The 144,179-nt window shown below is 37.4% G+C and overlaps 1 protein-coding gene across 3 annotated transcripts; it reads left to right on the plus strand.

Annotated features, from left to right (window-relative positions):
* Positions 1-5,545: 5,545 nt before the first annotated feature.
* Positions 5,546-88,002, plus strand: GPBP1 (GC-rich promoter binding protein 1). Of its 3 annotated transcripts, none has more exons than XM_063086895.1 (13): positions 5,546-5,616; positions 7,089-8,052; positions 37,353-37,472; positions 60,852-60,975; positions 61,109-61,332; positions 64,250-64,316; positions 65,396-65,455; positions 72,204-72,388; positions 73,018-73,158; positions 74,800-74,967; positions 75,440-75,627; positions 80,964-81,066; positions 87,024-88,002. In XM_063086895.1, the coding sequence occupies exons 3-13, from the start codon at positions 37,410-37,412 to the stop codon at positions 87,180-87,182; spliced, it is 1,482 nt and encodes a 493-aa protein (XP_062942965.1). In that variant the 5' UTR covers positions 5,546-5,616; positions 7,089-8,052; positions 37,353-37,409; the 3' UTR covers positions 87,183-88,002. The 3 variants fall into 3 exon arrangements, with proteins under 3 accessions (XP_062942965.1, XP_062942964.1, XP_062942966.1); XM_063086894.1 differs by lacking the exon at positions 5,546-5,616 and adding an exon at positions 5,669-5,907; XM_063086896.1 differs by lacking the exons at positions 5,546-5,616; positions 65,396-65,455 and adding an exon at positions 5,672-5,907.
* Positions 88,003-144,179: the final 56,177 nt, after the last annotated feature.

Consider the following 144,179-nt stretch of genomic DNA (forward strand, 5'->3'; position numbering starts at 1 on the left):
CCTTGGTGTTATCAGCACCACACTCTCCTGAGTGAGCCACTGGCCAGCCCCTCTTTTTTTTTTTTTTTTTAAAGATAACCGGTAGAGGGATCTTAACCCTTGGCTTGGTATTGTCAGCACCACGTTCAGCCAGTGAGCGAACCAGCCATCCCTATATAGGATCCAAACCCATGGCCTTGGTGTTATCAGCACCGCACTCTCCTGAGTGAGCCAAGGGCTGTCCCTCACATTTGAGGATTTAAAAGATAGCAGTTCCTCACACTACTCTGTTATCCACTCCAATACTTAATAAATTCATTTCTATCAGGTACATCTCTTTATTTCTAATCAAAATCACTAATGCTCTGATTTATAACACATTTCCTTTTGTTGGGATCTTGATAGAGATACCAAACAGTTGTGACAAACTTTGCTTTGCTTTTACAGCTTAGAAAGAGAGAACACTAGAAAGGAAAGGAAAATAAAACCAAGGGGGAAAAGAAACAAAAAAATCAGAGCAAAGTAGCTGTAAAAAAAAGAACTCTGACTGAGACAATCAGTAGCCTTAGTTATCATGGGAGTAAACACTGGCATTGTGGGACAAAGACTTCCATAGTATCACTGAGTAATACCGGTGAGCAAAGGAAGCAATATTCAGTCACTCACTGAAACAAGAAATCAGGTTTAATAAATTCACAGATAATCCAAACATTTCATTTTCATCAAGCTTCCAGCTCCTTTTGCAAGCCTTTAATCAACATTGTTAATAAGCACTAAAAATATTCTATTTGAGTTTCAATTCCTATTCTTTTGCCTACCAATTTTGAGACAAAATGCTAATAAAAATTGATATGTCTTAAAGTGTGGTAGTATGAGAAAAAACAATTATTGTTCACTAACTGACTCACTGCTGAAAAAACAATAAGGTATATATGAGGGAGAGTGAGACGACTATAAAAACTTTAAATAAAGTGAGATTTAATGATCTATAGGTTATTTGATTTACAATTACTTAGTAGTCTTATGTATAAGATTTATGTATAAGAATATTCATCACAGTAGTAGCTTTAATTGCAAAAAATTAAAATAATCTAAATGTCCATTGATATGGAGACAATTGTTTAAATAAGTCATGACACAATTGCACTATGAAACACTAGGTAGCCATTAGAAGTAATAAGGCAGATTTGCAATCACTGACCTGGGAAAGTGGTAACAGTGTACTGCTAAGAAAAAAAATTATTAAAAATCATTACACTATAATCCCAATTTTATAAGATATTACCCATCTAGATCATGGTTTCTTAACCTTACACTATTGATATTTTCAGCTGGATAATTCTTTGTATTAATGCTGAACATTGTAGGATGTTTAGTGGCATCACTGGTCTCTACTCACCAGCATTAACCCAGTTGGACAACCAAAAATACCTCTAGACATTACCAAATGTCCTCTGGATGTATATATTTGTTAAGAAAAGAATTACTGACTGGACTCTTTTGATAACCTCCAAAGCAATGTCCCACATTCCAGGCTCAACATTTTTCAATTCATCCTCCAATTTATTTTCAGAATATTTTTAGTGTCAACCTGGACCGGTCACTTTCCCATTTAAATTAAGCAAAGACTCCTTCTCTTGTATAGGAAAAAGTCAAAACTATTTCAAACAGCATACAGACCCCTTAAGATTAGGACTCCACCCACTCTTTTTTACTTTCCTATCTTTTTTGATCACCACCCGTGTTGTAAGCTATCACTGATTGATTGTGTTTCTCTTCTGTTCTTTGTTCTTTCTCTTTCCACTCAACCCCTCACTGCCACTCTCTTCCAAACCTTTCCATTGCATCTTTTTGGAATTTTCATTTCATGGGCCATTACTAAGGGGTGATGCAACAGTGTAATTTTTATGGGTCAATGATCAGCACCAAATCAGGATAAGGATCTCTTAGCAGATTCCAACATTGACAGGTGACTCAAAACCCTGTCCTTCCCTGAATGCTTAGCACTACATAAGCTACCCCTCTCCAAATGAGACACAACCCTAGGCATTAGGGAAAACCCCTAAATTGACTAAGGTTAACACTGGAATATAGGGCTTATTGTGGAAATTTAGTTGAATTTTGTTTTTTGCCCACTTGAGTTTGTGATCTGAGATTTATACTCATGGTACGTCCCAAATTGAACTCATGACTTCCATCTTCCACTTATTTCTCTGCTCCATTTTCAAACTCAGGAATGTCACTAGTATCCACTTAAGTGCACTCTCTTTTTAAAGCCCTCAGAATGATGCCCCCACCACTATTATTAATCCATTCACTATGGTATGGTCCTACAATCTAATCACCTCTTCAAGGTTTTACCTTTCAACTACCATAATAGGATTTCACACCCTCTTAACAGTCACAGTAGGAGCCAAGTTTCTAATACATAAAACTTGGCGACACAATTCAAGCTTTCAGTGAGTTTTGGGGTACATAATTCAATCCACTACACAGGTTATCTAAATAGTCTTCCTTATAGGAAGAAACAATCACACTACATGAGATTTTTCTGTGCCTTTTTGGTAACTGACTCCAAAACACAAAGATTTTGCATCTTATCAAGATAATTTTCTGTGTTGTCTTGATCAGGTTTTTGATTACTTGGGAAAACTGAGCTTTGAAAGGTTTAAGGTTTTTAGAGACGTAACTTTCTCAGTTGCTTTTGAAGTCTCTGATTAGCATTTTGGTTAAATGAATGACTATTATGTATTAGTGCATTTCTGTTGCTTATAACAAAATACATGGAACTGGGTATTTTGTAAAAAAATGAAATTTATTGCTTACAGTTTCAGAAGTCCAGGGAACACATCTGGAGAGGGTGCTGGTGGTGACTTCAGTGACTCAGGGTATCACACTGTGAAACAGTGGATCAGAGAGAGCAGAGAGCAACCTCCGCATTCACTCTTTTTAAAGCCCTCAGAACCATGCCCATGACCACCATTTTTAATCCATTCACTACGGCATGGTCTTCGAACCTAATTACCTGTTCAAGGACCTGCCTTTCAATTACCTTAATAGGATTTCCCACCCTTAACAGTTACAATGGGGACTAAGCTTCTAATATATGAAATTTGGGGGACACAATTCAATCAATGCACAGCATATTATTTCACAGTGACCTGACAACATAATTAATTTTGAGAATTTTATATAATTTATCAGTCATATTTTGGTTGTTTTGCTGGGTAAAGGGTATCATTTTAAAGACTTATTTAAAAAATACTTATGAAATTCAAGTTATATTCCAGAAAGGCTGTACAGATTTTCATTCTTTTTATCTTTTTAAATTTAATTTATTTACTACGTTTGGTGGCTGGCCGGTAAGGGAATCTGAACCCTTGACCTTGCGATTACCAGTACCACGCTCTCCCAAGTGAGCTAAACAGCCAGCCAGATTTTCATTCTTGACATGGTTAATGTAAATAAATGCCTATTCCATATACCCTCCTCTAGGTTTTCAGTCTTTTAAAATCTTTGTCAATCTGCTAAGTGAGAAGTGGTACATCACTGTTAGTTTTATTTTCATTTTTTGATTTCTAATGAGGTAGATCATCTCTTCATATAATTACTGACTCCCTCTCTCTCTCTATACACGAATAGCGTGTGTTCATGTCTTTCGACTTTTTAAAGAGCTGGTGTGATATTTTTCCCTTAATCATTTGTAAACGCTCTTGATATACCTACTATGCAAATCAAACATTATATACTAAGGATAGTAACTGAGTACATATAATTGTTAACCTGTTTGTCCTAGTGTTACAATCGTTTCACTATTTGTTTTTCAACTTTATAGTATCTTTTGTCAAATAAAAGGCACAATTTTTGTGTGTTCAAATGATCAATTTTTTCCTTTGTTTCTTTGTTTCGCATCATGCTTAGAAACAGAAGCACAACAGGTCAGGTCCTCTCTCAATACATGTTACTTCCACCGAAGGAATGTGGTGTGGTGAAAAGAATGAATTTAAATCTGGTACAGCCAAATTGTAGCGCCAGACTTCCAGATTGGGTAACGTTACGCGCCGTTACTTAATCTGAACCAGTTTCCTCATCTGCAAAATGAGGAAAATAACACCCACCTCCGAGGCTGATACAGGTATTAAAATGACTGGCACAGACAAGGCATCCAGAAAGTGTTTCCTTTTCTTTGCACCCAGCAGGGCATTTTTTTTTTTTTTTTTTTTTTTTTTTTTTTTTTTAAAGATGACCGGTAAGGGGATCTTAACCCTTGACTTGGTGTTGTCAGCACCACGCTCAGCCAGTGAGCGAACCGGCCATCCGTATATGGGATCCGAACCCGAGGCCTTGGTGTTCTGAGCACCGCACTCTCCCGAGTGAGCCACGGGCCGGCCCCAGCAGGGCATTCTTAATTGCCAAAAGTGTCCATCTCACTGATGAAGACTAAAATAAAGATTGGGAAGTGTAAATTTTGGTGAGCTTACATTCTAGTAGTCATTCAAGGAGATCTCAGAAGCAGTCCTTTAAACTACGAACCTCATAATGCATATAAAAAGATGACAAAATGTCTGTGCATGTATAAAGCCCTTGTGGGTTGGGGGAGGGCAAAGGCCCAAATACTTTTTATTTTCCGGAGTTTTCCTCGTTAAGACACCCTTCCCCCACCTCTGTCTAAACAAATGAAGTTAGTATTTTCCCCTCCTGGAATGCCAATTTCACAGGTTTCAAAGTCAGCCTTCAGTTATAAGGCGAAAAGTTATCAATCACAGAAACACAATCACGGAAACAACTGTGAATAACAAAACGTTCATTAAAAAAAATCGTATGGGCTACACGGGTCCCCGAGACATCTGCTGAAATTAATTCACTTACTGAGCTTTAGCAGAAAGAAAAATGAGTGGCGCGATTGTAGCGAGTAGCCATTTTTAACCCTTTTAGAACCTGGGCTTAGTTCCCCGCGAGTCTGGTTTCGTCAGCCACCGGCCTCCCTTGTGTACTAATATCCGACACACTCGGTGTTTGCATACCAGGGTGGACTACTGCTTCAGATCACCCCACTGCTCCGGCGCCAGCTCGGCCGACGCGCCGCCCGCGCACGCCTGTGTACAGGCGACTAGGGATCTCCGATTCACCCAGGCCCGAGCGCGGTACCCGGGCGAGTGGCGCGCACCGTGGCTCCTCCGAGCTTCGAGCCGAGGACGACGACGCGGCGCGCGCCACTCGAGCAGCCCGGCGGCGGCGGCCTCCCGGCAGAGCGATCCCCTCTCGCCCTCCCCGCGGCCCCACCATCCCGGGCTTCGGGGTGGCCCCAGGAGGAAGGAGGGAGGGAGGAGGGGCTCCTCAGGGAGCCGCGGGGAATTCCCCCTTCCAACGAACGTTCCCGATTGTTCACCATCCTCACGTCAGCAGCAGGGGGTAATCCCCGACTCCAGCTGCTCCTGACGTCACCGCGCGGAGCCACCGCCCCCCGCGCGCCCCTGCCTCCGGGGCCTCCTCGAAGCCCCGCCCTCACGCATAGCCCCGCCCCCACCCCCAGCCGCCCGACGTATAGGGCGGAGCTTCTTTGACTGGGGCGTGAGCGGTTGCTTGGGCCAGAAGGTTCTCTGGTGGAGGTGCTCCTCCTGCGGCCCCGCCCAGTAGGTTCGTTCGCATCGCTTCTTCCACACCCTTTCTCCCTCCTCCTTCTCCTCTCTCCACCTTACCCCCCTTCTCCTCAACCCCTCTAGTTTCTTCCCCGCCTCGCCACCTTTCCCGATCTCGCGAGACTTGGCCCAGAACATTGCGGATCGGGTCGGCGCCATTTTGGGACTGAGACTGTTTGTGGGGGAGGGAAAAGCGGCAAAAGGGGATTATTCAAAGTGCCGAAAACCTTCTCCCGGGATCGAGCTCAGCGGCACCCCCAGGCCAGAGGCACCTCTGGTGGGGCGGAAGGTAACACCGTCCTCTGTACTCCACGCTGGAGTCCGGGGGAGGGCGGGGGGGTGCCCATGTCGGTGTTGGGGTTTGAGGGGTCGGGAGCGGCGTTGGCGGCGCGTGGTGTGAGGCTGCCCGGGGGCGGCGGGGAGCTAGTTGGTAGCGGGGAGGGAGGCGCGGAGAGCCCCTCTAGGTATTGACTTCGCCCCGAGTGGAGCGGAGGTGGCGGTTGTGGGGAGGGGGTGGGTGGCTTAGCCTCGACGGCTGGGGGGGTGGTTGGCGAAGGCTGGGGACGGTGTCCGTGCTGGTCTTCCTTCCTCTGGCTTCTCGCACACGCCCGCCTCCTTTTGCGCCACTACTCTTCTCGGAGGGCTGAGGGAGTCCAGGCCGAGTTGTGGCCTTCGGTTTCTTCAGCAGCGCCCCGGCTCCTTCCGCCTTTCACGGGTCCGTGGCCGTGGACTGGGGCGAGAGCTACCTTGTCCCTGAGTCCTGTGGGGTCTGAGGGACCTGTTCTTTTTGGGAGAGAATCATTCTTTTTGTGGTTTACGAGAAGAGCCCGGCACTTTTCACCCTCTCAGTTTTGGGAGAAAGCAGTTTTCTTCATCCAAGGAAACCCACTGCTGTCCCCAGAAGCGAGGAAGTCTCCTCAGGCGAATTTCAGAAACGTTCTTGGCCCACTTCGCATCTACCTTTCTTAGCCTTAGTGGGGAAAATCTGTCTTCTCTTTAAGACATTATAATTTGGAGGGAGCGTTTTTCTGCTTATGTTCCTTAAGTTACGTTTACTAAAGCTCCGTGGTAGCACACCTGTATTGGTTTTCCTTTGGTACATTGAGTAGAATTAGAATCTTTTGAAAGATTGTGTGCCGATTTCATAGTTTTAATATTTACTCAAAGTACAAAAAGGGTTGCTTATATAATCCCCCAATATTATATCTGCACGCCGTTCCCAGTTTATATCAGCAGTTGTCCTCCATAATACCATCTCCCATCACCGTTTTCTGCCCCTTCTAAGTCCTTTTCGTTCTGCAGACTTTTATTGGGTGGGTGCTTGCTGGGCAAAGCCGTTTTCCAGGCCCTTGTAGGATTATACAGAAGTGCATTTCTCTCTGGAGGTTGACTTTTTAAGGTGGGGATTGCTTTTTAGCTCAAAATCAAAACTCAGTGTGTAATTAAAGTTGTTTTTTATAACTTTTACAGGTGATTCAGTTACGCAGATGTGAAGATCATCTTCTAGGTTTTGTGTAAAAGGCCCCGGATATTTCAAGTGGCCATTTTGGAATTACAGTGTTTTTGGATAATTTTGCCCCAGGAGTTTATTAAAATTGGCAAGAATCATCTTTGAAGTGAATTGATAGTGAACAATTCAACGCGCTACTTAAAAAGAGACTCCGGCATTTCTTCAGTATTTTGGTTCAAGCGGATTATATAACTGGTTAAAGTATTTCAGCTGGTGGTATTTTTTGTCTCCCCGTCCCACCCCTCCTCCCCTGTTGTTGGTGTTCTTCAGCCAAAACTGTAAGATACGTTTGATTTGTGTACTGAGTAGTTTCGGAAGTTTCAAATTACTGTTTAAATATTGCTGAAGTTTCATGGCAGTTTACTTTTACCTTTATTAAAAGTTTTAGGAATTTTTGACTGCAGCCCTTTTCATGTCACAATGGGACAGCTTTTCTAAATGAAGAGATTGCAAGAGTACAGAGTTTTTTTCTTTTTATGTTTTATTTACGTGGAAATTTAAGATGTTGCAGTTTCCCAGCAGCATGGTAGTATTGAGATAGCTATGTGGGTCTCAGTATGTGCTGATGTTTAGGAATGCTCTTCAGATGTGAAATTTTCTTTTTGTTTCTGCTTTTTGGCTCATAAATTGGATATTTCATCTGGAGTGGATAAGTACAACAGTGACAAGTACATGGAATAATAAAGAAGACTTTGATCTTAAATCCAAGGAACTTGGCTAGTTCTGGAGTTAGCCATATGAAAACTTTAAAACAGAAGTATGGGTAGCTGACTTGAAGTAACTCTATGTCAAATAGTCATAGGTTAAGTATCTTCAAAGAACTTGGATATTATTTCAGAGGATACAAAATAAAAGAACAAACTGGAAAACATAAAGATTACAGAGAAAAAACCAGCACCTTCCTGTGCAGTCCTGTTGGAATTTGTAAGTACTATTATGGTGAGCAAATCAAATGTTCATTTATGACTGTAATGAGAGTCAAGTTATCTTGTGTTATTCTTGGAAGCTTTTTAGTTTCTTGCAATACTGTTGCTTGGCTTTAGTTTCCTGGACAGTCTGAAAACAACTATTAACCATTGTCTGAGTAAATTGAAATGCAGAAAAAGAGATTTAAGGCTTAAGAATATTTCAGATTTAAACAGTCCTAAGTTTTTGTGCTTTTAAAGCAAAAAAACTAAATCCATATGGTCTTAGGCTTTATAGGTTCATAGAGAGGTAGAACGGTAGGGAAAAAACCCAACAAATATTTCATGTTTTTTGATAGCCAGTTTATATTCTAAATGGTTTTGATAGCCAGTTACTTTCTGAAAAATGTGTTTAGACTGCATTCCAAATGGAATTTAGTGTTCTAGTTTAGAGTTGTGTAGTTATTTAAACAAATTATAATACAGGTCTTGGTTTTTAATCTGATATTTCATGAAATAGCTTGTTTTAAGGCATAACCGGCTTCTAACATTTCAATCTATTATAGAAATTAAGTTTTTGAAACAATTAGAAGTGGTTTTGTATTTCAAGTGATTCTTTAAGATTTTGCTTTCAAAAAGGTCGTTACTAGGGACAGAATCTGAGGGGAACTGAGCAAGCTTAATTAAGAACCTTTAAAATAACTAAGGAAATGTGAGTATACATTTTTTTTCCTCTCAGGAAGTTTATGCTGGCTTAAGGTTATGAACAAAGCTTTTTCAAAAAAATTGTGAATATTAAATGCTGTGAGGGGAATTCTTTTGACAAATGGGAAAACTGTCTTTTATTTTTATTTTTTTTTCCCCAAAAGATGACCGGTAAGGGGATCTTAACCCTTGACTTGGTGTTGTCAGCACCACATTCTCCCAAGTGAGCTAACCGGCCGTCCCTATATAGGGATCCGAACCCGTGGCCTTGTTGTTATTAGCACCACACTCTCCCAAGTGAGCCATGGGCCGGCCCGGAAAACTATCTTTTAATGATACTTGTATTTTTTCAGGGTCGAATGGTGTTTTTAGTTACCATTAGTGACTACATTTAATTTTTTAGTGAATCATAGTCATTGAGTAGGAGTGTTATTTTTAAAGAGATTCACTAAAATTTATTTTTTAAGCAATTAATATTAGTGAACAGATCAATGTAACTAAGATTAATTTGAGTTTATTTTATTTAGTTATTTTTCTGAGAAAAAAAGATTGTAGTTTTTGAGCATTTAACCAAGATGGCCTAATAACTCGTCAGTTGCTCATTTATTTTGAAACAGAACTTTTTCTCTAAACTGTTGAATCCTGCTAGCTCACTTAGAGCAAAAGGGATGGTAGAATCTAAAAGAATGTAGGTATTCAGATATTTATATGTAGAATTTATTTTCCGCCCCAAAGTTGGGTTAGAGAGTTCGACAGTTCCCTCTGTCATGATAGGCTAGATTACATGTGTTTGTTTTGTTAGATCTGTGCGTGTTGCTTCTAATTTAGTTTCCGCCTTGATTTATATAAAAATTGGTGAGAACATTCTGCCCTCTTCCTTCTTTTAATGAGAAGAGCCTGTACTTTATGCATTCTTCACTTTAGTGGCTTTTTCAGGTTATAGTCTCCCTAAGTTAGTAATTGAAGCAGTTTCTGGGTTGCTGTTTTTCCCCTCAGAAATATACCTCTTTTCCTCCCATCTCCCCACTCCTATTTTTTTCCTTCCTTTTTTCTCTTGTCTAAACTATAGGTCTGAAAATAGTAATCATAATGGCCAACATTTATAGAAGATCATGGTGTCATGTGTTTTGCTGTCTACTTTATGTGTTATATCTTCTTAGTAGTAATTTTGTAAGGAAAGTATTATTGTTACAGTAGTATCAGTGACAAAATTAAGATTTGGGGAGGCTGAGACTGGGAGAAAGTTACTTGGCTAGAATTGTAATCTTGACCAAATCTTCAAGCAGTCTGGCTCCAGAGTGGATTGTCTTAATCACTATACTATACTTACATGGCATTCGTGTAGTTTTTACTTTACTGATCAATTCTATTTGAACATTATCCTTGATATTTTTGTTTTCTGTTCATATACTGCTTCTCTTTGGTTAATGTTTATTATAAACTACTAGTGAAGCTTGGAGATGAACTAGTTACGGAGCTAAATGCATATTACATTTGTTTTGAACCATTTTTGAGCTGGAATTACTACATGGATTTTTGTGTTTAAAGCTGATATATTAAAACTAAGAAAGGGAGGAGGGAAGAACAGGAGTGAGCAAAAGAAAGAAAAAAATGAAATTGGGAGAGTCACAGGAGAAATAGATAAAGATGGGAACTTCTAGTCTGGAAGTAAAATAAGCAAAAGGATAGATTCTAAAGCCAGATCTGATTATCTGTCCTTGGCCCACCCATCTTTTCTGTTTCGTTTTTGATAAAAATGTGTAGGTAACACTTTAGATTTAGGAAAGGTAGTGATGTAGAAAAAAGATAATAGCTGAGAGTTCAAAGGAAGGTTTGGTTTAGGATAAATATCTAGAAAAAGGCCTGTGTGACCTTGTATATTCACCTAAACTCTTTTGGCCATAGTTTCTCAAATAGATGGAAATAATGTGCATTGAGGCTTTTTGTTAATTTTGAAGTTTAGTACAGATGTAAAGTTTTTTCCAATATTTTAAGATTCTGCTTACTACATTTTACCCGTCAAACCAGTATTTATCATAGTCTCTCAAAGCGTTTCTTCCTACTGTCTCTTGTTTCTGTTGATAGCATTGCTTACATCCCCCATGCCAACTTGAAAGTATCTTTGACTTCTCCCTTGTGTCGATGACACACAGCTCTGCTTTTCCTTTTCATTTCATTTACTGTCCTAGCTTGGTCCTCATCTAAGAAAGGAACTTACTAACTCATATCTTAGCCTTCATTCTCCTCTTCCCCGAAGGGTCTCTTGGGGCCAGAGAATCCTACCTCAAATATAGCTCTTGGTTTTGTTACATTAGTAGTCCCGAACATTTTGTATTTGGCATATTTAGAGAGAACAGGTTGGAAAGAGATGTATTCCTTCCTTCCTTTTTTTAAATGTTTTATCTGTCAAAAGTACTTAATGTGAATTCTTTTTGTTTACATGGATGGGAATGAGAGACAGTGGTTTCTGAGAATTCTTTGAAATTGATTTTGTGGGCACTTATGTATTTTTCTGGGGAGTAGGTCCATTGTTTTCAACAGGACCCTCACGAGAAACAAATGTTAAAAATTACTGATAAACCTTTTGAGGTTGGATCTCTTTGTTTTTCAATTTCACCTGCTTGCTTTTTCCCTTTTTGCTGTCTGTCCCACTTATCACAGTAGTTGCAGGCTTTTGCTCTATATTCCTTTAAATAATTGCTAGTTTCTGCATCTTTTTGTAAAAGATATCCCTCTCAGTTTCTTGCTCTTGAGTCATCTATCTGTTCACAGCTTGGTGGGTGCAATGTTTTTGGTCTTCATTTTTTGCTCTTTAAATCAGTTTTAAGGTTATGTTTTTTTAAAACCATATTTAAATTTTTCTCATAATTTTTTTTTTAAAGCAAGAGTAAAAGTTTTTAAAACCCAAGTTATGCTTTCTTTGAAACTCAGAACTTGTAAATACAGTTATGCGCCACATAATGACATTTTGGCAATGGACGGAATATACAATGATGGCTGTACTATATAGCGTATGTGCGTAGTAGGCTTTTCCATCTGGGATTGTGTAAGTAAGTACATGCTGTGATGTTTGCATCATGATGAAATCACCTAATGATGCATTTCTCAGAACATATTCCCGACATTGAGCGACACATGCCTGTACATTTTTAAAAAATCCTTAAACTGAAAACTCTCAGGAGTAGTTATCTTTATCTTTACATATGCATACTAGTAGAAGAAATGAGTTTGCTTTCTTTCCCATGAACATGAATATATATATTTTAATGATTGAGATTTTAAAACAATATTTATTGTATCACATGGTTTCTGTGGGTCAGGAATTCAGTACAGCTTAGCTGATGGTTCCGGTTCCCTTTTGTAAAGTCTCAATCAAGATGTTGGTTAGGGCTTCAATCGTTTGAAGGCTTGACTGGGGTAGGAGGATCTCCTTCCAAGATGGCCCACTCATGGGCCTGGCCAGTTGATGCTGGCTTTTGGCTGGAGGACTCAACTTCCTCACCACTTGGTCTTCTCCTTTGAGCTGCTGGAGTGTCTTTACGATATGTCAGTTGCATCTCCCAGAGCAAGTGATCCTGAGAAGAGAGAAAGGTGTAATACCTTTTATGACGAGTTTCAGAAGTCACTTCTGTCACATTCTCTTAGAAGCAAGTCACTAAATTTAGCCTGCAATCAAGGCCAAGGGAATTAGTGACAAAAAATTTTGTGGATTCATTTAAAAACCACAGTAGGAAGTAATGCCTCACAACCAGTATTTGTCCACATAGTCAAATTCTTCCTTCCACGTATAGGAGAATGGGCTGTTTTAAATTTAGAGAAGAATATATATTCTAAATCTGTATGGATTCAGGAGATTAAACCTTTCTAGCTGCTGTATGAAATGTGGAAGTAAGGTTTTTGTTTTTGTTTTTTTGTTGCATTAATCTTCGCCTAGAGCAATCACCATATGGTTTTCCATAGTGGCTGCACCATTTTACATTTCCTATCAGCAGTGCACAAAAGTTCTAATTTTGCCACATTCACTCCAACATTTTCTGTTTTAGCTAGTATCCATCTTAGTAGGTGTGAACTGGCATCTCATTGTGGTTTTGATTTGCATTTCTCTCATGATTAGTGATGTTGAGCATCTTTTTATGTACTTGCTGTTTGTATATCTTCTTTGGAGAAACATTTATTCGAGTCCTTTTTTTTTTTTCTGGGTCATCTGGCTCGTATGGGGATGCCAACCCTTGACCTTGGTGTTATAACCCCGTGCTCTGACCAACTGAGCCAACTGGCCAGTCTTGTCCATTTTTTAACTGGGTTTATGTATTCTAGATATGAACCCTTATAACAAGTGACTTTTGTTTTTTTCGCAGATGGCCACTTAAGGGGATCTGAACCGTTGGCCTGGTGTTATAACACCTCACTCAATAAGTGATTTTTAATAATTAATATTTATCAAGGCTTAACATGTTCCAGATAGACTTCTAAACCTTTGTATTACCTTATTTAATCCTCATAGACACTCTTATGTGGAAAGGTCCTCTTGTTATCCTCATTCTAAGGTTGAGAGAATGAAGGCACTGAGATTTTAAGCAGCTTGCCAAAAATCACACTAGTAAGTGATATTTCAGAACCCATACTTTCTGTATCCAGAGCCTACCTTCCTAACCATTATGGAGCATAGTTACAGTTTTTAAGGTGATAATGTAAGAAAAGTAACATACAATTCTGTCATAAATTTAGAAGATTATTTATTTTCTTTTTAGCCAGCAACTAAATTTTGTTTTCTTTAATGAACATGATAACAATTGTGACTTGAGGATAATGTACCCTTCATATGGTTTGTTTTTATATGGTAATATTATCCTTCTGGATCCCTTCATAACTAATGATAGTATTTTAGTTGCATAGTGCTTTTCCTAATCACCATGTAAAATAAGTGCTATTTCTATGTAATGACTTAAGAAACTTAGTCTGAGGTTAAATAACTTATCCAAGGTCCTTATTAAGTGGCCGAGCCAGAATTTGAATTCTGTTAACTGTATTCTTCTGTTACATCTAACTTCCTTGTGTTCTAAATAATGGCTCTTGTTCTGGAGCACTGCTTTCCAGTAGAACTTTGCGAAATGGTAGAAGTGTTCTATGTCTGCCTTGTTTTCAATATGATAGTCACTAGCCATATGTCGTCATTGAGCATTTGAAATGTGGCAAGTGCAGATGAGGAACTGAGTTTTAAATTTTATTTATTTATTTATTTATTTATTTATTTAAAAGATGACCTGTAAGGGGGGATCTTAACCCTTGACTTGGTGTTGTCAGCACCACGCTCACCCAGTGAGCTAACCGGCCATCCCTATATGGGATCCAAACCCGTGGCCTTGGTGTTATCAGCACCAAACTCTCCCGAGTGAGCCACGGGCCAGCCCAAAATTTTATTTATTTTTACTTAAAATTTAAATAACCACATAAAACTGGTTGCCATGTTGGACATTAGCTCTGGAGCAGTGGTACAGATTCTAGTCAGAGCCATACATCTTTTATGAGAAGTAATTTTTAAAGTCCCCTTTATTGGCCTGAGATAAAATACTTTCTTATGCACATAAGATCAAAGTGTAACATACAGCTGTAATCAAGAAGGTAGATAAAAGGAAAGATATTTATAATAATGTATTTAAATATGTGGTACCATAAGTGTGACCACTCTAGAACACAAACATACCCTCACACCCCTGCAAATTTCCAGACCCCCCCCGCCCCCCCCGCCTGCTGGCCAGTATAGGAATTCGAATCTGTGACCTTGGCATTATAAGGCTGTGCTCTAATCAGCTGAGCTAAGCGGCCAGCCCCCAAAAACCTTTACAGGTCATTTGCTCCTTATAAAAACTAGTGTTCTTCAGTACTTTGTCCTTTAAGGGAAAAAAGTACCACAGACTGATTAATAGTACCATGCCTAATTAGGTAATTTCCTTAATTTTTCTAGTATTTACTTCCAGTGTAGTTAAATTTACAATTTATCAACACTATTAAAGCTATCCTATGGTGTAGTGACATATTTCTAGAAATAATGAAAACTCAAGTTTTCTTTTACCAGTTTTCTTCTACCATAAATTGAAGGTATAAAAAACAGTATACTGTTTGGGTTTTGGACTTGGTTGTTGATTAGAGGAAAAACTGTAAGATTAATTTATAAATCCTCAGACTAGACAAGATAAATTTAGTATCAAAGTAATATAGGGGAAGCACTATTCTATGTTTTAACACTAAATAACATTTCAAGAATTGCTCTTTTTAAACAAATGTCATCTTCCTAATTTTTTAAATAGGTTTATTGAGGTATAATGTACATACAATAAAGTACTCTCTTTAAGAGTATACAGTTGTGTAACTCCACCACAATCAGCATATAGTGCATTTTCGTCACCCCAGAAAGTTACCTTATTTCCCCTCCTCTCACCCCCAGTCCTCGGAAAGCACCAATCTGTTTCTTGTCCTTTAGTATTGTGTATTGTTTTCCAGAATGTCCTATAAAGGGAATTCATGTAGTGCATACAGACAATTCTCAATGATGGTTCGATTTAAGATTTTTTGACTTTATGATGGGTTTATCGGGGTATTAAATACATTTTGGACTTAACAGTATTTTCGACTTATGATGGCTTTATTGGGAGGTAACCCCAAGTTGAGGAGCATCTGTATAGCCTTTCTTTTCTGTCTTCTTTTCATCCATGTTGTTGTATGTATTTATCTTTTTTATTGCTAAATAGTATCCTGTTGCGTGGATATATATACACATATTTGTTTATCCATTCTCTGGTTCACAGACATTTTGTTTTCAGTGTTTGGCTATCGTGAATGAAGTTGATAATGAACACTCTTGCACAAGACTTGGTGTGGACTTAAGTTTTTATTTCTCTTGCAAAAATACCTAGCAGTATGATTGCAGGGTCATATGAATTGTATGTATTTAAAGCTGCTGAAAAAAGCTCTCAGACTGTTTTTCAAAGCGCCAAACCATTCTGCATTCCCACCTGCAGTTCATGTTAATTATTCTCACCAGCTTTTGTTGTTGTCTGTCTTTTTAATTTTAACCATTCTGTATAGTCTGAATTAGCATTGTGTCGTTAATTTGCATTTCCCTGGTAATAATAGTACGCATCTTCTTATGTGTTGATGTGTCTGTTCAAGTCTTTGATCCATTTAAAAAAAAAGGGTTGTCTTAATGAATTGTTAGAATTTTAAAAATATATTTTGTATGCAAGTGTACCAGATACACGTTTTGCAGATAATTTCTCTCAGTCAGTGATTTGTCTTCGCATTTTCTTCAGAGTCTTTTGAAGAAAAAAAGTTTTAAATTTTGAAGTAAAATGTATTAATTTTTCTTTTCATGGTTTGTGCTTTTTTATGTCCTTAGAAATCTTTGCCTAACTCAGGCCACAAGATTTTTTCCTGCTATCTTCTAGAAGTTTTGTAATTTATCTCATATTTTAGATCTATACATTTCAAATTAATTTTTTTGCATGTGGTATGATGAAAAGGTGTGGTTCAGAATTTTTTTTGCATATAGATGTCCAGTTGTGCAAGTTTCACTTGTAGAAAAGACTTTGTTTCTCATTGAATCACCTTAAAATCCCTTTGTTGAAAATCAGTTGAGTGTATGTGTAACTATTTCTGGACTCTATTCATTGAGAGAGATACCTGTGTGTATGTATATATATGTGTTATGTCAATTCCGTGGAACACTAGTCCATCCATACAAATAACATTTGACAACTTTTTCTGTTTTAATACCTGATCAATGTCTTACGTTTTCTGAAATCTTTCATAGGATATTTTTGAGTAATAAGGAAATTGTTTCTATGGGTGAGCATGTGAAATAAGATCTGTTGCAAAACAGTGCCATCTCAAATTCATATTGTGATCTTTTGAGTGGCTGGAAATGTTTGATATTATGTAGTTTATACTTGAACATGCTTGGAAAATACCTGACAACATTTCTATATTGGAGATGAGAAAGCAGGATATAAAAGTATCAAATTATCTATTGTAATATATTATCTCAACAGTGGATCTGGGATTATGTCTTGAGTGCTGGTCATGCGCTAAGAAGATGTTTGTTGCCTCAGCAAATGTTTGAGTGCCTACTGTGTGCCTGGGCTATCATGGTGCTGGGCATTTAGTAGTGAACAAGGCAAAGACATAAGATTCCTCTGTTCATGTAGTTTACTCTGAAGTTCTGTGAATACAGCATGAAAATCTTGAATTTGATTCATGGTTCTATCTTACCTGTTAAGGAATAGCTATTTGGTGTTGGCCAAATCAGTCTTTATAAGTGTTAATTCTTGCTACACAAATAGGGCCTCACAAGGTTATCATTAGAAAGAAGTGAAACAATGATTGTTAAATGCTTTAAAATTGTAAAATGATACAAACATCATTAGTATTGTTATGGCTGGTCACATACGTGGTAGTGTTTGAGGAACATATGACGACCAACCATGAGGGAGAAATTGTGAATTGAGGAACTTAGTTAAGTAAAATTTGAAGGGACAACTGAGCACAAACCAGATACATATTTAGATTGCTTTTTACAACACATTTAAAATGGCTGAAATATGATTTTGACTCTTCTGGGATAATAATTGTGTAATATGTGATTTGGTATTATGTTGCTTTGTCTCACATGGATTTATCACCTCTCTTCTTCCCCTGGGTGATGGAGCTGCAAAAGGATTACTCAGAGCCCATCTCTTCTGAGCAATGAGACACCCCGAAGGGATTAATCTCCCAGAACCCTCAAGAGCAAGGCATTCCTTCCTTGGGAAATTAACCATGAATTGTGGTTCTCTCCCCACGTTTATTTTCCAGACCAGGAAGTTACAGAAAAAGAACATAGGTGGGGTAATAGTTTAACAATAGAAGCTGGTAACAAGCAAAGTGACATTCCATAATGCAATTTGTAAAAGGTTACAAGTCGATTCACCAACAAAAGCTTGATCTTAGCAAACACCGTTTTTCCATACAGCAATTTCCCAGTATTTTTACATATCAACCAGTAACTTGTCTGTCCTTGAGCCAGCAGCCTTGCTGTGTTACAATTTTTTATCTTACAACAGAGACTTTTAGCCTTGGGAAAGTTTCCTGTCTTTTGCAAGCTTAACATTTTATATGTACTTTTAAAGTTAGGTTAAACCTGAAACTACAGGGAACTAGACTCTGTGATATATTTGCTTTATAAATGTAAGTTTACTCCACAGTACTGTACCTTTGAATGACATCTTTAGGCACATGACCTTAAATTTAAGTATCCAGTCTAGATCTTTTCTCCGTATTCTAGACTTATAATTTAACTGCCTTCTTGACTTCTCCATTTGTCAAATTTAATGTCTGAAACTGTGCTCTTCTTTCCCATCTTCTGTCTCCTTTCTTATCTCTTAGTGGCGCCTCCATCTACCTATTTATTCAAGCTAAAACACCTGGGAATCATTTTGGATTTCTTCTTCCCGACATATAATGTATTAAATCTATTTGCTCTGCTTCCAAGATCTCCCAAATATGTGCATTTCTATTCCACTGCCACTAGACTTGTCCAAGCCACTGTCTTTTTTCACTTGAACTACTGTGGTAGCTGCCTACCTTTCTTGCTGTACCATTTGTGCTGTGGTTCATTATTTACAGAGCAGAATGATCCTTTAAAAATGGTGATCATCAGATTGTGTGACTTTCTGCTTAAAATCCTCTAATGTTTTTCCATTAGACCTAAAAATAACATGCACACGCGATAGCCTGCAAAAATGTGCATTGTTTGTCCCTTCCCTTCTTGGGAAACTTACTTACTGTTTCAAGTGGCCCATTGGCCTTTGGCCTTCTTCGTCTTCCTTGAACACACCAGGCATTTTCCTTCCTGTCTTAGGGCCTTTATATTTGTTCCTGTTTCCTTTGTTCTTCCCTTGTTAGCTCAATTTTATATCAAACATTACCTTCTCTACAAGGTTTTATCTTATGTATTTATTTTTGGTGGCTGGCAGGTTCAGGGATCTGCATATGTTACCTTCCTGGAGAGACTTTCTCTAACCATTCTGTATAAATTGGGCAACTCTTTTCCTATATCCTTTGATTTCTCTTTTTTATATGATCCTGTTTCATTCAAAACACAGTCTGTAGTTATTTTGTTTACTCTCTGTGGCCCATCTTTATCACATAAACTCTGAGGTCAGGGACCTTGTCTCATTTGTTTACTGTTGTATTCTCAGTGCAGTTATTTGCACAGTGAAAGAATTAACATCTTAGATAATTTAGTCTTACTGTTTATTTTTTTCATTTCAAGTGGGGTATGTGCATTTGGTATTTTTATAGAGCTACTATACCTGGAGACCAGGTGAAATTTGTTGTCAGGGGATTGTTTATAGCTGAATTGATTTGTTGTTAGATCATTTAGAAGCTGTTTTATCTGCTGAGACTCAAGTAATTTGTTACATGAGCTTCTGGTCTGTTTGCTAAATTCAAGGCTGGTTTGGGGTTTGCTATTAGTTTTCTGAAGGTGTTGCCTGATGAAGAGTTCACTACTATGGTCCTTTAAGGCTTTAAAAATTTTCCCCCAGTTTTGAACCATTGAATCAGAGGGATTGAAACCTGGGTAAGTTGTCATCTCAGGTTAAAAAAAAAATGTCTTTAGGTTTCAAGGAGTGACTTTTAAATACATGGATGAGCAGCATTTTAGACTCATTTTCAGAAATCAGGAAGGCCATGATGATTCATTTATACTAAATAGTGTCTTTGAGGAGGAAACGAGAGGAAACTAGTGTAGATTTATGCCCACAGAGCTTTAATTAATTTTGGTATTAGAAAATTTCTGTGTGATCTTTTGGTTCTGTGTAAGAAAAGCATGTTACAGATCCCTTATTTACTAAAGCTTATTTACTAAAGCTGTAGAAGGATGCTAAACTTGAGGCTATTACAGTGAGTATCGTCAGGTGAGTGAACAAATTTTTTTTGGAACACTAGCTAGGTTGAAAACTTCTTGAAAAATGGATTCACCTGATACAAGATGTCTTAAGGACTTTACCTGTGCAAACTAGGTACCTTCATTTTTTCCCTTTAACCCGACTGGTAGTTTCAGATCTTTCATGTGAATTATTCTTTAGTCTTTTTTCCACTAAAATGAGTTCCTTTTATAGCGACAATGTGGGAATGGTAAAAAGTGAGTGAAAACATTTTCATCTTAGTCCAATTTAATTAGGACCTTCTGCGTACATAGTCTGTGGATGGAGTTGGCTAAATTAGTGGAAGCCAAATTATGACTGCAGTGGCAGGTCAGAGTACACATCTTTTACCATCTAGGTGATTGAGACTTGTATTTTTTATCGTTTGGTATTATAGCTCAGGACAGTGCCTGACAGATAAGACTAAAACTTAAATCCAAAATTTAAGGAATTAATTATATACCTGTTATTAAGGCTAACATTTTGTATTAGGTAAGGTCTCTACCTAATGTATCTCGGATTATTTATAATATGTACTGGAGTACTTCAAAAAGTGTGTGGAAAAATAGAATTAGAAGATAATATAAAACTTTCCATGAAGTTTTTGAAGTACCCTCATATTAAGCATGTATATTATTTTTTTTTCTAATACAAGGTAGTAGCTTGATGTCTACCCTGCTTTACGGTCTTTTTACTTAACAAAATATCTTGGAAGATTATTCCATATTAATACATGTAAAGCTGCTTCATTCTTTTTACTGACTTGCATAGTAGTCTGTTTAATGAGATCTCTATTGATGTACGTTAAGTTTTTTCTTTTTTTGCTGTTATGAACAATTCTAGTGAACATTCTTGTAAATATGGGGTAAATTCCAATAAGTGAATTTCTCAGCATAGTTTTGAATGATATATCAAATTACTCTCCATAGAGGTATACCAACTTAACATTCTTAGCACTAATGGGGTGTCATACTGTTTTCTTTGGTATTTTGCGATTTTCTTTTTGAATGAGAATAAAAAGTTTCCATGTATAAGTCCTTTTCTGTGAACTTGATCCTTTGCCTATTTTTCTATTGAGTTTTTTTTTCTTGTTGATTTGTAGGAACATTTTAAGTATGAAAGAAAGTCAGCCCTTTTTATGTGCTATGTATGATGAATACTTTTCCCGCAGTGTATTGTTTCCTTTGACCTTGGTTTTGGTGAATTTTGTGATATAGATTGCTTTTTGTGTTTATGCATATATAGCTGAATATGTAAGTATATTTTTATCACTTCTGGGTTTTGTGTCATACTTATATTTTCCTCCCCCTTTTTGATATAAAAGTTTTCTTTAGTTTTTTACCTAGTGATTTGCTTTTATTTTTCGCCGTTAGATCTTTGACCCATTTGATGATAATTTTGAGTAAGTTTTGAGGTTAGGAGACTTGTCCCAACTTTCTCACATACTAAATTTTGTCTTTGGCTGTGGACTTCCTGTTCTCATCCACTGATATTTCTAATCAAGTAGTAATGCTATGCTGTGTGAATCACTGTTGTTTTAAAACTGAGTCGTGTTAAATAAAAGGGTGTTAAAAAAAAAAAAACATTTACTGTGAAATTAAGGAAACTAATTCTTAATGTTTTATTTAATAAATGATTTTATACTTCTAGAAAGTTGATTAGCTTTTGACATGCATATTCTAAAGCCCATTATTTTGTTGTAAATAGTTAGAAAAGTTACATTTTAAAAAATGAATTCTATACCCTACTGTAGATGAAGACAGGAATAAGACACAATTGTATTTCAAGCTCATTAGGAACTAGCTGTGACACTGTGGACACAACCTTTAAGCCAGAGGTTTTTATTTATTTGTAAAATGGGGATCAAAATACTTGTTTCTTGTGAAGTTGAATAGCGATATGTAAAATGCCAGTATCTGCACATAGGTTCTCAGTAAGTATTCCCTTTCCCTTCTGTATGATGTTTACTTTTGTCAGCAGTTTTTCATCTCCACCTCTTTCAGTTTTCAAAGTCAAAATTTCTGCTGTTCTTTGCTAATACTCCAGATGTGGAGTTTCAGCACAAAGTGACCAGTTATGGAATTAATTTGATATCAAATTGATAGAGTAGTCTGGTGGATTTCACATTTTGGTAATTTCAGGATAAGCATTTATGTTAGTTTTCTGTTGCTTGTAATACCTGAAATTGGGTAATTCATAAAGAAAAGGAGTTTATTTCTTACAATTTTGGAGGCTAGGAAGTACAAGGTCGAGGTGATCGTATCTGGTAAGGGCCTTCTTCTTGCTGGGGACTCTGCAGAGTGCTGAGATGGCTCAGGGTATCACATGGTGAGAGGGCAAGAGCATGTTAAGCAGCTCACTTTCTTTGCTTATAAAGCCACCGGTCAACTCTCATGATAACCTATCAGTTAGCCTGTTCATTTATGAATTGATTAATCCATTCCTGAGGGTATAGCCCTCAAGAGCCAATCACCTATCAGAGGCCTCACCTTTGAAATACCATAGTCGGGTTTTCTGCCCTCTTTTTGTCCCTTCCATTTCCCGCCCCCCTCCTTCCACCTTCTTAATCCTGTTACAATGGGGATCAAACTTCAAGATGAGTTTTGGGGGGGGGACATTCAAACCATAGCTGCATTACCTTTGTTTTCCACCTATTTTGTGTTGTCTTATACCATATCATGGCAAATAACAGCTATCAAGCAAACTTGCCTTCATAGTGCCAAAAAGACTAGGATTTTAAAAAATTGTCATAATAATTTAAAAAAAATAGTAATTTATATAGTAGTTTACAGTTTACAAGACTTTTTTACTTGTTATCTCATACTTTATTTGAGGAGAAGTCTTAATTTCCATACTCAGCCTGGGAACTGTCTAGGTTACAGAAGTCCTATGGGCATCCTGTTGCTTGAAGGTGAGTAGGTCTCCCAATGATTGGAGCAATTGTAAGGAAAAGTAACTTAAAATTTTTTGCTTTGATTTAAAAGTTTTTTTGCTTGATGCAATCTTCATATTTTTTCTTCATTTGTAGGAGGGTGCTTTCTTTTCTGTCTAAAACTTGATCTTTATCCTTGCAGTTGTGAAAAATGCATTTGTTTTGCTGGTTATTTCTTGCATTACTTGTTTCCTCTGTGTTCATAGTATGTTGCCCCCCTCCCCCGCAGCTGGCTGGCTTGGGGATTCAAACCCTTGACCTTAATGTTATCAAAACCAAGGCCCCCTTTCCTGTTGCCCGCTTTCCATAAAACATTTGATGATTATTAGCTCGTATTTAAGAATGAGACAATAAAAAGCTATTTGGGAGTTTTGGGTTTGTGAGCATTGCTTACTGAATGGCTGTTATGTTGTAGGATCATGAAAAGCCAAAAATCTTTGTGGTGCCAGTGCCCATGTTGACCCCTTATTTACATTTTTGAAAGAATCTATCTTTGTTTATTCTGATGTAGTTGTTATGCTTGTATGTTCATATTCATGTAGACTATTAGGCATTCATACTTTTCAGTTACTTTTCTTCTTTTTAATCTCATGCCCCATTCTGCCCTCTTTTGTATTTGCAGTACCCACAGTTTCACAGTCCTGAATCATTTCAGCATTCTATGGAGCAGATTAACTTTCTACATCTATTCTAGGCCTTGGGTCCCATTGTCATTTAATCAGTTACAATGTGTCCATTTACTTTATTCCAAAAATTTCATGAAGTGCCCATGACCTTTTTTTTTTCAATTTTCACAGTTTTATTCTTTTATTATTCTTTAATTCCTTTATTCTTCTTATTTTTTAAAAATAGGATCTTTGAGGTCAGGATGTCATCATGAACTGCAGATGTTGTATTTGTAATGTATACCAATGAAGAGAATAGACACATTTAGTATCTTGTAGATCATAGAGAATATTTTTTTATTTTCCTTATGACAGTGATCTTCATAGTTTTCTGTAGTTCTTTATGAATATTTGTTAATAATTATTTGACTCTCAGTACTCCAAATGTCAGCTGCTTCACATTTTATTTTTTATGCAGTTAGTTATAAGTCTATATATATTTAGCCTGGCTTTGCAGTTGAAATATTTTTATACTTAAGGTATTTGTTTCTTTAGGTAATGGGCATCTGTATTAGTCTGTTTTTGTGTTGCTATAACAGAAATACCTGAGACTGGGTAATGTATAAAGATTGAGGTTTATTTGGCTAACTACGATTCTGGGACAGCTGCATCTGGCATGGGCCTAAGGCTGCTTCTACTCATGGCAGAAAGTGGCAGGCAGCCGGTGGGTACAAGCAGATCACATGGCAAGAGGAAGCAAGAGAGAGAGTGGAAGTGCCCAGGGTCTTTTAAATAACCAGCTCTTGTGGGAACTAGTAGAGTGAGATCTCATTAAGGTCCCCCCTTCCCCTGGGAGAGCATTAATCCATTTATGAGGGATCCACCTCCATGACTCAGTCAGTTTCCAACACTGCCACATTGGGGATCACATTTCCACATGAGTTTTGGAGGGGATAACACATCCAAACTCCATCAGCATCTGTTAAACAATTTTACTATATCTCTAGATGATGAATTAGAATTTAATGTAAATTAATTATGATTTGGATTCTACCCAATAAATATTTTTCAAACAAAAGGAAAGAGCAAATTTACAAGGGTGGTGGGGGAACATAATAAAATTCTTTTTTGTGGTCTTTCTGAATACTATATCAATTCTAGAATATATATATTGTTTCTATAAAACATAAAATACCCATTGTTTATAATAGTATTCACTATGAAGTAAAGTACATAAAGTATTTCACTGTGTAGTAAAACTCGTGATATTGCTGTTTTGTAGATACAACAAAAGTTAGTTGTGTCAATATTTACTGGATTTCAGACTCTTTTTATGGTTTATTGTTTTGTATCACTGGAGTTAAAACTAGGGCTAGATATTGAGATATACAGACATTGAGGAATGAACAGAGCCTGGGAAGGAGTAGCCCTATGTAGGGATGCAGGGACAACCAGTTATGTGGTGTGTTGGGTTAGCCCTGGGAAGGAAAGTGGCAATAGCTGTCAAATATTGTTTAGCAGATTGAGTGTGAGTGATACGAGAATTTAAGGGTGACTTTCCCCTTCCCCCCATTCATTTTACATATTTCTAACAGATTTATTTTCTGAAAGCACATTTCCAGACATGTAATCGCAGCTTTCACACTTGTGCTTCATTTTGTGCTATTCAAGATCCTCTAGGTACTGTCCCCAAAGTACTTTCTCTACTTGAATTTAGAAATACCTGGAATATATTTGAAAGAAAGTGAGCTGAGAAGCCGGTACCAGTCAAGCTTTATTAAAGGAAAAGAATCTGCCGGGCTGCGCTGAAAGGCGGGTGGGGGGGGAACTCGGGGCTGCCCTGAAAATGGAGGGCAGCACCAGGTGTGGGTGGTAGAGCTTATATAGTGCCAAGGGCTGGCTGATATAATCAGGGAGGGGCATTATGCTAATGTGGGTCAGGGTGGAGAACTGCGTCCTTGTGGAAGCAAAAGGGGCTCCTATTTAAGTCAGAAGGCTTCTTCTTCTTCTAAAGGGAAGGGGGGAGGGGCTTGGTGCTGGAGTGGAAGACGAGCCGGCAGCTATTTTGTGCTCATTGTGTGCACAATGGTGCGCCGGTCACATCCAAAATCCATCAATATTAAATGGTGTTTGGTTGACTTATTTATTACTGGTTTGACAGGATGAGAGTTTAGTAACTAGACCTATTAGTTTTAGATATATTGGTAATAGAATGGTTTCACACTAGAATGGAAGCTCCTGGGCTGGCTGGTTAGCTCAGTTGGTTACAGTGTGGTGATACACCAAGGTCCAGGGTTTGATCCCTGTACTGGCCAGCCGCCAGAAAAAAAAAAAGGAAGTTCCTAATCGTTATTTTTAGAGGGCTTTTCAAAAAATATGAATATTCCTTCCTTTTTTTCCACGCTCACCCTCCCCTCCTTCCTTTTAAAATCTAAACGCAAAGAGTCCTTTTTGTTTTGTCTTGTCCTGACCTGTTCTTTTCTTCTTTTCTCGTCTCTTCCCTTCAAGTTTTAGAATTGTTACTGGTCTAAGCATGGGTGCAGGCAGGGAGAAACGGTGATAAATTCTATTTACTTTTTGTATCAGTGCTTAGAAAGGTGATTTTATTTTCTGCTTAAATGAAATATAAAGTATTACACTTTTGTGCTTTGGGCTAAATACTAAAGTTTGAAAATATGTTATAACAAAGTGTACCTTTGTTTATTTATTTTTTTCCGTGACCGGCGCTCAGCCAGGGAGTGCACCGGTCATTCTTATATAGGATCCGAACCCGCGCCGCGCTGCTAGCGCAGCACGCTACCGAGTGCGCCACGGGCTCAGCCCACAAAGTGTACCTTTGTATCTTAAGAGAGGGTACATTAGCAGCTCCTTGGTAATTACTGATTCTAGTGTATAAACCCTGTTTTTTAAAAAAGTTGAATTTTACATCGTACAAGGTAATTGTCAGTTGTCCAATATAGTTCTTTTTTTTAGAAATTTTTTAAGTAAAGCACTCTTATCAAGCAACCAAGATAGTTCTTTTTAGTCATACCATAGCTGTATAAACTTCTACTTATTTTTGTATGTGTTGATATCCCAGTTAGAAATAAGCTTTTAAATAGTATAGCTGCGCTTTCTCCTACAAGTGGTTAAAGAAACCGATAGGGTAAACGGTACCTCTTGATGCAGTGTTATTTTACTTGGTGGTAAGTAACTTAAAGAATTTTAGATATTAAGACATATGTTGGGCATGGGGATTGGAAGGGAAGAGAAATGTTATATTAATGGAGACAAAACTATGCTGTCTACTCTAAATGAATCATTGTGCAGTATGTGCATGTATTGAAGCAACATACTGTAGCCCACAAATACATGCAAGCAAATGTTAAAAAAAAAATGGATATATTGTACAATGCAGAAATTTCATAAATTTGTAAAACAGGACTTAAAGACAAATTATTTTGGTTACTTTCTGAAAAAAAATTTTGGGGAGGAGACAAAATGGGTTTGTTAACTTTGAATAATTTCTGTGGGAAAGATTGAGAGAGTCTGGTAGAGAAAAAGCATGGCTTTTTAGGCAGAAGGAGGTGGGTTCACATTCTGCAGCATATTTTATTGGCTGTGTCGCTTAAATTACTTTAGTCTTGTAATTCTGCTTTTTTATTTAAGTTGATCCCAGCGTCTTTCGCTGTCTCTCTGTATATTTGCTGCTACTGCCACCATGTTGTTCGAAGTTAAAAGGCCCCACTCCCCCAAGCGCCTCCCCACAGCAGTCAGGCAGCCCCAGTTATGCACAGTCATGTGCTCTGGTGCTGCAGCCTGACCCCCGACTCAGCATGTATTTTTAAGGCATGTCTGTTTACTTCATTTGAGCCCTTATAATGTTGACACTTTTGGTAATTATTTCAGAGAAAAAATAATTGGTTATACCTACAACTTTTCTGAAATGACTTGGGACACTTGTTTTACAGTTTTTTTTAACTGTATTAGCTTGTTAGCTGTTAGAGGCAGAACTGCCCTCTTGAGCCTTGTATCTTCCAGCTCTTAGCCCATATTGCTTATACTTGCTGTTCAGTTGGTTTGAATTAAATTTTATCCGAATTATAGTCCATATTGTTTGCAGTGTAATTCTAAATTAAAATTTACCTTTACCAGTCCTTAAAAAAGGATCCCATAGGCTAACTTAAAAATAAATTTCAGGAGTGACTTTGCGTGCTTCAGTTTTGTGAGGGGAGAGAAGCTCAGTAAGTAGAAATTTGTTTACTTTATAGAATAAGGCTCTCTCTTTTTTGTGTCAAGTGAATCTTATATGAAAATTAAGTCAGTTCATTATAAGTTTTGAAGTTCTTCAGTTATGTTTTGTGTATTGCATCTTTACTGTGTCTCAAAATTGGGAATTAAAAGCATCCTGTATCCAGAATGTAATGCTTTTTTCTCCTTAAATCTTTCTCTTTTGGGGGAGATGACCACACATACATTTATGTATGTGCATATACCTATATAAATGTATAGCAGTTTTTATATGTGGCAATTTAACAAATATAACAATTTTTATAATATTCCTCTTCTATTTTTTATGATTTTTTTTCATGTAAGTAAAGCATAGAAAGATATTGACAACTTAGCAGGTAAATTGAGGAGGATAGGGGTCTTAACAAAATTCCAAGTAAAAACATTCTAATGGTATTTTTTTAAGGTTGAAATTTCTAGTACCCTAGGTTTCTTGTGAAATTGACTAATGCTGTTTTATATTACAGATAGTCTGATCTATGAGGGTACTCAAAAAGTTCATGGAAAATAGAAGTAAATGATAATTAAAAAATTTCCATGAACTTTTTGAAGACTCCTTGTATATGTAAGCACAGAGTTTTGATAGCAAGACAAGACATTGGAGACTTTGTTTTATGACATGACCAAAACGATAGAAAATAGACAAGCAATAGAATTTGTTTTGCTACCTTTAGGAGCCATGTTCTTTAGTGTAGGGTTTTTTTCTTTTTTGAAATTAGAGTATTCATTGTCCTTTTCTAATGATCCTAGCTCTTAGTGTTTGCTTAGAAACAGATATCTAGGCTCTATTTAAGTCTCACTGAATCAGAATCTACAGGGGAGGGGTAAGGAAAGTTTGGAAATCACTTAGCACTCAGTAGATGGCTACTAAATATTAATAAAAATTTATTAATTGTAGTAAGACAGTGAAGCAAACAAAATTCATGTAATAAAATGTCAAAGTATAGTTTTCAAAAGTAAAAAACGTGACTCAAATTACTGACGATGTTCGCTTTGATCTGTTAAAATTAGGGTGGTGAAAAAAGTTAAGGTGGTATTTGCCTGGCTGTTTCACTGCAAAACTGTGAAATAAGTTTTTTTTTTTTTTGGAGGTACTTAGAAGTTGTATAAGTAACCTGTTCCTCAAACTTTTTCATTTGTTTATTTCCATCTGGATTCATGGCTTTAATTTTATTTGAGGGGTTATAATATAGTACTCATTAATTACTTTTCTTGAAGTAAAAGTCACATAGCATAAAGTTAACCACTTAAAGTATACAATTCATTGACAGCACATTCTCAGTGTTGTGAAACCACCACCTCTATCAAGTTCCAGAAGGTTTGCATCATCCCAAGAGAAAACCCTGTATCCATTAAGCAGTCACTTCCCATTCCACCCTCCCCCAAATCCCTGGCAACCTCCAGTATGCTTTTTGTCTCTGAATTTACCTGTTATAGATATTTTATTTAACTGGAATGATACAATATGTGATCTCTTGTATCTGGTTTCTTTCATTTAGCATGTTTTTGAGGTCATACTCAGCATGTATCAGTACTTTTGTGGTTAACATCCCATATGTATGTAAATACCACATTTTGTTTATTCATTTGTCTGTTAGTGCACGTTTGGGATGTTTCCACCTTTGGCTATTGTGAATAGTGTTGCTAAGAACATGTGGGTGTACAAGCATTTGAGTACCTCTTTTTAATTCTTTTGATGATATTGCCAAGTCATATGGTAATTATATATATAACATTTTCAGGTATTGCCAACTGTTTTCCACAGCGGTTGCAGCATTTTACCTTCACACCAACAATGTACAGGGGTTCAAGTTGCTCCACATTTTCGCCAACCATTGTTATTTTCCATTTTTATTTTTTGATTATAGCCACCCTAGTGGGTGTGAAGTAGTATCTTATTGTGGTTTTTTATTTGCATTTCCCCAGTGACCAATGATATTTAGTGTGTTTGTGCTTTTTGGGAGAAATATCTATTCAAGTCCTTGGCGCTTTTTTATTTTTTATTTTATTTTATTTTATTTTCTGTCTTTTTCGTGACCGGTACTCATCCAGTGAGTGCACCGGCCATTCCTATATAGGATCCGAACCCGCGGCGGGAGCGCCGCCCTCTCCCGAGTGCGCCACGGGCTCGGCCCATTTGGCGCTTTTTTAAATTGGGCCATTTGTCTTTTTGTTGTCGAGTTCTAAAAGTTCTTTATATGTTCTGGATACTAGACCTTATCATGTATTTTCTGCCATTTTGTCAGTTGTCAGTTCACTCTGTAGACCCTTTCTAGATAATGTTCTTGGCACAGACGTTTTTAATTTTCATGAAGTCCAGTTTCTTTCTTTTGGGGGTGGAGGGTGGGTTGCTGGCCAGTAAGGGGATCGGAAACTTTGGCCTTGGGACGTTCTGTCTTCTATGGTTACTTGTGGTTGTGGTGTCGCATATAAAAATCTGCTGCCAAATCCATGGTCATAAAGCTTTATACCTATGTTTTTTTCGTAAGAGTTTTATAGTTTTAGCTTTTATATTTAGTCTTTGATCTATTTTGAGTTTATTTTTATATATAGTGTAAATTGGGGTCTAATGCAATTCCAGCTGTCCCAGTACCATTTGTTGAAAGACAATTCTCTATTATCTTAACATTCTTGTTGAAAATCAGTTGGCCATAGGGGTGTGGGTTTATATCTGGATGCTCAGTTCTATTCCATTGGTTTATATATCTCTCTTTATGCTAGTACTACCATGTTTTATCACTGTAGCTTTGGAGTAAGTTTTGAAACAAAGAAGTGTGAGTCCTGTAATTTAGTTTTTCCTTTTCAATATTGTTTTGGATATTAAGGGCCCCTTGTAGTTCCAAGTGAATTTGAGAATGGCCTTTTCTATTTCTGCAAGAAAGACTGTTGGACTTTTTATAGGAATTATGTTGAATCTCTAGGTCACATTGGGTATTGTTGCTATCTTAATATGTTAAATTTCTCAGTCCTTGAACACAGGATGTCTGTTATCTATTGAGGTCTTTTAAAATTCCTTTCCGCAGTGTTTTAGAGTTTTTAGTGTACAAGTCTTGCACCTTGCTTGGTTAAATTTATCCATGAGTTTTCTTTTATACGCTATTGTGGATGAAATTTTTAAAAAATTTCCTTTTCAAATTGTTATTGCTAGTGTATACATTAACAACTGAGTTTGTGTGTTGATCCTGTATCCTGCTGTGTTGCTGAATTTGTTTATTAGCTTTAATAGTTTTTTATGTGTGGACGTTTTAGAATTTCTATATATAAGATCATGTCATCCGTGAATAGGAATAATTTTACTCTTTCCTTTCCAATTTAGATACTTCTAATTTCTTTTCTTGCCTAATTGCTCTCGCTATAACTTCCAATATTGTGTTGAATAGAGGTGGCAAAAGCAGGCATCCTTGTCTTGTTCCTGATAGTAGGGCGGGGGAAACTTTCAGTCATTCACTATTAAGTATAGTGGGTTGTGGATTTTTCATAGATGCTTTTGAGCAAGTTCCCTTTTATTCTTAATTTATTGGGTGTTTTTATAATGAAAGGGTGTTGGGTTTGTTGAATGCTTTTTCTGCATCAAGGTGATAATGTATTTTTCTTTAATGTGTGGTGTGTTATTGATTGATTTTTGTATGTTGAACCACCCTTGCATTCAAAGGATAAATACCACTTTAAATGTTGTTTAGATTTTTAAATATGTTACTAGATTTGGTTTGCCTAGTATTTTGTTGAGGATTTTTGCATATATATTCATAAGTAATATTGATCCGTAGTTTTCTTGTGATGTGTGTGTCTGGCTTTGGTCTCTGTGTAATACTGGCCTCATAGATTGAGTTCCCTTCTCTTCTACTTTTTGGAGGGATTTGAGAAGGTTTATGTTAATGCTTCTTTAAATGATTAATAATGCTATTAATAATGCTATTAACCAGTGAAGCTATCTGTTTCTGGGTTTTTCTTTGTTGGGAGGTATCTCTGTACTTGTTACAAGTTTGTTCATATTTTCTCTTTCTTCTGAAGTCCATTTTGGTAGTTTGGTGTTTCTAAGAATTTGTGCATTTCATCTAGATTATTTATTTTATTGGTATACATTTGGTTCTGTGAGGTCAGTAGTAATGTTCCACCTTTCATTCTTGAATTTAGTAATTTGAGTCTTCACCCCTTTTTTTCCCTTGATCAGTCTAGTTAAAAGTGTGTCAATTTTGTTATGCTCACAGAGTCAACTTTTGGTTTCATTAGTTTTTCCCTTTTCCTATTCTGTATTTCATTTACTTTGCTATACTTATTACTAATTTCCTTCTCACTGGCCTTTTCTTTTTCTAGTTTCCTAGTGTAAAGTTAGGGTATCAATTTGAGATCTTTTTTAATATAGGCATTTTCAGTTATAAATTTCCCCGTAAGTACTGCTTTTGCTGCTTCCCATAAGTTTTGGTAAGTTGTGTGTTCATTTTCATTAATCTCAAAATATTTTTCTGGTTTCTCTTGTGTTCTTCTTTGAACTATTGGCTGTTTAAGTGTGTTGTTTAATTTACACATATTTGTGAATTTTCCAGATTTCTGTTTATGATTTATTTTTTCATTTCATTGTGATTGGAGTAAATACTTGAATGATTTCAATCTTTTAAAATTTATTGAGATTTGTTTTTGTGGCCTAACATATGGTTTGTCCTGGAGAATATTACATATGCTCTTGAGAAAAATGTCTTGTGCTTTTTTGGTGTTTTTGGGAAACTATGTATACACATACACACATATTACAGAAACATTTATTTTTATGATGTATGTGAACATTAGCATCTTAATATATTATTATTAATTAATATTAATTTGTGACCACAAATTAATCTTACACAAATGCAGCATCATAGTGTTCACTCTAGGTTTCCCCCTTTCCATTATTAGTAACTGTCTTCTTTTACAGTACGAAACTTAGTTTTTGTTATTCTTTGTTTACTTACTTGATCGATTTCCCTGTATACAACCAATTTTCTATTGTTGTTGCTACCGCCTACCCCTCATGGACACCCTCATCTCCCTTCTTAGGGTCTGATTGCCAATTCTAGCCGACTCTTCCCCCACACGTGGATTCCTTCTTCGTTCTTCTTAGGCTCAATACTCCATCCCTGGCTGTTCCTCTGTGTGGATGCCCTTCCTAACCCTGCTTTGGCTCTAGCAAACTGCTGGGCCACTCCCATGTGTTGACACTCTCTCACCCCTACTCTGGCTCTAATGCCTTTCTTGTTCCTGTGGCTCCTTTGCTCTGCCCCATGTAATGGCTTTAGGCCTGGGTTGGGAAGAGGAAGACTGAAATTTTTAATGAAATCTATTATGCCAAACAAGGCTTATACTAAATGGGGTATTATTCTACAGGTTTCTCTCTAAAGGGAACCAAGGATAAATTTGAGTAGTTGTTTTCTCTGGTTCTTGCCCTCTTAATTGGAGGAGTGTTAGCTCTTTGGCTAAATGTTTGAGAAGCTTAAATTATTTTGAAAGGTTGTGTGTGTGTGTATATATAGATGGTCTATTAGTAATGGGTAGTTGTCTTCTTATGACTTCAGCAGTTTTCAGGTTGAAATGTGTAAGGTAAGTAGTAGTTATTTCAGTTTCTTTTTTTGTGTGTGTGTGGCTGGCTGGTATGGGGATCTAAACCCTTGACCTTGGTGTTTATCAGCACCATGCTCTAACCAAATGAGCTAACCAGCCAACTGTTTCAGTTTTAATGAGAAGAAACTGAGACTGGTGTTAACTTGTTAAGGTCATCTAGCTTAGTACAGGCTAAGAGCTAAGATTTGAATCCCAGGAGTCTGCAGCCTCTGTTATTTTTTAAATTCTATACCCTGTAGTTAGAATTTTTTAGGTATTCATTGATTTTGGGTGTTCTTGATGGGCTTTGTGGTTTTTAAATCTACTTTTAGGGCCAGCCCGTGGCTCACTCTGGAGAGTGTGGTGCTGATAACACCAAGGCCACGGGTTCGGATCCTATATAGGGATGGCCGGTTGGCTCACTAGCTGAGCGTGGTGTTGACAACGCCAAGCCAAGGGTTGAGATCCCTTTACCGGTCATCTTTAAATTAAAAAAAAAAAAAAAAAAATCTGCTTTTACCATCTGAAATATAAAGAATTATAAAGACATTAAGTCCAATGTTCATTCTGATGGAATCAATTTGAATAAATTTTTCTTTGAAAATGTGGCACAAACTTGGTGGGTTCAAAAGTGAAACATTACAGAAAAAAAGAAAATCTTCATCTTTTTGTGTACTTTTTTTCGAAAGTGTATTTTCAGTCTGAAGAGTATTTTGAACTTGTATGTATATATATTTTTAAGTCAGGCATGTACACTTAAAGATGTACAGAATTTAGGTTAGGCTTTTTTTTCAGAACCAGCTGAGGAAATTTTTATTGTTGATGGATTTCATCCACTGATTCATGAATAAGTTGTAAATTGGGTCAGAGATGAAAAAATTAGGGTTTTCATGCTGGCAGTATTTATAAGTGTTAACTCTTGTGTCCACATCGGACTTTCAGACCTTATAATGGTATCTGTAAGAAAATTTGTCTTTTTTTTTTTGTAGTAGTCTTCTGTATGTACCAGTTGATACATGTGTAAAGGAACTATATAAACATTTTTATTTCATTTCTAATGATGCTGTTTGTATTAGTTTGCTAGCGCTGCCATAAAATTCTGTAGATTGGTGGCTTACACAACAGAAATTTATTTTCTCCCAATTTTGGAGGCCAGAAGTTCAAGATCAGGTTGTCAGCAGATGATTGGTTGCCTCTGCAACCTTTCTCATGGCTTGCAGATGCTGCCCTCTTGCTGCCTCTTCATATGGTGTTTTTTTCTGTGCAGGCGTGCCTCCTGTCTCTTACTGTGTACAAATTTCCTCCTCTTATATAAGGACACAGTCTGAATTGAATAGGACCCTCCCTAACGGCCTCATTTTAAGTTAATCACTACTTTAAAGAGCTTATCTCTAAATACCATTACATTCTGAGGTATGGTATGGGGGGTTATGACTTCAACATGAGAATTTTAGGGGGTACACAGTTCAGCCCATAACCTATTACACAGGGAAAGGAAGATGAAATGAACATTAGATGGCACAAAGCACAGGTAAAAGAAAACGAACAGAGTGGAACTTTTGGCACTTTTTTTTTTGGTGACTGGTATGATCCGAACCCTTGACCTTGGTGTTATAACACTGCACTGTAACCACCTGAGCTAATGAGCCAGCCCTGTAATTTTTAATTTGCCTTTATACACTTGCTGTAAATATCATAGTAATTAGCTAGTCTTGCTCTTTACCTTTTTTCAGAACATGAGTTAACTTCTGCTGTTAGCTATTCGTGTTGTGTATGCTTTAAGAACTAGGTTTAAATTAAAATTCATAAAGACATTGCAAAATTGCATAGCTGATTTTAGTGGTTTGCTGCCAGGAATAATTTTTAGTATATAATTTTTTACTAAACTTCTTTTGTATGATACCTTGTTTAAGATGAAGCTTTAAAATTTTTGGTTATTTTTAGGTTCGGTGGAGTTTCTTGCTAATTTTTTATTTGATACAAGCTTTAAAAACAATTTTTCATTTCCATTGAGTTACTGAAATTATATTTTTTGAGAGTTTCTGAGAAAAAGTTGTTGGAAAAGTATATATCATAAAATACAGCTTAGTACTGTGCTTCATGTTAAAAGAGGTGATATAAAATTCCTTCATAAATTCTGAAACTCTGTCATTATTTCATAAGACTTCAAAATGTAATGCAAGTAGAAATAGAACTCAGAGTGCCTGAATTTTTGTGATGTAATATAGTTCAGTTAGGTATACTTTTAAAACAAAACTTGTATTTTGTTTCATGAGTGTTTTATTGGACTTCATCTTAGGTTTTTAAAATTGTATCAAGGTTTTTCTCCCTCCAGCCCCATAGAAGCATTTAACAGTTAAACATTTCCATTTCTGTTGTGAGTTAACGAATGTTTTTTTGTTTGTTTGTTTTTTGTTTTAATGTCTGTTTACTCTTAACCTTTTAAAAAAAGTAGACCAATACAGTATGGGATAGTAGAATTAGAATAAATCTTTAACATCCTGAGACTCTTTATGTATGTATGTATGTATTCTAGGAAATTGGTGTGGCTTTAAAAAATTGTGCCTTAGCATTTCCATTAGAAAGAAAAATTTTGAAAGTATAAGATAAACAGTGATACTAATTATTTCATTATTTAAAATTTTGCTTTGAGATTATGTAATTGTAAATATAAAACGTTTGTTGTTAGTAAACTTAGATATTTTGATGTTTAGAAAATTTGATTTAGGGCTAGTTAGCTCAGTTGGTTAGAACACTGTGTTATACCACTAATGTCAAGGGGGGGGACAGAAGAAAATTTGATTTAGGAAGACTGACTGCTATTCTAAGCTCTCCATTGAAATGAAAACAGTTGTCTAGTTGACTTCTGCTTCATTTTTAAAAAATTACGAATTGACTGTGTTTAGATTGGTCTGGCAACTTGGAACTTTTATTGATGCAATTCAGACAAGCTCTGGAAGAATTAAAATCAGTATGTCGTTTCTAAAATATTTAAGATTTCATTGTGATGGTTTGTAATTACAAGAAAAAACCTTTTTATTGTGGAAGTTTAAAACATATGTATAAGTAGAGAGTATTTAAATGAGGGTACTTCAGAAAGTTAGTGTAAAAAAAAAAAACACTAACTAAAAGATAATACATATCTTTTCATGAACTTTTTTTTTTTTTTTTTAAAAGATGACCGGTAAGGGGATCTTAACCCTTGACTTGGTGTTGTCAGCACCACGCTCAGCCAGTGAGCGAACCGGCCATCTGTATATGGGATCCGAACCCAGGGCCTTGGTGTTATCAGCACCGCACTCTCCCGAGTGAGCCACGGGCCGGCCCTTCATGAACTTTTTGAAGACCCTCATGCATTTCTTGTGCTAACATATAGTCAGTGTTTACAAACGTAGACAATCTTGTTTCAGTTATACCCCCACCCAGCATTCCCTGGTTTATTTAAAAACAAAGTCCAGATGTATAAATTCAATTGTAAAGACTTTAGTGTGTGTTTTTTCTTTTAAAACATAATAACCACTATACCATTATCACATCTAAAATGATTATTAGGTCCTTAATGCCTTTCAATATCCAGCTCATGTTCAAATTTCTGGTTGTTTCATAATTCTCTTTTTTTAAGAGTAGGTTTGTTCAGTCAAGTAAGGATCTGTACAAGGTCCACAACGTTGTATTTGATCGATCTGCCTATTAAAAGCCATTTATTTGTAACCAGATCATTTGACCTTTAAAGTATCCTATGATGTGGATTTGGTGGAATACTTCTCCCATATGGCCTTTAATTTTTCTCTGTCTTGAATTTCCTGCAAATTGGTAGGTAGATTTCAAATTCCATTTGGGTTGGGGTCAAGAATACATCATAGATGGTACTGTGTGCTTCATGTTGCATCACATCAGGAGACACGTGATGTTTAGATGTCTGTTTCTGATCTTTAAAAGTAAGCTTTATTAAAGTGTATTTTAGTTACAAAGAAATTCGCCAGTTTTAAGAATACAATTTGATGAATTTTGACAAATACGTACAGTTGTATAACCATCACCCCAATCCAGGTAATACTCCATTATCCAAAAAATTCCCTCTTGCCCCTTGCAGTCACCGCCCCCCCCAATGATCTACTTTCTATCACTATAGTTTTGCCTTTTCTAGATTTTCATTACAAATAGAATCTTAACATAGTAAGATCATTTTAATTTAAAGGCGGTATAGCAGAAGAAAATAATTTTAGCCAGGAGCTACACAAGTCTAATTCCTTCCATTTGTATATGACAGGGACTTGCCATGAGGTGTTGAAGCCTTGTTTCACTGACTTGGAGAGACTGGACCTAAATGGCGCAGCATGACTTTGCTCCAGCCTGGCTTAATTTTCCTACTCCACCATCATCAACAAAGGTACTCTTTTCTGCATCTCTCTTTTTGGTTTTTTTTTTTGTCTGCCTCTTTCATGTTCTACACAAATGTAATCAAAACGAAGACTTCATGTCTTTGTAGAGAAGTACATTTATATTACCCAAGTTATTTCATATTTAACTTTTTGGCCGTATTAGTTAAAAAGTCAGTTTTCAATATACCCATCAACACACTAAACCATTTACTTCAAAATTGTCTTTTGTAGTAATCAAAGTTCCACGTATTTTAATTTATACCAGTCAGTTACATTGAACATTACGTATGCATCTTACCTTTTTCTATACTGTTTTTTTTTTTTTACTACCTTATATTGATTTCCTTTTTAAGTAATAATGATACCTAACACATGGTGTACTTCAGTTTTTAAACTGCTTTGCCAAATATTATCTAAATTGAACATAATTCCATGAATGTCGTGGTTTAGAATTATTCTTAGTCCTTATGTACTCATTTTAAATACTGATCTACTTTATCCACAGAGAGAAAATGGAATGATTAGGGTGTGCACAGTTATCCTGGGATGAAGGTGGTTTTATCAGGGCTGTCTTTGACTTGTCTTTTTCCCTAATCTCTGTAAAGCTGTCAGCTTCATTTGATATTACACCCATCTGTTAGGCTCCATTAATTGGCTGTTGATTACTCTATTGTTCTTAATAATGCCTGGGGCTTAAAGTTTTCTGTGCTCTGATCCAGTTTAATTAGGACTGGGGTGGTTTTTGAAGTCCATCTTTGGAGGTTTGTTCTGAACCCAGTAGGGCTCTCAACTATCTCTGCCTGGTTGTCTCTGAACTAGCTGGCCTATGGTTTAGCTTATTGCTCTTCAGTGAGAGGAGCTACCAGCCTTCTCTTGTTTTTTCATCACCAAGGTCTCCATTGTTTCTGAGATCATCCTTAGGCTTGAACTTTCTTCCTAGGCTCAGTTTCAACACCCTGTGCAAAGTCTCTGAGCTACTACTACAGGCACTGGTTGGGGCAGTAGCTTGTGGTCTTTTCAGTTTGCCTCTCAGTGTATAACGTCTACCCTTTTAAGTAGCTGTAGCAGGGGCAACTGGGGCCTCAGTATTCTTGGCCTGATGAAGCTGGGGTAGAGCTTTCATCCTGTGAGTGGGGGATGGGCAGAGGATTTCTCGACTACACTCACCAGGAACTTACCTTCTTCAATTGGGAGTTAGAGGGGATGAAAAATGCTGGCAGCTTGTCCCTCCCAGTGAGCTGTCACCCTATTTTAGGAGCTGAGAGAGGAGGGAGCCCTGTCTTTTTGGTCACATCTGACCAGAGTGGATGAGAAGGGTAGTGGGTTGTGGCTTAAGAAGTTCTAGTAGTTCTAACAAGCACAAATGGTGAAATCTATTTAAAAAATAAGCAGATAAGTATTTAAAGTCTCTGAAAGTAGTCTTAAGACAACATAGCAAATGAAGAAAATCTACTAAAACTTGGTAAGAATTTCTATACTATTCTTCTGATAACCTGTTTTAACCTTTTCCTTGTAGGTATTATTTTTTAAGAAATTCGAGATTTTTGGGCCGGCCCGTGGCTCACTCGGGAGAGTGTGGTGCTGATAACACCAAGGCCACGGGTTCGGATCCCATATAGGGATGGCCGGTTTGCTCACTGGCTGAGCGTGGTGCTGACAACACCAAGTCAAGGGTTGAGATCCCCTTACCGGTCATCTTTTAAAAAAAAAAAAAAGAAATTCGAGATTTTTGAAGTCTTTCCATATATTTGGAACTTTTTCTACATAAATAAGTATTTGGCACATGACTAAAATTTCAGGAGTAATGTGAACTTTGCGACAGTGTTACATATCAGGACTAACTTAAGAAATGTTCTTTTTACTTCAAAATAAAAATAGAATAATTTGTACAGATATATGTACAAGCATCCAAGACTTGTAAGGTATCGAAATTATTTTCAAGAAGTGCTAAGAAGAAAGTTCTCCAAGCAGAGTGCTAGAAATGGGCTTTTTTGTTAGATTATATGCCACTTATGATTCCTTTTAACCAGTAGTCTGATTGTAAATGGAAAATACCAGTATTTTTCTTGTTATAAAAGCCATAATACAATATTCTTTGATTAGTTTACCTTGTGGGGAACTTTTGATGGGTCTTTCTTCCAGCTTTGTCTGATGTGCAGATGTAAAACAACTGTAGGTGGACATAGATGCAATTGTCTAAATATTTGCCTCTAAATAATGAAATTAGAGGAGAAAGAGTCCATATAATTAAAAATTTAACCCTTTATTTCCAGAAAAAGTAAATTCTTATCTTTCTCATAACAGTTAATTTCTTATCACTTTAGAGATTTTTTTCACAGTAATTTATACATTGGGTTTAGTCAAGCAATGTTCATTGTAAGTAAATAGTAAATTCTATAGGTATTTTGACTTTTCTAGACTTATATAAGCCTTGTGTAAAAAGGAAAAAAAAAAAACCCGTTTTTCATCTACTCTCAATACTGATTACTTCTCAGACCAGATATGTGTGGGGTTCCCTCCTATACACCAAGGAATTCTTCAGCAGACACCAACTGGGCATCCTGTAATTCACTTCAGTTTTGATGTCGTCAACCTGGAATTAGTGTCGGATCCCACAGGTTGAAGGCTCAGTTCAACAAGACTCTCCCCACTTCACATGCCAATAGCAAGTCCAGACCACTCATACGTCTGACCCGACTGGCTACAAACTAGGATCCTTGTGACCCCCTCCTTTTATTTGACTAATGCTAGGATGGCTCAAAGAACTCAGGGGAAACATTTATGTTTCCCAGTTTATTATAAAGGATACAGATGAACGAATGGATAGGCTGAGGTATGGGTGTGTGTATGGAGCTTCCATGCCCTCTCAGGGCACACCACCCACCCCGCACCTTCGTGTGTTCACCAACCCAGAAGCTCATCAAAACTAGTTTTCCAGGAGTTTTTGTAGAGCCTGATCTTCAGCCCCTTTACTCCCACCCTCTCCCTGAGGTTGGCGGGTGGGGCTTAAAGTTCCAACCCTCTAATTATTTGGTCTTTCTAGTGACTTGCCTCATCCTAAGTAGCCTCTTTAGCATAAACTCAGGAGTTATCCTAGGAGCTCATTATAAATAATAAAAGAGACACTTCTTTCACTCAGGAAATTCCAGGGGTTTTTGGAGCTCTATGACAGGAATATGGACAAAGACCAAATATAATTTGCAGAGACTCATCCTAATTACATGCTCTACAGTGCTTTATTACTACATTGTTTTCTACAATGCTCTATACTTAAAATTACTCTAAAGGTACTATATTAAATCTAAGGAGTCATTTATTGTAAGATGCCCTTTTTATGTTCTACTTTGGAAGAAAGAAAAACATTGTCAGTTAAACTAGTGTGCATACATTTTAAAAGCAATCTCAATTTCAGAAATGATAAAATGTAGAAAACACTTTCGTAGTAACTTGAGAACTTGGAATTAGTTAGAATCAATCCACCTGGCCTAAGAGCTGTCTTCCATTTTCTTTTTTCCGTAGTGCAAAGGAGTCAAGAGAGGGCTTGATCATCTCTTTGTCTATTAAGCTCCACCAAGCTGAGACATTTATCTCGGATTTTCAGGCATATAGGCAGTTCTTGTAAAATAGTTTATTAAAGTCAGCTCTTATGGGAACAGTTTTATAATTCGGAAATTTGTTCCCTGATAAGGACTTACCAGGTCTGTTAAATAAAAATTATAGGAGGCCGTGGTTTTGGACTGATTTCCTGCACTAGGTCCCAAAAGACTAGGCTAAAAGTCAAAATGGAGCCACCCCTGCTAAGTTCCACATCACTGGATCTAAACTAAGTTGTGGCCTGAACTTCCAAGAAATCATGAGAGAGAGACGACAGCCAATTTTCCAAATAGGCCAAATTAAATCTTCAATAGGCATGGTAATAAAGTTCTCTCTGCTTTAATCCTTAACACAAAAAGCATAGCCTGAAGTAACCTGATGTTAAGTAATCAGTTACTTTACTATTATTGTCTCCCTGTCCCCATCTTACAAGGAAAGTAACTTTGAAATGACCAATTCACTTTTTGTTCTTTGTTTCTGTTTTCTTCAGCTTTTCTGTCTATAAAACCAACCTCCTCTGCTCAGCTCATTGGAAAACTTGCCTGATTCTAGAATCTCAGTAAAGCCAATTGAGGTTTTTAACTAAATTTGTTGTAAATTTATCCTTTGACAGTTCATAATAAGTTGAAAAAGATGCATTGAAATGACGAAACTCTCCTAGACAATAGAATTTTAGAGTTTGAGGGTGTATTTTAGCAGTTGTCTAAACTTACCTCTTTATTTTTTATACATATGGATTTTTTAACCGCTTTGCCTGTTTTCACCTAGCTAATTAGAGTAAGCCTGGACTAGAATCCAGGACACATTTGCTATTCTTTGCTCTTTCATAGGGCTCATTTTGGAATTCTGTAAAATGATTAAAAATTCCATTTCAAGGGTCGGCCCATGGCTCACTTGGGAGAGTGTGCTGATAACACCAAGGCCATGGGTTCGGATCCCTATATAGGGATGGCTGGTTAGCTCACTTGGGAGAGCATGGTGCTGACAAACACCAAGTCAAGGGTTAAGATCCCCTTACTGGTCACCTTAAAAAAAAAAAAAAAATCCATTTCATAGACTATAAAAAGGGACTATAAAAAATTGTGTGAGAGTGGAGACTTCTACTGATTAAACCACTGAAAATATTTGTTATGCTCTGTTTGCCTCTTTCCCCTTCATGTAGGCCTCTGGAATTTGCTCCCTTGTTTTTTTTCTTCCCAGGTTGGCCTCATCTACCTTTTATAGTGGGTTTATTTTTTTCCAGGCCTATTTCAGAGCCTGGAATTGTAAGGGTTTCATGCTTTCCTCCTTATTTCCTTTTCCTCATTTGTCATCGTGATGATTTTGGTTCCGAGAATTTGGAACTGCCTACTCTAAATTCTTCTAATTGAAGATTACCTCCAGAAATTTGAACTCTCCACTAGCAGTATTTGACATTTTTTCTTTACCCAAAGTAGTTTTGACAAATACACTCCTTCTAGCGATGCTTCTTGTATTATATCTTCTCTCTGCCTTATCCCTTCATCTCTCAAAATCACTATTCATTGATTCCCATTTGTAATTAATCTCTGTAATTAATCTTGTTCTCAGCCAGAGACTCTTGTTTGCCCACATTTCTGTTTTATTTATTCAGGACAAGATTAAAAGGAAAGAAATATGAGCATTCTCCATTTCAATTTAATGGCTGTCATTCATTTTTTTGTTTGGAAAGATATGAAGACTTGAAATGTAGAAATGTTTTCAGAACTGTACTTCGGTAGTTTTCTGAGATATGTAGAATTTTAGCCCCATCATGTGGTGAAATTTTAAACTGCATGTGGCTGATTAAATTTCTGTGGTTTAGGGTAGTGGCTTTTGAACTACTGATTGCTACTCATAGTGAGAAGTAAAATTTACATAATGTGTTTGTATGCCCATAGGTATAACTAAAACAAAAGTTTCATATACCTATGGAACACTAATATTTTATTTCCTTTTTTTTGACCCCCTTTATGTGTTAGCCCACCATTGAACACTAACATTTTCTTTTGTAGTCTTGTTCTTTTTTATTCCATTAATAGGTCCTGTCCTGCAATTTGAAAAGTAACATTTTTATTATTGAAGGAGTACTGAATGGAAGTAGTTAAAGATAGTGAAAAATTTAGATAACTAGACAATTCCTTTTCTTCTAAATGCTTCTCATTCCTATCATTTTACCCTAGGAAGGGTAATAAAATAATCCCTGAAAACAGACTGCTGTATCTTTTCATAGCAGTAATTCTTTGAACAAAGAAGGAAGATCTTAGGAGTATGGTATTAAAAGGGTAGACGAGTGGTAAGAAATAGAAACAGAAAGTAGTGGAATTTTTTTTAAGCAGAACAAAACCATGAAATTTCACTACAGCAAATACATTTTCATATTTGTGCTCAATATTCTGTAGTTATTTCTACAGCAATATAGAGTTTAACATTAGTACTTTATTGATTCTTTTATAGTATTTAAAAAACAGTGATCATTAATACTGCGCCTAAACTTATTTTTGACATGTAAGCAATGTCAGCTTGCATGGAAAATATGTGCTATTTATACTTTTAGGCTAAGAGGATTAGAAAATTCAATCAGCCTGGTAGTTGAGTTCATTGAAAGCTCTATGTAGAAGAAGTTTACTTTGTAGGGTTTTTGTTTTGGCAACTGGGCTGGCTGATAAGGAGATCTGAACCCTTGACCTTGGTGTTATCAGTAACATGTTCTCACAGTTGAGCTAACTGGCCAGTCTGTAGTTGGTTTTTTGTTGTTGTTGTTGTTAATTGTTTATTCTGGTAATCTGGGTGTCAGAGAAAATTTCTTACAGAAACTATTTTTAAAAGATGGTCTCTGCTTTGCTCACTGTAATAGTTAATGTTTTTTGAGTTATTACTTTATACGAAAGTAACGAAAAAAATCTTACATGGTAGGCACTCTTTTCTCCCTGTTCACACATGAGGGAACTGAGGTTGAGAGAGATTGTTATTTGCCCCAGAGTACTAGAGAATAGAAACCCATATGTGCCTGCCTTTAAAATTCATCAGTTTAATAACTTTCTTTTCTTTATTATTAGGCAGTAGACTAAGTTTTAGAAGTGAAAAGCCAGGATGCATTTATGCATGCACATGATTGTATTTTTATCCTGGTTTTCATAAACAGATGAAATTGCTATTTTTTCCCCCTCTACTTCAAGGATGGCATCTCCAGTATATCTCTCTGTAGTTACTCCTAGGGAATTTCTTTTCAGTGGCTACATAATGTTTTATTGAATTAATCTACATGGATAATATAATTAGCTACCTATTAATGGACTAAGCTGCAGAGGTATCTAGATATCTCTTGAATGTATTTGTAGGGTTAATTCCTGGCGGTAGAATTGCTGTGTCAGAAGGTTTGTACTTTTTGGTAGATAATGTCTAATTGCTCTCCAGAAAATTTGTACCAGTTTATAACACCATCACAATTTTATAAGGAGGCCAGCTTCTTAGTTTCGGCAACACTGGATGTTTTCATATTTTTAAATCTTTGTGAAATTAGATGAAGAATGCTATTTCATGGTTTTGATTTGCATTGTTTAATTAGGTCAAACATATTTTTGTGTTAGGAACTGTTTCTAAGAACTACTTGTTCATATAGTCTATTTCTTAGTGATTTCTAATAGCCCTTTTCATATTAAGGGATTTGTTTGCCATTTTTATTGCAAACATTTTCCTACAAGTTGTTTGTTTTGATATTCTTAAAAAGACTATGTAGAAAGTTTTAATGATATATTTTATTGATTGACTGATCGATTGTCTGCTGGCTGGCATGGGGATCCAAACCCTTGACCTTTGTGTTACAACACCACGTTCTAACTAAACTGAACTAACCAGCCAGCCCCTCAGGAAATATTTAAACACACAAAGTATAGAGAATAATTAAGCACTTATTAACTACCCAACATAGTCATATTTTAAACATGTGCCAAATTTGCTTTGTATCTCTTTGGGAATAAAATGTTACATATGTAGTCAAAGTCCATTGTTTGCTTCTTCATAGTCCTTTTCCCATCTTTATTTTTTCTCAAACGTATTTTCAGTGTATGTTCTTTTATTACTACATATGTGAATGCCAATAAATAGTGTTGTTTTTTATATTTTAAAGATTTATATAAGCAATTATTATTTATATGTTTGTATTTTCCGTGTTGTTATCTGTAGATTTAGTGTAATTATCTTGAACTTTGTATAGTGTTCTCTTTTGTGTCCTTATACCACATTTTGTTTGTCCTTTTACGTTTAGATTGTTTATAACTTTTGGCTACTATAGAGGGTACTGCAATGAATGTTCTTGTAATGTCTCCTTGATAACATGTTTATGAATTTTTTAGGCCACTGCTTCTCAAACTTTAATGGGTACGAAAATAACCTGGGGATTTTATTTAGAATGCAGATTCTGATTCAGTAGGTCTCTATTGGGGCTGCAGATTCTAACAAACTTTCATACGATGCTGATTCTGTCTGTAGACCACACTTTCAATAGCAAGGCTCTAATCTATAGTTAGAAGTAAACTTTGCTATGGGGTTGATTACACAATGCCAGGTTTTTCTCCTACGTGGTGTTCTAATCTATACTCCTGTATACTATGTAAAATTATTCTCGTTACACACCTGTCAAAACTTTGTCAGATTATCAGAATTAACATTTTTGCCAGTCTTTGTTATGGAATGCATTTTCACTGTTTTTTGGACATGGGGTTTACATTTCTATTAATCGCCAGTTCACATTTTTTTTTTTCCTTTGGGTTACCTTTTTTCTAAGTACTGGTTTAGAAAACATATGTTCATGTATATATGTACTTATGTGTATATGTCATCTCTAATGTCTCTAAAGTTACATAGGAATTTTTTTTTTCAGTCTTCTATGTATTTCAAGGGATGTTTTCTAGCATCTAATAATATGTATTGAGCATCCCTAATCTGAAATTGAAGTGCTGCAAAATCTGAAACTTTTTGAGCTCTAGTGTGACATTTAAAGGAGATGCTCTTTGGAACATTATGGATTTTCAGATTAGGGATACTCCACTGGTATGTATTCTGTAAATATTCTAAAATTTGAAATCTGAAACACTTCTAGTCCCAAGCATTTCATATAAGGGATACTCAGCCCGTACTTGTTGCTATCTAAAATGCTGTTTTAAAAGGCCTTTTTATCAAGTCTTTGTTGCATATGCATTGTATCTCATGTTAGGCTTGTATCTAACAGCCTTGATTCTTACTTTGTGGTGTGTTGGATTTTTTTTATATGGACAGTCATATTGTTCATAAATTGCACCAGTTTTCTATCTTCCTTTTCCTTTTGTATTTCTTACATTTTACTGTGCTGGCCATATGTCAGAGTCTTTGAAGGATTTGGGATTTTATCTTTCTTGTGCGCTTGTAACAAACTAGCTTGTTACTGTTTCATGGATGCTGGCAGAAGATACGAGATCCTTGGGTCAGAGACAAAGAACTTTATTACTCATGGCACAACAAGAAGCATAAGCATGATGTTGGTGCTGGTTCTTCTTAGGGTTGCCCCCTAAGACCTTTGGGGGTTGACAGGAAGGGGTCCAGATAGATGCTGTCCTTGTACTGAGTTTAGAGAATTGACCAGGTTTATAAGCAGCTTGATCTTTATTCCAGAGAAAGATGTACCATCCCTAAATATTGCTCACTGCAAACATGACCCTGAGAAATGGGCCATGCAAAGAATAGCCAAGGCTTTGCGTTCTTGGCATATAAGCAGGAATGTGTAGAAATGCTCAGGGCCTGTGGTGGATTGCCTTTTGCAACAGTCTGCCATCAGCCCTATATGTTCTTGGTTGAATTTGAATTTTCACATAATTGCTCCACTCTGTCAGCCACTCTGATAAATCTGGCTGACAGAAGCTAGAACCAAATTCATTTAATTTGTTTTATATAGCATTTAATTAAGGCTGCTGTCAACATCCCAAGCAGCAGGGTGAGGTCCGGATCCAGCCAACCTTGAATACGTACTGAGGAGTGGGGACCAATAGGTGATTATTTTTTCACACAGCCAGGACATGGTCTGAAGTCACTCTTGTTATCTGTTACATCCATTCAAGGGAGTTTAAACTGTCTTTAATTTTGGTGTCATTATGTACAATTACAGGGACAGTAGATGGGCTAGAAAAGCAATGTTCATTCTTAGTAGAGAGATATTCTGTGGCTTATTCTCCCCCACATACAAACATACCACCCGAAGGGGCACAGGTCACTCTGTTCATGGGTTGTTGTTAAGTTTGATTTGGGTTACTGTTATGTTAGTTTGGTTAAAAAAACATGTACGGTGTTACAAAGTAGCTGCAGCCATAATTGCCATATATATATATGCCATAACCTAAGATTGTTAGGTATCTGGAGAAGCATGTGAACTTCTGTCAGTCAGAATGAAACAAGGTTGTCTCAGCCTGGGTGTTTAAATGCATATTCAGGAGCTGCTCTTGATGGCATCAGGCATAGCAGGATAGTTAAGGACTGGCTATGTCCACATGAATTTTTCAGATCTCAAAGCATATGGATGGGGGTGACAAATCTAGCAGTGTGTCAGAGTGTCATCCCCAGCTGCTTTTTGACTCAGGCAGTGATTCTGGTTCTAGCAGATAAAGAGAGCATTAATTGTTCACCTTCCTCTTTGCACCTCTTGGGGTAAGGTGTTCTCTCCCCAGGTGCTGGGGTTATTGCTCTCCCTCCACAGCCATGAAATTGATGTCCTATTCCAATAGCTATGACTTCACTTAAGAAAAAATCCTCCCCTACTTGCACCTAGACTTTTTATCCAGAGGAATTGGATGTGAGTGGTACCAGGGCATTTTCACATAATTTGCAGGGACCCATTATGTCCCCCACTTTGGTCCACATTTGATACTGTAGGGGGAGTAGGTGAGTAGTACACTCAAGCAAATGGTGATTATCGTTATGATCTAGGATATGTCAGTCCAGGAGAATTCCATGGACAAACCAGAGTAAGTCTGAATTCCTTAGGCTCTATTTTGGATAAGCTATCACCCAGAGTGGTGGCCTGGATTCCACTTGCTCTTAGGGGAAAGAAAGAAACATTATGTCCAGGGATTATCAGGGCATAATCCTGAGTTTTTAAAATATGTCTGTGTAATCTTATCACTCCTCATTCTTTTCATACTGATTATACCTAGGAAGTGGCTTCGAGGAAATGACCTCTTTGGTTATACTGTATTCATTGACCAAACTGTCTTACTAAGGTGTTTGAGAAGGTAAGGGAGGTAGAGTTTTTAACTTCCTTTGAGTTGAATTTTGAGGAGGCTGTTCCAGTACTTGATAATTACAGATGCCTGTGGGTGGTGGGGAGCCTGGAATGTCCATTGGATTTGTTAAATATTGGCCATGCAAGAAATTTGCCCATTTTGACGAAAGTCATACTGTTACCATACTGTCAGTGGTTTGCAAAGCCAAAGGTTTGATACAGATTAATTTCAAGGGCCACAATAGTGTGGTCAGAGTTAGGTGATCAGACTGTAACGGTAGTGCTGTAACCTAAAAAAGTTTAATAGTGGTGAGGTACCATTAGTAGCTTCAAGAATTGGTCAGAGGTTTGAGGTAGGGTCCCCCCTGTGTAGTGTGACCTTCTTCATAGCAAGACACATGGGTCAGCTTTTGGCAGACGTCACAAGTTGGCTTGCAGTGGTGGCTTCTGCATTAGAAAGATAACATCCTTTATTTTGTGTCCAGTCTATGATAGTGGATGTGTTGTCATGTCTGGTGTGATGATAGATTCAGGTGTCATGCTACAGATTTGATCAGTACTCTTATTTTACTTGGTCTTGATGCTAAGACCATTAGAGAATAGGCCCTTATTGTGAGCTTCTACATGAGTGACTCAGACTGTATCATCAGCAGCTGCAAATTTTTAGTTTGCAATCCCATAGAGGTATGTCTTTAATCTGGTGGTCTGTGGTTTTTCAGGTGACAGACGAGATGACTAGGGCATTGGCAATAGCCCAAGAGTCTGTAAAAATATAAAATATCTAGTCCTTTCAAGTATTATTTAAAGTAAGGGTTACTAACAGCTTTCATTTTAGCTCATTGTACTGAATGGTCTTTACCCATTTGTTCTTTCAGTGTTGTTTTGGGGGCTAGGTAGCTGCTGCTGCCCAGTGGACACCATCATCTTGTTGAATCATCAGTGAACCAGGCCCAGGCATTTAGGGGAACGTGTGATTTGAGAGGCTTTTGGAACCAGTGGCTTTTTTGCAGGTGGCAGGGAGAAGAATAAGGCTTACTCCAAAGGGTGGTTGCCACTTCCTGCAAAACTGAAATGTCCTTAAGGCCAAGCCATCAGCACCCTGTAACACACTGTTTCCATTTGACTGAGCCCTGGTGCCTCCGCCCCCTCCACACACACACTTTTTTCTGGTTAGTCCTTAGTCTGAGTTGATCTACCTTATAATTAGGATGTCAGGCCGGAGCATCACAAGGTCTCCATGAATCAGGTGTTTGGCCACTGCTGAGCTACAAGAGCTCAGCAGTGGCCAAGAGGTGTTTCCTTTTTAAAAGGAGCATACTTGGTGCCTGTGTCAGGCAGATGGCACTGCTGTACTGGGAAACGGCCTTTCTGGGCACTCCTGCAGCCACCAAGACTTCAACTACATTTCTCATTTTCTTTTCTTTTCTTCTGGTTTTCTGTACTGTTTCTGCTAGACCACCTAGGAGGGGACAGGGGTTACCAGTCAGAATGCACATTCCTTGAATAGGAGAATGTTGATCATTTTCAGTACAAGCATGTAAAAAGCGTGTAACGTTAGTACTAGGTGTAAGCCACAAAAACAGTACCTTGAATTGGCCTAACAGTTCTGCCTCCTAGATCACCTTAATTTCCTTTTCCTACTGCTGAATTTTGTCCAAACTATCAGTCAAATTGAGGTGCCACAGCACATTTTCCATAAACCGAGGAGTTTATTAACACATACATGTCAGGGGCCACAAAGGTTTCAGAAGATTACCATGATTCCTTCAGTTGGGAACATGGGAAAGTACATGCTGGAAGGGGAGACCATTAGGGCATTGCATGGGTGTCTTGGAGGTTTTTTGTTTCTCTTCTGGCTCCTCAACCTAGGGTTGGTGTTGTCTCATCTTGTTCAGGTTCCCGCAGATAGTTAGGGTTGTGCTTTTCTGCCTCCATGAACCACGCTGCCATGATTTTGCTTATATTTCTCAATATTTTCAGCCATTCCTGTGCCTAGTTCCATTTCCCCCTATGGGGGTGCATATAATAGTGACTTTGGTGTTTTTGTCCAACAGAGCTGTAAAAGTTTGAGTCTTTCCCCTTCCTTAAGTTTCCCGGCATACTAAACTTTCGTACTAAAGCAGCTGATGTTGAGGTAGAGGGGAAAGGGATGGGAGAACAGGGTGAGAGGTTTTCTTCCCCTCCTGACACCAACTAATTGACACCAACTGGGTGTCCTACAAGTCAATTCAATTCTGACACTAACTACTCAGAGTGTTGGGAAAATATAGGAAAATGGTCAGGGCCCCTTAGATGTTCAGAATCTTGACGAGCATTTTGATGTAAATAGGCACGTGTGTCCAAGTGTTCCTTGGTTATTGTCTAATGCAATTGTGCATGTTCACCCAGGTGTCTTGGGTTATGACTTAAGTATAAAGGACGAGTGGCTCTGATCCATGGTATCCCCCACCCTTGGTGGGGGGAGGTGGCCATGGGGAGGCGGCTACTGCTTCTGGAGGCTGTTGCTGCAAGCTTTTGCTGCCAGGGCCTCTTGGACCCTCCGGAGAGGCTGCCCCGCCACCACTGGACCTGTAAGCTGCTGCTGCCATTGCTAAGGACTAAGCTTGTGTCGTCTGCCAACTGCCAACGGCTCCCAGGGTCTTTCCCCAATTACTTAGGGTGGACCTGCCCATGTGAGGGGTCTGGTGACCCAGTCTGTACAATGGGTTTGTAGGATCTGAACCCTAGCCCTGACAATACAAATGGAAACTTAGTATAACTAAAATAACGAAACATTTTGGCTTTAGTTATGATTCGCCTTACTCAACAACTGGCATAGTCTTATAGCTTTACACAAAGTATCATCAGACTCTATATATTTAAGGGCTCAATGACATAAGACTGCTCTCACTTCAGACACTAGTTACAACTGTTGAGTCCCTAGGCTACCAACATTTTTGTCTCACTTGGCCACAAACTCAGAGGTCCTGCCACCCCACTTTCAAGAGGTTTGATAATTTGCCACAACAGCTCACAAAATTCAGGGAACAGGAGGGAGAGAATGCTTCCATGCCATGAACCAAGACTCTGTATTTACTTTCTGTTCCCAATAGGCAGCAGCTTGGGCTTTACAAATTTACTTCTAATGTTTTTAGTCTTTCCAAAACTGTCCTCACTACTGACGCTATTTATTTCAGCTTTGGAGACCTCTTGACTCATCACTCAGAGCCATATTGCCTTTCAGCTTGTGATAATGAAACATCGGTTTTCTTTCTCCCACTCAGGAGAACAAGCAACACCAAAGTACCATTTGGACACAATGTTTCAATTTCACTCCTTGCCCAATTAGTCTTTAAACAGTGAAGAACCCTTAACTATCCCTGCCCATCACTTGAATGAGAGCAGTTGCTGCCAGATCCTGGAGAATTTTCTCAGATGACCTAATCTGGACCATGGGGGCTTTTGTCTTTTATTCCAGAAAGCTTTAGCTCTGTCAGCATCATATCCTCATCACTAAAACTGTTAGGTTCTGTGAAGGATTTAGGGTTTTTTCCCCCTACTTTCAAGCTAACAAGCTAGTTTGTTACCGTTTCATGGATGCTGGCAGAAGACATGAGACTCCTAGATGAAGGATTTTATTACTCATGGCATAGCAAGCAGCATGTAGATGAGGGGGTGTATGGGGGAACTGGCACCAGTAAGTCCCACATGGACAATAATGGAGGAACCTCATTAAATGATAAGGGTATGTGTGGTGGGTTTGCATTGCAACTGAGAAACTCTGCTCTTTGTCCTTGAGGGGGCTGCAGCATGAACGTAGTCCAGAGAAATGGCCTGAGTATAAAACAGGGCCTTGTGTTCTTGGTGTACCAGCAAGAATTAAAGATTCTTGACCTAGAACCCATTAAAGATTTCCTCTCCCAATAGCTATGGCTCATAGTAGTTAAATATAAGTGGTGATGGTGATATTCTTTAAAGAGAGTGTCCGTAGTACTTTGCCATTATGTCTTAGAGAATTTTGATAGAAACATCCTATCAGATTAAAGATGTATCTCCTCATAATACATTCTATCTGATGGGATTATCTATTCTTCATAAATGCTTGGTAGAATTCTCCAGAGTAGTTTTGGCCAGGTTTTTTATTTGGAGAGGGTATAGATTTTTCACTGTCCAGTAGAGGAAGCTATAGTCCCATGAGTGAATTTAAATGAGTCAACTAAAATTAAATTAATGGCACTAACATTATTTCAAGTGCTTAATAGTCACATGTGTGTAATAGTGGTATTCGGGATAGTACAAACATAGTTTGATCATGGCAGAAATTTCTCTTGGAAAGTCCTGATATATAGATTTTCCTTAATGGTTGTGGGATGAATTAGTTTTACTGTTTCTTGCCTTGGTTTGGTTCTGTATTTATTTATTTTTTAAGAAAATTGAGTGACTTTTTGTTAGTTTAAAAGTATACACACAGAGAATATTCTCTTGTTTAAAAAATACCTCTCCTATATCTTCAGTTGTGTTTCCTTTTTTATTCAGATTGTATGTATTTGCTTTCTTGATGTGGCTCATCTTGCCAAAGTCTTGATATTCTTATTAGTCTCAAAGGACCAGGTTTTTTCTGGTTCCCTTTTAGTTCTATCTTGTTTTCTTCTTTACTAGATTTTCTTGTTCTTTTTTTCTTTTTTCTTTCCTTTCATCTACTGTTTTTTTCTAATCTACCATTCTAAGCTTACTAAATTTCAGGCTTTTGAAACAAAAAAATTTCAGTTTCTATCATTCATTATCCAGGTTTTATATTTTCATGTGCATATGTATTAAATGTAGCATAGTTTTTTCTTAAAAGTTTTGAGGTCTTGATCATTTGCAGATGATATAAAAATAATTTGTCACCTATTTTCATTTATGGTTTTAGTCTTAAGTTGAAGTTTTAATTTTGTCTGGGTTTTTGTATAAATTAATTTTGTTTTCAGATGGGAACCAGTTAATAATGGTGATAATAGTAATATGTAGTGAAGTGCTTCCCATCTGCCAGGCACTGTACTTTTTGTTACATGGATGTCTCATTTAATTCTTCAGCAGCTCTTGAGAGGAAGAAAGTCCTTGGATTTATGTACAAAAGGAGAACCAAGCATTAGAGAAATTTAGTCACTTGTGAAAGCTGTTCAGTTAGCTCCTTGTGGTGGCATCAGGATTTTGAGCCTAGGGAGTCTGATTCCAGACCAGAGACCAATGCTTTAGAATACCAATACTGTTTATTTAGTCATCTGTCTTTTCCCACCTATAACTGCAGTTTCAAAATCCAGAAAGTTCTGAAAAGGGAAACTGTTTACGTAATTCATTTTACATTAAAATTTGACATAAAGGAATATGAGGCCACACACACTATCTCTTGTGCTTTGTTTTGTTTTTTTTTTCTTTTTCTCTTTTAAGGAAATTCTATTTGGTGTGAATATTCCTGTTTCACTGTGAAGAGGTACATATTTCATTATGGGGTGTTTCATCATGTTACACTTCTAAAATCTGTAAAATTCTGAAATTCAAACCTATCTGGTTCCCAAAGGTGAGGAATTGACTGATACTCATTTCCTAGCTTTATTTGGATCCATTGGGGTTTTTTTTTTTGTTTTTTTTTTTTTTAAAGATGACCGGTAAGGGGATCTCAACCCTTGGCTTGATGTTGTCAGCACCACACTCAGCCAGTGAGCCAACCGGCCATCCCTATATAGGATCCGAACCCGTGGCCTTGGTGTTATCGGCACTGCCCTCTCCCAAGAGAGCCACGGGCCGGCCCTGGATCCATTGTTTTAAAGTAGACAAATTTCTTGTCTTCCACTTATATTAATCCTTGTTTTAGTTTTACAGCTAAAATATGCTTGCTTGTAAGGAATATCTAAAGGTTATGTAAAGGGTTAACAGCTGAATGCATTTCTGAGCTCTGTGACTCTGTGATTTGCCAATTTGTCGGCCCTTCTGTGTGGGTGAGAGATTGGGTTGCTCTCTAGCTCAAGTTGCAGAAAGCCCCTTAGCCACATTCCCTGTCTCTGTGACCCAGTTTTGCCCACCTGGTGAAGCCCCCTACCCAAAGCCCCTTACCCACCTCTATCCACCTGGTGAAGACCCCAGTTTGGGTGACTCTGCCTGGATACAGACAAAGCCAGTAGAAAAGCTTGCTTGCTTGCTCAAGAAAGGTATATAACCCCAGTTCTCCCTGCATTCAGGGCCCAGGTTTTCGGAACGTGAGTTCCCCTGAGACTGCCGGTGTAATAAATCATCTGACTTCTCTGTTTCTCTGAGTGTCTGCATTTTCTTGGAGACTTTTTCCGTAACAGTTTGAACTACTTTTGTTTAATGATTTGTCTATCCCTGTGTCTGAACCAGACTCTTGTGTGGCTTGGACTATCTCATTACTCATTTTTCACACTTTTTTATGGCTTTTACCATATCTGTATTTCTAGATAAACTTTTAATTCATTTTGCTATTCATGGGATGGTAACTTATTGGTATGTTGATTAGGATCATATTGAATTTGTTGTCAAATTTAGGGGGAGAATTGGCATCTTTATGACATCAAGCTTTCTATTTAGTAGCAGGATTCACATTTTCAGGACCTGTTCTTTATACTAGAGTTTTGTTTCTTATTTTTATTTTATTTTTTTGGTTGCTGGCTGGTATGAGGAATCCAAACCCTTGACCTTGGTGTTGTAACACTGTGTTCTTAATAACTGGCCAGCCCAGTTTTCTTTTCTTTTCTTTTTTTTTTTTTAATCTTAGTTCTGCACATTCCTTGATATCTTTCACCTTGATATTTTATCTTTTTTGGTACTATTATGAAAGGTAGTTGGCCTTCCATTATACTCTTGAGCTTTGGAAACAACCTTGAAACTTTGACTTTATTATTATTAAAAAAAAAAAACAAAAAAAACAAAAAAACAAGGTATAATTTATCTGTTCTAAGTATAGAGTTTGATTTTTAGTAAATATACAGTAGTCCCCTCTTATCCCTGGTTTAGCTTTTTCCAAGGTTTCAGTTACCTGCAATCAACTGCTGTTTGAAAATAGGTGAGTACAGTGCAGTATTTTGAGAGAGAGACATGTTCACAAAACTTCTGTTACAGTATTGTATATTGTTATAATTGTATTTTATTATTATCATTAATCTCTTGCTGTGTCTAATTTATTTATTAAAATTTACTGTATGTATGTATAGGAAAAAACGTAGTATTTATAGAGTCAGGTATTTGGTTTCAGGCATCCAGTGGGAGTCTTTGAACATATCACCTGTGGATAAGGCAGGTCTACTATATACCATAGTGCAGCCATTATTGTGATCTAGTTTTAAAACACATCACCACAAAAAGTTCTCCCATGCCTGTTTGCTTTCAATTCTTGCTCCTCTCCCAGGCAATAAATAATTTGCTTTCTGTTTGTATTAATCTCTCTAGTTTAGAAATTTCATAGAAATGGAACCATATAAAATGTAATCTTTTGTATTTGGCTTCTTTCATTTAGCATAATGTTGTCTGAGGTTCATCTCAGCTAGAATGAACATTGGAACATTGTTTTTTTATTTTTATTTTAATAAAGATGACCGATAAGGGGATCTTAACCCTTGTCTTGGTGTTGTCAGCACCACGCTCTCCCAAGTGAGCTAACGGGCCATCCCTATATAGGGATCCGAACCCGTGGCCTTGGTGTTATCAGCACCACACTCTTCTAAGTGAGCCACGGGCTGGCCCTTACATTGTAGCATTGTTAATACTACTTTTTTTTATTGTGTGGATATACCACACTTTCTTTACCCATTCATCAACTTATGAAGATTTAGATCTTTTGCAGTTTTTTGCTATTATGAATACTGCTACTGAGAACATTAGTGTATGAGTCTGTGTAGATGTTTTCATTTCTCTCAGGTAAATAGCTGTAAATGGAATGGCTGTTTAGAATGGTTAGTATATGTTTAATCTTTTAAAAAACTGCCAAACTAGTTTCCAGATTGGCTGTACCATTTTACATTGCCTCTAGTAATGTATGAGGATTTCAGTTGCTTCATATCCTTGCCAGTGGTGGGTATTATTTTTTAAAGAAATTGAGAATTAAAAAAATAAAACCCATAATGTATATGTATATGTAGACATACATACATTCAATCTTGTATTATTCACATATTTACCTTATGTGGTATACTTCATTCCTTCCTGTGTATTTGAGTTTCTGTCTATTTCTTTGTAGCCTGAAACACTTCCTTCAGTATTTTTTGTACAGCAGATCTGCTAGCTACTAATTTTCTTGGTGTTTGTTCACCTGGAAACATTTTTATTTTGCTTTTACTTTTGATAAAATTGTTTTTCTGAATATAGGCTAAGGCTAACCCAGCTGGTGGTATTAGTTACTAAGACATGGAAACATAAAGGTGATGGAGAAGGTAAGTTTTGAGATGGCCAGGAGATAGCAATCTGTAATCAGCAGACCACTTACAGCTCAGCAGAGAGATCTGGACTGGAGAGAGAATTGGGATTGTTCAGCATGTAATTAAACTTTGAGAGTAGATGAATGCATCCAGGGAGAGTACCAATGATAACATTAGAAGAGAAGGTCACAAAAATTGAGAGGTGCTTTCTACTCCTTTCTAGATATAGGGTAAGAATGAAGAGCATTTTTAAAAGGAGATCCTTGTCAGTATGTAATGTTACAGAAAGGACAGATAGATGAAGGATTAAAAGAGGACCACAATTCAGCATAAAAGAAGTCAATTTGACTTCACAAAGGCAAGTAGACGTCAAATTACAGTTCTATGTTGAAGAATGTGAATGAGAAACTTTTATGGAAATGTAATGAGAAAAATAGGGTAATAGAAATGTAAGGTACGGAAATGCTAGTGTCTTTCTACCCCCAGCCTCCCAAGAAGATAAGTTTCTTAATAAATGCTAATGAAGAAGAGTTTGAAGACAGATGAAAGGAGTTAATTGAGTGAGATCTTTGAGGAGATGAAAGGGGAATGAAATCTGGGGTACACATGTAATCATTAACCTTGGATAGGAGGATGGTATGTATACCTTTGCTTCTACTGTTGACAGTATTATTAGGTTAATATAATATCTGCTAAATTCACTGTTCAGAGAGTCACAACTTGTGGTTTAAAATATTTAATGTACCAAACCAAATTAAATCAAACCTTTCTCTTAAACAACCCATTGTTTTACCTTAAGCAATGATTATTTTCACTGTGTATCTTAAAATTTATGCTTATTTTCTGTGTTTGGTTCCTTAAACCACAAAACCTAAGAAATATGAATAAGTGGAATCTGAAAGCGGAAACAGTGATGACTTAAATTAGCAAAGTTGAATTATTGGACCAATTTTCTGGTGGCTTGAGTGCATTCTTTGTAGGAAATATTACATTTAACTATCACGTCTTGTGTGTCACATCTTAAGTTTTCCTCTGTGTATAAGCGTTTGTTACTGGTACACAGTGTTAGTATTCCTTGGCTTCTCTGTAATGTTGTTGAAAATATATTGTCCATAAATAGAAAGGATCTCCTATGATATAAAATAGCTTAAATAATAAGTAAGATCATAATTTGGCATAGGAAGAGAACAGAGTACTTGGTTCTTTTTTCCAAATTTTTCACCTGAAAAAAGGGAGTGTGGGGAGTTAAAATTTTACGTTTTAGAGCAAATTTCAGTCAGTTAATGGTTATTAAAGTCTGTGTGTTGGAGTTGGAGGATTTGTGTGTGAGTTAAGCTGTTGATAACTAAAAGTCAAGGATGACGATGAAAATACCTAACCTTGAAGTGGTTGATTCTGAAGTAGAAGCAGAAGTTGAGTTTACTACTCATGTTGGACATGAGGATTCCAGAGATTGGAGGGCTATTGACGATTATTCCCCAAGAAAAATGTAGGTTATCTAGTGTACATTTGCATGAGCATTGCTTTATAATAGGTGGAATTCACTGGTTGCTTATCGGTGTATCTATAGCAAGTCTGGATTATGCCTAGGACCTGAAATTTTTATTTTCCCTTTTGAAAGTGCTAGTAGTAGGGAGCTACCCTAGCCCCTTTTTTATTTTATTCAAAGATGCATGGCATGGACAAATTAGCCTGCTATAGGAATTTGATTTTTTAAAAGTCTCAGTGGATATCAAAGTCATACTAATATCAAATATCAAATCTAATATCAGATATTTAATAATACTAATATCAAATCATACTAATATCAATTGGGTATCATAGTCATACTAAAAAAAAGTGGGATATAATGATATTTCCTGGAATCTAGAACAATAGAAAAAATTGTTAATTTTTTTCTTTACTCCTGTTATTTTCTTCTATCAATGAGAAAGGCAGTAGAAGGACATGTTTACTTAATTCTTTTTCTTTCATCTTTTCAGCTCTGTAATATTTACATGGAAACCCACTTGTTCATTTATTTTGGAGGAATATTATTATTGGTGACATGTTGAGTTGAAGTTGGATTATAGCTATATTGGAAGACTGCAGAATTGGGAGAATTGTGGTCATGTAAGCTTTCCAAACTAGTTTGCCAAGGGGTTAAATTACATAGATTGAGCATTATTTAATAGCGTGAAGATTATACACAAACCTCTTCACTTTTGCAAGTACTTTGTATTCAATAAGAAGTGTTATAATTATAGCTCAGCAAAAGAATGGCTTGGATTGTGTACCTAAATACTTTCAAATTTGGGCTTTCTTGTTAAGTGTAAGCATGATCAGATTTCAGGCATAGTCTGTAACAATTATACTAATAATACAGCAGACTCTTTATTGTCATTTAAAACCCCGAGTACTTAACGCAGGTTCTTTAATTGTAGTAATTTAGAAGAAGGTTATAGGATAAGAAGAAAATAGAGAGAAGGGCAAGGTGAGAACTCTTCTCATAATTCCCTAATGCCTTGTCATTACCTGATTGGCGTTCACATTAATTTGATCGGTCATAGAGTTAGCTCCTCTGCTCTCTAACCTAGTGGGAACTTCAAAATTAGATTTATGCGTAGCCTGTTGTCTGCATGAGTTGAAGAAACACTTATTTTGACTACTTCACTGAAGGAGTTTGGCAGCTGGGTAGTTCTTTGCAGCTTTGCGGAAAAGCTGTACCCTTAAAAAAAAAAATATTCCTGCTAGCAATATACAAGTGTGTCTGTCTTCTCAACCCTTGCTATCATTAGATTTTGTCTTTTTCATTTTTGCCTGATGGGCAAGAAATACTAACCTTCTTCTAATTTGCATTTTATTGATTACTTGAGAAACTGAGTATATTTTCATATGAGTTTTGGCTCTTATTTCTGAGAATTGCCTTTTTTAATCCTTTGCTCATTTTTTCCATCGCTTTGCCCTTATTTGTATTGACTTATAGTGTTCTTTCTTTATATTTTGTCTTAATTCACTAAATTTTGTGTTGAAAATATTCCTCAAATCTGTTGTTTTTCCTTCAGCTTTATTAGTGTCTTGTATCAGAGTTTTTCAAGTCATGTCATATTTTTCATGGTTTCTGAATTTTATATCTTGCTAAAGAAGACCATCCTTTAATTATAAAAATAATATACCTTTCTATAATAAAGTTATAAAATTATAAACCTTCCTATAGCTATAAAAATAATCTTCTATATGTTTTTCTTCTCTTAATATGTTGTCCTGAAGTTTAGTTCTTTAATCCATGTAGCATTTACTTTTATGGATGGTATGAAAGAGGATTCATACCATCCATAGGTTATATCTCACAGTAGATGGACTCATTACCACCGCCCCCCCCCAGTTGATTTAAAATGCCATCATTATCATAAAGTATGTTTCTATTTATATATCTATACCAATAGTATGTTTTAGTATCGGGCATAGCAAGTGTCCTACCCCACCCCCATCATCACTTTCTTCTCAAACTTTTTGTTGGCAATTTTTATACGTAACTTTCCTTTCAGATGACCTTCTGAGTCTGTCTGGTAAAATGAAAATTTTAAAAAATGTTAGGAATTTTTATTGTGATTTTATCTTAGTAGATTAATTTTGTGGCTAAATAACAAACTTTATAAATAGTTGGGACTTTTATATGTTTCTAATTTTTGTACATTCTTTTTTTTGAGTTTTCAAAAAAAATTGAGTTTGGGGAAGAGGAGTTTGGAAATAAATCTGGGGAACTTAAAACTGAAGTCTCATTTGATAATTCTTTTCTGATATAGAAGAAAACCTTGAGCTATAGTGAAAAAATTTATATCAAATAATGTGTGATACAGAATGTTACATTTTGTCATAAGAGAAATGTATCATATTTTAGCTTTTTCACCTTACAATGGCATTTTACCTTTAAGTTTTTTGGAAAAGTAGATGTAGTTGATGAACTCTTTCAAAAAGGAGTGCTGTTCTCATTAGGTAGAAGAAAATGGACCAGCAAAAAAATTCGTCTTATGTACTTAAAGTTACTAGTTATCAAATGCCTTGAAAATAACTACAAAATGTTCCTCCTAATTGTTTAAAGTTCTTGGAAATAACTTGGAGTGTTACTAGTTTTTAAAGTTGTATTTAGGTGTTGTAAGTATGTTTATGATTTGTTTCAGTCGTCATTGAATTTTGAGAAGCATTCTGAAAACTTTTCATGGGCAGAAAATCGTTATGATGTGAATCGTCGACGGCACAACTCTTCAGATGGCTTTGATTCTGGTATTGGACGTCCTAACGGAGGTAAAATTTGCTAAGGAGTGGTAGAATTTAAGGACTTTTTTTCCCATGTTTTTAAAAGAATGTTTTGAATGCTATTCAATCTTTAAGCATAACTATCATCTTTGAATTTATATTACTTAACCTTTAAATAAAGGTAACTTTGGGAGGAAAGAAAAAAATGGATGGCGTACACATGGAAGAAATGGTACTGAAAACATAAATCATCGAGGGGGATACCATGGTGGAAGTTCCCGTTCTCGTAACAGTATTTTCCATTCTGGAAAAAGCCAAGGACTACATGAAAACAACATACCTGACAATGAAACCGGGAGGAAAGAAGACAAGAGAGAACGCAAACAATTTGAGGCTGAGGATTTTGTAAGTTTCTTGTAATTTTAATTCAGATGAGGTTTCTGCAAGTACCATTTTAACATCAAGGCATTATTGTGAAGCTTTATCAGTACAGCTTATTTTCTATAGGGATCACACTTGACAGGTATTTGTCCAATTATTATTAGTATTTTTTTTTTTAAAGATGACCGGTAAGGGGATCTTAACCCTTGACTTGGTGTTGTCAGCACCATGCTCTCCCAAGTGAGCAACTGGCCATCCCTATATAGGGATTTGAACTGTGGCCTTGGTGTAATCAGCACCATACTCTCCCATGTGAACCATGGGCTGGCCCTTGTCCAATTGTTTTTTAATCCTTACATTTAGTGAGGGCTTTTTGTTTACTGTCCTCCCTCCCCCCTTTATTTTATAAAGCCTTGTGGGGCTTTTTATTCCACAGTCTCACTATGTGGCTTTTTAAAAGTTTTGGTGTGTTTATGTTGTTTTATTCCTTATAGAGATATGAATAATTTCCCTTAAGAACTAGTAGCTGAACTTAGTGGCTTATTTGTAAGTGCATCATAGTATCTCTGAAAAGCTATTAAACTTTTGCAAAGACTATTTTACCAATATGTTTTATTTAGATTTTTGCTTTTAAATAACACTTGATTATTCATATATTACTCTTAAGCTAATCCCAGGATATCTCTTCTTGTCTTTTAGCTGTTTCTCTATTCAAAATTATCTTTGTGGTCGGGGAAGGCAAACTAATTGTTATCCTAGGTCAGATGTAATTAGGAATGTTAACGCCACTTCTAAAAATAAGTATGAGTTAATTAAAAACAGAGTTTTCTTAATTGTTCCTTATTCCTAAATCTCACCATGTGGTTTATGTAAATATTATACTTGCCAAATTACAGAAAAATTGATCTAGCATACATTCCTATTTATCTAGTTCTTGTGATTCATTCCTGGTAATGAATTTGCACTTTACTTATCTTTTTATATGTTCATTGTTAATTCTTACTCAGTATACATATGAGTGGCTCTGTGAGTCAGTTGCTGTTCTTGGCACTCATAATACATAGGTGAATAAGATAGGCAAAACCCCTCCTCATTGAGTTTCTGTTTTAGTGGGAGCATTCAGAACATAAAAAGAAAATTATTCATATTTTGCAGAGAATTTAGACAGGAGGTGACTGAGTGCTACTTTGGTTTGGGACAACAGGGGAGGCATCTCTAGGGAAGAGAGATTCAATCTGGGACCTGCTTGAGTGAGCTTTGAGAGGAAGAGCTAGTGCAAAGGTGGGAGCAAGCTTGCTATGTTTAAAGGATGAAACTTAGGCTAGTATGGGTAAAGAGTAAGTAGTTAGTATTAGACCAGATTAGCAAAGTAGGAAAGGATTTAAATTGAGTGGACTTTTGCAGGTCAAGGTAAAGAATTTTTGTTTAATTCCAAGTGCAGTAAGAATCCTCTCTGGAGAGGAGTCATGCGATGTGATTTTAGCTTTTAAAAGACTACTCTGATTGTTAGATCTTGAGTGAATTATAGTGTATGAAGGGAGACTAGTTAGGAAGCAGAAGGAGAAAATGATGGCTTAAACTAGGTAGCTGAGATAAACGAAGATGAATGGTTTTTGGATATGATTTGGAAGTAGTTCGGATGGAGAGTTTGAATAAGGGAAAGAAATTGATAGATTGGATTTTGGGCAGGGGAGTGGTGAGGGAAAGAGAAGAATAAAAGATTACTCTTAAGTGCTATTATCAAGTAACATTGGAATTTCTGTGCCTTCCTCTTTCAGTAGTCTGTTTTTTTCACTTTAATCACCATAAACTTGAATTTTTATAATAAAAACAAGCTGGGAATAATAGTGCTCTTTCGTAGTTTTGTGAGGGTTAAATGAGTCATACATGTATATAAATCAGTTAAATAGTGGATAACACATAGTGAGCACTCAATAAAAGCTAGTTGCTGCTATCATTATTATTATTATTATACCCCACTCTCACTCCCAAGGTGGTAGTCATCAGCTGTTATAGTCCTAATCTGGAATATAGAGGCAGAGTGTAATTTCTCATAGTATATTTAAAAATCCACGTATAACCACCACCAAAATCTTTACCCTATTTAGTTTGTGTCTCTGAAAGAACCATAGTAGTATGCATGCATTCCCTTTTGGGCCTTTACAATAATGTTAGTATGATGTTAATAATAATTTACATTTGTGGGCAATTAGAATATTTATATTTGGGTTTATTTTATTCAACATGTATTTACCTTCTTTAAATGAGGCAAGCTGTGTTGCTAGGTAACATAAAAAATACTAGATATAATACTGAAAATTTAGGATTCTAGAGAGAACATACCAACCAAGATTAGCTTTAGAGTACCCATTCAGTGCTCATCTCACTTTTCTTATTAATAATTCTGAGCATCACTTGTTGAAATAAAAGTTTGCATTTTGCTTTGAGAATGACTGCGTTAACTAAAGCATTCAGTGATGAAAACCTAATGGAGTAATTGGGAAATGGTTTGATTTTCCTCTCCTTTGATCTTGACCTCTTACGTGCTAAGGAGGGATTATTTCTCTGATAATATGCAAAGATCACAATCTCTTAAATTTGCTCTGTTCTTTAAAAATTGAAACTTTTTTCTCAGATAGTCATGGATGAGGAGAATTTATTAAGGACTTTTTTGTTTTCTTAAACTAGCAGTGAGTATAGACAGTAAACATTTTAGTGGTTGGCAGAGTAAGCTGTGAAAGTAAGGTTTATGAGTAATTAGTCTTTAGTAGTTGAGTTAATTTGCTTTTGCTGTGTAAAAATAAAAACAACAAAATTGATAATATCAGGTTCCTCAGTTTCAGTGTGTATAATTTTGAGATTGCTTTAAAAGAATTTACTTTTTAAATGTGAGATGTTTAAACATCTTTTATTATTTTTTTTTATTTTAATGTTTTTACAGCCATCTTTAAATCCTGAATATGAGAGAGAACCAAATCAAAATAAATCTTTAGCTGCAGGTGTATGGGGTAAGTAATCTTTGATCCATATTTGAGAGGTATAAAATTTTGATGTTTGTAGGTTTTATTTTTTGTGTTTTTAAAAATAAAATGCAGGCTAGAATAAAAACTTCCTCTTCTAAATATCTGTTTTTGATGTGCTAAGCTACCAAAAAAGGTAACAGTTGTCTTTTCAAAAGAAGAGATTTGAGGTAGAAGAAGAGTTTAATTTGAAATACTTGATTTATACTGTTAGTACCATTAAGTATACTCAACTTGAATATGAGTTTTTTAAAAAATGATTTTAAGTTAACGTAATAGATTGGTATCATTTTGAGAGCAGCCTGATAATGTAAAGAAACAAACTTAATTTAATATTTAGTTTTTCGAAGTTGAAAATTTAGTCAACTGAAAAGACAAGTATTTCTGATCATAGTATGACCTGAAATTAATCTTCTTACCTATGAAAATAGTTAGACTGTTAAAAATAATTGTATAAATTTGCCTATGGAGTTAATCTATATTTGAAATTATTTGCCTTTGATTTTCAGAGTTTAATGAGTTTTTTTGGTAATAGCTCCCTTTTCTTTAAAACTACTGAGTTTAATTTGATAGCATCCTGCAGAAGGTAAAGCTGCGCTGATATTACAAATTAATTAGACAGCTTTTTTTAAAGATTCAAGTGAAGTTTAAAATAATGGAAAAATTCATAATACGAAGATTTGACATCTGAAAAATAAATTTAATTATTTGATGCCAAATTCAAAGGTGCTGTATCTACTTTGGAACTTGCACACACGTTCATTTGTATTTTTCTCTTGAAAATCAACAACTTACTGAAACAAGAGGATTGTGGCTTATGACAGCATACTAGTCCTAACAATAACAGCATTATTTTAAACTTTGCCACTTCCTGTGCTGTTCTTTATTGTATTTATTTATGGGTGAAACTCTGAGGAATTATTTTGTTTTCTTTTGATCTCCCTCTTTATTTAAGGGGTTTTGAGGGGGCGGGAGTGGGTGGGGGTGGTCAGACACTTTTGTTAGAACCATGTGAATGGCTTTGTTTTTTCTGTATTGCAAATTAGTATTTCTGCCACTCTCCCCAGGCCTACACGCCCAGACACACACATACCCAACCAAAAAAATCTCCCAAGCTCCTCTCTTAGGTATGTTTCCTTATTATTCAGTTTTTCTGGGAACAACTGATTGCATAAGAATATAGAACCACCTAGAAGGTGTTAAATAGAATCTCTAAGAAATTAGGAATAATTTGGATTTGATTAGAATGAAAGTAAATAAATAAGAATGTTAGTGTTTGTCATATAAAACTACCTATAGATGCTATTGGTACTGATCCTTGGTTGATTTAATAATTTTAGAAATGATTTAAAGACAAAGACATCTTTGAAAATAATGAAACTAAAATGTATTAATATAAAAATTTTGGTTCTCCTGTTTCAGGGTTGGTCTAAGGATTTTGAGTACTAGTGACAGATGTGTAAAAGGAAGATGTACTTTTTACTGTGTTTAGGTAAACTAAGAAATGTGTCTGCATTAAGAGAGAAAATGGTTAATTGTGTTATGGTTAATTGGTAAAATTCCCAGTACTTCCCATAGGAATACAATGAAACTTCCATTGTATCACGTTTCGCTGTTCCTCTCTCACTTTCCCCGCTGGGTTCCCAAGTATTGTTTTCCCCATTGCAACACTTAAAATAGCTATGTTCCCGAGGAAGACCAGAGAATTTTAGGAAAGACTTCAGTAGAACTTTTTAGTGCTACTTGCTTCCAGGTAAGTAAAAATGTACCAAATGAAAGAGTAATATGTATAAAAGAAAAAAACAATTTGTCCCTGAAGCTATAATTTTATAGATCAAAAATTGGCAGAATCTAAACATAATATCCCAATTTAAAAGAAAAAAATACCTTGAGGGAAAGTAATTAAGCCATTTAAAATATAGTTACATAAGTTTAATTCTACTTAGAACTTAGTTGGCTTTATTGGAAACAGCTTCATTCAGTGTATATCCATGACTTCTACAATGTTTTTTATCTTAAGCTGTTTAATGCATAAGATTAATAGTTATTAAATAATCCATTGCCATGTTAATAATTTAAAACTAAAACAGAATTTAAGGTAGTCCAGTGTGTCTGTGAGAATTTTAAAGTAATTTAATTGTGTCATCAAATTATTTTGGTGGGGACAGGCAGTGTGATATGTGTTGAAGTGTTTGTAGACAATTTGAGATGTAATTAGCGGCCATTAACTTGTGTGTTTTCAGAAGTCCTGTTGGCTGTTTTTGTGTCAGCAACCCAGCATGTCAGCAGCTTATAATTAATTGGTAGAGCTTAACATTTAGTGCTTAAGATATTAAATAATGAAAAATTTCAGTCACTGATAATTAACTTAAGTGTAATCCTGTTTCAACTTAGCATTTATATTTGTGTCTATTCACTGATAGATTGATGAACTACTTATTTTTGTTCATATGTGATATACTACTTAGGACCATTAAGATTCATTATTAAGATTTTTGTTTGTTTAGCTTTCTGAATCAAAGCAAATTAGTGACCAGTTCATAAAGATGGGTTGTTTTCTAGAGAATTCCAGTATTAGTCACAAGAATGCAGATTGAGTGAAATAATTGCATTAAATGAGGTAGATCATGATGAAAACCAGTGGGGTTGTTTTTAGAAACTTTGGTAAACATAATTAAGGGATGGAAGTAATCTTTGTCAAATTTCTTTGACAGTATTCTATTGATGGATCATTTTGTTTATATATTGAGATGACCACTTTCCTTCAATGTCTGTCTTATATGAAAACAGTTCTAAGTTGTAAAAATTATAACATTATAAGAAGAAAAAGGTAATGCAACTTCTGTTCAAGGTTGTGAAGGAAGAATTAATAGGGTTGAGTAGGCCATCTTGACACAAGTAAATTTTATTTGGTTGGCGTTAGTATTTTTACTTGTTCCCTCATGGAAATTTATATTTGTGAAGTGTATTTCTTTAAGCCTGTTCTTTTTCATATGAGTAAGTTGGGGACCTCATTAAAGGAAAAATATTGATTGATATATAACAGTCAGTGAAACTCATTTGATTAAAACTCTCATGTAGTACTATAAACAAAAACGTTTGTTAATTAAATAAAATACTTAAAACCAACAAAATTCAAACAGCATCAATCTTTATAAAAATCTTAAACAGACTGTTTTTCTGTGTTAAAATTAGTGTTCACAGTGAGAATTTATTTTAATTGCTGTGGTATAGGTTCTTTGAGTTTGGTATGTGTACATTATTGTCTTATGTGACCAAGTTTTCTCTTCAAATTAATTTGAAAACTTGATGGATTCACATACTATTTACCCTTCACATGGCTAATATGCTTTTGTTTACAAATTAAATTTGCCTCTTTGTCAAGATAGTTAGTAAACTAAATTAGTAACTGGCCTTGATATGATGATGACTTTGATGTCACTTGACAGTGCATGCTTACAAGCTTCTTATCCTAACCATTCAGTATAGATTTATTAGGATTTTTAATTGGAAATGGTGTTGATCTGAAAGAAACCAAGGCTGAAAATACAAAGCATAGGGTTTATTGAGCCAATATGATTGCAACCGGGAAACACATAGATCAGGTCACTCTGATGCACTTCAAGGGAGACCAGTAGAGCTTAGCATTTTATAATCACAGGAAGGGAGAAGAATCAAAGGAGAGAGGGAGGGAGAAAAATCAAAGGAGAGAGGGAGAAGAGGAAACCCTCCTTTATCATTACATCAGTTTTTCTGTTGGTTGCACATGATGTATAGATTTGAGATTGTTAACTTGGTTGCATCTAGGTTATTACTTTCTGGTGCCAGTAGGTCTGCTTTTAAGTTAAAATGGTCTTATGATAACTTTTTCCAAGACATGAGACATGACTCATCCCTTATTTCCCAAGACACTCCAATTTAGCTGACTTGGTCAGAGCAGATTTTTTAGTTATCAATGGTAAACATTTTGAAATAACTAGCATAGGAACACCTTAATTTCCCTTTTCTTTAGTAATGCAGTGGTTAAGAGCATTGGCTTTTGTTAGCATTGGCCCTAACATTAGGTCTTTTACTTATTGGTTATTTAGATTTGGGGGAGATTACTTAGTCTCTGAGTGAATGAATTTCCTGTCTGCGAGATGAGGATGATCACAAAAATGATGAGAAAAACACTGTTAAGGTTAAATTGTCTGCTGTGTGAAATCCTTGATCATGTCACAGGTGTTTAATAATTGTCAGCTAATTATGTCCTTCAAATCTAAGAGAAGGGGATTCTGGTTGTAGATTTATTAAAGGCAAAAAGAGTGAATTTCTAGGTGGTAGACCGAAGCATAAAGTAGTTAATGTGGTGATTGAATCAGAAACGTATGTGTGTAGAAGGTAGCTACATAGAGAGTGTAGTGAAAAACAGAAAAGAGAATGAGGAATTGAGATGTCAACTCTGAATTATCTGTGTGGCCAATTTACTTTGTATTATACAAGGATACTTCACAACGTTTGTGGAGAAATAGAATGAAAAGATAATACAAATCTTCACATGAACTTTGTGAAGTGCTTTTGTATGTGGGAGAATTTTAATTCTAATTTGTCTTCTGAAGAATTGGGCCACTTACCCTCCACCGTTGAATTTATATTTAAGGAATAAAAATAATTCTTATATTCATAGGTATGGTGAGAGCATGAATAACAAGACAGTGATTTTTAAAGTCAATTACTGTCACATTATATTTATTTGTGAGGATAGAGGGAAGTAATTATATGAAAATCCAAAACTCATATTTGCCTTCAGGTAGTTTGAACTTAAATTTGAATATGAGATTACCTGCTTAGATGATCTTGAGTTAATAAGCACATGCAGTTTATAGAAAGAAGTCACTGAGGTCACTTAGTCTAATTCTTTTATACAGGTGTTAAGGTCATTCATCAATATTCAATATATAAAATTTCTCTTTAAGAGAATAAACAGTTTGGGTCTTTTGCATATAGTTTACTAATTGATAAGGTATTGGATAATGTTTGAATCTAAGAGCTTAAATACTTGGAAAGTTCCAAGTGACTTTGTAAAGATAATGTATTAATAGATGAGCCAGTTTATAAACAGCATAAAATGGATAGAAATGATTCAGATAGAGTTTTGCCTTTTAGTTCCACCATCTCTCTTTCCATTACTTACAGGCAATTATTACCATCAAGAACACTTTTTCTTAAACAGGCAGGTTTACGTACTTTTATTCCAAGTAGTTATACAGTACATAGATTGTCTTTACCATGTTTCTCTTATAATTTTTCTCATTTTTCTTTAATGGGTCAACCTAAAATTTTTGAAAAAAGGATACCTTTAATTTGAATTGTAATTGGAAATCTATACTGGAGATAGTATGTGATTTTTCTAGTAATTATTTAAATAAAAAGCTTTTCACAGTAACTGAGGCAAGAACCGTTGTTTTCAGTTTTATAAAGAAGAGATTAAGTAATGTGTACAATGTTGTACAGATAGTAAGGTTGGAGCTAGTATTTAAATTGTGATAGATCTGGTACAAAAGCACAGAAAGATGACCGTAACGCTGTGCTGTATTATTTAAATGAGTGTTTAATAAGCACAATAACACTGTGTCTGTTTCTCTTTCCTCCCAATCCCTATCATCTTCCTTCAGCTCCTTTTACAGGTATCTTACTTTGTTACCTATTCTTCTGTGAATTATTTCTAAGTCTTCACCTTTCTTCTTTAGAGAATATTTCATCATTCTTTTGCACTGAAGACCTCACTGAGGAAACAGCCAGAATATTTCTTGCTCCTAGGTGTCTAGGAATACAATTTAAGAAAAGGCAAAATTTGTACTCAGTGTTGAAGTTTAAAGATAATTCACCTGCTTGTATATCTACTCTCCTTCTCTTCTGCCTTCTAGTTTTGATCAATAATTGCATATGTATAAAAAATGTTACTCCTTTTTGTATCTTCAGCTGTCTATATGGGATCACTTTCCTTCTACTTAAAGTACATTTAAAAAAATTTACATTAATAAGGATCTTTTCTCGGGGAATCATTTGATTTTATTTGTCTGAAAAAGTTTTATTTTTCCTCTGCCATGTCTGGCATTTCCAAGTTCCAGTCTCTCCAAAATATTCTTCAGGACAGATTAGATCCTCCTCAGCTGTTAGGTTCCTTTGTACACACTCTAAGTTGAAGCTTTTTTCTTTACTTCTCCCTCTAAAAGTGTGTGTTGAGATCATTCCCTTGCTGATGACCCTCCTCTACGACACCTGGATTCCTCTTAAGATGAGACCTTGCAAAGTCTTACTACTCTTTTGCATTTCACAGTATCAGTCAGTCCTCAGATTCCTCGGTTTTATTTAATTTTGACTTTGAGTTCCAGGGTAAGATTTTCTCTTATCTTTTATTGTTAATTAATTCCAATAATAGTTTTTAATACTTTATTCATGCTGTCATTATCCATTTCCAAAAGTAGTAATTGCAAAACTTGTTTAGTATAATTTTTCATGTTCTTCATTGTTCTCTGAGATCTTTATTCTTATTTTCATTTTGTTGACTTCTTTATGTAATATCTTCAGAAAAGCTGTACATTGGCGATATACTTTCTGTGTCCTTGTAAGCTTGAAGATGTCTTTCTTAGCCCTTCATATTGAGCCTTTTTAGGCAGCCAAGGAGTTAGAATGTTTATCCTAAGAGATCAACGTGTGTTTAATTTTTGGAAAGATGAACCTTCTCTTAGTTTGTTGTAGGCCCTTCTCGTTTTATCCTTCAGCATTGCAACAGGTGAAGCACCACACTAGCTTTATGTTTTGGAGAATTTGAAGTCTCATTTGAACCCGAGATTCCCTCCACCTTCTCCTGGGAGACCTTGTTTAGCATTGGTTTTTGAGATGATCGACTAGGAAGTTTAGTTTAGTTTGTTTTGGGGCAGGACATCATCACAAACATCTTCCCCCTCACTAGCTCACAGGATCATATCTTATTTAATACACAGAGCTAAATCGAATTTATATTTTCTGGGGTTTTTCTCTTTGAGTTGTTTTATTTTAAACTTTCCAACTATGAAAATAATGCTTTCAGAGTTTTTCTAAGGGAAGACATACTTCACTGCAGTAATTGTGAACATGTTCATGTGTAACACCTATTTGATTATATGTACTCATTGATTAAACTCTAGGAATAGTGTTTCGTGTTTTTAGCAACTGCAGTAGTCTTGAGGAAAATCTGCATAACATTTATTATTCCTAATACCATCTTCAGAAGCCAGAATTGAGTTGGTATCCCTTCACCTCACATAATGCTGTGAATGTAGTTAGATAGTCAGTATATATTTGAATGAACTGATATTTTGAAAATAGAGTTCTCTTTTTATCAGTCATAGGTTAATTACATATTTAGAAATAGAAGGACTATATAGTTCCTTGCTTTTTGGTAATAACTTTATAAGTGGGGTAAAAAGAATGAAAAGGAATTGGAAAATTTAATTCTCTTTTCAAAATGGGGAAGGGGAAAATAGAAATGTATTCTATATTCTAAGTGTTAAGAGTCATTAGGATGAAATTTGCAATTTTTTATAAGTTAATGAAAAGTATTATAGAATATAATTAATCTTGGTTTTGTCAGTTAACATTCTGGGCCATTGTCTAGCAGATTTTTCTGTATCTCTTGACATTATTCAACTTTTGTTATATTCTTTGGTGTTTTAGCTTTATTTCTTAAGCTGGAATATAGTTTGTACTTATTTAGCTTAATTATTTTACCCAGGAAGCAGCTGTTATTTTTAAGTATAATCAAGATTTGGAATACACTATTGTTTTGGTGATTGTATTTTATGCTAAAATTTTAAACTGTGTGTAACTCTTGCTCGTGCTTTATTTATGCAGAATATCCTCCGAATCCTAAATCTAGAGCTCCAAGGATGCTGGTCATTAAGAAAGGTAATACAAAAGACTTACAGCTATCTGGATTCCCAGTAGTAGGAAATCTTCAGTCACAGCCAGTTAAGAATGGAACTGGTCCAAGTGTTTATAAAGGCTTAATCCCTAAACCTGCTGCTCCACCTACAAAAGTAAGTTCTAAATTATTACAAGTGCAAGTTTTGAGTTGGTATCAATTTATTTACTTTTGGGGGAAAATGTTAAGAATTACGTACTAAAGTTGGGGGGTGGGGTATTCATGGTGTGCTGATTTGTAAGTGTAAAGAGTTGGCTCATTGTGTGCTATTAATTTTATTTTTTTAGGTGGTGTGCTTATTCGTCTGTGTTTTCTTGTTTCAATAGTAATAAATGAAATTTATAAAATTTTTGTTTTGCTAGATTTATATGCTTAATGATAATATATAATATTTGATATATTTGCTTAATGATAATGTGTAATACTGTTTACCTCGTGCTTAGTTTTAGGTTTTTGAAAGTCTTGTCTTATCGGATGAAAGAAACCTAACTTTGGTTTTTATAAAGCTTTGAAAGAAATGGTAATTTAGTTAGCTGGTTTTTATCTGAATACCAGGCTTTGATTTTATTTGCAGAAAAATACAGGAAGGGACAGAGAACTGTGTGGTAATGATGAAGTAATACAAAAATAACTTGTTATGAGCCTGATGTAGTCATTTTTATTTTATAGTGTTCACTTTGTTTTTCTGTTTCCTGTAATCTGTTTTTCATAGCCACTAGTGTGTGTGTGTGTGTTTTTCTTTAGCCTACACAATGGAAAAGCCAAACTAAAGAAAATAAAGTTGGATCTTCTTTCTCTCATGATTCCACTTATGGTGTTGGCAACTTTAATGCTTTTAAATCGACTCCCAAGAATTTCAGTCCATCAACAAATTCAGTGAAAGAGGTATGTTGTTAAAAATTATTCCTGAGGAATGTAACATGTTATTTATTATTCAAAATATTTTAACATTTATTTGTACATATTTGTGGGGTACACTCTGTTCTTTCAGTATGTGCATGTACTGCACAATTATTCACTTAGGGTAGATAGTGTAGTTTTGTATCCACTGTTTCATCACTTCTCCCTACTGCCTCTGGTAAACATTATTCTACACTCTACTCCTATGAGAACCACCTTAAAAAAAAAAAAGATTCCACATATAAGTAACATCACACAGTGTTTGTCTTTCTGTGCCTGACTTGAAATGTAACATATTTTAATCATGATAATTTAACAGTGAATAAAAGGTGTAAATTAATTAAGTGAATACATTAAAATGTGATATTTTAGTTCCTTCAGAAAACTTGATTCAGATACTTCCCTCTGTTTGCTAACCTTTTTTGCACTTGGGGAAGGTAGGATGATTTTTAAAATTTTTAATGAAAAGTTTAAAACATCCTAAAAAATAGAAAAAATCATACAGCAATTCCCCTATATACCTATCGACCAGAAAGAATAATTTTTAAGAAAATGATTATTATGAAAAATGGAATTTTACTTGATATATGTGATATAGTTATGCTGTAGGGTTGAACCTCAACTAATAATGAGGATTATATAATGTTTTGGGGATGATGGATATTTTATTCGTGTTAAAAATGAGATGGGGAGAGAGGAGGAAGAAGAGGGAAAGGTTCATGTTGTTATTGTACTGGCTGCTAGTACCTGGTCACTTAAGTATATCGTTCTCATTTGACCAGGTTTTTTAAAAAAAATTACAGACCAGGGAGTTTCCCGACTAGTCCAGGGTCAAAGGACACTTACGGCTATGTTGTCATACCTGAAATTGCTTTGGGCACCACCATATTGGGACATCATACCTCCTCAAATGCTGTTTTTTATTTATCTTCTCAATCATAGAATTTTTGCATTGTGAAAGAAGAACCAGCATTACTTGCTGGTTAAAATGCTTCAATTGATTATAAAATACAGACTTTAATGCCAGCAGTTGACCATTATTATGGTTTATTTCCATGGTTAAAAACACCTATGACACAGAATTTTAACACTCTATTTTCTATTGTGTCAAAACAAAACACCAAAAAATGAAAAACAAAGGAACTCCAGTTAATATCCATTTTCACCCTTCCCTTCCTGTTCTCATAAAAATTTCCTCTGGTGAAATTCAACCTGATAAAACCTTTGTGTATATGTGTTATAAAAAACTGTAGGAAAGGTCTTACTGGAGGTGTTATTCAGACCCTAGAAGTCTGGACCACAGTTTGAAAAACTGTTCTATGTATTATGGAAATGTTAAACAATGTTAGGATGCATTTATAAAATATTTAAATTCTTAATTTAGAATCACAGTTCTGAGTACTATCAGACCTTCATTGTTTCTGGGATAAGAAAATTCTTTTGATGATTCATTCAGTAGGAAAGAAAAATGTATAGGGATAGAGGGAAATAAGCTTTGAAATAGACCTTAAAATGAATTTTGCTTTCTGAATAAAGGTAAAATAGGAAGCTGTGGTGGTTATGAATTTTATATTGATGTGAGTTCCTTGGCTACACATTTATTAGTATTTCTAAATTTCCTCTTAGTGTAATCGTTCAAATTCCTCTTCGCCTGTTGACAAACTTAATCAGCAGCCTCGTTTAACCAAACTGACACGAATGCGCACTGATAAGAAGAGTGAATTTTTGAAAGCATTGAAAAGGGACAGAGTAGAAGAAGAACATGAAGATGAAAGCCATGCTGGCTCAGAGAAGGTAACTGAATTTGCAGTAATACCTCATTTGACATTCACGTGTCATTGAAATACTTGGTCAAATATTTAGGACCTTGGAGTAAACTCTAGTCAAATTTTTATCTCCTTGAAAAGAAGGCTAGTTAACCATTTAAGTAAATAATGACTTCCTTTCTAAAGTAGATTTTTCTCATTCTGTTGTTTCTATGCAAAATTAAATTAAAAAATTTTCTATTTATGTCTGTTTTCTTTTGTTTCCCCCATCTTGCTCGCCTTCATCCCTTGGTTTTACTTTTGTTGAATAGATGTGAATATTTAGGGCCAGAAAGCTCTGGGTATCCTTTCCAGCTCAGTTTTCCATTCTTGTGAGACTGTTTCCTAAATTTAATGATTTATAGGTATTATATGTATTTTCAATGGAACTCTAGCCAGTATCTATTAGAAGTTTTGATTAGAACTCACTTTTTCTTTCTTTTTAACTCCCTAAAAATCAGGATGACGACTCATTTAATTTGCATAACAGCAATAGTACTCACCAAGAAAGGGATATAAACCGAAACTTTGATGAAAATGAAATTCCACAAGAGAATGGCAATGCCTCGGTGATTTCTCAACAGATTATTCGGTCTTCAACCTTCCCACAAACTGATGTTCTTTCAAGTTCACTTGAAGCAGAACACAGGTTAGTATATATTTTTATTTTTTTCTATGGCATTTTCTATATTCAGGATTTTGATGTTATTTTAGAGCACTTAAGTGATTTTTTTTTTAAAGCTTATTGAGATATAATTTATATACCATAAATTTCACCCGTTTTAAGTGTATAGGTGAATCTTTCTATCATCACAAGAAGAAACCCCCTTTCTCATTTCTTCATTTTCACCTTGTGTCCTAGGCAACCACTAATCTACTTTCTGTCTCTATGTAGATTTACCTTTCATGGATATTTTATATAAGTCATACAGTATGTGGTCTGTTGTATCTAGGTTCTTTCACTAAGTATAGTATTTTCAAAGTTCACTTGCATTGCAGCATGTCGATACTTTGTTCCTTTTTTATTGTTGAACTGTACACTATATGGCTGTACTACTTTTTGTTCATCAGTTGATGGATATTAATTGTTTTTGACTATTATGAACAGTGCTGCTATGAACATTCATGTACAAGTTTTTATGTTTTTATTTCTTTTGGGTGGATACCTAGGAGTTGAGTTGCTGGGACGTATGATAACTCTGTGTTTAACATTTTAAGAAACCGCCAAAATATTTTCCAAAATGACTGCACCATTTTATATTCTCCTTAGCAATATATAGAAGGTTTCGGTTTTTCCATATTCTTATCAACACTTGGTACCATCTGTCTTTGCTTATAGCCATTCTAGTGAGTGTGAAGTGTTATATCTTTTTGAAGGTTTGAATGTGTATTCTCCTAATGACACAGTGTTGAACATCTTTTCATATGCTTATTGTCCATTTATATATCATATTTGGGAGAAATAGCTATACAAATACTTTGCCTATTTTTAAGTTACATTCTCATATTAAGTTGTGAGAGTTCTTTATATATTTTATGTAGAAATATTATATATATGATTTGTAGGTAATTTCTCATTTTGTGAGTTGTCTTTTCACTTTTTCAGCGATAACTAAAAACTTAATTTTGATGTTTATCTTTTTTTTTCATTTCTTATACAAGCGTTTTTTCTTTGGTGGCTGGTTGGTACACTTATGCAAGTTTTATGTATGGTGTGAGATAGGAGTCCAAATTCATCCTTTCCCTTGTGGATATTCAGTTGTCCTAGTATGTGATTTATTTTATTATTGTAAAGTTTCAAGAGCACTTTCTACTTCTGTCATAGGAGTCTTAAACATTTTTTAAGTAGTATCCTCTTAAGTGGATTAGTCTCAGAATTGAAGAATATTCAAATCTAGAGAGAACTTTCATTTTTTTCCCTATGACTTTATCATTAACGGTAGGTATTTTGCAGAGATGACGGACCCTTACTGTGTGGCCTTGAGATAACCACACACATAGTTTAGCATCAATAAGCAAAGAATTTGTGGAACTCCGCTCAATTCCTTTTTAGTAACTAAAGGACTATAACTTCTAAAGCAAAGAAAAAAGTTAATTCATACACTTATATTGTCACGTATAACTCTATAATAGCTTTGTATAAACTGAATTGTTTTTCTACTAGAAATTCTTGCTATTCCGGGACCAGGCTTAGTGCAGAGTGATACTTAATAACAGCCACATTGATTGACTTAATTTTTTGACAGTTTTTCTAGAATCTCAATTAATTCTAGGGCCGTTGGGAACTGGATTATACCTACTGTGGAATAATTTTTGCAGAATTTGTAATTTCTGCTTCTGTTTTCACTAAGAATCTAAGCTCCACAACACAGAACTTTTCGTCCATTTGGTTGACTACTGTATCTAACACCTAGATGGTACTTGGGACAGTACTATGTGCTTAAATTTGTTAAATGAATGAGCAAAGTAAAAGTTGCAGTATTTTTCTGTCTACTTCGTAAAACTGTACAAGTTTTGAGGGAATACCTACCATTTCTATTTTATCTTGTATTTTGATATTTTAGTCTACATTTCTCCTACCATGAGACCCATTTAGTAAAGGCTATACCTTTATTGAATTAAAGGCCTCTTTAAATCTTATTTTTCTGGCTTGAATCATACATGATTCTTTATTTTTATCTCTGTGATTATATTTGTTCTCCTTCAGATTATGTCCTGTTCTGCCTTTGTAGCTGTAATTATTGTATGTGAAAATATAGCCATTTGTTTTAATTTTGTGAATAGGACTTAACTTTTGCCTAAAATAATTTATTGGGTTGATGATAAATGTGAATGTTCATTTGATGAGTGTTGATTTAATAAAATTAATTTAGAGCTAACTTAACCAGATAATATCTATAAATTTACTGTTTGGAAAAACTACATTTTATTACTGTACATTTATTGTGAATGGATGGATAAGTAACCACTCTTATTTTTATTCCCTCCCAAGTTTGGAACTTCACTCTACCACACAATATGATTTATGACTTGTGACTGGAACTGAGCGATGGCTGCAGTATCAAATCATATAGAAAATAATAGTAACATTAATTTCTTTTTTAAAAAGATTAACAAATTCTAGGATTTTCCCCCATCTTTCTAATGGATCATCTTGTGAAACTTTTTTTCTGTTGTTCAAGATTTGGGGATTTTCTCTCTGTCTCTCTTTACTATTACAGATAATGTTTGTGTGAGCATCCTTGCATTCATATCCTTGAATATTTGTATAATTGTATATAGAATAGATTACTGGGAGTGAATTTGATTGGTCAAGTGGCATACATATTTAAAATAATCAGTTACTGCCGTATTATCCAAAAATGTTCTGCTGCTTCGCACTCTCACCAATAATCGCTTAAATATTTATAGTTAGACAATTGGTAGAAAACAAGGCCTGTGTGTAGAGAACTAAGTATACAAATAAGTCATATTTTCTATTAATGATAGTAAAAGATGAATTCTCTTTTAGGGGAGATATAGCATTGGCAATAAGAATAAAGGTAAAAGATAAATTCCTTACCTATGGAATCTATTTATTAAGGCTATAGTAAGAAAGTTGACCCGTCACACCTTTAATACCTTTTTGTTGTCTTCATATTTCCCTTCAGTACTTAGTAGCAAAGGAAAGTTGGCCCCCATACCTATTAGGAAATATTCTTATAACCCCTAATAGCCATACTGAATGTTTTAACTTTTATTATTTAGTCTGCAGAGCAGATATTTAGTGCAGGAAGTATTTTGGTGGTTTCTTGTTTCATTCATGAAGATTTGACAGAGTTTGGTTCTCTGTGACTCCTAACAGGAGAGATTTAGGAGCTAAGCTAAATAAAGCAAGATGAAAATATCCTAGATTGGAATATGCTTCAGGGACAAAAAAGAAATCCATGCTTCATAAAGAGATATCAGCAATGCCTACCTGAATGATTATTTCAATATATACGTCTTCATTTCTTTTAGAGACCTTATAGATTATTTTGTCTGTTTAAAACAGTGGATACTTTTTTGTATTTAGGTTTACTTTAAAAGTTTGAACAAAGTTTTTTCTTTCTCTAGACTATACCTATTTTGTTATGAAATTAGGGTAATTGAATTAATTTTGCATAGGAATGCCATTACCTAGTGTGGACGTGAAGGTGAAAAAGACTATAAGAACATTTTATTACTAGCCAAGAGTAGAGTAAAACTGTGGATTCAAGATTTCAGATTTGGTAGCAGCTAGTATTTAAATTTCGAAAACTATCCATGGAAATAGTTGGGATAGTTTTGTGGAAATGTTGCACACACTAAAAAGATCCCAAGGCAGTAAAGGTAGGAATTAAAGGTGCTAATGATACGGAGTCATTTTAATTTAAATATCTTAGCTTGAGTTTTCTTGACTGCATAAGTAGAGTATATGTTTGTAAGTATTCCACAGTCATGTATCAGTACGTTTTTTTCCCTAAACTAATGAAGTTGTGGCTTCTTTCAGATTTCAGGTTTTATTTCTTTATGAAAATGGAGCAATACTTCTTTTTCATGGCTTCATACTTTCTGTCAACTTTATTATGATTTTTAAATTATATACATATTAAAATACTCATTGGTTGTCTTTAACAATCAGATGTCAGTGATAGTTTTCAAGGATAATTCTTTTGTTCCCCCGTTCAACCAAAATATAAATTAAATAATAAGGCATATACTTAGAGAGTGAGACATAAATAAGTGCAAGGGCACTAGATAGTCATTTTGGAAGGAAAAGGGATGTGAAGGAATGTTTAGAGTTGAGTTTATACCTAGTTTGTTTTAGAAGTAGTGAGTGACATATGTTGACGAGTGGAGAATTTATTTAATGGAATTAAAGATGATGTTGGAAAGGCAAGGCCTTTGAGTTATATTCATGCTCCTTCCATGTACCAGATGAAGAAATAACTCAGAGAAGTGAAGGAATTAATCTGTCTTATACCTGCTTTGGGATAGAGTAGGAACTGTGACCCAGGTCTTCTGAGAATTTTGTGCTTTTTCTACTGTAAGGAATTTGAATTTGTGATCATGGTGTAAACAAAGTTTAGGAGTTTTTTCTTTAGGAAGTAAGAAGCCATTGAAAATATTTATCATAGGGTAGTAATTGTGAAAGTGGTATTAGGATGATTTGCTACTAGCTTGAAGGAAAATGGAAAGAAATGTTGTAAATGAAAAAGCAAGGTATGGATGAGTGTTAACAGTAATATTCCTAATTGTGGGGGAAAGGGAAACATGCAGATTATTTGTTTTGAAAGCTATTTCAGAAACAGTCAACTGTTACAGCCTCTGGAAGGAGGGAGGGGGGAAAGGAGAGTTAGGAATACTCTCCTTCTCCTTTTGTTGCCTTTTGTTATGGATTTGCTTTCACAATATTTAAGAATTTTTTCTATCCTCATTATTCAGTTATGATTCAGTTTTTATCAGTTGGTAGAGTGTTATGTTTCATAACACCAAGGTCAAGGGATTGGATCTCCATACTGGCCAGCTGCAAAAAAACAAAAGCAGTTTTTAAAAGTAAAAAAATTAAAGTACAAATCTAGCAAAGGCAGTTGGATTGTTCTACTAGTTCATTTTTATTTTATTGTCAAAGTTAGTTTATTGTACTTAATCTTATGTATTTATTCATTTTCAGAAATATGTTCAAAGCATATACTTAAGAATTGTTTTGCTGTATCTTGTGGACTTTGTATAATGGAAACAGATCATGTTTTCTTGTATATAATATAAATGGAATTGTCCTACTAAGGTGAAGCTCTAAATTAAGGGCCGACCCCGTGGCGCACTCGGGAGAGTGCAGCGCTGGGAGTACAGCAGTGCTCCCGCCGCGGGTTCAGATCCTATATAAGGACGGCTGGTGCACTCACTGGCTGAGTGCGGTACGGCCGGTCACAAAAAGACCAAAAAAAAAAAAAAGTAAATTAAGCTTAATTTCCTTCTTTTCAGATTGTTAAAGGAGATGGGCTGGCAGGAAGACAGTGAAAATGATGAAACATGTGCTCCCTTAACTGAGGATGAAATGAGAGAATTCCAGGTTATTAGTGAACAGGTAAGAAAACCTGAATCATACAAGTTCATTTAAATTAATTAATGAGAGCGACATAGTTATAAGTTAGCATTGGGTGGGGGATGGTTATAGTTTTATTTAGGAATTTTAGACATCACATTGTAGGTCAGAATTTCTCCACAGTGAAGATTTCACAGTCTCCACAGAGAAGACTTCTTTAAACCATTTGGTATGCAGTAGTTAGGAATTAATGTGCACAGTATGTCTATGATTTGTCATTTTCCAGATCATCTTTTTTGTTTTTCTGGCATGGGTGATAAGAAGTAGAGAGCATTAATGGCTTCACTAGTAACTTCACCTTTTATCCTTTTCCTTGCCCAAGTATATTTCATACTGTAAAACATCTTGTTTTATCTCTCCATAGTTACCTTTTTTGGAAGAGTATTAGGAAATGTTTGATAGAACATCAGGAAGTTAAGATGTTTTTTCAGATCCATTATAGATTTTTAATAGTTCTTGGTCATGCAGAGCTCATTTTATATACAGAGTGGTTATAATTGATATTGTGATTTTCAAAACACTTTTTAAGTGTTTTAGTATTTCAAATGAAATCTTTGAGGAAATTAGTCATGCTAACTTAATACAATGGACTTGATCATCTTGTTTAAAAATTTTTTGAGTGAGTTTAATATATTGTTTTTCCCCTCAACTGCACTTTTAAAAATTGTGTTTAAAAACATGTAAGATTTACCATTTTAATCATTTTTACATGTGCCATTTTTACAGTGGCGTTAAGTAAGTTCTCATTGTTGTGCAGTCATCACCACCATCCATCTCCATTCCTAGGTGCTCTATTAAATTTTTTGTTGCTGTTATAAATGGGTAACTTTCTTGGTTTCTTTTTCTTCTAGTTCTTTGTTGGTGTATAGAAATGCTACTGATTTTTGTACGTTGATTTTTGTATCCTGCCACTTTACTGAATTTGTTTATCAGGTCTAGGAGTTTAGGAGCCCTTAAGTTTTCTTTCTCTTTATGTAAAGTCATGTTACCTGCAAACAGGGACAGTTTGACTTCTTCCTTTCCAGTTTGGATGCCCTTTATTTCTTCTGTTGCCTAATTCCTATGGCTAGGACTTTTAGTATTCTGTTGAATAAAAGTCGTGAGAGTGGGGCATCCTTGTCTTGTTCCAGTTCTTAGGGGGAAAGCTTTCAGCATTTCCCTCTTCATTATGATGTTAGCTGTGGATTGGTCATATATAGCCTTTATGGTATTGAGATTCTTTCCTTCTATACCTAATTTATTGAGAGTTTTTATCATGAAGCGATGTTGAATTTTATCAAACAGTTTTTCTGTGTCTATTGAGATGATCATATGGTTTTTTTTCTTTCATTATGTTGATTTGATGTGTTACATTTATTGATTTGGGTATGTTGAACCATCCTTGTATCCCTAGGATAAATCCCACCTGGTTATCTTGTATAATTTTTTTAATGTGTGGGTGAATTCAGTTTGCCTAGTATTTTACTGAGGATTTTTGCATCTGTGTTCATCAGGGATATTGGCCTGTAGTTTTTTTGTTGTGTTCTTGCTTGGTTTTGGTAATAGTGTAATGCTGGCCTTGTAGTATGAGTTTGGAAGAATTCCATCCACTTTAGTTTTCTGAAATGGTTTAAGAAGTATTGGTATTAGTTCTTCTTTAAATGTTTGATAGAATTCAGCAGTAAAGCCATCTGGTCCTGGGCTTTTCTTGTGGAGAAATGGCTATTCTTTACTCTTTTTTTTTTTTTTTTTTAAAAAGAGGACCGGTAAGGGGATCTTAACCCTTGACTTGGTGTTGTCAGCACAACGCTCTCTGAAGTGAGCTAATCGGTCATCCCTATATAGGGATCCAGACCCGTGGCCTTGGTGTTATCAGCACCACACTCTCCCAAGTGAGCCACAGGCTGGCCCTTCTTTACTCATTTTTTAACTGGGTTGTTTTTGTTGACTTGTAGGAGTTTTTATATATATATATATATTTTTTTTTTTTTCCTAGGTATTAACCCTTTATTAGGTATATGATTTGCAAATATTTTCTCCCATTCTGTGGATTGCTTTTTCACTCTTGATTGTTTCTTTTGATGCATAGAAGTCTTTTAATTTTTGTGTAGTCTAATTTATCTATTTTTTTTCCTTTTGTTTCTTGTGTTTTGGTGTCATATTCAAGAAATCATTGCCAAGTTCAGTGTTAAGAAGCTTTCCCCCTATGTTTTCTAAGAGTTTTATAGTATTAGCTCTTATGTTTAGGTCTTTGATCCATTTTGAGTTAATGTGTAAATGGTGTAAAGGTCCAAGCTCATTCTTTTGCATATGGACATTCTGTTCTCCCAGCACCATTTGTTGAAAAGACTGTCCTTTCCCCATTCAGTGGTCTTGGCATCCCTGTCAAAAACCTTTTGATCATATATGCAAGGGTTTATTTCTGGGCGCTCTGTCCAGTGGTCTTTGTCTGTTTGCTGGCACTACACTCCTATGATTACTGTAGCTTTGTATTAAGTTTTGAAATTGGGAAGTATGAAACTTCCAACTTTGTTTAAAAAGAAATTTGGAGTCCTTCAGATTTCATGTAAATTTTAGGATGGATTTTTCTTTTTCTGCAACAAATACCATTGTGATTTTGATAACAGATTGTATTGAATGTGTAGATTATTTTGGGTAGTATTAATATCTTAATAATAATATTAAGTCTTCCAAACCATGAGCATGGGATGTCACTCCATTTATTGGTGTCTTTAATTTCCTTCAACAGTGTTTTGTGGTTTTTGGAATACAAGTCAGTCTTTGCCTCCTTGGTGAATGTTATTCCTTATACTTATTCCTAAATATTTTATTCTTTAAAATGCTGTCAGAAATGGAATTGTTTTCGTAATATTCTTTTTGAATTGTTCATTGTTATTCTATTGTTAGTGTTCATTAGAAATGCAACTAATTTTTTTATGTTCATTTTTGTATATTGCAACTTGGCTATATTTGTTCTAACAGTTTTTTTTGCAGAGTCTTTGGGATTTTCCATGTTGTCTGTGAATGGAGATAATTTTACTACCTTTCTAATTTCTTATTTTGTCCTTTCTGATTAATTTTAATTTTTTTATACAGAATTTCTTAGTGAACTGTTATTTTTTACAGCATGATTATGAAGGTGATAATAGATAGTAGTTTTGAAGGATTTTTTCGGTCATGTTTATGGGATTGTATAATTTACATGCAGTATAATGCACTTTTAAGTGGACAGTTGGATGAGTTTTGACAAATGCATATATTTGTATAACCATGATCATAATTTAGATAAAGAACATTTCCATCATCCCCCAAATTTCCCCCTTAGCATTCAATCTGTTCACTCCCACCTCCGATCCCTGGTAACCACTGATCTATTTTCTGTCCTTATTGTTTAGCCTTTCTAGAGTATTTTACTAATGGAACCATACAGTGTATATTTGGGTCTGGCTTCTTTTGTGCTTTTGAAACTCATTCAGGTTTGCTGAGTAGTATTCCACTGTATGGATTTAGCAGTTTTTGTATACATTTGAAGGATTTGTTTTGAAATCTGAAGAAAAGCATCAAGAGAAACCCACTGGGTACCATTACCATAGGATAGTAGTTCCGAGGAAAGCATAATATTGCCTAACCAAGATAATCAGCTTTAAAACCTTGTGATGGGGCCTGGCCTGTTAGCTCACTTGGTTAGAGTGTGGTGCTAATAGCATCAAGGTCAAAGGTTCGGATCCCACCAAAACAAAAACCAAAAAAATCCTTGCAGTGACTGGGGCAGGTAGATAAAACCCTATTGATAATAAGATAATTAACTGATATAAAGGTCCTTTTGCACATACTGTGCCTTTGTATGAAGTAGGTACTCTTGTTAGTCAGTCTGTAGATAAGGAAACTAAGGCTCATAGAGTAATTTTCTCTGGGTTATGCAGTTTATAAGTAATGGAGTTGGAATTTGAGCTTAAGTCTGGCTGATTTCATAGCCCCTTTGCCTTTAATAACGCTCCTAATCACCATATTGTTCGAAGGTCAACTGTATTAGTGTCAGATTATGAAGGATGTTGAATGCTATGTTGGTAGTATGGATTGTGTTGTATAATAGGTTCTTTGGAGGTTTTTTAAAGGGATGTGAAACAATCATTATTTGTATGTGAAGAACGCAGTTATAGTGTAATGTGTACATTGGAAGTGTAATTTGTCAGACTAGAATGAGGATGACCAGTTGGGGACATATTGCAGAAACTAGGGGAAGAATAAATAAGGTCCTAAACTAGGGAAATGAGAGTAAAAATGGTCTTGACAAGAGTAAGAGGTCTGAAGTAGAACCAGCAGGATTTGGAAGTTTCAACCTGGGAATTGCTGATAGTATCATTCAATATTATTAATAGGAATACAGAAGGAAGAGCGGTTGTAGGAGTTCTTTTTTTTTTTTTTTTTTTTTAAATATGTTAAGTTAGATGTTCTTGGGATGGTCTGGGCATTTACAGAAATCATGGGTAGAGACTTAGGTTTGTTTTTTATAAAAATTCTCCATAGCCGATTTCAAGCTGTGGAAAGATTAGGTGATATTGGCTGATGAATTATGTGAGGCAGTGATGGAAACTTTGGGGAATGGGAAAGGTGTTCCTTTAAAAGAGGGACCAGGCATATTTCTAAGCATCGTGGTGGCTGAAATCGTTGGAGGGGGATGCATGGCTTTTGTTTTTCTCAGTAGAGATGGTGAGGCCATTTGTTTAAAGTGAAGAGAGATAGACTTGATGAATTTTAGAATTAAGGCAAGGTAGAAAAGAAAATCTGTGGAAAATAGAGAATTAAATAGGGGAGACAAAATGGGGGAAATTGGGAGTTAAGAACCTACATTTACTATTTGTAGTTATCAAGATATTTAACAAGTAATATTAGCTGTGATGGCAATGGCTCTTTGGGTTTGGACCTTGTCCAAATGATTTATAATCCTCATGATTAAAGAACCCCCTCTGAGAATATGAAACTTCCTACAGACAGTTTCAAATATTAACATCTTATTTAGCTAGAATGGTCATATAGAAGATTGCATTTAAGGATTTTCATGAAAATTACCAGTCTCACATTTTTCATGAAAGAAATCCAAAAGGCTGTGTTAATAGAATGTATGTTATCATTGATTTAATTTTATTTACTTGTTTTTAATTTGGGCCAACCACCTTTTTTTCCCCCTCTGATATGTGATCTTTTGAGCCAATTTCTATTTATTGCTGTACTTACTGTTTAGTTCTTATGTCTCGTTTTCAGAAATAGAGGACTCTTATTTTTCCGGTATCTTAATCTCTGTGCTTAAAGAAAGGGTTCTATTTGATTTTGTTGTTTTGTACATGTCATTCTACTTATTTTACAAAGCGTGAATAAAGCAGATTGTGGGGTGTGTGTTAACTTAGGTCAGAATAATAAAAATAACATTTGTAGCTTAATAGTTGCTGATTATGTTGGACAGCACCTGAAAATATTTATTACAATTTTTATTTAAGGAAATAAAAATTTAGAAAGATTTAGTACCTTAAATGTGATAGGATTATGATTCATATCTACCCTGTCTGGATCCAAAAATCTGTGCTCTTTCCACTATATTATACACTAATTTTTTATGGTGGTTTGGTAGATGGTAAATGCTTTTCTCCCAAAAGAAGTGATTTTATTTCTAGGGAATACTTAGATCAATTTGATCAATTACCTGTATCTATATCACAGATGGTAAATGCTTTTCTCCCAAAAGAAGTGATTTTATTTCTAGGGAATACTTAGATCAATTTGATCAATTACCTGTATCTATATCACTTACTTTCTAGAAGCGATATCATTTCCTGTGGAATTTTCAGGGTTTTATTAACTTTATTATAGTCCTGGTTATATTTAATTATTATAGTATTCTTAATACATAAGTAACTCTTGGGGGATAATTTATTTATTCTACTCATTTGTTTTTGGCATTTCAGTTACAGAAGAATGGTCTGAGAAAAAATGGTATTTTGAAAAATGGCCTGATCTGTGACTTCAAATTTGGACCCTGGAAAAACAGCACTTTCAAACCCACAATTGAGAATGATGACACAGAGACAAGTAGCAGTGACACATCAGATGACGATGATGTGTGAAGGATTTCCTAACAGCTTTAGAAATTTTAGTGTGAAACATCTCTCATACAGTTTGGGGTGAATTGTAAAAATGAAGAACTATAATTTATGTAGTGAAATACCCCATTAGAAGATGATTTTTTGGGGGACTTCAATATGAAGAAAACCAAGAATGTTGTGTTGGGCTGTGTTGAACATTATTTCTTTGTAAATGAATGTTGTAGAGATGAGGACTTTGGTTGATCCAGCATTGACTTTCTTCATCACTGCAGCATTTCTCTGACTAGCAATGTGACGATGTAACAAATGAGATTTTCTCATTTAATAATAAAAAATTGTGTAATGTTTTGCAAAGCTTCTGTCTTAAAATGTCCAGGTCTTAAGAAAAAAGGCAGCTTACACTGTTTTGCTTGCAGAATCGTATCTTTTTCGTACAATGGAAATTCTCAAGTCACTTTGTGCATCCTCCCTCCCCCCCCCCCCGAAACAAACAAACAAAAAGGAAAATGTAGCATGTTGGCTAAAACTAGAGCAAAGTGCACTAAAACATTAATTTTCTGAACTCAGCTGTTGTACTAGTCACCTTTTAAAGCATAAATTGCTCTTTAGCCATTTGTAGTGCAGTAAATGTTACTGGAAAGACTTGCCACACTTTTCTTCCAAATTTTAAGAGGTGATTTTCAAGAGCTTTATTTGGGTATGCTGTCAGACTAGGATTTTCAGAGTTGATGAACAAGAGTCTTGTGGGAAAACTTATTTTGATAAATTATTACACATGCAGAAAAACTTATCACAGTGACTGGATCTGTCCACACATGGAAAATAAACTGGATTTTCAGAATATTGTTGTTCTTTGTAGTGTTCAAAGTATTGGTCTCTAAACACAACTTGCTTTATCCACTTATTAAAACAAAAATAAACTTTGTTTATTAAAGACGGTGATTACTTTCTGAGGTTAGAAAAAGCTGAACCTTTTTATCAAACGCACAAGCTTATTAATGAATGAATGTTGAACAACTATATTTTCATTTGCACATGAATTTTAGAATTGTTTCTGTCTTACTGCTCACTGGAAGAGTATTTATTTATATTGTATTTTTCTGGTTTTGTTTAATCTTATTTGCTTTTCGCTTAACCTATCCCACTCCTGTGCTTAAATATGTTCTAATTGTAAAGAGCATAATCTTAGAACAAAAATATTTGAGGTTTTATGTCAGCTTGGTTTAATTGTAAGAGTTTCTTTTTTTGAATTTATTTTCTAAGGCTGTAGGGGTTTGTGTGTGCGTGTGCTTGTGCTTGCTGTTTCTGGGTGTGTGTGTGTGTGTGTGTGTTTGCTGTTTCCATGTCATTACCCTGCTCAGACCCCTCCAGTTTTGCTAGAAGCTGTATTTTTTTGTTCCCACTGAGACTGGTGGTGATGGGGAAATTGAAATAAAAATAACATGCTAGCACCCCCACAAAACTTTTGTGGATGACTTACGGTGATAAAGTATTAACTATATTGTTAATTTTAAATAGGTTTTTATTATATAATTTGCCACAATTCTGTTTAATCAGCTAAAGTTAAATGTCATATTAGCCACAGTAGAGACTAAAGCATGCTTTGACAGAACTGTCAGTATCACATATTGAATATCTTTGAGACTCTTAGATTGAACTGTTTGGTTACTATTAATGAAATCTATCAGATGCAAACTGTTTTTGCTAAAACAAGCTAGAAAGGGACCTGAGAAATGTGGTTTACAGTTAAAAGTCGTACTGTGTTTTCTGATTTCAGATAATATTCTGTAATTTTTGTTTTCTGGCAGCTTCCTTACGTTCAGACAGTTCTACCTGCCTTAGTTCCCATTTACCAGCGCTTAACTAATGTTTATTGCGCTTTTAAGCATTATGATATGGAATGTGTTTAGTAGTTTACTTTTTATAAATGTGGTAAAGTACAGCGATATGGTTACACTACATGTTAAGTGATGGCATTAACAAGTTTAGTGACTGAGGGGATGGAGCCTTACACGTATAATTTAAGAGAACTGTTAAAGTTTAGTATAGTTTTAACTTGCTGTCTAAAGAACGGGCAGCTGATAAAGAGTTTACTTTTTACTCCTTTTCTATTGTTTGAAAAGGAGTCCGCATGTACAGAAACTAGTTAAATTATAGATCTGATGTGGAATTGCTGAACTCAGAACTAAGCCGGGGGTGTGTGAAAAAATAGTAATTTTGATAGCTTCAAACTCATTTTCTCTAGTTTTTTAAAACCACTTTTATTGAGGTATAAATTGACATAAACAACACATGTAAAGCATACAGTTTGATGTTTTGTCCCATCTGATCACCACAACCAAGGTAGTGAACATAATTATCAACCCTCAAAATTTCTTGGTGTTCTCTTCTTTGTAACTCCCTCTCACTACTGATCCCTCCGTTTTTGTTTTTTGTTTTTGCATAAAATGTAATTAATGAGCAAAATTCTTATAGTGATAATTTAAAATAGCATTTCAAAAATTGTATCTTATTTGTTTAAAATAAGGATTAGAATAATTTTAATTTCTATAAATATATTTCTATTAAAATTGAAATGTAGAAGTGTTAACCTAAAAATAATCATTAATAGCATCAGATTTATATGAACAATTAAAATTCAGTATGTTGAAGGATCTGATTCCTAAAATATTTTTAGTCCTTTTTTGCTAGTGTTTATATGTACTGTTGTTAGAATATGGTTATATAAACATTCATATTTTAAATTTAGGAATATGTTAAATTACTTGTTTTTGAGCAAAAAAAGTAATTATTCCTAACCTGACACCAGATTCTACTGGCATGCTTCATAATCTTACAAAATTTATAAAAATTGTTTTATTAAGATATACTTTTATTAGAATCTAGATGACTAGATTAGAAAAGGCACACATTTGTGAAATTTTTTTATAAAGCTAGATTTTTATTTTGACTTGTATAATAAGATATAGGGATGTATTGCTAGGGGTTTTTAAATATTAGAGCATCACTCACTGAGAGCTGGATATTGTGACTTTTTTTTTGGACAGTTCTGTTTTCTGAGGTTATAATGGCTACTTGGCTGTTGGGGAGGGAGTGGGTAGGGTATTTCAAGCAATAGCAAAATCCCTAATTACCTCCAGTTCTTCAGAGAAGCTTTGATTGTCCTTTTCTGCTACTTATTACTTTTTCTTAGGCAGGGCTGAATACTAGGACTTTAAAAAAAAGATGTCATTCCAAGGAGAGCTGTGATTATTTCAGTATATAATTATAGACATTATGGGACACATGGACCTGAAAAGTTAGTAATTCAGTACTTGGGAATGTAATTTAATAATTGTTTAAAAGACTTAGCAATTATGAATTTTTGTTTACTTATGAGAAATAACTTGTGCTGTTAATCACTTGCTGGCATTTATCCCTTAAATTCACTCTACCTATTTGTTTTTTAGAAATCTAATCTGGAGTATTTGTTTTTAGAAATCTAATCTGGCAGAATTGAAAGTTATAGCATATCATATCATTACATCTGTTAAAAGAACACATGTTCAATGCAGCAGTGTCCTAACTCTTGTAATATGTAAGAGCACACGTAGAAGTGGTTCCCAAGCTTATCTACATGTTGACGTCACCAGGGAGCTTCAAAAAATATCGATGCCTAAGCTGGCCAGTTAGTCCAGTTGGCTAGATCATGATGGTGCTGATAACACCAAGGAGATTTAGGGTTAGATCCCTGTACTACTGGCTAGGAAAAAAATATATATATATATCGCTACCTATGTCACCCCACAGAGTATCTGGTTTAATTAGACTGGGATGTGGCTTGGGCTTTAGAATGTTTCAAAGTACCCCCCTTCCCCCCCACCTGCCCTGTGATTCTAGTGTATTGACATACACAGAATGGTAGAAATAGTCAAACCTGGGTTTGAAACCTGGCTTTGCCCCTTGTTAGTTATAACTTTAATCCAGATACTTTACTTCTTTAGCGATTAATATTTATTCCAAGGGTTACTGTGAGGATAAAACGAATCATGGAAAGCAGCTGGTCATAGTAGGTGTTCCATAAATATTAGCTGTTATTATTGATGACAGCATATTATTCCACAGGAGCACCAGTAGCATGTAGTCCCTGAAGATACTTCAGAAAATTGGTGGAAAAATAGAATTGAAAGATAATACAAATTTTTTCATGAACTTTTTGAAGTACCCTTGTATTTTTAAAATTATATGTTAAGCAGGCAGATACTATTCTAAATGATTGTAAATGGTGTGAAACAGCAGTTTGAGTTCTTATAGTGAATTAAAACTGAGCTATTTTATCTCTGCTTCACTTATTTGGCATTATGCTCAGTTATGAACTAAGCTTGATAGTCTGATTTTATTTGGCCTTTAAAATGAGATTTACTAGTTTTCTCAGGTGTAATCATTGAACTCTAATGGTAAATCATATTCTTGCAAACTAATTACAAGGATGGGCTACTGTGCTTTCAAATCTTTAAAAATAAGTTGCCCTTGTTAGTCTTATTACTTTTATGCTTTTTGTGGAAATAAGGTAAGCACCACAGTTATAAGCTGAGGTTTGACTTGCTAGCTCCACTGTCAAGGTTTTGCCTCATTTTCTTTTTTTTTAAAGATGACCGGTAAGGGGATCTTAACCCTTGACTTGGTGTTGTCAGCACCATGCTCTCCCAAGTGAGCCATGGTCCGGCCCTTTGCCTCATTTTCTGGCATGCTTAAAGAAAAGCAAAGAAAATGGGCTGGAGAATTGTTTTGAGACAGACACAACTCTTTTTGCCTTACTTTAGCTACTTACTCTTTTTTGGTTGGCACCTGATATCCTAAAGCAAACTCAGTAGATACTGATGTCTTGAGGAAACTAGATTGTAGGTGTCAGTTTTTGTTCAAGAAGCTTATGATTCTGTAATGCCATTTTTACTTAAATGTCAGAGTGTGCCTTTTCTCAATAGGAAATATGCTTTTGTTGTCAGTTTTAATGACGTTTTAATGTGGTTTTCTTTAATGGTTGGAGAGAAGGGAAAACTAGCAATTGATTAAGCCAGTGGAAGTTCCCTTCAATTAGTCTGAATACTGTAATAAAAGTAGGTGCAGTTGCTTTATAAGAAGTTGATAGGTGAGGTGAAAAAATACTAATTTTATTTGGAGTTGGTATTTTCTTCCTCAATTTAGGACTATAATGTTGTGACAATGTTAAGCTTTTTAAAAATTATTTTGGTGAATTGGTTAGTAGAGTGAGCCATTTGGCAGAAAAGATAAAACCTTGGTACCAAGAAGTGAGTGTAGGGAACTTCTATATTCCCAATTAGAAGCATAAAGTCCTCATGCCATTTTTAAGATTTCTGCAATTTCATTTTTGGAGATTTTTTTTCTAAATTGGGTGTTAGCAAACCTTTTCTGTGAAGAGCCAGATAGTAAATGTATTAGACCATGTGATCTTAATTATGCCATATGGCACCAAAGCCGTCACAGACAGATAAACAGATGTGTCTGTGTTCCAATAAAATTGGCTGGCTAGGGGCAGTAGTTTGCTGGTTTCGATTCTAAATCTTAAAAACCGGCCTTCAGAAACATGAAAATTGGGTTATGATATTTAATTTTTGTATCATTACCTGTATTTTTCAGTCTTGCAAGACAACTTTTAAGAAAATATTTTCCCCTTTTGTAAAACATGATTGTAATATTATATACAAACAAGATAAAATATATTGCATCCTAAACCACAATGAAAAAAATGTAAATTCATCAATGCAATACAAATAGCAACTTTTACTGAGAAAATGGAAAAAACTTTAGTGAAACATGGAGGCAGTTTTAAAAGGACAGACCTTCCCTTTCTCCAAAAGTGAGGTCATTCATTTCTTGACTTGTTACTCTGCCAGCATCCTACTTTCGGTATTTATATAGATAAAAATTTTGTATTTTTTTGCAATTAGATTGTGCCAACAGTAAAGGAAGAGCTTTTGCCTGCCTTTGGTGGAAATGACAGCTTATTTTTCTCTCAAGTGAGGAAGTTCTTGGTATGTCATCCTGTTTGAACACAACTGAGCACCAGAGACATCTCTTTACCAGCAACAGGAAATCAAATATAAGACGTTTGGAAATGGAAGTTGCTATTACAAGGCATCAGGTTCCCAGAATTTGGTGCCTGTATTTGAAGTCAGGTGGGTGCTAGTGAGACAGATAATAGCTCAGATAGCAGAAAGTAGGTGAAGTTCATACTTTAAGGTTAACAGAACTGGACACAGAGAAGAGGGCAGTACTGAAGTTCTTCCCGGAGTAAGGATGGGGAAAAAAAGTGAAATAAGTGTCTGGACTCAAAACCCAGGAATTAGAGACAGAGAAAACCTTCCTCAGCCATTAAAGCTGCAAAACACAGTAAAGCAACTCCAGAGGTACCGTGTGGTATCTAAATCTACAAAAAAGAATGAAGTTGCTGTGGGGAGGACCGAGAACCCTACCAGACCTAGCTAGAGGCAGGAGCTAAACAGAGTCTCACTGGCTACAAAGTTCGTATAGCCCACTCTATCCAACCTAGACAATAAGGGATGGGATCCAGAATGAAGAGTAAGTGGAGAGGGAAAGCCTCCACTAGTTTACATTTAAATATGACCATTGACTTCTTCGGTAATAATTATTTCTTGTAACGGCAACTTCCCTAAAAGAAGTCAGTAAAATGAGGGCCTGCCTACTAGGGTACAAAGAACAAAGATAACCCTGTACTGAAGCTGATCACAGCCTTGTAGGATAGACTTGCAAACGAGTTTTCAAGTATGTTTAGTATACACACAGTTAGCATAGGGCAGAGTAGGACAGCTCAGGGGAAGCTTTCCAGGGGCAGAAGGAAGTTTTAGGCCAAGGAATAGGCCTGTGTGAAAGCATGCTACAGACTGTTGGGTTCAGGAAACCTTACAGAGTGAGGGAGATGAAGCAGCAGGAGCCAGGTCACGAAGGATCCTCTACCATTTTGACCAAACTTTGGTTGTAGCCTGCAAGCAGTGGGGAGCCATCAAAGATGTTTAAACTGAGTGTCACACTTAAGGTTCCTTCTGTTTAAACACCCTAAATCAAAGTCCATATGTATGATTGCTTAAAAGTGCAGGGTAAGGCAGGAGGGAAAACAGGAATGCCTCATTCAAGTGTGACTGCAGGTGGTATAGACCTTCTGGAGGGGTATACATTAGCAATGAAAGAGGCAAACTATCCCTGGCACATTGTGATGGGGGAAAGGTTGGACAAGGATCTGGCCTGCATTAGAGAAATTGCCCAAGGTAGTCCATCAATAATACCCTACTACATAATGACAAATAAAAATGAGGTTCTAATAAGTAATTATTTCTTTTTCAATAAGTAAGCTTATTTTCTCTTCTCTGTCCAAAATAACTCATACTAAAAATCAATTATCAAGCAATGGCTATAAACAAGTGAATGAGGAGACCCAAAGATATAAAAATGTAGCCCTGCCTCAAGAAATAGCTTCTTTTTCTACATATCTGTATCTATACATACTATATATAAGTCCAGAGAAGATAAATCTTGGATTCTATATACAGATAGGCACATTCTTAGTACCTGAAAATTTGTCCAATTCAAAAAAAAAACCAAAGTGCTTTTCTTTGAATAGGTGCTTTTGGCATTTCTAAAAATGTAATGAATTTATATTTAAAGCATGCCCAGACTGTACATGTGATTTATGTACTTTTTTGTGGTTTGTTTCACAATGAGAGGAAGAAAGAATTCCACAACTTACTAAGCCTTGTCCTCTAAGGCCAAGAAGCGCTACTATCAAAGATATTTAAAATGTCTTGACTTCAAGAACATTTTCTAAAGAATAGTTTCAAAAATGCTCTAAGCAATGACAGCATCACCAGACTCATTCACACATTGACTGAATACCTTCTGTGTGCCTGGTACTATGCTGAGTGTTATTAATAAGTTCAGTGCCCACCAATGTGACTGTAACAAAAGTCATTTGGATGGTCCAGTTTCAACGTATTAAAAAATAAAATCACATTTATTTGTTTTATAAGATGTGACTTCAGTAAAAAAATTCTAAAGTAATACTGATTGTTTGCCTTGGGTTTTAGCTATTGATTTGGTATACAGGTGTTTGCTGAAATTGCTACTTTGACAAATTTTCAAACTGTTCTTTTTGACTTAGAGATAATTATGAAGAGAGATTAGGTTCTCCTAAATATCTCTCAATGCAGGTTGGATTGTTCTTACTTCACGGATACTCATCTTGCTGAACCTGATTACCACAGACATCCTTGGGTCTCAAAAGGTCCAGTGATAATTGACTCCAGGATTCTGGGCCAGGTTTCTGGCCTGGCTGTTTTGAGTGAAGGATAGATGTATGTATAGGGGTCCCCAAAAGATAAGGTGAGTAGCAGGTAGGAAAGCTATCTTCCGGTACTTGAAGGGCTGTTAGGAAAAAAGGGATTAAACTAGGTAATTTTTGTATGATTTGGTTAAATTACTTGGCTTTTATATGTCTCAAGTTTTTTAGGTGTAAAATGGGATAATATTTGGAACTATCTCATAAAATTGTTGGGAAGACTAAAAAAACGAAAATACATGTAATGCCATTAATGAGAGCTTGGCACCCAGTCAGTGCTCAATGATAGTAGTTTTTTGTTTTTGTTTTTTTTCTTTTGTGTATCTTCATGAAGGGAAATCTAGCAAGGGGTCTTTCAAAATAAATGTATGTTTCATGGATGAACACTATTTTTATGTTTTACCAAGAAGTTTTAAACATATTCTCCACTAATTTTTGTGCTGTTGGGTGTGGTTGAAAGGATTATTACTCTCCATTTTATAAATTGAAACCCAAGGTTAGGTAATTAGCCCAGAATCACCCTGCAAGTGTGTAAGTGCACGGGAACTTTTGAAAGAAGTCTTCTTATTTCCTAATTCAGTGTTTGTCTTGGTCCATTTGAGCTGCTATAACAAAAACACCATAACCTGGGTGGCTTATAAACAATAGAAATTTATTTCTCACAGTTCTGGATGCTGGGAAGTTTGAGATCAAGATTCCAGCAGATTCATCATCTGGTGAGGACCCAATTACTTCATGGTCCACTTCATAGCAGAAGAGTGAAAGAAGCTCTCTGGGGTCTTGTTTTATAAGGGCACTAATCCCCATTCATGAGGGCTCCACCCTCATGACCTAATTACCTCCCAAAGACCCACCTCCAAATACCATCACATTGGGTGAAAAGGTTTCAACATGTGAATTTGGGATAGACACAAACATTTAGTCTATAGCAGTGTCCTTTTCACTAAACCAGGCTACCTAATGGAAGCAACTAGGACCCATTTAAGGATGTTGGTGGTACACAGATTTCAGCTCACTGAATGAAAAATCTTTCTACCAGAGTTCTTAAAATGGTTTGCTTGAGAGGGAATGAGTAATGGTGGTATTCAAACAAGAGCTGGATCACCAATATTCAAAAATATTGTGAAGGATCTTGCATTTGGGAAAATTTTGACCTAAATGACTGTAATGGCCCTTTTGACTTAGGTTTTATGGTTTTAAGTAGAAACCATACTTTTAAGTATAAGTTTTAAGTATAAGTCGTTAACTTATACTTTTAAAAATTGTCATTTTTTTATTGTCACTCATCAAAAAATCATAAGTAATGTAAGCTGCTTCTTCCTTAGATGTTCTGGTGTAGTTTATTTGCTTCACGCTTTCTTTGTTTTTCTTTTTTTTGGTTTTTTTGGCAGCTGGCTGGTGTGGGGTGCCTCAGGTTAAGTAGCAAAATATGAGTAATATGACCTAGAATATTTAGCCTTAGGTGTATGTTATATTACATCACACAGAATATTAAGAAGGTAGTGTATTCAAGGTTTGACATTTAGTAAAATTAATAATCTTTACTGTTTTATACAGAACATTGTCATGTGAAGCTGGCATTTTCCCTTTACTGTTAAGTACCGGGAGTGAAGAACTACAATGATTACTTAATGCTGTTGGGTGCCACTACCTTGATTTGTGCAAAGGCACCAGCAGTTTTACCTATTTCTTTTGCACCATCAGTGCAGTGCAAGTGTTCAATACAATTGTTCTAGTAAAAACCATGTGACTTAAAAAATTTATTCTATACTTTGACTATTTCAGCATCACTTGTGTTTGTTGGCAAGAATTCCCATTAAAGAAGCTATTCTTTGATAATTAGTTGGTGCTACCAGATGAATACAAGCAAAAGCACAAGTCCAGCCACATCTGTAAATTTGTCCATTTGTAAAGCAAGTACAATTTTGCAGATGAGCTATTAACTCAGTCTTCATATTTGCAACTAACTTTTTATTTTATTTATTTATTTTATTTTATTTTTTAATTTTATTGTTGATATACATTGTGGCTGATTATTGTTGCCCATCATGCAACTAACTTTTTAATTTGACAAATTACTCCTGGCAAGTGGCACTCCTGTGATTACTGAATTTTCAGGCATTCAGCAATGTCAGTTGTATCAGGGCTTTAAAATTAACCTCTTAGCTAATATATGTGTTTCTCCAGTCAGTGCAATACAATAACCTGTAAGATGCTTCAGTGGCTTTTTCATTTCTAGTTCAGAAAAGTTGAAACAAACAGTTTGGGGCCTTTGAAGAGCATATTAGTCTCCTGGGGTTGCATTAACAAAGTACCACACACCAGGTGGCTTTAAACAAGAGAAATTTATTGTCTCACAATTCTGGAGGCTAGAAGTATGAGATCAAAGTGTTGGCAGGGCCAGGCTCTCTGAAGACTCTAGCAGAGGATTCTTTCTTGCCTCTTTCTAGCTTCTGGTGGTTGCTGGCAATCCTTGGCATTTCTTGGCTTGTGTCAGTATAACTCCAAAGTCTGCCTCCATCTACACATGGATGTTTTCCGTCTATTTGTCTGTGTCTCTTATAAGGATACCAGTTACTAGATTACGGTCCCACCCTAATCTAGTATGACCTCATCTTAACCAATTACATCTGTGATACAGGTTGAATGTTTGTCCTCTCCAAAGCTCATGTGGAAGATTGATCCCCAATGTGGCCTTTGAATGCTGAAAGGTGGGGCCTTTAGGAGGTGATTGGATCATAAGGGAAAACATCCATTATGGGTTAATGGTTTTAATGGGTTATCATGGATATGAAGTGGTGGCTTTATAAGGAGAGCACATGAAAACATGTTATTCTCACCATGTGATTGCCTGTGTTACCACAGGACTCTGTAGAGAGTTCCCACCAAGAAGAAGGCCCTCCCTGTACCTCCAAAACTGTAAGAAATAAATTTTATTTCTTTATAAATTACCCAGTTTCAGATATTCTGTTACAAGCAATAGAATATGGACTAATACAATCTACAAAGACCCTTTCTCCATATAAGGTCACATTCTGAGGTTGCAGGTTGACATGAATTTTGGGAGGATACTCTTCAACCCAGTAGAGTATTCAATTCCTTGCTCATTAAATTTTTCCATATCTGGTCTCAAAATGATGCTGCAACTTAACTAACACTATAAAACTATTTGAAAATGTTCTGCTGCATAAGACACAATAAGGTAAGCTATTAACATCTATAAAGTCAAGGGGAAGATAACTGTATTAGTCAGCATTCTCCAGAGAGAGATACAGACCAATTGGATGGATGGATAGAGATAAGTAGGTAGGTAGGTAGGTAGAAGGTAGATGGATGGATGGATAGAGATAGATGGATGAGAGGTGTATTAGGGTTCTCTAGAGAGACAGAATCAATAGGATATGTTATAAATATATGAGAGAGCATTTATTAGGGGAATTAGCTCACGCAATTGTGAATAAAAGTTCCATGATAGGCTGTCTGCAAACTGGATGCTGGTAGCATGGCTCAGTCCAAGTCTGAAGGCCTCAAGACCAGGGAAGCTGATGGTGTCCTTGTTGTAAGTCCTGGAACCCAAAAGCTGACAAGTCTCGAGCTCTGATGTCCACGGACAGGAGAGAAGAGTGTATCAGGGCTCCAGTGGAGAGAGGGAGAGTTACCTTTTTTCTCTGTTTTTTGTTCTCTCTGGGCCCCAAGCAGATTGGATGGTTCCCACCCACATCGAGGGTGGGTGTTTCCCACCCAGTCCACTCAGGCTCTCACACTAATCTCTGCTGGAAACATCCTCATGGACACACCTAAAAAGATAGCTTTACCAGGTTTCTCGTCATTCCTTAATCTAATCAAGTTGACACCTAGAATCAACACTCACAGAGGGGATACATTAGGAGAACTGGATGATGATGTGACCAAGTGCCACCGAGTGTAGTACTTTATTAATGTAGCCCCAGGGTACTAATGGAAATATTTTAAATATAGATGTGATGAGCTCCTTAACGGCCCCAAATTGTTTCAGCTTTTCCAAACTAGAAATGAAAAAGCCACCGAAGCTTCTTACAGGTTATTTTATTGCACTGACTAGAGAAACCCATACATTAGCGGAGGTTAATTTAAAGCCTGGATATAATTGACACTGCTGAATGCCTGAAAATTTAGTAAAGAAATCACAGAAGGCTGAGAAGTTCCATGATATGCCGTTTGCAAACTGTAGAACTAGGGAAGCCTGTAGCGTGGCTCAGTCCGAGAGAGAGAGAGAGAGAGAGAGAGAGAGAGAGAGAATGCCAGTCTCTTCTGGAAACAACCTCACAGATATTCCCAGAAATAATGCTTTACCAACTATCTGGCTATCTCTTAATCCAGTCAAGTTGACACCTAAAATTAACCATTACAATGGCTTTCCTCATACTTTTGTTTATATATAGTTTTGCTCAGTTTATTTGGAGGAGATTCCTCCCTTCCATGAGTTAGAAAACAATTTGGAGTTGGTTTCATCTCTTTTAACATTTTTAGATGTTGATGGTGCAGTTATCTATTGAGAAAACCAGTCTTCTAATCTCCGATGTTAAGCCAACCATCTGTTCTTAAATATCAGAAAAATATAAATACATTCTGTTAATTTTAGTACAAAAATATTACATTATGAAATGTTTTAAATAAAGATTTGAAATTTAGAAAAGTTCTCAAGAATTTAAAAATATTACAAAAGAAGACATCATAGTATATTTAATAGTGTTGTTTCTACAGAGGTACAAGAAAAATTTTGGAGTTTCAGAATAATTTACTGGATAATGATGTTATAGAAACCATAGTAGGTATAACTAAAGATAGCTTGCAAGAGCCCCTTGGAAGTACAGAGAACAAAATGTTAATCTCTGAAAATGCACAAATTTACACTCTAAACCTACCACCTTAAAAATTTCTAAAAAAACACAACAAAATATAAGCATACATTTCATTAGTCAGCAGAAAATGGCACTGTCTCATGTCATATAGCCTTTGGAAACCTCCACTGTACATGCATGAGACAATAAAAGTGAAAAGCAAAAACATGTTAATATTGTAATGAAAATAGTTTTGACCTCAACCAACACTGAAGTGGTCTCAAAAGCTCCCAGGAGTCTGTGCCCTACTTAGAGAACATTGTCAAGTATGGATCAGATGTACTTATTTATACCTAATGCCAGTACCTATTCAAAACATGGCATTTTCCTCTGCAGCTCTAAGGTAGCCCCCCCACCCCCACTTCAAGACCTTGAGTTCACTGACCAAGGCCAGTGATCTCATTTCATTTATCTTTGTATCCTTAGTCCAGCTCATTGTCCACAAAGAATTCAACAGTGCTCATAAATGTTCTTTGAAAGAATTTGAAAAACTTTATTTCAGCAGAGGTGAAAAGATTTTTAAATCTTTGGTGCCATCAGGTGGCATAATATTGCAGAGCAACTTAGAAAAAATATTGCGTGTATTCTTTTTTAATCTTATGCCCAATTTGGATGTTGGTTGCCTCTTCTACTTATTAATAAGACTTTTCTTGCACTTCAAATTATATTGCACATGTTAAATTATTTGGATGAATTCCATCCTCATCTCATATTTCATTTTGATACAGGTTGAAATGATGGTATTCATTACTGAAGAATTTCTCATTAAATTTTTAAGCTACCTCTGGCTTTTGATTCAAATATTTATGATACTTTACCTCCTTATGGATCTGCATTTCTTTTGAGAGTAGACATATCATATTAGAAATGTCAAGTATATTTTTGTATTTTCTATTTTTATTTGTTTATCTTTTTTCTCTTGTTATGCCTCTTCCAAAATAGATGACTTTTTTACATTGTGAATTTGAAGGTTCACGTACTTGTAGCCAAAAGAGAGAGGGTGATCATATTCACAGGGAACTCTTATATATAGGGAAAATGTGGGTGTTCTTCCTAGTTATTATGAGGAATTTGGCAAATCTGATGATGTGCTGTAGTGGTGTTGAATTCCTTTTACTCCTCAAACTGTTGCTAGTACAGCGGGAAGGACCAGGAATGAGACACTTGCTTTAGGGATGTCCAGTTCAGGTTCAGGTCAATGTGAAAGGACCTGGAGAGATTTTTTTTTTTTTTTTGAGGTTCACCAAAGTGATTAAAAGGAAAGGTTTCAGGAACTGAAGTTCTGAAACCAGGAAAAAGTTTGGGGTAGAGGCATCCACCAAGGCACATTTATAATAGGGCTAATCTTCCATTTTTAGACATTTTGTTCAACATTCATTTGTTCAACAAATATTTATAAAGAATCTTAAGCCCATTAGCCTTTGTGTAGCTGGGAACACAGACATTGAAAAGGGAGGCCTATCCTTTACGAAGTTCTTCATCTAGTGCAGAGACAATGAGTTAACAAGGCAGCATTTAGGCACACATAAAGGCAAATCAGAACTTCTGCAAGGAGATAAAAATCTGATCTTTGGAGGAATAATTAGGCGTTAGCTGCATGGTGGAGGAAAGGGTATTCAATAGAGGGGCTAGTGTGTGAATGGCACTGGAGGAATGAGTGTGTGTGTAGAGAAATAGCTAAAGGCTAGAATGGTAGACAGAGATCTCGACAATTTAAACATCTGGGATGTGTTCCTGGAGGCAATGAGGAACTACTGAAGGGTTTTAAGCAGGGCAGTGATGTGAGCAGATATATACATACAAATATATATGAAAGATCACTTTGCCACAGTGTAAAGAAAAGATTGGAGGGGCTTAGTCTGAGAAATAGGGAGACAGTTAAAAATGTTGCAATAATACTGGCAAGGAATGAAAACTGAACGAATGCAGTTGTAAGGGGAGTGGTGTTGAGATGTTGAGGAGACAGATCAATAGGATTTAATTGGTAAGGGAGCGAAGAGGTCAAGGATATCTGTCCTGTACTTACCTTAGATAGATGTGCTGTCCCTTAAAATAAGAAATGCGGAAGGAAGAATGTATTTTTTGGTGGAAGGAAGAGTTCAGCTTTGGATGTTAAATTTGAGACATGCAAATGGTCGTGTCTAGATGACAGCTGGTCATACAGATTTGGAAGTCAGGAGAGACACCAGCCAGCAAAATCAGGAGGGGAGCTGATCCTGGATGAAGTGAATAGCACTGGCTGAGTTTCCTGTTTTCATGGCATCTAGCAAGAGTCAGGCCTTAATCAAAACAGTTAAAACCCCAGTAAAACACCTACAATCCTTCTGCTTGAAGAATCACAGGACAGAGGTTGGGGCAGCCACAGTTGCTGGAAAGCTAGAGGAGGAATTCCAGAAGGAAGACACTTTCAGAGGGAGAGCTCCAAATTCTATGTATAAACTCTGCCTACATGCATTGGGCAGACTTTGAGCCTAAGTGGGTGACCTGGGACAAGGAACTTCACCCTCAGTTTCTTCATTTTTAAAATGCAAAAAATATTTTTGCAGGGTGGTCATGAGGATTAAAAAAAAGGAGTACATGTGAAGTGATTCACACAGTGCTTGCAACATAGTCTCTCAATAAATGACTGCTGTATAAAATCAGGACTGTTAGTGGCAAGTGACAGAAATTGAACCCAAGCTTGCTCAAGTAGGAAAAGAACTTGATTGATCAACAGTGAGGAAGAACAGGGGGTGGAGTCAGGGACTCAGTGTCACAAGGTCTCTCTCTCTCCCATGCACAGCTTGCCTTATCTCCTGAGGTTTACCCGTCTCTTCTTCCATTGATGGCTTCTTCCTTCAGGAATGGGAGTAGGAGTGGGTGAGGAGAAGTCTACTTCTGTGGTAGGCAGAAGAATAGCCCCCAAAGATGCATCCTAATCCCAGGAACCTGTGAATATATTTCCTTACATGGTAAAGGGAATTAAGACTGCAGATGGAATTAAAATGTTAGTCAACTGACCTTAACATAGGGAGATTATCCTGGATTATCTAGGTTGGCCCAATGTCATTACTAGGGTCCTTAAAAGTGGAAGGGGGAGGCAGGAGAGAAAGAGGAAAATATGACTATAGAAGGTCAGACGTGAAAAGGACTCCACTGCTATTGCTGGTTTGGAGATGGAGGAAGGGGCCACAAGCCAAGGAGTGTGGGCAGCCTTTAGGAGCTGGAAAAGGCAGGGAAACAGAGTTTACCCTAGAGCATCCAGAAGGAATGCAGCCCTACAACTGACTTTAGCCCAGTGAGACCCATGTCAGACTTTTGACTTTCACAACTGTAAGATAACATATTTGTGTTGTTTAAGCCTCTAAGATGTAGTAATTTGTTAAAGAAGCCATATAAAATAATATACCATCCCAGCTTTGTTGGGGTGATTCATGTTTTGTGGTGCCTGAAGTTTGTGCAGTTTGGGAGGCTTTAAGAAAAATACAAAATTATAAAAGAAATAATATTTGAATGAGAAAAATCACAACAAATTACAAATTTTAAAAAGATGACAAATGCTGTAAACTAAAAAATTCCACAAACATACCATTTTAAAATTAGTTAACTAACATACATCTGTAATACTGTTTTCCCTACATTAGAAATTAAGTGTTTTCTGTGTTTAAATTGGTATTCCATGTAACTTGAGAAGACATTAACAAGAACTGTGTAGATGACATTAGGTTAGGCCAAGGGGGAGCCTGTGCAGAGCGGTGGGCAAGCAAAGATGAGAGTGCAGGTGCCTGAAGGAGAGGATGGGCAGGGCAGCAGGTGGTAGTAGGACTGGAAAGTATATTGGAGCCAGGTTGGAAAGTGGAAAATGGTATCAAATGCTGGCATATGGCTGAAGATGGATCACATGTGAAGTTAAAGTGTCAAAAACGGATTAGTAAACCACTTGAAGACCATTGTGGGAAATGTTAAGATCATTAACACCAGAGTTGGAAACACTCTGGTTTGAATCCTAACTCTCCCACTTACTAACCTGTGGCAGCAGGAGTAACTTGCTGGCAGTAACTTAACTGGACAGTTGGCTTTCCCTGTCTGTGGGTTCCGCATCTGTAGATTCAACCAACCTCAGATCGAAAATATCTGGGAAAAAAAAAATTGCACCCATCCTGAATATGTATAGACTTTTTTCTCGTCATTATTCCCTGAACTGTATAGTATAACAACTATTTACATAGCATTTGCATTGTATTAGGTATTATAAGCAATCTAGATATGACAACGTTTACAGGAGAATGTGCATAGGTTGTATGCAAATACTATGCCATTTTATATCAGGTACTTGAAGATCCACATAATTTGGTATTCATGGGGGTGTAGGTGATTACATGGGGTCCACCTGGATAATCTATCTCGAGCTCTTTAATGTAACCACATCTGAAAAGTACCCCCTGTCCCCCGCTTTTTCTGGTGGCTGGCTGGTATGGGGACCCAAACACTTGACCTTGTCATTATCAGCACCATGCTCTAACCAAGTAAGCCAACCAGCAGCCCCTGAACTATCCCTTTTGTCATGTAAGGTAGCATATTCCAGGTTAGGATTCGGATGTGGACGTTTTTCGGGGACTTATTCTGCCTACCACACTCCCCCAAGTCAGAGTGCTGTTACTAGGTGAAGGGGGAAACAGATGCCAGGCAAGTGAACTTGGGGTCTAGTTTCTAGTTCATTTATTTAGGTAGCTGCATGATTTGGGTAAATAAGTCAATCTGTTTTGGTCTTAGCTTCCCCGCCTGTAAAAGAAGGTTGTAATGTGTAGTCTTGCTTAGACTTCCTTCTGAAGCTCGTGTTGGTAGTGAATGGATCACATCCAAAGCTGGTGAGAGTGTGGAAGAACAGAACCTTCATGCCTTGTTAGTGGGAATGTGAATCTTTGGGGAATATAGTCTTCATTATCTAATAAAACCATAAATTTGTATGCCTTTTGATCCTGCACTTCCAGGAAAAAGGTGCCAGGATGTAAAGATAAATAGTTCTAGTTTTTTCTTTTTGTTATTTCACGTAAGTATATATTTCTTTATGTACATCTGTATTTTTGCCACCATGTTATATATAAATGACATATGTGTATATATCATAAACATATCATGGTAGCAAAACTGAAATGCTCATAAATAAGGAAATTTTGAATAAATTAGGATAAATCCATACTACGAATTATTGTGAAACTATTAAAAAGGATGAAGTATATCTATATATTACCTGAAAGAGATGTCTTTCAGATATTATTAAGCATGAAAAAAAAATTGTAGAATATTATATATAGCTTGATCCTATTTTAGAAAGTGAGAGGCTGGCTGGGTAGCTCATTCGGTTAGAGTGGGGTCTTCTAACACCAAGGTCAAGAATTTGTTTTCCTGTACCTGCCAGCTACCAAAACAAACAGAAAAAGAAGTGGTTTTTCTTTTTCTTTTTTTTTTTTTTTTAGAAAAAAATCAGATCCCCACACCAGCCAGCCACCAAAAAAAAAAAAAAAAAAAAAAAAAAAATTAAAAAATAAAAGAAAGAAGCATATGCGCATGTATGTTTGTGTATTTTGTATGAGCATAAAGAAAATAATGGAAAGCCTCCTAAGAGTAAGTACTTCTGGGAAAGTGGGGATTGGAGGGGGTGGGGAGATGATTATCTTTACATTAATTTTTAATTACTCAAGTAATTAACAAATCCATACGTTTATAAAAATTAACTTTAGAGCCAAGTCTGGCCCCTTTGAACACCGCCCCGGACCTCTTTCCTCCTCTTCTCCCTTGTTATCTGTTTCATATGTGGCCTTCTCGATATTTTCTGTATATTTCCATGGTTATACTCATCTATGTCCATGAGAGAATTTGTAACATTTAAAAAAATACGTGATACCATGTTGTCTGGATCATTCTATAACACACTTTTACCATCTACAGTATTTTTTTTTTTCCCATGTAAACTCCCTTCTTCTTTTTTTTTTTTTTGGTGGCTGCCCAGTACAGGGATCTGAACCCTTGACTTTGGTGTTATAACACCATGCTCTAACCAGCTGTGCTAACCAGACAGCCCTGCCTTATTGTTTCCCATCGCCGCATGGGGTGTGGAGCCTACGTAACCATCCGTTCAGCCATTCCTCTACTGACGGGCAATTAGATTGCTTACGCTTTTCAGCTACTACAAATAGTGCCACCGTGGCCACTCTTGTACAAGCCTCCTTGAACTCATGTTCCTGTTTCTTTAGGAGAGACTCCAGTAAGGAAATTGCTGGGTCATAGCACATAAAATTTAAAAAACAGTTTTAAAATAGATTCTGTGGAATCACCTTTAAAATAGGCTGTGCCAATTTATATTTCATAATCCAAAGGAGATTTTTTTGAAAAACTGTCTAATTTTTAAAGCAAACATGTATGACCTAGGTAATCAAAAACAAAGAACATCCATGAATGTATTCTGGAATTCTCTGTCCTCAAGACATTTGGAAGAGAGAGGTAGATTTTCACTCATGCTGGCTCTCGGCCAGGCCGGGGCAGAGAAGGTAGCTTCAGACAGCTTGCTTCTGTTCATGTGGACGCTACAACTTACCTGACAAGCAAGAAACAGCCGTAAATTCACTGTCTGCTGTTCTATTTATGGTTCTAGCTTGTGCGAAAAGTATCTCTGAGCTTCAGAAAACAAGATTGTGTTTGAGGGTGTGAATATATTGGCTAACGAAAAAAAGGCCTTTGGAATCTACAGAGACATAGGGAATGGAAATTCCTCTTTCTCTGACATTGCCAGTGAACATAGAATGGGCTTAACGCAATTTTTATTTTTTATTTTATTTTTTAAAAATTAATTTATTTGAATTTTTATTGAATCATAATTGATTATACATATTTTTGGGGTTCAACATTGACATATGTTGATCAAATCAATGTTACTAGCATATATATTGTTACAAATCATACTTATTCTTTATGCCCCTTGTCCAATCTCCCCCATCCCCCTCTCTCTCCCCTCTCCCAGCACTGATAACCCTAGATTTCTTCTCTCCTTCTGAAAGAGTAATGGTTACTCTGTTGATTTGTTGCCTAGAGGATCTGTCCAATGCTGAGAGGTGTGTCCAGGGCCCCCAGTATTATCGTAGAGCAGATTCTGCTTCTGTCACTCTGGAATAGGCTCTGGGGAGAGAGACATCCTCTTCTTTTCTTTGGTGTCTGCTGGTGACTCTTCTTGTCTCAATGCACTCCAGTGGCTGGCAGACCATCTGCATGGTGGTTGTGGTACCTAGTCTCTTTTGCAGCAGCTGTGGTTATTGTGGTGGCTGCAGTGGGCCACCCACATGGAGGTGATATTTTTGGCTTGCTCCTTGGCTTTGGCAGTGTGCCTGGTTGTGTGGGGGGGTCCAGTCCCCTACTCTATCCCTCAGGTCCCTGGGTGGGCCTCAAGGCACTGGCCTGGTGTGCCAGGTTGTGGGAGGGGGGGTCTGGTCCCCGGATCCATGCCTTGAATCCCCAGGTGGGCCCCGAGGTGCTGGCGTGGTGTGTCTGATAGTGGTAGGGGGGTCTGGTCTCTAGCTCCATACCTTGGGTCCCCAGGCAGACCCGAGGTACTGGCAGTATGTCTGAGCTGGAACTAATTTTTTTGTCCTTTGCTTACTTCTAAAGTGGGGGAACTTCTTGTTGGGACCAGAACTTAAGCTCTGTGGTTGAGCTAAATTGCTGCTTTGCTGCTGCTTCTGTAGGGAAGGTTTTTTGTGCAGCTCAGGTTATAATGGTTGACTTTACAGGTACTTCCAGCTCTCCAGAGACTCGGTGCACCTGGGTTGTATAGCAGCTCTGATTTGGGCCTGAGTCTTTTCATCAAACTGCACCCCCATGCAATTCTATATTCCTGACCAGTCTCTTCTGAGTGGTCCTACGCTGATTGGGGTGCAGACCAGCTGTCCTCGCTGTGTCCCAGTGTTCCCCTGGTGGGCCTGTCTCCCCCACCACCCGTGCTGCAAACACTTCCCATGAGTCGGGCTGTCCACCAGTCCCTTGCAATGACTCACCAGCCTCTGAGTGGCTCCATTTTTTCAGTTGTTGTGGCTCTTCGCTCCTATGTAGGTCCATGGGAACTCTATTGGTGGCCCTCAGGACAGCAAGACCACTAAGGCCTCTTCTCCCCTGCCGCCTCCAAGCAACTCCATCCAAAGGGCCCAGCTGCGGCTTTTGCCAGCTCCTGCTCCATGTGCTCAACAGTTCCAGCCTTAAAGCAGCCATGGCATGAAATAGTCAAAGCAGTTTTTTGTTTCTCTCATCGTGGCTTCTCCCACCTTCATGCACTCCATAGGTCTCTCCTCCTCTCCCTCTGAGCTGTAGCGGCCCGAGCTTGGCTGTTGTTGCTTTTTTATAGAGTTGTAAATTTTTGTTGATTTCTGGGAGAGAGTGACGCTGGGGACCGTCTATTCTGCCATCTTGACTGGAACTTCCTTAATGAGATTTTCAATGGAAATTAAACGACTCAACGAATGAACTTGTTAGCTTAGGTGCGGTGCTTAGATGAGACACCAGAGTACTCTTTTACAAGGGTATCATCTACCAGCAGAGGGAGCCAGAGAGCTTCTCATGATTTGAAAACTCCCGGGCTGCCCGAGCCAGGTCAGTATCCCCTTTGCCCGACTTGATGGGACAGCATATATAATAATATTTAATCTCGGCATCCAAGAAGAAATGCCATAGCTTTCATTTTCTTAAAGGAGTAGTTTTAATTTATATATAAAATGACATATACACATTGTTAAAATAACACCTAAAAATTAGTACAAAAAAGTTTTTTTGTGTATAAAAACACAAACTGATAAAAGAACACCACTACCTTCTCTACTCCTTCATTCTCTTCTGTCCTTCTCCCTAGATGCAACCATTTTTAACTCCTGTTTCTGTTTGCCTTGGGAAAAAATCATGTATCTTTTAAAAAATACAATAACAGTACAAATTTTAAAAGTACAGAAAGGTCCTTAGTAAAAAATATTTTTCTCTCCCACCTGGTTCCTGAGAATCCTACTTTTCTCTACTCGTGTCCACCACTGTAAAAAGCTTATTGGATATCCTGCCAGAGAGACTCCATGTGACAAATCTTTTAACAAATGTAATAATTCTGAAAAAGCAATGCATTCATATGGTTCAAAATACAAAGGCTTCCGATAGGGATTGATTCAGGTTTCCCTCCCACCTCTGTCCCTCAGAGGCGACATATTAAAGTCATAGTTCTCTATCAACCTGAGACATTAGCTTTCGATTACAGTAGCTAATTTATATTATAAACATAGTGATAGATGAGGATTTATATTTATATAACGGTGGATGAGGGTTTGACTCTTGGATTCTGCATCCCACTCCCTTCTCCGATCTTCCAGTATAAACATTTTTGGTTAATTCACTAGTCAGTCTTTATATTATTTTGGTAGATAATTTAAATACTGCTGAATTAAATGCTAGAGTAATTTTTTCCTTTCTTTTATAATATTTGGCTTTCCTGGGGTAAATGCCTCACTTTTTCATTGTCCCAGCATTTCTATGCATTTGTCTCTGACTTTCCATACACATCATTGGATTTGTTGAATGCCAGTTATATTTTCCAGATGACCAAGTGTATCACACATCTTTTGCAGTCTCTGTCCTCTTGCTCTGAGCTGAGCTGCTGTGCTCTAGGCCTGCACAGGGCAACTCTCTTCCTCCAGTTGCCTTGCCACTTTACACTGTGGGATCTCTTGCCTGGGTACAGCTTTCCTTTTTCTTGGTTTATTCCCCCATTTGATGGAGCATGTCTTCCAGGAACTTTCCAAGAGAGGGTGTGTTGTTGTATTTGAGTTCCTTACAAGTCTGAACACATCTTAATTCTTCCTATATACTTGGGCTGGATATATATTTCCAGGTTGGTAATATATTTTTTTTTCAGCAGAATTTCCCCATCATCTTTCTGCCTCTAATGTGCTATTGAGAATTTCAACGGCGTTCTGATTCCTGATTCTTTGGATGTAACTGGCTTTTTTTCTTTCCAGAAGCTTTGTTTATCCGTAGAGTTGTGGAATTTTGGGATGGTATTACCTTGTGTGAGTCTTTTTTCATTTGTTTTGCTAGGCATTGAGCAGTCCTTTTCAGTTCTTGGAAAATTTCTTATATTTCTTTAATTTCTTCCCTCCAGCAGGATATCTGCCATTTGTCTTCTTCTGTAGCTTTGACCCTGTGGGTTTATACCTCTCACGTGCCTTTTTTGTGACTTCAGTGGAGTTGCAAAAGGAGAGGAGATGAACTTAGGTGCCCCGCTGGCCATGTTTAACCGGGTGTCTCTGTCCCCTCTCTTTTTGAAGGTTTACAGTAAGAGGAGCCTGATGTGAATCTGTGGAAAATATCCTTTGCAATACCAGAAACAGAACCAGCAGAATATCTTTAAGTCAATGGTTTTGAAAGGGAAATGTTCTAAGAAAGGTCCCCTTCTCTTTTGACTTGATCCCTGCCTGGATACCAGAATTAAAGTGGGAACGATGGACACAGAAGGGTCAAGTTTCAGAGAGACCGATGAGGAAGACAGGGACATGGTGATGGCCTGGCTGTGAAGGAGGAGATTAGAGAGTGAACGGGACTTCCTGAGGGTGCAAGCCTTAGGCCCGGCCCGGCCCAGGGCAGGCAGGCCCCACAGGCAGCGCAGGCCGCCTTTCTTCAGTGCCCTCCCCAAATGGTGTTCATCTCACTGCAGGTTCAATCTTCCAGATCCACGTGTTGCTCTAGGTGGCCCCTTCTGAGCTCTAGACCAGATCTCACACTCCAGTTGGCTTCCTTGCCCTTCTCTGCCATCAACACTTGACTTAATATTTTAAAAATCCTCTCTCTTAGGCCTGAGCTACACCCATCAGTGCCTGCTTCTGTAATAATTCAAGAGTTCCGAAGCCTGAAAGTGTAGTGAAATTACTTTGGGAGCTTTTAAAAATACAACTGTCTTAGTCCTACTTACTTAGAAGCTCTGGGGCTAAGACCCAGGACGCTGTCTTTTAAACGCTGCTCCCCAGAGACCCAGCTTGGTTTGGAAACCACTGGTGTGGCTAACTGCTTCCCTCAGGCAGAGTTATCGTCGCCTGAGAGAGACCCCGTTGGAGTGCTGTGAACGGTGACTATGGCTTTGCCATGTGGTCCTTCAATTCCTTCCTGCCTCATTAATAAGGGCGGGTTAGTGGGCAGTGGCCAGAGGTGAGGCAGAAAGAGCGTGTTTCTGTTCCAAGCAAATGTCATGATTGTGTTACATGTCGAGAAGAAGACCCATGCCTTAATATACATAACTTGTGATTTAATTTGGCTATTGCTCTGAGCGCCAAGGGATGATTTTCTTTGGAGGGACTGGGAGGGAAAGAAAAGACGCCAATCAGGATGTTAAACTCTTTTTTAAATAACAGAAATGAACACCAGGGGGCAGCAAACCACTGTTCAGAAGAGAATCTGTGCAAAATTCAGCAAAGCCAAGGACTACCTGAAAATGCGATGTATTTGTTAAATATCTTTTGAAAAGGGCTGCCTTGACGTTAGAGCTGCTGTTACCTACATGGTAGCTTTAATCTTTGTGCTGTCTTTATTTTTAATGCTTTCCTCCGTGCTGTTTCCACATCTCCATACGTTCTCATGAAACACATTCACATGCTGTTTCCACATGCTGAGCTCCTTGCAGCGAACCCTCCTAGTTCCTCTCCCGAAGACTAGCTCTGCTCCTCCAAGGCCATGCTGCGTCTTGTGGGGACAGGCAGCTAGAACAGGTCATTTTATACATCTTGAGTGATGAGGAGCTGAAGGTCTCCACCGACTGGGCCTCTAAGTTAATACAGATTCTGCTAAAGCTCCCTGCCCTCCCACCACCCCACCCCAGAAATGAGGACTCTAGGTGTCGATCCAGGGGGAGCATGTCCACAGGGATGACCCTGCACTGTCCTGAGGGACATTCTGTATCCTCAAGGCAAAATGCATTTGGCTAGATATGTTACTCTGAATCACTCAAGTCTGTTTCCTCTGCTCACTCTGGGAATTATTACCCAGGATATCTTCTTAACTAAACTTTTCATAATCCATCCAAGTTAGGAGGAATCTTGCATTTTGATTGTATAAAGTGGCCAAATATAGCTGTTATTGTTGAGAGAGTGGAGCTGTTCAGCTGGGACTCATATGGGTTTTGTTACCGTGGGATTTTTTTCTGAGAGCTTCTAGTGGAGGTGCCACCAGAACTTGGGGTATTGGGTTGTGGTGTTCTCCCCTGAGCTGTGCGACCCTCAACAGGCCACGTAATCTGTAAAATGAAGAAGTTGGCCTAGATAGTGGCCCTGAATCAGAAGTGTACCTCTGAATCTGACGTGAAGCCAGTAGGTCCCCAGGCTCCATCCTCTCCTACAGAATCACAGTCTCCAAGCTGGGCTCCTGGCAGGTATTTGTGTGGGTGGAGAGGGGAGAAGGGTGGTCAACACACACCAGGTGATTCTGATTAGCTCCCCAGGTTATGATCATGCAGGTGAGATCATTGCCGGTATTCCTCCTGACATTCATTCATTCATTCACTCACCAAAAATTTATAAAAAGTATGCTTATGTAAAGGTCTTTATGAGTCCATTTAGAATTCTGATCCAGTGAAAAATTGCCATGATTATATGGACCATACCAAACACACACACACACACACACACACACACACACACACACACACACACACACACACACAATTTTTAGTATGTTTCAATTAGTATAGTAATAGGCACTTGTTTAGGTTATGTTGATATCATTATTTGTTTTCTAAATCTCAGTGACCTGAGAGTAGTTGTCAAAATGAAACCCCCAGGACACATGAGCCAAAAAATAAGTCAAATTGAATCGAGTAGCTGACTCTAAAGTGCATTGGAAAGAGAGAGTGAAGTCTTGGTGCCAGTCGCCGCTCTGTCACCTGCTGGCGGTGCAATCTTGATAAAAAGGATTGGCAAAATGCCTTAAGTTTCCGCATCTTTACTAATTCTTACTTTTCAAAGGGGATTATAAAAACTCATTGCTTATTTCCTGGGATAGAGATTATGGTTAAATGAGATAATGTGTGCAAAAGCACTTTGTAAATTGTAAAGAGCTATTAACCTTGATATTAATCTTGCCTTACTGCTATCACTACTCTATCCAGCAGGAGCAGTGGGATTTTTCCTGTCAGGCTACAACTCTATTTATTTATTTATTTATTTTTGGGTGGCTGGCCTGTGTGGGGATCTGAACGCCTGACCTTGGTGTTATAACACCACGTGCTAACTGGTCAGCCCAGGCTGTGATTCTTAAAGGAAGCAATAGACGAGGTTGATTTTTAGCTTGCATGTGGTGCATGAGTGATCTCTCTGGGTTTTCTCTCTCTTTCACTTTCCATGAACTGTAACGATCCACATCTTCATATTCTCGGCTTCAGCCAACTCCTCTCCACAGCTCCCTTCCCGCAGAGTTTACTCATCCACTAAAAAACCTACCCTGTGGACCAAAGCCCCTGGGCCGAAGCTTCTCCATTACGGTTCACTTTGGCTGCGAACGTAAGGTTTGTGGTGAACTGAGGCTGTGGAGATGGAAAAGCCCCATCCTGGTTATCTGGGGTAGGCTTTCTAAGAAAACAAGCAGAGTGGGTCTGAGAAACGCTGACTGTGTGTCCCTGCTGTGTTCTCTTTGTCCCTTCCCTGAGGGCAGGGGGCTTGCCCATCCCTGCCTCGGGCCTCAGGGTTAGCTTTTCCGGCTTCAGAAGTGCAGGGTCTTTTCCATGCTCTCTTCTTCCTCTCTACAGCGAGGAGCGGGTTGGTGCACTTGCTCCTCTTTTACGAGGAGGTGGAACCCAAACAATGTGTTTATGGGAGAGGCACTTTGGGATCAGAAGGGCCAGCGAATGGGCCTGGAGGTGCACACGGTGGGCTGCTGTGGCTCCTGCTCCGTTCCCTCGCTTTTCTCTCCCCGAGGTAAAGGGGAGGCTTGGGTGTTATATGACCTTGTTAGGGTCCCTGTGGGTGCTAACATTCTAATGAAGGCTCTGCAACAAGCTGAAGCACAATTTCTCCCTGATTTTCCATACCCACTGTGGGGGGAATGTTCTGGGATCACTGAAGAGAACTGAGCGATGGCCAACCCTGTTCCTGCACACCAGTTCCCCTGGCCCCTCCATCTTTCCAGTGCCCTCTCTCTGTGGGGAGGTGGCCCCCTGCCAGGACACGTGCTCTGCCACTAGCAGTGATGCCTCCTGAAGTCAGCACCAAACTTGGGGGCTCTCTGAGCTTTGGGATCAGGGCTCCTCACATTCTCAGTGATGGAGGACCAGCTTTTCAGAAATTCCCAATCCATCACAGACTGACACTTGTGTAAAAATGAATTTTTGCCTTTGTAAAAAATGAAACGAAGAAACCAATACAAGTCCCCTTTAAAAAATGATTTGATTTTAACAGATATAATATTACTCAGTCAAGTTGCTACCAAAGTTTCAGAAGACTTACTTTCAATTACTGCACGAAAGGGTCAGTAAAACAGTTCTCCCCCTGGGGCAGGTGGATGGACCACACTCTGGGAAGCCACTTCGAAGGATTAGAGAGCTGGCAGCCTCCCGTCCTGGGCCCACCACTGTGAGCCACTCTCTGTGCCTCGGTTTTCTCACCCGTAGAACAGGGGTCACAACAGTGCCTACCTCCTAGGTTGTTGTGAAGATTAGATGGGTTAGTATTGTCACTATCATTACTAAAGTGTGAGCCAAATGTGATCAGTGCCCATTTACGATCAGCTCCTTGGGGGAAGGCCGTTTGCGTCAGTGGGACAGTAGCTGAGCCAGGAATAACAGCAGAACTTTTGAGCCACCTGCCTTGTGCCCTTCTCATTAGATAGCAAGACTTTCCTGTTCTTACAAGTACTCATTTAGGTGAGCTGGAACTGTTGGAGATGCAAACACTTCAGGCCTTTCGCTTTTTCTGCTTTTTTATGGTTTGCCTGTAGTTTTGCTTAGAAAATGAGAATCTATTGAACCAATCTGTTTATCTTCTTTATTTCTGGTTAGTTTCTCTTTCTAGTTAAAATATACAAAAAATTTTAGGCTCACAGTATGGCAGGGGGATGTTTAGATCTAAAATAAACTGTTTTTGTCAAAACTTAAAAACAAGGACTCATTTAATCCATGTACCCTTTCCTTTAGAAATCCCCAATTTTTTCTTAGACTAAAGGCACTATTCCTTTTAATTAGCACAGATCATCTTATTTCTGGTGACGTTTTAGGTTTTTGACGTGTTCTAAAGGCAGAACATATTAGTGAGATATTTTAAACAACTGAATCATTCTTATCAAGTTAGCCTAAAGCTGCTGACTATTTTACTGTATTCCATCAGAACTTGGTCTCATGTTTGGATTGGACTTTTCCTAAAATACAACAAAAAACTTGGTGAGAGATTTCTGTTTATGTTGTGAATCTTATTTCTCCGCTGGCTTTTGTTTTTTTTAGGGGTTGCCTTTCACAGTGCTTTGACTTCAGAACAAAATAAAGGCTGTGCAGTATTTCTGTGTTTCAATGTCCCATTCAATTCTTGAGGGAAAAGCTGGTCAGATGAACAATTGATCTTTGTCTCTCTGTACACCAAAGTAAATAAGCCACTGTAAATAAACTACAGTAACATCATTCACAGGGATCTCATTTTTCCCAGGGGATTCCTGGTACCTCACCTGTGCATTGTTAGGCCTCACCTGCTCATGTGTTACCAAAAAGCTAAATGAATGACAATTATTCACCATTCACAGAGTTGGGTGTCCACTGTGAAAGTGCAGGTACCTGCTTCACAAGGCCCCTGCCCCTGCTGCAAGTGTCCCCTAGAAGGTGTACCCAGGGCTGTGTTTGCTCTTCTTGAGTTGCTGACTGATGGCTCTATTCCTTAAAACACTGACTGAGCAATTGCCAAGCTATATTCCCTGATGAACTGAGACTGCCACACAGCCAACTCTGAGCTATCCTCTGTCCCAAGTGTGCCAGAACAGTTAGGCTGCCAAAAGGCCATCTCAGAATGAGGTCCAGCCCTGAGGCCTGGGACCCCAACTGTGGGGACAGTGGACAACCTGTGCTGTCAGCCCCTCCTCTGTCTTTCCTTTCAGTTTCCTCCTAAGATGCCTTAAACAGACTCATCCAGCTCATAACACCCATTCAAAGCAAGTCCTGCAAAACCTTTCTCCTAGTTTTCTAGATTTGCACAGACATACAGTATGAATGTGTATGATAACTTTAATTAGTGTTTTTTCTTTTTGGATAATGTGGTAACTAACCACTGGTGTTGAATTTGTTACTTGAAGTAGGCATGAGGAAATTATTTAAACATTTGAAGGACTTTAATTGTATTGATTGAAAACATATTTATTTGAAATGGATAAATGTGATCTGTTCCTCTCCAACCCCTCACGCATAGCGTCTATCACTAAGTGGTAGGGTGTAGGATCACTCCACCTAACAGAAAAGGAGAGTCACCCGAGCATATCTGCTTCTGGCCCATTCTTTCTCATCCTTTCTGGGTCTCCAATTAAGTTAAACATGTGTTTGGTCTTCTCACTGTGTCTTTTCTGTCTCCTATCCACTCCTATATTCCATTTCTTTTACTGTCTGTGTTTCATTCTGTTTCTTCTGCACACCTTCCAGTTTACTAATTCTTTCTTTAGTTTTCTTTAACCAGCTGGTAATCCAGTACATTGTTTTTAATTTTGGTCACTGTATTTTTTAGTTCCTGAATTTCAATTTGTTTCCTTTTCAGATCTGCAATGTCACTTTCTATCTTTTCCAATTGCTTGCTGAAGTTGTTTAGTTTTGTTTTGATCTCTTTGAGTACATTAATCATAGTAGTTTTGTAGTCTGTCTTGTAATTTTATTATCTGAACTACCTGTGTGTATGATTCTGTTGTCATTTGTGCTGGTGGTGGTTCATGTTGTCCTGTCTCTTTGAGGCCTAATTATATTTTTTGTGTACTGCACATTGTATTTGAAAAAATTACCTGTAGAAATAATTTGAGGCCTAGATTGTTATCCCCAGAGAGGATTTTCTTTTGCTTCTGCTGGGTGCCTGGAGGTGCCTAGAGGTTCAATTGAGGGTCATATTAATCCAATTGCAAGGCTTAAGACTTTGTGGGCCATCCAAGTGACTTGCAGTCAGGACAAAGGCAGCCCCAGATGTAGAACCCATCTCTCTGAATTTCCATTTTTTACTAGATCATGGCCAGGTAATTCCTCACTTTCTTGTCAGCTACTTGATCCTTTTTCAAAAATATTTTTCTATATTCCGTCCAGCTTTTAAAAGTTGTCTTCAGCAGAAGAGTTGGTTTGAATTACCCAGGCTGCCTTGAATGGAAATAGAATTTGGGAGTAGAGCTACAAAGGCTAGCTAGTGCCTGTCTCCAAAGAGAAAAATTTGTAGTTGCTTACTCAATGCCCTTAGCCCATCAGAAATCAGCCAACTCTGAGCCCACTGGAGCCCTCCAACTGCACAGACCCTCACTGCAACAAGGGAAACAAACCACCTGAGGACTTGTGGTCCTGTATCACATAACCATGCAAAATAAAACTTGCATGGGTACAGTACACTATTTGCAGTACACGATTACACTCTCACTTGTGCCAAAATCCCAAGCCTGTGACATGTGAGGAAAGGACCTGGTGGGTAGGAGAAGGCAAGAAAACCACCCTCTCCAGTCCTGAGCTGGGGCTCAGGCAAAGAAAATACCTTCTTTCACACTGCTTGTGACATGGCTTGTGCATCTGTACGATTGCTTTTGAATTTTTTGTATGTGTCTACCCCACTGGTTTTCAAGTTTTAGCATGCATGAGAATTACAGGAGGGCTTGTTACAACACAGATTGCTGACCCTACTCGAGTTTCTGATTCAGTAATTTTGTGCTGGAGCTTGAGAATTTGTATTTCTCACAAGTTTCCACGTGATGCTGTTGGTTTGGGAACCACATTGGTCTACTCCATTCTTTAACTAGATTATAAGTCTCTTGGATGTGGGAGCTATAGCTCATTCTCTTTGGTCTCTCTCACCAACTAGCTCAATGCTAGGACCCATGTGGAACCTGCTTAAATAATACTCATTGAATGAATAATTCAGGTTTTTCCTGTTATTTTTGTATGTTGGAATTTTCTTAAGTCTGGTGAGCTGGGAAGTGATTGGACATTAGAGTGTTAACGACTGAAGGGCATTTCAATTTAATTTAGTTAAGTTCAACAAATTATTGATTATCTGCCACATGCTAGGAATCTCTAACCTCTGGAAGTAAAGAAAAAAAAAATGCAGCATAGACTCTGTCCTGCCATTGTAATGGGAGATGTCAGACACCATGGCAGAGGTGGGCAGAGAGCAAGAATGTATAAGGAAGTTGATCATGAACTTCTTAATCCAAATTGGAACATTGTAGAGAGTGAAAAAGGATGCTAAAAAATTACAGTGGAACGGTGGAAAGGAGGATGTAAGGTCACTCTATTTTATAAGGGGCTATGAGAATGAGAAGGGGCTACTTAGCATAGACCAACCTAACCAGTAGGTTGTGGGTTGGGGCTTGCAGTGGAATTCCAAAAAGCTGCTTAGTGGAGGTTGTGCTTGAAGCCTGAACCTTTGTATTTTAAAGCAGGACTCCCTGAAAATGAGCAGCATTCCCCCAAATGACTTTACTGGCAGAATTTAAGGTGTTATGACCCGTGGGAGTGCACGAGGCAAAAGCTTCCAAATCATACTCCTTTGGATGACCACCTATAGCCCTTCTTTACATAATAAACATTTATCATTTGTAGTGGCAGCAAAAGCTTGGTAGTTCAATATTCCTCATTTCAGACAAACAAAAGGTCAGATGACTCACTCAGAACTCTGAGAAACAAAGAGAAACAGCTCTCCTCCTCCCACCTCATCTCCAACATGCTTCTCCTCTCTTTTTCACATGGCTGTCAATATTTAGGTAAAGCTAAATTATTTGCACTAGAACTAAAGGGCATCTACTCAGTCTGCGTGTCCTCACCCGTCCACCCTTCATTGCTAGGTTTCTTTCCTAATTACCTTGCATGCATTTGCTTTCTTACCTGCTGAGAGCATATTCTCACAGTAGCATAATTGCATAGCTGTGGCTTATATTTTGCTACTACCTTGGGTACAGTTTGCTGCAAATAAGGACATTTACAGGCCCTGGGAGATGTTGAAACAGTCCCAAAATAGCAGACATGCAAACACTTTGCCTGATTAGCTGCTACCTATTAAAACATATGGTTCAAGAACCGAGTTGCCAATTTTATGTTTCCATAAAGTACTGTATGGTCTTGAATAATGAGGCAAATTACAGAATACTGGTGTTTATGGAGCAGTCAAACCTGTGGATCTCAGAGGCACAGACCATGAATTCTAACTTGAAGTTTCAAGCTAATATAGGCTTTTTGCATTGTGTATTTTAACATCTTTTGCTCTTTCAATAAGGACTGAGCTCCATTTCTTTACCTTGTTGGATTAAGCCTCAATCTACTGTCTTTGAACATGTATTAAGAGTTGCTTCTGGGTGCTTAAGGAAAAGGCTTAAGATTTTCCTTTTAGAGTTTTTGCACTGAAAGCCTGGTTATTACGCGTTGAATTGTGTCTCTGAAAAATATATGTTGAAGTCCCGACCTCCGGTACCTCAGAATGTGACCGTATTTGGATATAGGTTGATCACGGATGTAAGATGAGGTCCTACTGGGGTAGGCTGGGCTCCTAATCCCCTATGATTCGTGTCCTTTTATGAAGACAGCCATGTGAAGAACACAGATACACCATTTGAAGACAGAGGATTGAAGCAATGCAGCTGCAAGCTGGGGAATGCCCAAGATTGCTGGCAAACCATCAGAAGCCAGGAAGAGGCCACGAAGGACTCCCCTACAGCTTTCAGAGGAAGCACGGCCCTGCCAGCACCTTCGCCTCTAGGAAACCAATGATGTCTGGGCTGTGGTTCCCTCCTCTGAATGCTTCACTCACAGAAATGGTTCGAGGTGACCTAGATCGTGTACAGTAGTTCCTCCTTGCCTGCGGTTCACTTTCTGTGGTTTTCGTTATCTGCAGTCAACCACAGTTCAAAAATATTAAATGGAAAATTCCAGAAATAAACTCTTCATAAGTTTTACATTGTGCACTATTCTAAGTAGCATGATGACATCTCATGCTGTCCTGCACCATCCAGCCCAGGATGTAAGTCATCCCTTTGTCTAGCGTCTTCACGCTGCCCATGCTCCCAGCCCCTTGGTCATTTAGTAGCCGACTGGGTCATCAGATTCACTGTCGTAGTATGGCAGTGCTTGTGCTCAAGTAATCCTTATTCTACTTAACAGTGGCCCCAAAGCACAAGAGTAGTGATGCTGACAATCTGGATATGCCACAGAGAAGCCGTAAAGTGCTTCCTTTAAGTGAAAGCTTGAAAGTCCTAGAATTATAGGCAAAAAAACAAAAAAACAAAACCAAAAAACCATATGCTAAGATCTATGGTAAGAATGAATCTTCTTTCTGTGAAATTGGGAAGAAGGAAAAAGAAATTCATGCATAGTATATACAGGGTTTTGTAGTATCTGCAGTTTCAAGCATCTGCTGGACCACCTTTGATAACCTTCTTACTTAGCCTCACTGAGCTTCTGTTCCCCCCCCCACACACCCCTCTCTAGATTCCTGGTAAAAATACTGAAGAAGATGACATGTGCGGCCCACAGTCTCAAAGGATGTTCTTTGGATTTCACAATAGTTATTGGCTTTCTGGAAATAGGACCAGCTCAAATTTGACAAAAGTTTATATGTGAGAATCCCATTTCCAAATTAAATGCCTTTTCCAAATTCTTCTCAATTCTACCCTCCAACCTACCACCCACCAACATCAGAGCACTTCATGTCATGTCAGAAACCATTGCCTTGTCAGGAGAGACTGAAAAGCAACACGGTAATATGATCTTCCTCCTCCATGTAAAAAATGCTCTTTTTAGGGTTTCAACTTACATTTTTCCAGATACCATGTGTTCTTGATACTTGGTTTATATTTCCTAGGTTTTTGCAACAGAAAACTCAAATAGATGTGGGTACTACCAACATCTTGCCACCAGGGTGACCCTTTACTAGGCCTGATGTCAGCCAATGACTGTAAACCTCAAGGCTGCTGGGTCTGTCAACAGGAGACTGTGAAGCATGTCAAGGCAGGGTCTCTGGACTCATTTGACTAAAGGACACTCCAAATTATAATGAGTTGAAAAAGTGCCAAAAGGAACTTACGAAATACATGTGCATGTGAGTTACAGTAGACAGCATGTATGAAATTAATATAAATTAATCGCTGCAAGAAATAATATTTTATTAAAAATGTTTATAGTATAATGGGACAAAATTAGATATAGAAAAATTTATTAAGAATAAAAAATATCCTATGTAAAGATAAAAATATATTTTACCAAGAACAATTTTTTTGATCGTTTTTCCATGTCTGCTAAATTTTACGGTATTGCTAAGTCAGATTCTCACATCAAAAGCAGTATAGAGTCCATTCTCATATATTTCTAAATTGCAGTCTAATTTGGAAATTCCGTTTTGCACTAGGAATGTTGTAGCAGAAGGAAGATGAATACAGCCATCATTTTATGATATCTAGGTCAATATGAATTAGACTGCTTTGAAATTCATGCATTGTTTCATCTTGGACAGCTTGTTCTTCAATTTCTTAGAAAACAAAGACTGAAGTTTTTCATTTTTACTTTGGAGAATTCTGAGTTTTTGCATGTTTGATTTAGATGCACTTTGAGAGCCGTGAACCTCTACTTTCTATGCAAATATCTTTCTTTCAGAAGTAGCACCATGGTAAATGGGTGAGTGAAATATATATGTTTGGTTTTCAGTAAAAAATATCTGTTGCTATTTTTAGATCAGTCCATACTCCAGACTGGCCATGATTTAGGAGACAGATGTTACTGGGACAACCTGCCTTGGAAATAGGATTTGCCCTGCCCAGGATCACCAAGAAGTGCCCTGCCAGCTTACCATTTGCATGAACGCCTGGCACCTGGCATCCCCTCTGCCTGTGGGACTATCCCACGGTCAGGTGATGTCTCACATGGTTCCATAATACAGTATTTCATTGATGAGACAACAGTGATTTAGTAATAGCTTTTCAGGAAAAAAGAAAAAGGTGTCCCACATCAATTACTAAGATCATGTTGGTTTCAGAAACATTAAAATGTGCAAAAAAAATCTTCATCTTCCAATCAGGGAAGTAAGATAAAACTATACAAATGTACTTAGCATTTTTCTTATTTTTATATATTTAGAAGAAAAATATTGCACCCCTCTCTCATTTATAATAGTTTCTATATATGTATACATGTATAGTATACACCACTTGTTTACTTATTTGAAATGTAGTTTGGAAACACTGCTCTAAGTTCAAAAGGAATGCAGAATGACATTGAGCAGCAAAATAGCTCTCATAAAAGTGGTAATAGCTAAAGGAACCCAAACTGGTGAGGAAGGTGGGCCAAGGAAGGTTTGAAATATTCACTGACAGCAGATCTTGCCTCTTAAGCAGGCTGCAAGCACAGTACACTCTGCTCCCATGGAATGTCCCCACAAAGGGAAATTCGTATAGAAGCTGGGCCATTGTGCTGAAAGTCACAAAAGAACATCTGAATTTTGTGTTATTTTCTATGCTTGTTTCTGCTTAGCTGAGAACAGGAAGCTGCAGATGACCACCTGACACATGAATTTTAAAGTTTGGGAGGCCTTTCTTGGCCATTAAGGAACTTCTAGGAAGGGCCAGATTCTTATGGCCCAAATTTAGTCATTGTCCTCTCTCTCTCTGTCCCTTGCCCCATTCCACCCAACCCTCTGTTGCTCTGTTACTGTGCTGGAATATGCCTTGGATGAGGATTTCTCAATACATCACCACGCGTCTTCACTTCACATTCTTTGGGGCCTGATTAGCAATTTGGAAGAGTATAGATTCCTAATTCCTCAACCCCAGGCTTTTAGTTGTTTCGAGTTTCACTAGAACCTCCTACAGAAATTTGGCCAAAATAGGGCGAGGAGATGGTTTTAGATGTATATATTTTAAAGTAGTCTAAAAAGATTTATTGGAAAAACAAGTGAACATTTAAGAAGTTTTTGGTTCATATATACTGACTGGCTGAATTCAGGCAATTATCAGGACTCAGAGCGGAGGAAGGACGCCATGCCTGTGTGTCTACAGAGCTCTTGTGCATCTGTTCTGGTCCTATTAGAAGACAGGGATACTTAGTGACACACTCCTCCCACCCCCCCAATTGCTGTTTTCTTTACTTTTATTATTTTTTGTATTGTGGTAAAACACATAACATAAAATTTACCATCTTAACCACGTCTAAGTGTGCAGTTCAGTAGCGTTAGTGACATTCTCACTGTCATGCAACCAATCTCCAGAGCTCTTTTCATTGCAGAACTGAAACTGCATACCCTAAACAACAACTCCTCCCATCTCTCCTCTCCCCAGCCCCTGGGAACCACCCTTCTATTCTCAGTCTCTATGATTTTACTAATCTAGGTACCACGTGTATGTGGAATCACACAGTATTTGTCTTTTTGTGACTGGTTTATTTCACTCAGCATAATGTCCTCAAGGTTCATCCATGTTGTAGCATGTGTCAGAGTTTCTTTCCTTTTTAAGGCTGATGGGATAGACAGTTTTAAAAAAGAATCTAGAGGGCAAACCACATGGGGGCACATAGAGGGCACTTAGAATACTCACTGTAGGATTTTTATTTTTCTGGTAATGTTTCTTAAAGTTTTTAAAATATCTGTGTTTCCAAGTTTCAATAAGCAGGGCCAGTCAGATTTTCTGGGGACATGGATGAGGAGGGGACCAGTCTGAGGATGCTCGGAGAATGGTCTCTGAGCTGTCCTACAGATGGTCTCCTACCTTGCTTATATAAGAAGAATGTTCTTTTTAACTTTGAGAAGTGGTTCTCAGTGCAGGTGGGTGGGGGTGATTTTGATTTTACACTCCCCTCCCCAGGGGACATCTGGAAGTGTCCACTGGCATTTTTGGTTTCATAACTTGGGTGGGTTGTTCTACTGGCATCAAGTGGGTGGAGGCCAGGGACGCTGCTAAACATCCTTCAGTGCACCGGACAGCTCCACAACAAAGAATGATCTAGTCCAAATGTTAATAGTGCTGAAGTTGAGAAACCTTGTCATACAGGCAGAAACTCAAGAGGGTCACACTGTGTGTGGAGGTTTAGCTAATGGGAAATTCCCAATCGTTACACATAGTGATGATTCTCCCTTTAAGAAGGCCTGACATGTACTGAAATGGAACAACGTCCATCTACGTCAAATGCTCCAAGTTGATACAAAAGATCACATCAACAGTGGCTTTCTTACCTAAACACCATTCGTCAAAACACAAAGACCTTCAAACAGCTGACATGCAGGCAGCACAGCCTCTGCCTGGCTCTGTGAGCCCCAACTCAGGATATTTCAGGCTAACATAAACAGGATAAGCCTTTTCAGCTGCAGCCCTGTTTACCAGGAACCTGCTAGAGTAAACTAGGTTGCTAAGTTTAATTTAGTGAGCAGCAGTAGTCACCACAGTTCTTCCATTTGTTCAGAAGCCACAACTGCGTGGGTACCTCTGACCGGCACCGTAATGCAGATTTGTCAAATGAAGAGGACGGTGCGGTGATGAACCAAGTGGGTGAGGAACCCGAGCAGGACAGACTCTCTCCCTGAGAGGAAGGAACCATGTCTGACCGCCCTCCCTGCTCTGAGGGTGGGACTGGAAACGAACTCTGAGGTCCCCGTCAGAGTTGTACACCACCGAGTCAGTGACCGAGGTGAAAATAAAATGTGGAAGATTCAAATATTATTTTTCTTTCCACAGGTGGAGAAAATACCCTTTAATATAAATTATACACAATTTTTTGTGTGTATTTGCCACATTAGAATTCCTATCTACAGAAGACCAGGGAAAAAGTGAAAGTTCTTAGTAGTGGGAGAGAAATATAGTCTAGCCCAGCATTGCTCAGAGATCCAGCACTATCCTGATTACGAGTAGATGCATACCATTCTGGTCATCGGAGCTATACTTTAGTGTCAAAATGGATGGCACTTGGTCTGACCTCCGGCCAGCCTGGCTGAGCTAGAGAAGGGCAGGGCTTACGTAAAGCAAATGCTTCCCAGGGAAGCTCAAGTGAGCCCTCGTCCAGGGGCCCCATTTCAGCTGCAACTTTTCAATGAGTTTCTCTTATTTTTTGCTCCATTGACATATTAAAGTTAAAGTCGGTCTTCAATGTAGTGGTTAAGAGTCTAGTAGGCAAGGGTTCAAATCCCAGCTCTGCTGCCTACTAGCTGAATGCCCTTAGGCAAGTTACTGCGTTCTTCTGTGTGTCACGTTCCTCATCCATAACATAAGAATACCTTATATGGTTATGCTGATTTAAATGACTTCATATGTATGTGTAAATCATATCGAACAGTTTCAGGTGAATACAGTATTCACTGTATTTGCTAAATAAATAAAATAACATCTGACATCTTAAACTGGAATACCTAAATTTACACATTGATCATAACTTAACATACTTTGGAGTCTGGAGCCAAATTATTACAGGGAGCAGCCATCCTAAAAGTTAATGTGCATTTATCAAATAGCCCCAAAGTCCCCAGGACTGATCTTAACTCCAATTGCAAAGGGTTCTACCCTCTCAGGGCCTGTCCCTTTTGAGGGTACCAGACGTCTTGATTAAAGTGTCAGGTGGTTTCTCCAGGTCAGCACCGGACTGACTGTCTGTCTTCCCATCCATTGGGTGGGTGCGATTTGGGACTAACTGCAAGTTGGGTGAAATAGAATTTTTCTGGAGCAAGGAGCCGGCATGTCAGAGGGCAACCCTGCAGTCGCTCTGACATGGAGGTGATTACAACAATTCAGGCGGGAGGTGGCAGCCTGGATTGAAGGTGTGGTTTAGATGGCTGAGGAGGGGCAGAATCAGGAGCTGGCACCAGATGCAGGACAGGGCTGTCCTCATGGTCAGCTGTGATGGAAGAGATCAGACCAACCGGTCTATTCAACAGTGAGAAGGGAATTTTGAGAAGGGCATTTGCTGCCTCTGTGGGAGGGTTTTAGTGCCCTCTTCTCTTATCACATTCTGCTGGCAGAAAGGGCTCCAGCTCTCTTCCGCCTCTTGGCCCTTGGAGTCCTCTGTAGGGAAACTGGCTGACACCTACAGATACTGACATTTGGGGGTCCCTCTAGGAAATAGTGAGTTTCTCCCAGTATGCTACAGTGAAGCCCACCAGTTGATGCCTTGTGTTGGTGCACCAGAGCTCCCAGGCTCCGCTGTAGTCCCTTGTCCTTGGATATGAAGGGTGAGTCAGGGCCCACCGGGGCTGAGGCTCAGTTGACCTTGGCATGGCTTTGGAAAGGAGGGGCAGCATCTCTGTCCACCCCAGCCGTGTCTCCTCCATCTGCTGTCCCCGGAGCCCTCCTTTCCCACTGTGTAACAGAAGGATGGCACAGATACTCTGAAGGAAACAGACAGCAAGCAAACACACACGCACACACACACACACACACACACACACACACACACACACACACACACGGCCTGTACAACACTTCTACACAATGGCTTTTCTACTCCCTTGATCCCCAAGAAAGTTCAACCAAAACCAGAATTAAAAAATGCAAGTTGTGTCCAACACAGGCAGGGCGCCATGGGTGTTGGCATCCAGGAGAGAGAGGACTGGGAATCATCAAATACATTGCTATCTGCAGAATTTTAATTTTTTTCCTTTACTGCTTTCCTTGAAATTTCTTTTGAACAGGATTCTTGGTTTGCAGGATGGAAGAGAGAGAAAGAGAAGGAAACAGGAAGGAAAAATTTCAAGGGGGAGCAGAGTTGAATTGAGACTGGCAGTTGAAGGCTGGTGATTATTTTCCATCCCTAACTTCTCTCCTTCCTTTCATGTCTAAGGGGAGCAACAGGAAGGGCTGGTTCTGCGTAGGGAAAGCCGGGGGCAGAGCAGACCTGCTGTTCTTGCCAGACTGAGTGAGATTTTTGCCCACCTGCCTGCTGAGAGAAAGGGCAGGAAGCAGAGGACCACAGGGCTCAGGCGTGACCACTCTGTGACCACCTGTCTTGAATGGTCTTCTTCCTCATTTATAGAGAACCTTTCAGGGTTTAGCTCTTCACTGAGGATTTTTGTCCTCTGAAGCCCAGGATGGCTAAAGTTTTGTGTTTCTTTTTGGAAAAGGCTAATGCATAACTGTTCTACTGGCTGCCCCCTGCACAGAATGATCAGCATTGTTGTCAGGGTGTTTTATATTCGGCACTTGTTATAGACTGGACTGTGTCCCTCAAAATTTATATGTTGAAGTCCTAACCCCCAGTGCCTATGAATGTGAAGTTATTGGAAATAGAGTCTTTGCAGATGTAATTAGTTAAGATTAGGTCATTAGGGTGGGCTCTAATCCAATGTGACTGGTATTCTTCTAAAAAGGGGAAATTTGGATACAGATCCATGCACACAGGGAGAAGGCTGTGTGAAGACAAAGTCAGAGATCAGGGTGATGCTTCTACAAGTGAAGAAATACCAAAGATTGCCAACAAACCACAAAAGCTAGGAAGACACAGAGAACAAATTCTCCCTCACAGTCCTCAGAAGGAACCAACTCTGCCAACACCTTGATCTTGGACTTCTAATCTCCTGCCTTGGATTGAATGTCCCCCCAAAACTTAGTCCCCACTGTGACAGTGTAAGGAGGGTGGGAAGTCCTATTATGGTTATTGAAAGGTGAGACTTTGAAGAGGTGATTGGATTGTAGGACCGTGCTGTAGTGAGTGGATTAAAAATGGTGCTCAGGGCGTGGTTCTGAGGGCTTTAAAACAAGAGAGAACAGAGTCTGTCTTTCTTTCTGTTCCACCATTTTCATAAAGTGATACCCTGCCATCACTGAAGTCACCACCAAAGAAAGCCTTCACCTGGACTTTGGACTTCCAGCCTCTGGAACTGTTAGCAATATATTTCACTTTCTTACAAAGTACCTTGTTCCAGGTATTTTGTTTTAAGCAACAGAAATGGACCAATACACCTCTAAAACTGTGAGACAAGGAATCCCTGTTGTTTAAGGACCCTCTCTGTGGTACTCTGTTATCGTAGCCTTAGCAGACTAATACAGATACCAACTTGAAGGTTTGGGCTTCCAGGAAACAAACAAACATCCCTCGTGGGTTGGTCTGCTCCCCCTGTCCATACAACCTTACATTTTGTCAATAACATCCTGTATAGTCATCCCTGGTCTTGCTCTGCTCTGGATCCCCCTCTATCTCTCCGGTGGAAAATTTTCTTGGTGCTGCAGGCTGTGTAGGGGGGACCAGAACTGGAGCTCTTTGTTTAGAATTTGCGTGGTATACATAAATAACGAGCATATGGGGAATTTTCAAGCCAGAGGCATTTCAGAATTAAGCAAGGGAAGAGAGACTTCATTTGTTAAAGACATTTCCTGTTCAAATTCATCATGAGCTTCCCTACATCCTCCCTTCCCCAGCCCTGCCCCCCGCCAAACCCCAAATATGTCAGAGGCTTTCTTAGCAGCGTAGGCCCAACAGGATATTGAGAGAAATGGATAAGAAAAAATAGTATATCAAACCAGATGAATAGAAAAAGCCCTGTTTCTTTTTATGCATATAACTTCAGAATTGTAAAAAGAAATAGGTAAGAATATTTCTCGCAAATTAAAATGCTGTTAATGTCTAACATGTTTAAATTTTTTTTTTTCTGTGACCGGTAAGGGGATCGCAACCCTTGGCTTGGTGTCACCTGCACGGCACTCAGCCAGTGAGCAAACCGGCCATCCCTATATAGGATCCGAATCAGTGGTGGGAGAGTGCGCACTCTCCTGAGTGTGCCACGGGGTCGGCCCTAAATTTTTTATACAAAGGCTGGCCTTTAGAAAATAACCCTGGCTGTTTCCTTTAGATACAGGGACATGCACTGAAATTCTACCTTCAGGTTTTTAATGGAGGCTCCTTGTGCTAGTAGCTTCTGTGCCCATCTGCCCCAGACTGTAAAGCTGGTGGGTTAAGTTTAAGGTGTAAGAGGTGGTTTGCCCCAAGCCAGCCCACTCCAGAAAGGAAGAGGTGAGCTTGGCCCAGGGGCATGACTTTTGATTCCCTGAATGCAGGGGCCCCTCCTAGTTAATGCTGTTTCCTATCATCCTGTGGGTGCTCTCTAGCAGCCACATCTCTTGGCTCCGGAAAAGCCTTTTTACATGAAAACATTTCATTAGCTGCAAGGAATTGGCGAGGCAAGCTGTGAAAAAGACACCTCCATTTACTTTTGTCTGGGAAGGAGGTTGCTCCTGGTTAACACAAGCATCCCAGTTTCACACCCCATTAATAGAGTGTTGGTCAAATCTCTCCCTTTCAGTGCAAATCGCAGCCCTGGGGATGATGGCCAGCCTTCCAGATGCTTCTCCTGCAGATATTCATGGCTTCATGGTCTGGCTTAGTTGAAGTGATTTCTTACAACAGTTTCAGAAGAGGCACTTCCACATTCAAATGTAACCACAGTAACATATTACAATGATAAATATACATTATATGAGGATTGCTTCATATTTTGAATTATGATGCTTTCTGGACAAACTTCCTGAAGATCAGTGTGTATAAATTTGTACTAATATTAGGAATACAAAAGTAACAAAATAGTCATGATTCTTACTAACACAATATTTATTAAATGATAATAGTGTGCACAAGAGAATACAGAATATAGAGAGCCTAACGTTGAGGAAGTCAGATTTGGATAAAATTTATTGAAGACCTACAATGTGCCAGGAAATGCGGTAGGTTCTTCACGTGTATACTTATCTTGGGCGAGAGAGAGGGAGGGAAGGGGAGAGAGAGAGAAAATAAGAACATTAATTAGATCCATTTGGTGAATTTACCCTGAGTCATTGAAGAAGAGTAATCTATATGAGTGTCATGAAAAGTCATTTAAGAGTTTGAGGGGAATCAGAAGGGAGGTAATCATGTAGATGTGTATGTGTATGTATATATATACCAACAAAAACATTTTTCTGATTTGCAGAAGGTTCTAAACCCTCAATAATGTTTTCAAGGTCAAGATCCAAACCTTGACTTCGAAATAATTGGCCTGGAGCCAGGAGTCAGGAGTATAGAGACAAGTACACTAATCAAAAACAGCTTTCAGGAAGATTTCATTCTGTTCCAAGTCTACCACAGTGACTAGCCCATAGTATGCCCTGAAATAAGAGTTTGTGTTAATGGATGAACAGAGGATTTTATATTGAAATGCTGTTTGTAGCAGACAGTCCCTGTACTTTTTTTTTCCCACTTAAAGATAATGAACAGGGACTTTGAATTGCAATAAGAAAAATATAGGTTAGAATTTCCAGCTACAAGCAGAAAGAAATCTTGGTAAGAGCTTCGAGAGGGTTAATGAAGATTTTAGAGGAGGTATCTATGGCAACAGAAAGGCTTAATATAACCCCACGTAGAAGAAAGGGGTGGGACCTTGAAAATCTGCTCTTTATACCCTTCCTGCATGACCTTCCATGTACCACCTGCTCGGAGACACAATCCCACACAGAATTATTCTAAGTCTTTCTTATAGTCAAGGCACTCAGACTTTTTGAGGATGCAGTTCATGTTGCCTGAACCATATTATGGTACAAAGGGGATACATATCAGCTAGGAATTGCTTCAGCTCAGAGGGAAAGAAAACCCAGAATAAAATGGCATAAACAGTATAGAAATGTAATAACTCCAGGGGTAGTATCCGGTTCATGACATTGTCAGGAACCACCATTCTCATCATGTGATTTCTACCTCATGGTTCAAGAAGGTAGCTTGAGCTCCAACTATCATGTCTACATTCCAGCAAGGAGGAAGGAAAGGATGAAGAGGGGCATATCCCATTTATATAAGGACATTTGTCAGAAGTTGTAAAAGACTTTTGCTTACATAGCATTGGCTAGAACTTACCTGCAAATACCCTAATTTCAGGGAGTCTGAGTAATATGGTCTCTGTTTTGGGCAGTCAGGTACTAGCTAAATACTAGGGGTTCTATTATGAGGAAAGCAGAAGAGATTGGTGGGGGACAACTTGCAGTCTCTGACACAGGGATAAATTGGGCATCTGGGTTATTTAATGGCAGGGCTTGTCACCCTGGCCATGAAGACATTACCTTCCTCTCTAACTGTCCATGGTCGGATTCTCATTTGAGAGAAGGCTCCAGGGGAATCACTCTGCACTCACCTTGGTTCTTCTCTGAGTGTTTCTAAGTAGCTTAATTTGATTTTGAAATTCTGACAGTAGGAATACCATGGCAGACCCTAAAGGCATTCACTGGACTTTTGCGGGTAGCCTGGGTTCATAGGAGCAGAGCACTGCTTCCAAACTCTAAAGGAAAAAATACACCCTGAAGCAGGAGATCTGGACTGGGGCCTGAGATTCTACATTTCTAACAAGCTCCCAAGTAATGTGATGTTGTGGTGCATAGACCACTTTTTTTTTATTGGTTGTGAATATTCATGGGGTACAAAGCTAATTGTCACCACTTGTGCCCATGATGTGATGGCCAGATGCACACTGGCAGCATGCCCTTACCACAAATTGTGATTATACCTCATGGCCCCCACCCAATTATCCCCAACCTCCCTCCCCATCCCCCTTTCCCTACTCTACTTTATATCCCTAGGTATGTTCTCTCCCTCTGCAAGTCCAACGTACCACCATGGTCTTTCTTTCCCTCTTAGCTCTCACTTATGAGTGAGTACATATGATATTTATCTGTCTGTGCTTTGCTTATTTTACTCAGCATGAGTTTCTCCAAGCTCATCCATATTGTTGCAAATGGGAGGATTTCATTCTTTTTTATGGCAGAGTAGAATTCCATGGCATATATAGACCACAGTTTCTTTATCCAATCATCCATCAATGGGCATTTAGGTTGGTTCCATATCTTGGCTATTGTGAACAGAGGTGCAATGAACTTGGGACGGCAGGTATCCCTTTGACATGAAGATTTCCATTCCCTTGGGTGTATACCCAGAAGTGGGATTGCTGGATCATATGGAAGATCAATCTGTAGTTGTTTGAGAATCCCCATACTGTTTTCCAGGGGTTGAACTAATTTACAGTCCCACCAACAGTGTAGGAGCGTTCCCTTCTCTCCACATCCTTGTCAGCATTTGTTATTTTCTGCCTTTTTGATTATAGCCAGTCTAACTGGGGTGAGGTGGTATCTCAATGTAGTTTTAAATGGCATTTCCTTGATGACTAGTGATGTTGAGCATTTTTTCATGTACCTGTTGGCCATTTGTAAGTCTTCTTTGGAAAAAGGTCCATTCAGTTCCTTTTCACATTTTCTAATTGGGTTATTTGTTTTTTTACTGTGTAATTGCTTGAGTTCCTTGTATATTACGGATATTAATCCCTTGTCAGATGCATAGTTAGCAAAAATTATCTTCCACTCCGTAGGTTGTCATTTCACTCTGTTGATTGTTTCCTTTGCTGTGCAGAAGCTTTTTAGTTTGATATAGTCCCATTTGTTTATTTTTTCTTTTGTTGCTTATGCTTTTGGGCTCATATTCATAAGGTCTGTGCCCAGACCTAGTTCCTGAAGTGTTTCCCCTATATTTTCCCTTAGTAATTTTACAGTTTCAGGTCTTATACTTACATCCTTAATCCATTTTGAGTTGATTTTAGTATATGGTAAGAGGTGCATGTCTAATTTCATTCTTCTGCATACAGATGGACAATTTTCCCATCACCACTTATTGAAGAGGAAGTCTTTCCCTAATGTATGTTTTTGTTGTCTTTGTCAAATATCAGTTAGTTGTAAACCTGAGGGGTGATTTCTGGGTTCTCTAGTCTGCTCCACTAGTCCAAGTATCTATTTTTATGCCAATACCATGCTGTTTTAGTTACTATAGCTATGTAGTATAACTTGAAGTCAGGTAGTGTTATGCCTCCAGCTTTATTTTTTTTGCTCAGGATTGATTTGTCTTTTGGGGGTCTTTTGTTTTTCCATATTAACGTTGAGATTGTTTTTTCCATTTCTGTGAAGCATGTCAGTGGTATTTTGATGGAGTTGCATTGAATCTGTAGATTGCTTTTGGGTAGTACAGACATTTTCACAATGTTAATTCTTCTAGTCCAAGAGCATGGAATGTCTTTCTACCTTTTTTGTGTCTTCTTTAATTTCTTTCAATAGTGGTTTGTAGTTCTCATTGTAGAGATCATTCACCCCCTTGGTTAAATTGATTCCTAGGTATTTTATTATTTTTTTGTGACGATTGTAAATGGACTTACTTTCTTGATTTCTCATTCTGTTAGCTCATTATTGGAGAATATAAATGCCACTTATTTCTGGGCATTTATTTTGTATCCTGCAATGTTACTGAAATTATTAACAGCTCTAGAAGTTTTTTGGTAGTGTCTTTAGGTTTTTCTATATATAGGATCATGTCACCTGCAAGTAGGGACAGTTTGACTTCATCTTTTCCAATCTGGCTGCCCCTTATTTCTTTCTCTTGCCTGATTGCTCTGTCTAGCACTTCCAGTACTATGTTGAATAGAAGTGGTGAGAGTGTGCATCCTTGTCTTGTTCTTGTTGTTAAGGGAAAAGCCTTCAGTTTTTCTCCATTCAGAATGATACTGGCAGTGGCCTTGTCATAGATGGCTTTTATTGTGTTGAGATACTTTCCTTCTATACCCGATTTGTTGAGAGTCTTTACCATGAAGGGATGTTGAATTTTGTCAAATGTTTTTTCAGCACCTATTGGGATAATCATATGGTTTTTGTCCTTGATTATACTGGTGTGATGTATCACATTTACTGACTTTCATATGTTGAACCATCCTTGTGTCCCTGGGATGAATCCCACTTGATCATGGTGTATAAATTTTTTGATGTGTTGCTGTATTCTGATTGCTAACATTTTGTTGAAGATTTTTGCATCTATGTTCATCAAGGATATTGGGCTGTAATTTTCTTTTTTGTGTGTGTCTTTATCTGGTTTTGGTATCAGAGTTATGTTGGCCTCATAAAATGAGTTTGGGAGAATAGCTTCTGTTTCAATTTTTTGGAATAGTTGGAGGAGAATTGGTATTAATTCCTCTTTAAAGGTTTGGTAGAATTCAGCTGGAAAGCCATCCAGACCTGGGCTTTTCTGTGTTGGAAGATTGCTGATTACTACTTCGATCTCCTTGCTGGTTATTGGCTCTGTTCAGGTTTTCTATCTCTTCTTGGTTCAGTCTGGGTAGTTTGTATGTTTCCAGAAACTTATGCATATCTTCCAGGTTTTCATATTTGTTGTTTTACAGTTGTTTATAATAGTCTCTAACAGTTCTTCATAATTCTATGGTATTGGTTGTAATGTCTCCTTTTCCATTTCTGATTTTTGTTATTTGGGTCTTCTCTCTCCTTTTTTTGGGTTAACCTAGCTAATGGTTTGTCTATTTTCTTTATCTTCTCTAAAAACCAGCTTTCTGTTTTATTGATCTTTTCTATTTTTTTTTTTTTTTGGTCTCTATTTCATTTAGTTCTGCTCTGATCTTAATTATTATCATCTACTACCTTTAGGATTGGATTGTTGTTGTTTTTAAAGTTCTTTGAGGCATAGTGGTAGGTCATGTATTTGAAATTTTCCCATTCTTTTGATGTAAGCATTTATCGCAATAAATTTGCCTTTAGTACTGCTTTTGCAGTATCCCACAGGTTTGGTATGATGTATATTTATTTTTATTAGTTTCAAGAAATTTTTTGATTTCCTGTTTAATTTCTTCTTGGATCCATAGGTCATTCAAGAGCTTATTGTTTAGTTTCCATGTATTTGTATAGTGTCCAGGGTTTTGCTTGTTATTAATTTACAGTTTTAGACCACTGTGGTCTGAAAAGATACTTGGAATGATTTCATTTTTTAAAAAATTTCTGAGACTAGATTTGTGACCTAATATGTGGTCTATCCTGGAGAATGTTCCATGTGCTGATGAGAAGGAAGTATATTCTTTAGTTGTTGGGTGAAATGTTCTGTTTATATCTGCCAGGTCCAGTTGGTCTAAGGTGTAGTTTAAATCCTGTATTTCTTTGTTGATTTATTGCCTAGAAGATCTGTCCCACACTGAGAGAGGGGTGTTCAGATCACCCACTATTAACATATTAGGGCTTATTTCTTCCTTTAGGTCTAAGAGTGTTTGCTTTATATACCTGGGTGCTCCAGTACTGGGTGCATATATATTTATGATTGTTATGTCTTCTAGCTGGATAGATACTTTCATCATTATATAGTGGCCTTCTTTGCCTCTTTTTATGTTTTTTGGTTTAAAGTCTATTTTATCCAATATAATAATAGCTACTCCTGCTAGTTTTTGGTTTCCATTTGCATGGTATATCTTTTTCCATCCCTTCAGTTTTGGTCTATGTGTGTCTCTATAGATGAGATGGGTCTCTTGAAGACAGTGTATACTTGGGTGTAGCTTTTTAATCCAATCAGTTAATCTGTCTTTTGAATGGGGAGTTTAATCTATTCACATTTAGGGTTGTTATTGACAGATATTTTTTAATTCCTGTCATTTAATTTCTTTTTATTTAGATGTTTCAAATATCTTTTGATCATTATTTCCCCTTCTATTTCTTTTCTTCAATGTTAGTTGGAAATTTGAGGTGGCGTGATTTGGCTTCTATCTGTTTCTCACTGGCAGTTTTGTTTTAATGGCAGATTTTGCTCTTTCTTGTCTATCTGTGATAGTGATCATCATTATTCAGATTCCAGATGAAGGACTCCCTTGAGAATTTCTTGCGGTGCTGATTGTGTGGTGATGAACGCCCACAATTTTTGTTTTTCTAGGAAATACACTATTTCTCCCTCTATTCTGAAGGAGAGCCTTGCTGGGTAAAGAATTCTTGGCTGACAATTTTTTTCATTTAGTGTTTTGAATATATCATTCCACTTTCTTCTGGCCTATAGGGTTTCAGTTGAGAAGTCTGCTGTTAGTCTGATGGTAGTTCCCTTATAGGTGACTTGACACTTTTCTCTTGCTAGTTTTAGAATTCTCTCTTTGTCTTTGAGCTTTGCAAATTTGACTATAAAGTGTCTTGGAGAGTGTCTTTTTGTATTGAATCTGTGTGGGGACCTTTGAGCTTCCTGGATCTGAAGGTCTGCATCTCTCCCTACCCCTTGGAAGTTTTCTGTTATTATTTCCTTGAATAGGTTTTCAATACCTTTTCCTTTTTCCTTCCCTTCTGGAATACCGACAATTTGGATGTTAGAGTGCTTGAGGTTGTCTGCTGTCTCTCTTAGATTTTCCTCATTATTTTTAACATTTTTTTTCCTTTTTTTTGTCTGCCTGGGTTATTTCAAAAAGACCGTCTTTGAGATCTGAAATTCTTTCTTTCTTTTTTTTTTTCAAAAAGATGACTGGTAAGGGGATCTTAACCCTTGACTTGGTGTTGTCAGCACCACGCTCAGCCAGTGAGCAAACCGGCCATCCCTATATGGGATCCGAACCCGTGGCCTTGGTGTTATCAGCACCACACTCTCCCGAGTGAGCCACGGGCCGGCCCTGAAATTCTTTCTTCTGCTTGCTCTAGTCTGCTGCTCAAGCTCTCTGTTGTATTTTTTGTTTCTCTGAGTGAATCTTTCATTTCTAGGAGTTCTGCTACACTCTTTCTTAAAATATTAATCTCTTTATAAATTTCCTCCTTCATATTCTGGATATTTTTTCTTGTTTCCTTGTGTTCTCTTATTAAGTCTTCTTTTATCTCTTTGAGTTTTCTTAAGATCATTGCTCGGAATTCTTTTTCAGGGATTTCAAGGATTCCCTGTTGTATGGGGTCTGGAATTTGAGTACTACTGTATTCCTTCAGTGGTATCATATCTTCTTGTTTGTAGTTCTAGTATTTTTTCATTGATGTTTGGTCATCTGGTAGAGGACTTGCTTCTTCTATTACTCTGGGGTTGTCTATGAGGATAAAGAATTCCTCCTCTATTTGCAGGTCTTACTGGTGACTCTTATATGAATGTAGTCAAGTGAGTGGCAGGTTAACCGTAGAGTGGCTCTGGCTGCTACTGTGGTGGTGAACTGTCCTCGTGGTGAACTGTCCTCGTGGTGACAGAAGGCATGGCAGTGTCTATATCACACCACCTTCGCTCCTGTTCCAGCTTTCTGTGGCCATAGACTGGGCCCCTGGCCATGCAGGTCTTGGCTCACCTTGGCGCCTGCTGGGCTGTGGGCGCTTCCCTTCCCCCTGGGGCCTTGGACTGACCCCTGGTGCTGCAGGGGTCTCAGTGCACCTTGGCAACTGCTAGGCTGTTGGCACTTTCTTTCCCTCTGGGGCCTTAGACTGGGCCCCAGTACCATGTGGCTCTTGACTGTCCTTGGTGCCTGCTGGGCTGTGTGTGCGTCCTTTCCCCCTGGGGCCTTAGACTCCAGACCATGTTTTTAATGCAAGTCTTTAGAGAAGATTCTCTAAGGCCATTTGAGTCCCAAATTGTAGTAGGGCATTCAGGAAATGATGAGGTGGTTGTGGTCAGTGTGTGCACCAGTGGTTCTCATATACTGCCGTTCATAAGAATGCCCTGGGAAGGTTGTCAAGATACAGACTTCTAGGATCCCAAGAATCACTCTTGATATAGCAAGTCTACAGTGGCAGACATCTGATTTTTATAACAGGCAATCCAGGTAATTTCTGATAAAGTTGGTCAAGGAGCCACATTTTGAGAAATATTGGTTCCAGGTGCCTAGGCAGTCTGCATGGGTGAGGGTCTTGACATCTCAGATCATAAGTCTACAGATATCCTGGTGTTCTGGTATTTATGGATTTTAGATAGTCTAATTTAATTCATTAAAGGAGAGACATCTTGTTAATCTTTATGGCCCAGAAAAATTTCATCAAAGGCAATATTTCCCTCCCATTTTGGAGCTAAGAGTTTTGTTCCTTGAGGAACTTTGATGGTGTCTTAGCTTGGCTGCTATAAAAAAATACCATAAACTGGGTGGCTATAATAGACATTTATTTCTTACAGTTCTGGAGGCTGAAAATCTGAGATCAGGGTGCCAGCCTGCTTAGGTGCTGGCAAATTCTCTGTTCCCGGATTGCAGATGGCTGCCTTCTACAGCCACCTGCTTGGTATGTCCTCACAAGGCAGAGAGAGAGTGAGTTCTAGTCTCTTCCTTTTCTCATAAGGACACTACTCCCATCATGGGAGCCCCCCCCGCCATGACTTCATCTAAACCTAACCACCTCCCTAAGGCCCCATCTCCAAATATTGTCTCATTGGGGGTTAGGGCTTTAACATAGGAATTTTGGGAGAACACAAACATTCAGTCTGTAACAGGAGGGAGATTCTGCATAATTGAGAATGGTACTTAGCCTAGTGTCTAGCACACAGCAAATGTGGGGCACATGACCTAGTCTTGCTGTCAATCTACATGCAGAGCTGGCTTTGAAGCCACTAAACCCATCTCATTCTAACCATGGCTGTTTTGTCCTAGCCACTTGGAGCTGCCTTGGGGGGTAAGGCAGGATTAGACAATATTTGTTTGTCTACCTACCTACCTGCCCTCCTACCTACCTAGATCTCAGTCATTTTTACACGTAAATGATGTAGCCAGAGGTAGGGTTAAGATTTTTCTCAGAACACAAATTTGGATCTAGTCTAACACTTAGAGAAATAGGCAATCAAGTTCAAAAGTTCCTGGGTCCTTCCTGGTTGTAATGATTTTCATCCAGGAGCTATGGAATATTTGCCTTGGTCATCAAATTGTCTTAAGGCAACCATAGAATACTGAACTATAAGCTAAGAATTTTCAGCTTTCTGATGAATCCTCAATGTCAGACATCCTCTGTCTCCTCCTTTCCATTCTCTGCCCTGATCTCTGCCCTGGAGGGCTCACCTTCATGTACTATGTCCCTCTCTGACTACTGGAAATGTGGCCAAAGGCAGGCGATCGGAGGGCAGACAGAGAGGTCAGGAGATTTGCTCCTCTGCCCCTGCCCGGCCTGGCTCCTTGGAAATGGCTGCCATCCTGTACCAAAGGCCACAGTTCCTGTTGGGGGGCCCTTCCTCTACACTGCTGGCTTCTCTGGGGTCAGGTGACCTCCCTTTCTTCTTACAACCTTAGGCCAGGTGCTGTAGCAATTTCCTGCTGCTGCTAGCACAGAGGTGCTTGCTGGTTTCCCTTAATCCTGCCCACACCTTGATAAGTAGTCTCTTCATTAAATTCTTTTTAATTATCCTTTTTGTGTGTGTTGTTTCCTGCTGAAACTCTACCCATGTATACTCATATAAGAGCAAATGTTTTTAAAATGCACCCTTGCTATAAGGTACTAGCCAGTTAAATTGTAGGTATATTTCAATATATATATCACATCTCAATGTTACTAAGATTCTAGGATTCCACATGCGTATTTTAGCATCTCTGAAATCAGAATGAGATTTGCAAATGGTGATGTTTTGCTCTTGCCACCAGTGAGGCATCTGTCGGTGTTTTCTTGTGCATGTGTGAACTTAATCATTGCTGGTCATAGAGTCCTAATTTTAGTTGAGTTTTGTTCATTGTTAGCACTATTCACTGCTGTTTAAAATATCTTCAGAAAGTTTACATTATGATTCAGCTCTGGGATGAAGTAATTGTGTGCACAGAGGCTCAAAACAGAGTAGCCAGGCATGATTTTAATGTCAGTGAAGCAAATACCCATGTTGGCAGAATGGAGACGATTCCATATTTTTAAAAGTCTTCATGGGACTTAAGAAAGGAAGAGACGCACAAGTAGTTGGAGTTGTGTTACAGGTGTTAGTGAGATGTGTGTAAAAGAATTGCATGTAATGGGATAGAATTCTGAAATCCCTTGGAATAAATCAGAGACATTTCAAAGAAGCAAGGAGTTGGTATCACTGATGGGTAGTATATTTTTCTTTCATAGTGGTACATAAAATCATGGTGTGTCCTATAGATTTTTGGCATCTTGGATTTGATAAAATGTGGTTTTTCCTAGAATGCTATTTCCTGATCTCTAGCCTATTTATTGACTCCAGTCCTACTTCTTGGGCAAATTTACAGAGAAACCAATAAAGGCACAGAATTCATCTTCAGGCCAGTGGAGGATGAATTTCTCAACTCTCCTCCTTCCAGCCCTAATTCCACATGCTTGAAAGGCTTTGCGTTTGAGGCTTGATGCATTACTGAACCTTTAGGGGGTTCTGGAGGCTCCCTGAGTGGGCTGGGGTAGAGTGGAGAGCAGACTGCCACTGGGGAATGCTCTCCTTAGCTGGGGTAACTGGCAGTTTATCTCCCAGTCTTGCTGGAATAATGGAGAATAGGTCTTAAAATACGATTCCAGAAAGAAATCAGGGTGCAATCAGATAACAACTCAGTGGGGTAAGGACATGTGACCCATGGCATCACCACTGTTTTCTTTCAGGGTCCTGGAGGCAAGACCACCTGTGCCTCGTGGCCCTGCGGGGCAACCTGAGGAAGAAACTACCAGCAAGGTGGCTCCTCAGAGGTAGGCTGCACATTCAGAGCACTTTATGTAAGAAGAGTTGAAGGTGCTCACACACACCTACTTCCCCAAATGAAAGAAACACGATCTTTTCTCATAGGTATTTCAAAGGTAGTTCCTCTTTTCAAATAGGATCTTCCCAGGGGCCATGTGCTGATGGACAAATGGCCTGAGTGTGGACTGCACTGTGAAGAAGGCTTTAGAACTCTGTCCTCAAAGCTGAAAAGAAATAACAACAACAAAAAGATAAATCGCATAAACTTAAACTCTAACAGTCCATTATGAGCCATATCCATAAAGGTGGGAAACAGAGTCCAGAGATGGGTGGAGAAACACTTGAGTGACAGTTTTTGTTCTAAAGATAGTTTAGGTGCTATGACAGATGTCCTTTTGTCCCCTTGTCTCCCCTGCCTCCCCAACCCCATTCTCTCTTTTTTTGCACCTGGCTCTCTGCTCTGAAAAGTTGACCCATATGAGTTCAGAGCATTGTTTTAGAGATTTGGAGCTCGAGTTCTGGGACAAGGAGTGTAATTTGTTTGGAAATTGATGTGTTGGCTTTGGTGTTCCTTTAAATAAAGTTATTTAGTGATGATCATTTCCACATCTCTTATTCTTTAACTTCTCCAATCCCTCTAAGAATAACAAAATCATGGATAATTTCTAGGCTGAAATTAGTGTTCAAAGCTAATTTTTTTTGGTTTCTCCACAGTGGGCCTTGAATAATAATATAACAAACTTACCAGGTATGGAGTTTGGTGAATTTATCTTTCCAAACAAAATTAGACTTTAACATTTTGTAGTCACAATTGCAAGGGATATCCAAGGGGGAGCTGAACTGCTATGGACAGTTGTTGAAGATATACACTGATATCTATAGGCAGACTTAAAGACAGACAGTCCCGGACTTATAATGATGTATAATATTATACATATATAAAATATACATATATTTTACGATGGTGTGAAAATGACACACATTCAGTAGAAAATGTACTTCAAGTACCATATAACCATTCTGTTTTTCACTTTCAGTACAGTAGTTAATTAATTACATGAGATATTCAATGTTTTATTGTAAAATTGGCTTTGTGTTAGATGATTTTGCCCAACTGTAGGCTAATGTAAGTGTTCTGAGCAGGTTTAAGGTAGACTAGGCTAAGTATGATTTTCAGTAGTTTGTGTATTAAATGCGTTTTCGACTCAATGATATTTTCAACTTATGATGAGTAGAGGAGCATCTACAGTATTAATTAGTAGCAACCTGCACAACTGTGTGCAGTGACCTAAGAAGGGGCCACAATCACCTCCAGCACTGAAATGGCAGAATTCAGATGGAGTTTAACCATTGCCCACACTGGCTCTGGCCCATTTGCATTTTAAGTTTATGTTTTAACTTAAAATATCTGATTTATGGTCTAAATTTTGCTTTAGATATAAATATATAAAGAGCTAAAGGTAAAACTTTAGCTCTTTATATATTGCAGCTGAACATTTCACTTACAGTGTTTCAATGTTTGAGGGTATTATATGGTAAATTTAATTTTGGGAGAACCAGGATGAAGAGAAGGAACGCTGGATCTAGTGTCTGGGAACTTGGATTCAAACCTTGACCGGACAATCATGTACAGGTTCGTTTAGGATTCTCAGAACCTCAGCCTTCTTAACTGAAAAATAAAGTTAATAGTGGCTTTTCCATTGATTTTCATGAATAAACAAAATTACGTATTTGAAAGAGCCTGATACACAATAAATGCTCACTAAATATTGGTTTTCTCCTACAAGGCAAAACCCATAGAAATGAAATTGCTTCTTATAATGCTGTTACATGTGAATTTTCAGAAAGTACTAGTAGATGAGTCTCTGAGGTACCAGTTTACAACAGATTTTTTTCATGCAAGAAGAACTGTTTGGGAGGCTTAAGAGAGCTGTTTAGCTGGAGTTGAGGCTAATGGCACATGACATTCAACTTCAGGGACAGAGGTCTGAATCCCTGAAGAATTCAAAACTGTTCCTGGCTTTTGCTTTTCACTCTGACATCTTGAGCTTCCCTATCTATTGACAGGTCAAACTGTCCAAGAGGCATTCCTCTTTGCCTTCGAATGTCTGTCCAGCCTCCTTTCGTGATTACAGAGTCTGATAGTCAGAACTGGGATCTTTCACCTTTACCCTAACTAGTACATAGCAATGTCTACATTTGGAATTCATCTCATCTATTGGTACTGAATATGGAGGAAGTGACATATAGACCAAAGTGTTGTCCTTGATGCCAAGATGGTCACATTTCCTAGACATTGCCTTCTATGGTGGTGAATTAGGGACTGGGAGGTGAAGGATGTTACAAAGTGGAGAAGAGTATAACTTGGAAAGGTACATCATCTACTCCTCTAATGTGAGACTCCTGATTCTCACAGCAAAACTTTCCAACCCTCTTCTGTAGTTCCAGGAGACAAAACAGCCAAGAAGGACCTTGTTCCAGTAATAATAATGATATCTTATATTTGTACAGTGCTTTGTAATTTGGAAAGCAGCTCTGTAATCTCACTCGACCCTCACATAAACCCAGTGAAGTGGTTTGGGAGGCATTTGTTTCTTTATTTTACAGCTATGCAATCCAAGAAGATATTAAGTGTCTCCCCATGACCTCATAGCATGCAAATGATGGAGTCCACGTCTCCTGGGGCCCAGTCTAGTACTTTTTACATTTCACTGCATCATCTTAAGCACTCAAATTATTTCTTAAAAATTTAATGAGATTTTTTGATGAATATGTAATACGTGTCCATGGCTTGAAATTCAAAAAATACAGAAGGCTATACAGTCAAAAATAAATCTTCCTTGCTCTTTCCCACTCCTTCAGTAACATATTGACCCTTTCTGGATACAATCACCATATCCTGTTTCTCACGTGTTCTTTGGTGATATTCTGTGCACTTACATGCATAAATGCCTATCTTCCCCCTCCCCATTGGACTTAAAAAATAAGGCAGCAGAAACTCCCTGGAGAAGTGGGCTTGGAGAAGCTGGTAAATGAGAAATACATCTAATCTTTATAGCTTAGCTTTTGGTAGTCTAAATGGTATATTTTAGCTTTTCAAATACAAAAGACAATTGCTTTGACTTTAAATCTTGAAAGTAATTGAGACAAGTGTTTAAAAGAAGTACTTATTGTGGGACATTTTTCTCAAGTGGTAGTAATTATAATAATAGATGGTAGATAGATAAATAATAGTTAAGAGATTTACT

Source organism: Cynocephalus volans, chromosome 2 (genome assembly GCF_027409185.1).
Source record: "Cynocephalus volans isolate mCynVol1 chromosome 2, mCynVol1.pri, whole genome shotgun sequence".
In the NCBI taxonomy this organism is placed as follows: Eukaryota; Metazoa; Chordata; class Mammalia; order Dermoptera; family Cynocephalidae; genus Cynocephalus; species Cynocephalus volans.

Excerpts from the sequence above, each read along its gene's own strand:
- GPBP1 (XM_063086895.1), top strand. The coding sequence starts at position 37,410 with ATGGCGCAGCATGACTTTGCTCCAGCCTGGCTTAATTTTCCTACTCCA. Across the intron at positions 72,389-73,017 it reads CTGCTGCTCCACCTACAAAA|CCTACACAATGGAAAAGCCA; the intron begins GTAAGTTCTAAA and ends GTTTTTCTTTAG. Across the intron at positions 81,067-87,023 it reads TCCAGGTTATTAGTGAACAG|TTACAGAAGAATGGTCTGAG; the intron begins GTAAGAAAACCT and ends TTGGCATTTCAG.